Here is a 123,021-nt window from a genome sequence, read left to right on the forward strand (position 1 = left end):
TTTTATCCCACTTAAAAGTATTGAATTCTTTAGTTCCACGTAACTGAAGAATTAAACCTTTTAACTGATACCAATGCCAGTAATATGTGACGTCAAGGATATCATATAGTAGATTAAATGAACAAGTATATATTTTAAGCAGACTAAAACTGAACGAAGAAAATTGGCAATTGCAAAGCCGTGTTTTAATTACAATATTTTATGTTGTTTTAGACAAGAATGGTTGTTCGACTTATAATACCTTTATAATTTGGTACCTATATAAAGGTATTATAATTGGAATGGTATTCTAGTGTTCTGTAGTGGATATCACACAAAGAAAAGTTCTTCCACTAATTAACGTTTCCTTCGCAGGTGAAAAGTTGTAAATCCACAACCACTTACTCTGATGTTGTGAACATCACATTTGAGTTCCACCCATTGAAAAAATGAAGAATTTCGATCTGAGTTATCTCCAGAGAAAACCCAGAGCTCTTTCAAACTGCAGCGCAGTTTTTTGGTATCGTTTACATTATTTTCATTATAGGGATAGCGTCTAAATCATCAAGAGAAATTTTCGATTGTGTACAAAAAGGAATCAGCTATCACTGTATTGACCATAGGATTCAACGGTGTGTTTGGGAAAGATAAGAGGACTTAATGGTTAGTTACTTAATGCTTCCAAGCAGACCATTAAACATGGATCTGTTTAAATATCAACTAATAATTTCACAGACTAGTAACTGAAATTATAAAATTCGGTTGAAATATCTCAAAAAAGATTACCTAAGGATAATGTCGTCTAGTACTAAATTTTTCATAAAGAACCAATAACAGTTCACTATTTGTCTTTTGCGTGAAGCCATTGAAGAAATATCTTGAAAGTGACATTGATTCAACAAAATTTAATCCAGTTAATGCACTCTGAAAACTAGCCAGAAATTTTTAAATTTAAAACATCGAAAATAATCCAGAACACCTGATTAAGTTCCAATATTCATAACGAAACAAAAGATGGAAGTAGTGCTTCGTAATTTTGTATAATTTTCCAAGTAGGGCGAGGAATTCTTGGAGTTAAAGAAATTCATCTAAATCGTTTTCAAATTCGTCTTCTTCAATTTCAAGTTTGGGTTTTTCAAACAACGTAAACAGTCTATAGTTTAGTAAAGAGTTTAACTGCCACCTGTTTAATAAATCTGAATAAAACAATCAATGGCATTGACTAACAAAAAAATAAGGTTAATGATGTCAATCAATCTTCCTTCGACTCGATCTTGTGTTCATTTGCATTTATAACGGATTACTAAGTTTCATTGTTCATGCACTTAATTCCACAAGGCCGAAATCATATTAAATTATGGGCAAATTCTACATACTAACATTTATTATCAGTTAAAAGTCTGTATACAGACTACAAGGCTAGAAAATGAGGTAATGGATGCAACATTTCTTAGTCTATATCACTGTACTAATGAGCAATATAGAAGACAAGAAAATCGTGCTTTTAAATCAATCCCCATTGATATCATTTGTCACAAATACGGCGATAAATGATTGTCAGTTACTTTAACCATTCCATAAAATATCAGATTTTTATGGAATGGTTTGTTCACTTACCATGTACAGCTAGGGTCACCTGTTTTCGTAATGTAGGGGAAACACCATTGTTCGCCTCACACTCATAGAGACCGCTGTTGTCTTCCGAGACATGGAGTATCACCAGGATGCTGTTGGGTGACAAGTGCTCTTCTGATTTTTGGGCTATTTTGGCCGTATCTGAAATACAAAAGTTTTAAACATTTCGGATTCTCTGAAGAAACTCTTTAACAAAATTTCGCATATAATGTGATACTAGAATACGCTAATACTAAATATTACATTAGATATGAGCACAATGCATTTAATTAGATTCTGGATCCATTCTGCATCAGCACATATAGGCTTAAATGGTTTTAATATGTATGTGATTATATCGCTTTATGAACATAACAATCATGCCAGAGTTTCATTTATTAATTTTTTTAAAGTGTTGTTATGCAGGTTTTACGACAAAAGGGCAACTGAGGCCGAAATGTGTCTGTTAGAGTTATCAGAACTATATATCCATTTTAGATAATTATGGTTAGAATATCAAACAGCATCTATTATTTTTAGATATCTAATATACACTGAGTGATCACTGAATTATGACCACCTACCGAATACTTCGTAGGTCCTCCTTTTGCCCTCAGTACAGCATTTAGCGGACGTGGCATTGATTCAACAAGATGTCGGAAGCGTTCGGCATCCGACATCTGTGTAATGAGGCTAGCGATGCAGGTACGGAGATGATTGGTGTATCCAGACGCCTGATATGCCTTTCCATAGTGTCCCACAAGTGTGGAGTTCGAAGGCCAATCGATATGCTGGAAGTCAGAACTGTGTTCCTCAAACCATTCTTACACATAAGTGCCCAATGGTCAAGGGATCGCATTCAGTTTTCATAGGGGTGGACATAATGCAATGATCACTCAGTGTATATAGAGTTCACTCAGGTTTATTTTGTCATCAAGTACATGAAACATAGTCAGAGAAGCTTGCAGGCTTGCCAAAGATAGAAAGGAGATGGTACGGATGGCTGAGTGGGATGGACAATCAAATAGAATGTGCGTCACTATGAGTTGCATCTTACAAATAGAACAGAGCAAAAGATCCCCTCCTACAGGCATATACATATATGTGCATAACAAAGGTATGCCCAATACGCCAATAATAGTGTTCATACAGTTCTAGTTCATGAACTAGAACTGCATAAACACTACTTTTTTTTTTCTTCTACGAAATTCATTGCACGGTTGTTCTCTCCAAAGCTGTGTCCAAATGGAAATGTATTTAGCACGAAATACGTCCTATAATCTGTAAAAATATTACAATCTTAGGTTGATGTTCCTGACAAAGATAAACTTCCAACGAACTCCGAATTTCTTCATATCGCACTGATGTCTCGAAAACAGAAAATTTTGAAATCTGATTCTTTAATTAGACTTTCGTGATTCCCTTTGTATTATCCTTGTTATCTTCTGTATTATCTTTGGAAGAACACCAAGAAACTACATTCTTCTTGGGATGCATGCGAATAATTTTTTAATATGAAATATACAATAGATTAAAGATTCAAAATTACTTTATTTATTATACAGCAAAGATGTCATGTTTTAATATCCAAAATGAAAAGATAGAAACTTTCAAAGTTTTACTTGGGAAGTTAGATCACCTTAGAAAGCTATTACAAGTATATTACATTTCTAAATGTAGCCTATAAGCGTATTAAATGAAAATTGTAGAAAATATATCAATATCAAATTAGTACTCTGGAATTTATCTGATTTACCTGAGGTTCCCTTTAGTTTTCTCCAAACGATTGTAGGGATGGGAGAACCAGACGCGTTACATTTCCAGGATATTGAGCTTCCTTCAGTTACTACAAAGTCTTCTGGTTCTTCTATCCAGACAGGTGGCGCTAGATGTTCAGTTACGCAAAAAATAAAAACTTAGCATTTCAAAAGATTTAAACTACGAAGCAATATCTTTCTAATAATTAATTCTAGCTTATTTCTATAACTATTGGATCAGCGATTCAGAAAGAGAGGCACTGAGTCATAAACGTATTAGTAAAATGAAATTATTGGAATCCTCTTCCTCAGAAAGGGAATTTTTAAAATCTCAATTCTAAAATTTTTAATAATTTTTAGGGAAGGGCATAAAAAATACTGTTTTAGGGCCATTGCTCTAGAAACGAGATAGGAAATACCAATGTATTCTCAGACGTATTTTGTGTACCAGATATATATTAAACGTTTATTAATATACACAGCCACTAATCCCTGTTGCATCTTAAAGTTGGCTGGCATTACATTTTTCAACTACCAGTATTCAAAACTAATGCAGCATAACGTTGAAGGGCTGTTTGGATTTAGAGTGAAGAGGCACTAATATATTAAGATTGGTTAGTTCTGCGGTATTCAGGATTGCTAATATAGATAGAGGAGGTGGTGATCTATTGGAACAAAGTGAGAGAATTCCAGCTGTGGTTTTCTTTGGCAGTGTCTTAAGGATTGCCACTTTGAATTTTCTATATGATTTTGATTAGTTTATACCAGCGAGCAGATAGGGGATGCTATGACTACAATTTTGTAGGTTTACCCTTAGTTTCATTGGTTAGGATTGAATAAAATTAGGTGCCCTCTGGTTTGTGAATTGTGTGCGTTTATTTTGGGAATAGGAACAGGAACTGACTATTATTATTACACAGTTTTTGAAATCTGGTAGTGCATACCTTGGTTAACTGGATACATAAGTGGGGAACTGACCTACATGTACATAACCAATACACAGGTTTTGACATCTTATGGTAGAAAACCAATGCATAAAGATAAGATGACGGGAGTGGCGGATAAAAAGTCCACTGGAGATTTAGGACCTATTAGTCCTAGTAAGCGGAGGTTGCGTAAGCAGATACAATTGAAACGTAACCGGGGGAGATTAATGATCAGTGTACGTCTCCTACAGACGTAAAATATATAGGGACAGTTCATCAGGATTGTGAGGATAAGAATTTGGAGAAGACAAAAGAACGTGTGAAGAGGACTGTATACAACAGAAATTGAATTTTATGGACTCTCAAGATAATAATGATGAAGCTTCCAGGCTCGCGGATGGAGCCTCATCAGAAGAATCATCTTTGGGAGATGCTAATTACTATTGATCACCTGGTTGATGTTCCTGACTGTTCAAAATGCGACACTGTTAAAGGGAAGTATCTTCAAAGATTCCAGAAGTTGGAGTGAAGGCGATTACCGTGTTGACGTCGTTTTTTCTTCGAAAGAAAGCACCGTTCAAGAGCTTCAAAGCTATATTCACTTTAGGCTATATCCAGTTTCTGTTAAAGTGCTGTTACCAATATATTTTCTTTAAAGTAAGGAGTTTCTCAGGGTTCTGCCCTTAGCCCATTACTATTTAATGAATATATCAATGCATTTGGATATTATCTCCATGACCTATCCATTAAATTATTGTTGCGACAATAACTACAATCGCAACTTATCAGAGTGTACAGCTGTAATCTATGCGGACCCTAGAAAGAAAAAGATGTTTTCACCCTTACGAAATAATGAATTCATTATACGTGAATCTCATCATAAAGACTTAGGAGTGCTCTTTTCCTCCAACTCCTCTTTTCTTCCTCATATAATGGAAACTTTTAAGAAGGCGTATAAGTTACTTAGATTCATTCATACGTTCCACACTGGAGTGTTTGCCAGAGTTATTTTTCGAAACAATCTTGCTGACACCATAATATACTTGCCCCTATATGGGCCGAGAACAGCATAAAAATAGCTCGAGGGCTGGAAAATTTCAAAAAAGTCGATAAGATTACTGCTAAAATCAGATGGTGCTAAATTTTTTATACAGGAAATATTACTGTATATACCTCCAAAAGGTATTCCTTATCTTATTTATTCAACAGATAAACTCTGATCAAATAAATTTGTTTAAAAGCTATCACATCATAAAATCTTAGACTTAATAGAAAATAACTTATTCTGTTCCTTTCCTTTCAATCAAATATAGGACCGAGTACGGAAAAAAAAAAAAAAAACAGTCCACTACGGTCCATTACTCAATGTTTTTAATTTGCTGAACTTGAACCAGATAGTTTCATAAATTTCCAAAATTTCATTCGCACTGTAAACTTTGACTTAATAATTGGGCCTTAGCTTTCATTTCTGTATAAACAAAATAATCGACATTTTTGTCCATGTTTATTCAACTAAATGCTTTCAATAAGTGAATTCCTGAATAAATCTATGTAACTTTAGCCTTCTTAAAAGTTTCCATTATATGAGGAAGAAAAGAGGAGCACGTTTGGCCCCTTTATACCAGTGGTCTGGATGCCACAAGTTATCTGGAAATTTTTGCTGATCAGGCCCATCCTTTCATGGACATGGCACAAGGTTATACAGAAATGAATCAAAGAGAATGAATTCAACGTGACTACTACTACCTAGAGCAGTAGCCTCCTCAATCACAAGACCAATACAACTACACACCTGAGGGATAAAGTTTGTAGTTTATTGGAACAAAAGTAACGTCGGCTATAATGCACGTGGTTTAAGGTGGAAAGCTCTTGGGGAGTAGACACCTAAAACCATCCAGTTTGCAACAACTGTAAGAAGCAATTCAGTTAACACGGATTAGCATCTCTGTGGCACACTTTTGACACTCCCGCGATTCCAATGGCTAAAAGAGCACATACTTGCTCTCTGCTGGGCCAATCATTGTAATAACAGTGTCTCAATATAAGAGTATGCCTTATATAAGGCTTCTCCAGTTGTAGTAGACACACTAGCAATGATCTTTTATCACTATTGAAAACTATTTTTTTGCTTATTTATCAGTGCATCCCAGCTGCAGTATACATTTTATTTTCATCGGCATGAACTAACTCCATATTCCGAGAAGTGTAAATCGCTTCCATTTTACTACCTACCTCTTAATTATAAATTATCTGTAATAAAAGGTTTTTGAAGTTAAATCCTCAGTAAGGATTTCCATTTCGTAATATAAAGGTGAAAAGTGTAATCAGTAAAACAAGTGCTCACAAAATTAAACAAATACCGAGTAATTCATTTATACTAATTGAATATTTTATTACCACTTTTATTACTACATTTTATTATACGAGGTATCACAATGTGTTTTATATGATTGCCTCTACATGGGTTAATAAAAACAAAACATTTCCTAAAAATGCACATTCCAGCATCTTAGTCTTATGCGATCATTCCGAATTAAGAACTAGTTAGTCGTCCACCTGATAGGCTTCCTCCCTTGACGTATGTCCTCGTGGAATCTCTTCTCGTGTTCTTTACTAATATTAATCACATTTAATCTAAAAGACGTCCAGGTGAAAATGCAAGAAATGGAGCTTGACTGATATCTTTTTTTTATTTAATCAACAAAGCTATTCATTACAAGCGAAATGATAGCCAAGCATTTCGCCCAGCATCAGTCATTTTATCTTGCAGTTCTTCTGGAACTAACATCTGCTTAATTTGTGGACAATAAATATGCCGTGTTTCACTTTTGCATCAGTCAATTCTGGAAACACTCTGAACATGCTAGAAGCTGTCAGTCTGAGGATCTAATACTTTAAAAATTGTTTTATTAGTCTCAAGCTTGATATCAAGTGGTGGAAGCAAGATTGCTTCTTGAAACCATGGGATTATTCACTATATCTTGTGCTCCAGGCTGTAACTCAATTCTGGCAGACCATTCACTTCACTAAGTTCCCTTGCAGACCCAAGAGGAATCCCAGCATCTTGAGTCCACACAGCTTTCAAACTTTCACTTGAACTGTGTAATAATAGCTACACCTCTGAATTCAGTTTCTTTATAAAGAACAATCAAATCAAAACAACAGCACGTGGAATCTACAACAGTGTAAAAATGCGCATATACCTTTTTCTCTATGCTGAAGTGCATTAATAAATAATGCACTATCTGTGCATTATGAAATAATGCACAGATACTGGTTATATGATATATAGCTCTATCACTTTTATTTTCTGTTTGTCAAAAGTGGAGCAAATGAAGATTGTAAGTGTTTAATATATTCATTTTGAATTATGTACAAGTTAGTGGCAAAATACATCATATCTGACGCAATTTAAATTTGAAATAATCTGAAGATTATTTACTAGGCATCATTAAGAATTCATCTCATAATAAAAATACTGGTGTATATTAATTTTGTTAATATAACGTAATTTATGAAATATCAAAGATTTTATTGAAACCATTCTAACCGTGTATCGATGTACTAGGGGGTAAAAAAATAGTATCTAACGATATACGTTTGAACGATATTCAGATTTTTTTTTATCACTCTTCATACAGAAATTTGTTCCAGCAATGAACCATTAACATTAATTATGAGGGAATCACTGGTCTCGGGTGAGAATCCTCTAGAATGGAGAAGTGCCATTGTATTGCTAATAACATAAAGGATGTTCTAAGAGTGAAGTGGGAAACTACTGACCGGTCGATCTGACTTCAGTGGTAGGCAAAATCATGGAAGCAAATGATTAAGAATGCGGTGCAGAATCATTTATATAGACATGAAATTCTTAAGAAAACAACATGGTTTGTAAAGGGAAAATAATATTTAAATAACTTCGTTAGCTATTTTGACAGAGTCAGCTAGATGTAGGAAATAATTTTGACATTATTTGGATTTTAACAAAACGTCTCCTATAAGGTGGAACGTTTTAGATTACAGGCAAAGTACTTAGATGGATCGATAGTGGCTGCAGAGCAGGAGGCAGATAAAGGATTGCAGTTATTCTAAAGAATGTGCGAAATTAAGTAAGGAATGAGATGTCTCAAGGCACAGTACTGGAATCAGTATAGTAACTGAATTTCTGAAATGACAACGAAGAAATGTTGGGTGTGACGTCAAAATTTTCAGATTACGTCAAGGTTGGAAGGGTAGTTAATAAACAGCGCCAAGCAATGTTTCTTCAGGATGATTTAGACAGTCTCCGGGGATGGGCAGAGAACTGGAAAATATGTTTTTATGGAGCAAAATTCAAGGTCAACTTGGGGGAAATATCAATTCCAAAGTAACTTACACATGGTGGGATTGAATTAAAACAGTAGAAAAGAAAGGGATACGGGTGTAATGATAAGGAAGGATAAAGTTTCCACGCAGTGCAGACAGACGGCAAGGAAGATTCATGGTGTCCGTTCGATGCTTTATTGAATACAGAAATGTATAAATAGGTCTCATAGAAATAGGGAAGCCATAATCCCTCTGCAAAAGGCAATTGTAAGAACGCTTTTGGGATACTGTAAATATGAAGATTACACTTAAAAATAAAATAGAGAGCTTTTTGAAAGCGTTCACCAGACCGGCAACACGCCTGGTGAGATCTGAAATATGACATTTCGTATGAAGAAATAATTCGAATAGGCATGCTACAGAATTTGGTAACAAGGAAGCTTAGGGGGTGGGGACCTGAAGGCGTCTATAACTCCGTGAAGGGAGAGTAAAATGAACGAAGGTGAAATAAATGATTTCAGAATCAGGAGCAATAAACTCAAAGTATGGGTAAGAGGTTTAAACTGGGTTGTAGGGAGGTTTATTTTAGCCAACGAGTTGTTAATTACCGGAATAAGCTGCTTCCATGCGCAGTTCAGACAGAAAGCCTCAACCACAAATGGAGACCTCACTATTTAGAGAAATTTAAAGGACATTTGGGGCTTCCTTGCATCATGTGTCTTTCATTAATGTAATACGAAATTTATGGTATGTTCTAGAACTGTGTGATATAATGGGATATTTACATAAGACTCCTTTGGAAAATAAGTTATCTGTGGTTACATGATTATCATCTAAGGATTCACTGTACATCACTAGCTCATTTAACATTTCTATAGAAGATCTTACCTTCCACAAGAAGAGTCGCGGTATAGCTTTCGCTTCCAAAAGCACTGGACACTACACATGTATAATTTCCTGCACTGTTTACATCCACAGGATCTATTATAATAATGGATAACTCGCCGTCTTCTTTAAATCTGATGTTAGAGATTTCTGGTATACTTTTTCCATTTTTTAACCATGAAAAATTGAATGGCCCAACTCCAGATCTGACCAGACAGGTGACACTGGTCTTCTCTCCGAGTGATACTCGAGGTACGAAATGAAATGGCTTTATCTTTGGAGATTCTTGAAGTAAAGAAAAATATTAGTTAATAACTTTCGCTATTTACTTATCGCGATTTGAAAATATAAGTTAAAAGTATTTCATATTACTGTATGCTTTTTTGTACTACAGGTTATTAGATTGGCATACTTGAACTTAACAAAACAATAGAATGGAAAGCTTTTATTTACAGTATAAAAGAAAGATTAGAAATATAGATTTCTGTGTTGAATTAAGTGTATAGTCAAACTTTTTATCGAATTTGGGCGGTCTTAAAAATCAGTATTTGTTTAATTTTAGGCAGTAAAGAATGTGTTATACGTGTCTGGTGAAACGTATACTAAACAAGAACTAGATACAGAACTAATACAGAATCTAACAGAAAAAATATACTAAACGGCAACACAATATAGTATTAAACTACAGAATACCTATCACAACATATGTAGGAATCTTATGAACACGAGCACTTACCCTCACTGCTGATGCGCCCTGCAAGGAGAAGGACCGCCATGTTGAAACATATGTAGCGATTTCTAAGATCCATTTGAGTTTCCCAGAAAAGAGCATAGACGTCGTAACTTTTAAACTATATACATACAAATGAATAAAACCACTTGAGGTATACTGTATATTTTCACTGATCAAACTATAATACTCTAACCACCTGAAAAGGATATTAACTTCAGTACATTTTGTCAACAATCACGCTGGATATTCACTTACTACTGGTTGTAAAAACGCCAATGATAGTTGTCGAATGAAACACTTAGCGCCACACATCGGACAGTATAAGAATTAAAATAATATGTGAAATAATTAAACAATTCAGTGCAGTTTTATTTTAAAAAAGTAAATGAAGTATTCTTGCACTAGTTCTGAAGTTGTTTGGAAAACTCAACATTTTCCCATGTTGAGTTTTCGACTATTCTTCATTGTAAACTTGATTTTCATCTCGCCATTTATGCTGCTGAAATTTAAATAAACTTTAATTAAACATACGAGGTTCTTTATCTTAAATAAAAATCCAGGGAATGAAGTTGTACCTCTTTGTCACCTCAATTTTATACAATTATTCTAAATGTGCACTAAAGACCATCACAAAACACATCTGGAATTAGGTTATGCCACTCACAATTTGTCCATGCAGGCTAGGAAAACAAAACCTTAATGCGGTTTATATATCATAAATAATTCGGAAGAAAAAGAAAAAGATTTATAGTGAATTTTCAATCATCAAAACAATTGGTTTTTCTCAATCCATCTGAACTGAAATACTCTTTGGGACAGGTATCCACTGTATGTCAAAATTGGCAAACTATCTTTGAACCATTACAAGAAAATTATTTATTAGTTCTACATAAGAAAACATATATGTTGTCGGCTGACACCATATGCATTTTCTTTCTCGGCTTAATAGGCATTACATCAGAATTTATTAATTCTGACAATACATATTTAGTTCAATACAATTTCTATTAAATATAAACGTAGTAGATTTCTAATCCATCATTCAAATAGTTGTTTATCAGAGAAAGAAATTTAGGATCTTCAGCAACTTAATTCCATCAAGAAGAAAAGATTTATACACGGATGAATTAAAAATTACTTGAATTTCATGCAGTTTTTTAAAATACACATTCTTATACAAATAAGATGGAACTTCCAGAAAATGCCAGCGAGGTTTCAGCGCCACATATAAATTATTCTCCTAGAATAACTTAAAAGTTGATAACCTCGAAGGTTGTGAGTTATTATAACAAATGTGCAACTGTTTCTCATAACTTCTACCACCTCCATATTTATGGGGATGAAGAACAGTATATTCCTTTTTTGTGATGCAGTCCATCGCCGATTTAAAAAATTTAAGAAGTCACACTCAGACAGAAAATTTTCAGAATAATCGTAAACAAAAATGTAGAGAACGATTCAATGATACTCATAGCATTAAATTCTATTAAGAAAAGTTCATGACTGAAATTTATAAAATGAAAATGAGCTTTTTTCATACCAAAGCGACTAAGACCATGCAATGTTATTGTACTATGTCTGTAAGTTGCATGTATTTTATGATGACCTTGCCACATTTGCTGAATAAAAAACCCAACTCAGGTTTCTATAGATAATATACTCCGAATTCTTTCTTCAGACAGGATTCTAGAGATTTTTTCACACGATATGGAAGGGCAAAAGTCGTAACCACTGCGCTACGCACGAGAGTTCAAAATGAGCAACCCAAAATATACCCAATTTTATTAGCGAAGTGAATCCATTCGTCAGAAAGCAGCAAGAAGCTATTTGCCCTTTAGTGAAGGGATCAACTTACTAGCAGTTGGATTCGCACGTCACATGTTGGACTCTTATTATTTGTATAAGAAGAGTCCTCTTCTTCTTAATATAAACGGAAGTTTAATATATACATTTATTTATTAATCTGTGTTCAAAAGACGTTAAATACATAAAGAGACGGATTAAAATAGATATACAGGAAACAGTGGGGGTATGGAAAAATAAACTACATGGTTCCAGACAGAATCGAAAAGGATTGAAATATAATAATAGTTTTATTTCTTTCTTAATATTAGGAAGGGTGTCTTTTCAAACTTAGGGGTCGGGTCGCTCGCTGGTCTTAATAAGTGCTGAAATGCATGGTTTATTAACGTCGATTTTAAAAATGCAGTACTTAAACATATTACCATCATATTTAAAGAAAGGGTCCTTCCTTAACGCTACATATATATTTGAGTGAAAAATATCTAGTCATAAGCATTCCTCCGAGAACTTACAATACCATTGTCGATCGCAAATTCAAACGCATAAGGAATTTTAAGGAATTTGATTCTTACTAGCTGTCTATAGCACGGTAAGAAACAAATCAATAAAATGGGTGTAACTAATAAGGGAAGTACTAGCCCTTAGTAACTAATAAAGCAAAGATTAGTTCCTTTTTATGTCTACAATGACGTTATAACTTCAGTCAAACTATATATACATATTTTTTTAATAAGCAGACCTTTCACTTGAAGTTGTAGAGTTTTCGTCAGTTGGTTTCCAACACCATTCACTGCGACGCATTCATATAGTCCTTCGTCCTCCTTTTGGACGCTGGCAATTGATATGGATCCATTTTGAAATGAAGTCCATCTTTCATTAGAGTTTATCACTTTGGAATCTGCAACCACAATTAAAGTTATTTTAAAATAAAATAACGGATGTACGCATAACAGTTTAAACATTATCTTGCCACTAATGATGAAATCATTATCTTGATTTCATCATTAGTGGCCTATTAATGTATTTCTCTCTGTGACGCGTAACCAAAACAAATTGCGGCAACAAGCATTTTTTTTTTTAAATCACCCAAAATTCTAATACTCCACTGAATAGTATTTAAATTACGTGTCACGAAAGCTTCATGATTCTTTAGGATTAATATTATAACTACCGGTTACCTTAACCTACCGAGAGGGTAGAAATATAATCAAATAACAAAAAACTGCTTATACACTCATTTAGCATTAAACGTACATTTTGTTCAAACAAGTTCAGGCGAATTGTTTTGCAAGGTGAGCATTAAAAAGTACAGTCCATATACGTAAATTTTGATTTATCACTACAATTTTATCCTCAACTACAAAGAGAAGACTGTCAGGGTATTTTAAAACTAACCTGATTTCTTCCACGTTATCTGTGGAGTTGGATTACCAGTAACTAAACAGCTCAAAATAATAGTTTCTCCAGCAGCTGTTGATATATCTGTCGGTTCCTTGATCCATTTTGGAGGAACTGGAATTTGAGAAAAAGAAATTTCAGAATTGGATTGCGAAATTAAATAAGCTCCTGATTCAAAAGTATTCTTTTAGAGGGAAATTTCAAGAAAAATATCTCCCATTTTAAACTGTGTATAATTAGCGCACACAAAACATAATTCCACAAAAATGTGTATCACTTGTATTACTGCATACAGGTCTGGAAGGCCTCATTTTTGGAAGGATGTAGGTCTGCTGGAACAGGGGCAGATAAGGGCAACGAGATTGGTGAAGGAAACAAAAAAGGTGGTCTTACCAAGAAAGGCTTTAGTTCTGAAAATTGTAGCGTGTGGAGACTAGGCACCGGCGGGGAGATCTGATTGAGGCCTTGACTGGATTGAGTAAGCTCAATGCTAACGGCATTCATCGTCTCACTATACACATGAGGAGGCATAAATTAAAATTTAGGAAGGATGGTTTTAGGATAGTTTACCTTTAGCCAACAAACTTCCGTCTGTTGTTGTGTAAGTGGGTAGTTTATATGCATTCAAGGAAGACCTAGATAAATAATTAGAGGTGATTGACAGTTGATGTGAAAAGAGATTTTTTGGCTGATGTTTTATAAGTTTGCTACTACTAATACTAACCTCTTCGTTCTCGTTTAGTAGGTTGCAGTCGTGTGAAGTCATAGTCAAGTGTTAATTGCAGTGTTTCTTCAAGAATTTGTTCAATAAGTTTTGAATTGCTATGACTGCCAATTGTGCCATGAATCGCACTTTCGCAATTATTACGCTGATTTTGCTCCTTCTCCAGCGTCATCCCCTCCAATCTAACCCCACTACTTAACGTGCACAGTAGCAGTAACAGAAGATATTTAATTCCAAAAGGAGAGAAAAATTTCTTGGGCAGTAAATAGTTTTTCTTTGCTCAATTTCTTTAACTTTAACAAACTAATCGTCAGGTATAATGCCACAGTAAAACATGGAGACTTGCGGAATGCCGGTTAAAATATGTCGGGAAATACCAACTGCATTTTGTAATTTTTACTGTGGCATTAAAAAATTAAGATGGGCCTCATTGGTGACGAAATCAGACGGGTTATATAATCAATGTCAATAGATGAAAAAGTCAATATTAGGCCTTATTTTTAACCAGTCAGATTTATTTTGAAACAGCATGGCAAGGCTCTGGTCCTCAACTAGCTTTTTTCAACTTTCAAGTTATTACAACGGATTTGGACAACTGCTCTGTATTCCCGCGCTGGTTTTATTAAGGAAATTTAGAGACAAGATAGACCGCATCCAAAATCGCTGAGGTATTTCAATTGCTACATTTGTGCACACTGAATGTACATTTATGACTACCCCTAATATCTTATAGCTAGCACCTGATACACCTAAGAATCTTTCTCGTAGTCCCAGCTCGTTCTGTTCTATATGAAAAACTCTTGTGGATATTTTATCAGAAGCTTTACTAAAATCAATGTATGTACTATCAAAGCTGTATTCTTTTAAGTCCAACTTCTTTATGATTTATCCATAGTAATTATGAAAATTATTCAGTCAGGACAAACTTTCCTTCAGCTCTAGCAGGTCTTCCCAGTCCGAGTGGGAAAGGCCAGGGTTCGAAACCCATCAAAGATTTAAAAATACTGCTATAGTTCTTGGCGATTTTTTTTTTATAATTTTTTGAGCAAACAGGCAAACTGATCGAAAAATAAACTCAATTACAGTCACAATAACACTGACGCCTCATAGTTGCTTTGGTACTTAGCACACATCGCATTCCCTTTATAAATGCATGCTGTGATCCCTTCAAGATTTCACCCTTATTGAGGTAGCCCTATATTGTGTAGATTATAAACTTCATTATCTTACACATCACGGAAGTCAAGCTCATATGCAAATTTTTAAGTACTGTATAGTGAATATAATCCACTTTTGGAGCTTTACGTGCACTCAGCCTTAAGTTTTCATGTAGAAACTTCTTAAAGAACATTATATTGCATTTTAGAGCAATACAATTCATTATCAGTGTGTGTTACCCACGGTTTGACCGTGCTTTCAATTTTAAAGAACATCGTAAGTACCTCTTCAACTCATAAGACATGTTTTAATGTCTTATCGCATTGGTAAGATATGCTAAACTTTTGTTCCAGATAGGTTTACAACTGTCTCAAGTATATTTAGACAGTTACAAGCATATTTGTCTTGTGGTAATCTCAGCTCTATTGTGCTATTTTCTTCTGCTGAATTCTGTAAGCTCTTCTCATCCATTTTGACCCCTTTCTTTAGCAGTACTTCGGACAGCTGCTCTAAATAGAACTTCCAGGATATGCCTTAAACATTTTCCGTAACACATTCGTATCCAACAATATATAGTTGTCACTCTACTACAGCACGATCATATATTTCAGAGGAGTTTAACCATTCTGACAAGAATACAATCTTTAACTATATTTATGAGTTACACGGGAGTATTTCCAGTCCACAAATTCAAATTCATAATGGTAAGATAAAGTCACCTACAATAAGGCAATTTCGCTTTCTTGCCTATTTAAGTTTCGTTACATTTGACTATAATTTTCACAGCAGTTTGGCCTGTAATAGTCTCTCATCATGCTCATCTTTCCTTAATTACTCATCATTTCATTGCACACAGACTCAAAGTCCACTTATACTTAGGCAGACTGTGCTTACAGTCTGGTTATTTTCAGGTATCTTTTGGAACCATAACCCTCTCTTCAACCCTTTCTTGTCTTCCTTGAACGTCCTCTGTTTACCATAATAATATCCTTTCCCATATCAGAACTGGAATACTCGTGGATAATATTTCTCCAAAACGTTTTCAGAGAAGCAATGGTTACCATCGAAATAAACATTTTGTCCCTCTTGGCTCCCTTCGCTGCTAGTTAAGATATCAGTGGGATGGACTCAATAATGCAATTTGATAATTTGCATTATTGACTCCAAAAATGCAATTTGATATTTTTTTATATGTATAATTACATCGTCCTTTAAAAAATTCAAATATTGCACAAAAATTATCTGCACCTGGAAGATGCTACGTAAAGTTATCGATGAGAAAAAACTCTAACTTTGTTTAAAATCTGATACTGCGATTTGTTGATTGTGATGACAAAAGCTAAGAACTGTCCTCTCTTCAAAGTGAACGGCAAGTTAGTTTTACTGGGAGCTAAATCAATTCTCAGGATTTCAAAATCGGCAGGAAAAATTTTTGGAATTTTTTTTCTCAGTTTTAATGCTAAATAAAACCTACTAAAAAGGAATCAGGTCAAAAGCTTTAGTCTTTGAGTTAAGTTCAAAGAGAGCTACGGACAGAAGAATGGAAGGACTTCGGCTAATTATTATATATAGATTCATCGTGTGTCAATCATAATGCTCATCAACATCAGTATCAACATACGGTTTACTTGACGATAAGATCAAATTTGTTCATTTTGTCCACGGCTAAAATTTGCATTTTTATACTGATACCTTTCTTATGGATTCTTAAAGTTTAAGTAATGGTTTAAGTAAGTAATGGTGATTATTATGGATATTTCAGTGTCTTTCTTGTACATATTTCGACATCGCACACAATTACTCTCGAGGAGAATAATGTGTAACCTTGGTCCATGCTATTAAGCTGTATCTTTTCGGTGTCTGCCATATCACTCTCTAAGTTTCGGTTTCTGTAAGAACTAACAACTGTTTAGTGGCATCAATCCTGTCACGCTACCTGAGTAACTGCTCAACCCTTTAAGTTAATCGGTTTATCACTCTACAGGTCATATACTCGTTTTCTTAAATTTCGTCTACTAGTGAGCCAAATTTCGAGTTAAGAATTTTGCACCCCTAACGTACAGACACTCATCTTCAGTTATAGTCAAAATACTGTAATTACGACATCTGAATTCGGCCAACAGCACACAGCCATCAAGCCAGGGCTCTTCTTAGAAATAATTTCTGGCCATAATTATGAGGCTAATTCCAATCTATTCTAAGGTATATGATTTTGGCTGAATACGAAATTATGTATTAATTTGTCAAAAATTTAACTTTAGAATTGGAGAATATGTAATTTGCAAGGATATCCTACTCTTAAATTTTTTCCAGTCAAGTGTAACTCATTCTTTTAATTCTTAGTTCAAAGGTAACCAGGATACTTACTTTTAACCAACAAATAAGCAGTATGAGAATCCTTTCCAGCTGAATTAGTCACCGTGCATGTGTAGTTCCCACTACTCTCGGCACCAACGGAAGTGAGAGTTACAACAGAAACATCTTTGGAGGTCAGGATAGTCAGATGAAAATCTTCAATTAGCTCCTTTTCACCTTTGCTCCACTGAAATGTAACAGGAAGATCTCCAGATTTTAGCGCACAGGTAATACTCAGTCGTTCTCCAATGGCAACAGATTGAGGAAAGGTAAAATGTCTAATCTGTGGGAAATCTGGAAGAATAAAATTTAAAAAAATGCACAGTAAAAATTAGGAGATAAGCTTTGGAATAGTGATTTATGTTCCCCAGTGTATATCTGTTTACAGCAGCCACTTGAATGGTTAGGAAAAAAAAAGGAATTAAATGGTTAACCTTTTTTGGTATTGTTATCCCTTGAACTAGCTAACAAAATCGTAATTATCCTCTATTCCCTTTTTAAATTAGTAATACGAAAAGAGGTAAATCACAAAAAAAAAAATATTACTTTTACATTAGATATGAAATTATCATATTGATATGATTGGGCTACATCTGAGCTACACTACTCGACAAAATTAACAGAACATGTAGAAAACGTGATGTAACTCGTGCAGCTTGCGATGAAACGGGACAAAATCTGGTATGGTGGTGTACCATAGAATAACGATGAAATGGGGAGACAGCCAGGAACTTCAGAAAAGGAATAAGAGACATTTATAGGGGTTGTATAAGAATTACCAAAAAGGTCACATTACATTAGTTGAAACTGTATGCTCAAAAATATAAGCACATGACATCAGTACGACATATGAACCCCTCCAACAGCTAAAGAGGCTTGGCAGCGGCGAACCATGCTGGATATAAGGGAGTTAATTAGATTCTGTGGCAACAAGTTCTATTCTTCGAACAGCGCAGATCTTAGTTCACCAAGAGACCGATGAGTTCGCAGTCCGCGTTTAATGCAACACCCACTCATGTTTGATCGTATTGCAGTCTGGTGATTATGCTTGCTAAGTTGTCGTTTGATACCTTCAGCTTCAAGATGTTCTTCCACTACTTGAGATCTGTGTGCAGTGGCGTTGTCATACATGAAGATGAAATCTGGGCCAACCGCACCCATAAAAAAGTCGCACACAGTGTTCAAGGATCTGTTCTCGGTGCCTCTGTGTAGTTACGGTATCCCTATCAAAAACATGAAGAGGTGGTGCGACTATTGATTATTATTCCGCCCCACAAGAACACGGCTTCCACCGTAAGTGTCCCTTTTTATGATGTTGGAGGTACAGTACCGCATCCCTCGTTGTCTCTAGATGAAATAACGTAGCCTAAAATGGGACTTATCAGAGAACAGAATTGTGCCGCATTTGTCAGGGCTCAAAGTCACATGTCAATGGCTCCAGCTTCAACGAGCTCTGCGGTGGTTTGTGGTTTATGAGTACAAACCGCTGGCTTCCTTGCGTAGAGTCCATATGAATTGAGCCTTCTTAACACAGTCCGGTTGGAAATGTTTTCATCTGTGGCCGCAGCAACCTCAAAGAGATAGTTAAATACAGGACACAGTAGGGTCCCTGATTGCTATCCAGATAGCGTTCTGTTTTGGTTGATGTAGTCCTCAGGCGACCTTGGTCAGCTCTTCTTGTAATGGTTCCTGTCTCCTGAAATTTCTTCCACATTGCCGAGAAGACACTGTGTGCCACATTAAGCCAACGTGTCACCTCCGCCTACCCGGCTTCAAGTCATTCAAAGGCCAGCCACTTAAATCAATCCTGGAGCATAGACACCTCACATCGCAGCTTTCGGACAATATGCTTTACTAATACGGGTGTCAATCCTATTTTTCGCAGCTCTTCCTGGCATCTCAAACTGACTTCCAATCATTCGCTGATCACCGGAACCTTTACATCACATCTTCTGACAAAATCAGGTCCTTAGAACTACCTTGCAGGTAAGTAAAAAGATCCATCACCTTAAACAATATCTGGTCTCAATCGGATAACAGATTAATCAAGCAAAGAGAGCTCAAATGTCTTTCACCTTGAAGAAGTCACGCAATGATATCAATCTTACCATCAATGGATCACCCATTCAAAAAATTAAAGCACACAAGGATATCGGATTAGTATGGGTTGATGGACTGACATTCCAGGCTCACCTCATGAACACAAAAACGTACTCCGCTATGTGGGCGATCCGCCAGAAACTAACGGGAATTTATGCCGAATTGGTAAAGAAATATGTTCTTCGATGTCTCTGTCCCATACCTCTCTGTGCAGAAACTATTTGGTCCTCTGCCACCATAACACACTTCAACAAGTTCTCAGCCTGGAATGCTGGCTCCTGAAATAGCTCAGCTGGCGGACTGGCAACCAATACACTATTTCTAGGGCTTAACTCTACATTAATCTTGAAGTCACCCCACGGAAACAAGAGATTGCAGCACCTAACCTTCTTGCACTGGCCAGACTGATCACAGGACGACTTTACGTCCCTGATATCATTGACCTGATAAAAAATTCCCGCATTGCCGGAAGAAATCAAGTGGACCCAAGGCTCCCGCTCAGAACCAGTTTTAGCAACCTAAAAGGCTTGAGATGCGTATTCCCAGGAAACACGGTAGATTTGATTAACAATCTAGCCATCGATCTGGATAAATTCTGAAAGTATCATATATACAGACGCCAGAAGATAACGGACACATATTACAAATCTACCGTTATGAAACAAGAACACCAACAGAAGGAAAATTGCCACGACAATGCTGCTTCCCATGACACGATAAATGTAAAATAAAATAAAGTGAAGCCATCAATTACTCCAAATAAGCCTGGCAGTGAGTACTAAGACAATCAAGATTGAAGAGATGCCACGGGCAACAACCGGTGATGGACTGCCTCAGTCTTTTATATTTTTGTACACATCTCTCATGTTTTTGTACAGCACTTTTTCATAAAATAATATCCTCCTTAATTTGGGACACTTCGGTATTCCACGATTTTCAAGTATGTAAAATAAAAACACTGCAAATTCTGTAACTTTCAGGCTAAGCATACAAGTGCTCCATGTAACCCCCGGACACATGTCCCTGCCTTAACCTCTGAAGGTAAATATCACCTCCCTAGCTTACTGCTGTCCAGGGGGGTGGCTCTTGAGCAGAGAAATAAACAGATTTAATAAATCTCAAGGAATCAGGATGGCAGGTCATCATTGTTTAGACGACGACTTACCATCGTACTGGAGATGTGGCCGTCCCACTGAGCAAGACAAAAAACGGCAACGAAGTTGTGGCCGCAACCAATGTTTTTATAAGCATGAACAATTTGCATAATATGCGGATCTGTAAAGTGGTAGATCGATTTCTATTGGATACTCGGAATTTGTATGTCTATTATATCAAATATTCGCCTTCGCGACACTGTTCACAATAAAATATTCATGAAAAACATTCATGACTGTAGTACGCATCATGAGTAAGAACTGATTTATCCTACTGTGATTTTTGAACTGACAACAAAGATTGTGGTGAATCTAATATTCAGCACTAACGTATGTTATTAATTCAGAAAACGGACGTTCAATGTGATATCTTCTCACATTCTACTTTAGAACGTAAGATGCTGCCTTTCTCCATAGAAAAAAGATGAAGAAATCCATGCGGTCGCCTTACAGTGTTTCAGACCAGGAAAGTAGCCGCTGATGGACCTTTCTATGGAAAAATCAAATGAGTGTCAAATGAATGAATTCTGAAAACATGGATGTTCACCAGCCTCCAGTTTACATGAAAATGTTAGGGGTTGTGACGTATGCTGCCAAGACTTGTTTTCCAAAAATGGTAGATTTAGTTGATTTATCTCTGCAAAATCTCTGAAAGACGTGTCACTTTTAGAATAAATGCATGGTCTGTTATTTTCACCGTCTTGCGTTTTTGTGGTTCTCTCTCTTCTCAGGAGAGTAGTGATTTGTTTTTTTGAGGAATAATGGGTGAAGTGCAATAGTGGCACACACGGAAAGTTGCTTTAGGGACTCGTTTGTTTCACACCGGTAGCTTTTACAAGCGCCAACATGTGATAGTGACAATACATAATATAAAAAAGAGGTATTCGAGGGGAGATTTTTACCTTCCTTCTTCCACGAGTGCGCCTATGGCTTGTAAGACATTCTCAGCTTCTCTATAAAAATTATGGAATGAAACGAAGGTTTCAATGCGCCACATGAATTTACGATTAGAACAAAAGTATGCTTTGAGAGAGAACACCAAATTAAGGGTGAAATTTTCACTGTTGTGATTCCAGCAGTAGGGGCCATAAATTCATATTACGGGGACAGATTTATACTGGACTGTAGAAAGTTTTTGTTTTAGTCAGCGAGTTGTTAATTTCTGGAAGAAGTAACTCTTGTGGGTGGTTGACACTGATAGCTGGATGTAAGGAGTGAATGAAACAGGTAGTTTATTTTATTTTTTTTTTGGCTGGTGTAGTGCAAAGCCACATAGTGCGAGGAAAGCCTGCGACTTTTTTTGCATTATGTGGCTTATGCTAATATGAAATACAACCAGAAAAAAAAAAATGCCTGTGAAATGTTTAAGGAGCATTTCAGTTTTCTTATGTAATAAGAGTTTGGAGAACTCTACGTCTGAAACGTAGAGTTCTCCAAACGTAAAAGACATGATTTTCTCCTTAGCCCTCATGGGTAACACAGTGGTTATTATGCATTCTCGCGAGAAAAGCGTGTTTCGCTATGCTGTTGCATTAATCCTCCATTTATTTGGAATTATTATGTTTCCGTTTTCACCAATCCATGCTCCTCTGTGCTGCAGTGATGTCACCATCAACAAGCATTCAGCAATGTTTCCAATATACTCACACTATGCTTCACTAATTTGTTACTTTCAGAAAGAGTAAAGTGGACGGTCTTAACCAGTAATTTACAACTTTTCCACCTGACATTTACCCCCAATGGATCTCATTTTTTTAAATATTTCATCCGCCCATCAAACTGTTTTTTTATTACCTAATAGCTAACTCATTTTCACCATCAACGCTCGAAATTAAGTAACGAAAATTAAATGAGAAAAACTAAAAAAAAAATTCTGAGTAGACCCAAATCACATAATTTACTACCCTTGTGGGTAGCACCTCGTTGGTATAATCGCCGTCCTTCCCCACACCTGGTGGAAAAGACCCAAGTTCGAATGACGTCGCGAGGAATTTTTATGGGTCTTGTTCACAACGTGGTTGGCTGATTTAGTCGGTCTGGCGAAGGTAGCATGGCTTCTCCCGGAAACTCGAGTTTTTCTTCCAGAAAACAGCAACTTGACCACAGAACACACGCAATTTACAGATAGTATATACAGTACAGTATGGTCCAAGTTGTTGATACTCTTAAAACCTTACAACAATATAATTTACTGTATTGAAAATAATTCACGAATCTTCTTGGATCAGTGGACCACTTGTTGAAGACTAATTTCGACCGACCATTGTTCAGAGCAGAAAAAAATGCCCGAGACTAAGCGATACAACATTACAGGTTTTTCTGGATAAGAATCACTTACTAAACACAAGCTTAACCTCCAGCAAAAAAGCATGAAAAATATTTATTTAATAAAAGACAGTATTACACTGAAACAATCTTGTTGCTATTCGAGTTATATCCGTGAACCTTTTCCTTCAATCTTCTGTGATAAGCAGAACATCTTCAGAAAAAAGGAGCATAACTACAGCTCCCTTTTCTGGAACTTTGTAATTGGAGGATTCAAGGCTGAGGTTAATCTGTGCTCTGATTATGCAGGACTAACTTGGTTAGTCCCAAATTATTCAAGCTAGTTGAAAAATAACATCACAAAGCTCCGCATTTCGAAGGAATACAAATTATCTACTCTCATATTATTTCTGAGCGAGTTTCTGATGAATTTTCATCATGACCTTCCAAGGAACCGACAACTCATCGCCTTACCTTAATACCTTAAACAGAACATTCGATGAGATGAACAAATACTTACCATGGGTATACAGTGTACTGACATTATTTTGTGCAATGTCCAATATTATTCTTCTTCAAGACCCACTGACCTCCTCCTATATGCAATAAAGTTAGCAATAAATGGAGTAATATTGGACCTGAAAGGGGGTTTGACATTTATTCTTTAGCCTCAGAGCTGCTGTAGTTCATTTCATTTTAGGTTAATACCGATGCAAACGTTATGAACTGCAATTAATGCAGTGTGATAATGTTTACATCGTCGTGTATTGGCTTCGAATGAGGACCGGGCCGATACACGATTCGCTCAGCTCAGCGTGAGTAGCAGTAATACAAAACGAATGAGATTGACTACTTTTAGGAGCAGAAACAGAAAATTCCCAGTTTATTTACAGGAGTTAAGCGATAAAGAAGTCAACTATTACCGATAAACTGACATTTACTGGAGGTGAGTTTAGTAAATCCGATAAACCAAAATTGAAAGTGATTAAAAACAACGAAATTAAAAGCCAAAACGTTTCCATGGAAAATTGTTGCTCTGAATATCCGATGAGCAAACTCTATATAAAAATAAATTTCAGTGGATTCACATTTCTATTTCATTACTTATTGAGGGTGTGAATATTAAGAAGAATATAATTATATTTACTTCAGTAGCGCCAGCTTCACCTGATAGTTATTTCGCAATTTAAACTTAAGTATGCAACTAACTAAAACATTCAAAAATTTATTTAATATAAATGCTGTCAAAATTATAAACTTACTTTGACATTTTACATTTGACAAATGCAGAACTGACTGCAGCAGCAGCTGAAACCACAGCACAATTCCAAAAGCCATGGATTAACAAAGGAGGGATCTGAAACAAATGTGACATAATTAACCATTCATTTTTTTTATTTAGATTGAATTTAACTAAATACCCGTAATATGAACTACTATGACATATTCTAAAACAGTAACACAGCCAACTGACATGAAGACAAAGTTCATTTTGTACGTGAAGAGATTTTGGGCATTCCGAGTATTGGACTGATTTGCCTGCCAAGCTTGTGTTAAGCGAAAAGCACAGTTCTTTAAATGAATTCTTTAATATTTCTTTGCAATGGCTTACAATTCAAATTAATTCATTTATAAATGAACGTACTTGCGCTTAAATAATTACATTAACCAACACACGCCAGAAAGCTTACCTCTTGTAAAAATTTGCCGTTTAAAAGTATCACGCGGCCGCCATGAAGCACTTCTCCATCACCCCAGTAGAAGTCGGGTGTTTTCTACGATGATCCAGAAATCAGCTGCAAATTAAATATGAATACTTGATTTGAATGATTTCACTTGTTCTGCCAACGCACAAGCTACGAATTGTGGAAATAATGGAATGTTAAAATGTGTATCCATGAAGTTGTCCCCCACACAACATATTAGACCCTTAGCACTCAAAGTTCTCTACCAACCTTCAATAACAGTGACGTCATGAGCAATGAATTTCACACAAATGTAGGTACTGTGGCGCCACACGGTAAACAGAAAGTGAACTATCAAAATAAGAGATAAAATCAAATTTGATCTGATTTAATATTCTCATTGAGAATCTGCCAGCAGTCGGTTAAAATTGCCAGTGATACTGAAGAATAATTATTTGATCGAGAAGTATGACGCATCCTCTACTGCTGATTTGCTAATATGATGATTATGCTTCAAGTAATATACAACAACCAGTAAACATGAAAGTTACGGCAGTTATATTTGAGTTGTATGAAAAACAAAACAGAATGGCTTTTTCATCCATTTTAGCTTCACTTGCTGATACAACGTATATTTTTCTGGAATCATCTAAATGGAGTTAAATAAAGGATGAAGTTAGAGGATATCTCTGCATTTCACAGAGATATCCTCTAACTAACGCCAGCTTGATGGAAGCAGACACCACGCTGTCCTAGGGGACCTCTCCACACTGTCCCATAAATGGGACACAGTCATAGCATTTTTGAGATCATAGAAGGTAGGCAGTTTCATCTTCGTGCTCCTCAAAGCAGAGTGAATACTTCTATTCCTGGAGCACTGTCATGTTGGAACACAACCCTCTCAACGTCGATTATATTCTGCATCACTGAGCATTTATTCACTGATCACTTTTATCTCAGATGATCTGTCAACTTGGTAACGTAACGTGCTGCATTGCCACGTTGAGTTTTCGTCTTATAACGGACTTAGTGTAACCAGGAAATAAGAATAAAATGCACTCCACATCATTACAGGATCGCAGTGCCTTTCACTTTGGGAACTTGGCACTCTGAATTGCTCAATTGCTTTGGGCATTGGAACATGGGCACATTTTTTAGTTGAGAATACAGTGAACTATTGCCCATCAGATCAATTCGAGGTGCACTTCATTCTCCCACTCTTTTGTCTTGTATTAATACCTTCTTCTGCTGACTAGAAATCTTATCCCTAGTTTTGCTGATGACAGCACATAACGTCAGAACGTTGCGCCTCAAAATAGCCTCAACTTTCTGAATATGCACCACCAATTCCTTAAATTATGATCTCCAGGTAATTCTCCAATGGAAAGAGAAACGTATTCAATTTCAGGCATTTTAAAACTCAGCCCTCTCTTAGTTCTCGCAAAAATGAGTGTGCTAGTCCTATGCTCATCTTCGATGACAATCAAATTTTTAGACAAAATCACATATCTCTGTTAGAGATTATCGTGACTTCTCTCCACTCTTTGAATAACCGTATCACAAATATTGTTTTCTCTGCATAAAGAAAATTGCTTTTCTTTTTTTTTTTTTGCCGTTACTTATCTTCTGAACAACTACTCGCTCCATAGAAATCTGAAATTCACTCTACTATGGAACATTTTCCTCACATTTGGGTTGCTTTCCCTAGAACGTAAGTTCTATTAAAACTCCATTCAAAAGAGGGCAGTCAGCTTAAATAAACACCTACATTTGTATCTTACAAAGACTATCCACTCTCGGTCTTACAGGTGTTCAGTTTCTGCTGCATACTTTTTTATGGATACTTCTAAGGCACTATATCCAGCTCAAACACTTGCTGCAACTGGTCAGCACCCATCCACTGTTCAACTCTAAGCTCACAGACCCAACTGTTTTGTTATTATTTTTAAATAGAATCATTTCAATGATCTTTTATCAATGCAGAACCAGCTCTCATATGCTCCAAGACTATCAGTGGTCAACGGACCAAGACTAAGAAATGCTCCTTTGAACTGTATACCTCAATGCACTGATCACAGGAGACGAAGTGGGGTTTTATAGTCTGTTCCAAGCCTAGGAAATAGAGTTGCACTGCTCACCTGTATACAAATGAATAATTATGCATGCTTTATTACATAACTTTACAGAGCTTTTTATTAGAGAATGCTGAAGGAAACCTACTAGAAGATAGTAATTCAAATAATCATACAAGTTGTTAAGGAAAACACACAATCACGACTTTGATCGATGCTTGGTGGAAGAATATTGTTAATAACATAACGCGAACTCAGAGTTGCCAGTTTATTGTGTCTGTAAATTGCATTTATTCTATGGTCAGTTTGATCTCATACCGGGTAAAATCATTAGTTTCGGAGGGCAAAAGCATGCAATTATTTCCTGAGTTCTCACAACTGGTTCACACAACTTGCTGTTGTGTGAACCATTCCATCTGTTCAGGCAGAAAATATTTCTCAACAATGTGATGCTGTTGTCATTCGCCAATCGCTTTTATAAACAACATGAAAAATGGTATTCTACGTTTGACAGCAAGCCTCACCACGTCCCATATGCAAAGTTATTGGAGTGGAGGACGACACTTGAAGAATGAAGAGAGTGATTATAGTTGTTGTTTGTTATTTTGTTTTTAGGAACATTAGCAACTAATGCCATACTGCTCCGGAGATATGCGGTGGTTATACCCTGACCTTTCCGCATCCTCTGTACTTGGTGGTCACGGGCTCGAACCCCGGTCTAATCAAGAAGCGTGTGCTACGCACTGCTGCTCCTGCCCACGGAGACGCCAGGGTGATTATAGCATTTGGTACACTAATTATTTGGTCACCAACGAAAAAAAAAAAACCTGGATATTAAGGTCACCCTTATTCTACATTTTGTTTATGTTTCTTTTCTCCTCTCACACATATGCAGTCGTATTGCGGCTTCAGAAATTAGGCTTGTTTATTCTATTAAGAACAGTCGTCCAACAACCATTAGATGTCATGAATGTTGGGAAATTTTCCCAAATACCCTGTGTATAGTACATATTTTATTCTAATGGGAACTTGAAATCCAATTGTTTCTCCTAGCGGTTCAATGTATACAAATTTTAGTTCTCTATGTAAGGTGATACCATTCGCTAAAAATTCCAGTTCTTTCTCTCGAAGTTAGAGGTGTATTTTGTTATAACAACTCCTGAAAATCATCACCAAGTTCCGATTGCGACATCCCTCACAGTTTGTTATATGTATTTAATGGTTCGAGGGTGGCAAAAGCTGTAATCTGCGTTTCACATTTTGTTACTGATTGTGTGTGTGAGAAAGACCATTAACATAATTAACTGAATGCGGCACGAGTTTTAAAGGAACACTGTTAAAGATGAAACGGAAATTGAAATCAAATTGGATGATGCCAGATCTGAAAGTAGGGCATTACACATTCATTTTAGGTAAATACTTCCTAAAATACTGATGCTTTTACATTTATTTTTATAAAAAAGCATATAATCTCCAAGTTTGCGAGTCAGAGTCTGCATAGAGTACTGGAGATTGAATATTAAATCCTTATACGACTAACTTAATAAAGTGGCTGAACAGATAGAACTTATACCAATTTTATGTTATGTGGAGATCGCTCCTAAAGTAATTCTTTGAGGAGAAAGATCAAACTTTGTACTAGAAACTTCACCTTTACCTTTTGTACTTTACTCGTGTGTTGCCTAATTGCTCTTTAATATCGTACGGAAAATATCCAGTTTCTATTGTCATCATAGTCAGATTTCAGAAATATTTCTAACCTATGATTACGCAGAAAGGGAAATAAGATAAGGTTTTTTTTTCACGCAGTGGCCGAGTTTGCCTTTTGAAGGTTAATCCTCTCCGTTTTTTTTTTTTTTTTTTTTTTCGATAATTCTGGCATTAATCTCGCGAAATTTCTATTGGATTTAAGAGAGCAGCTAGGCTTCCTTGCCGCAGTTACCTAAGCGCATATTCTAAGCAACCTAACCAGCTTCTACTAATTGAAGAGTTTCGAATGCACGTTTCTAGATGTCTTAAGGCCACTGAGATGGAGGTTATGTGGACGAGTAATGGATATTTACTCCTCGTGGGTTCCACAATTTGTATAATGACCGTCCTGCCTACACCAAGTGAAAAAGACCAGAGTTCAAATCCATCCCGTCAATGATGGTTGGAATTCTTATGGGGCTTTTTCACAATGTGGCTGAATTAGTCGGTCTCAGGCGAGGGTAGCGTGGTTTTTTTTTTTTTTTTACCCCGGCTGGTTTTACGTCTAGCAAATTGACCAAAGAACATACATGCAATTTACAGACATGTTAAATACGCGCAATATGGCTGAAGTTGCCGATGCGCCTAAAACTCTATCACAACTGCAATGGACATTTAACCAACACATATCCTAATTCTTTAGATGCATTTTACTTTGTTTCAACAAAAAAATATTATCATTAATTTTTGGGTGATCTTCGTATTCTTGTGTATATAGAGGATTTTATAATATACCTAAAATTTTGATTAGGATTCGCATTTCTTAAATGAAACTTTTTTTTTTGTCCCCACCATTTAAAATTCTCTCTCATAACACAAGGGTTGTTAAACTAAAACACGTTTGACATTAGCAAAGGCACATGATACAAGAAAGTAAGCTTATATAGCATCAGCCAAAAAAAAAAAAAAAAAACCCTTATTTCACCCATCCACTAGCTCCAAATGTTTGTCAAGCTCTGCCTTGAATCTATTTAAGCCATTCATATGAAAATTCTCAACAGTTTGGAAGAGAACGGATCACATCACTTAAAGCAGCAAGTTGGCTTAAGTTTTTTTTTTCCAAAACTGAATTAACAAGCCATTTCTGATGCTGACGAAATGCTAACTGGTTTCTGTGAGCATACCTAACTTTCGCGCGAAATGTTCTACTAAAAATGATCACTTGTGTGTGTGTGTATATATATATATATATATATATATATATATACACTAATGTCTATATTTTGATGCACTTCGAAAAATATATATACTCGATATATCTATACTAAAAACCAATTTTCTTAGCTGCTTAATTTGAATTATTATTTCTAATCAAGAACACGGATTTAGTGAATGAATGAATGAAATAGTTTATAATTAATAAGTTGAACATATAGTGTTCGGCAATATTTTTACCCATTCCAAAGTGTTCTGATACTCAAAAATGACCGTAAAATACTTTGGCAATTCATAACAAAAGTCGTTTCCTTTCGTTTGATTTTTTTTAAATTTTAGTTTGTGTGATTTTCCTTATGGAATTTCAAACAGCCAGTGCGTCCAAAATGCATGATTATGATGCATTGGATTATAGTCTGTTATGATTCAATTTTTAACCATTAAAGGAAAAATGAATCTCTTATAAAAATCGCAAGAAATTTATAGCAGCACGTTGGCTGCGTGTGGTGAAGGCTTATACTCAAAGACACCTGTCGTAAACGGGTAAAGAAAAAGTTGAAATACAATTTTACCGTTTTCTTGACCGGTTTACAAGAAAAGAGTAAAATACAGTGGAAGCAGTCTCATTACCCTAAATTTTTTGTTGCAGAAAACAAAACGATTATGATAATAGTTCTTCCGTAATCTCCTAAGAAACTGATGATTACGAAATGGCATGCAGAAATACTGAATTCCCTGCTCCTTGACATCAAATTCAAGCGACCGAGACAACTTACATAGAAAAAAAAATCATCCTGCTTCATAATGACGCAAGCTGACACCGTTGCCAACTCAGTTCAGGATTTGCTCGTAAAGATGCAGCATATCATTAAAAAAAGAATTGATTATAAAAGCAATAGGATGTATATATAGTATTAATAGTGGCAAATGATGCAAAAAAGCAAGTTTATACGGCATCAGCAAAATATGTCCATCCCTCCAATAATGTCTAGTTCTTTCTTGAATTTATTCAAACTATCTACTTCCATAACAATGGATGGAAGCTTGTTCCAGCAGTCAACCACCCATTGGTTGAAGGCAAACTTCTGCGCATCTATTCTGCAACCACACTTCCTCAATTTGAATTTATGCCCTCCTCATGTGCATAGTCTGAGCAAGTGGAAGAATCCCATCAGCACTGAGTTTGCTCAAGCCATTCAAAGCCTTAAATACTCAATCACATCACTTCGCAGGTGTTTAGTCTCCAAATGCTACAATTTGTAGAACTGAAACCTTTCTTGGTAAGCGCACTCCGTTGTTTCGCTCACAGATATCGCTGCCCTCCTCTGTTCCCGCAGCTCTATATCCTTCCTAAAATGAGGCCTTCCGAAAAATTTCACTTGCAGAAGTATCAACTTTTGTTGTTTGTTCGTTGTTTGGTTTTTAGGAGCATTAGCAACTAAGGCCATATTGCTCCGGGATATGCGGTGGTCATTCCCTGACCTTTCCGCATCCTCCGTATTTGGTGGTGACAGGCTCGAACACAACTTTTGTAACACTCTAGTTATCAGTCTTCAAAATAGTAGCTGCTCTTCCAGTTTACCCGCTGTTGAATTGCAAAAAGCATCGTTTGTATTGTCTGAATCATTCAAAAAGAAGTTAAATTAATATACTAACTTTATACAGTTGCAAAAACTGGTCGGCCAAATAGTGGATGAACATCAGATTGTAGACAGATAAGTGTAATAACTGCTGGTACAATTCAAAGAGCTGATAAACTTATTGAGAAAGGCCAACACGAATCACCTATGTATGGATTTCGAATTAACCGAAATCTTGCAATTCAGCAAAAGAGGCACAGGGACTTCTATCTTCTGGAACCCACTGTACACTTGCTCACAGTTTCAAACAAAGCATCTATTTTTATTTTTTTGGGTTGCCGTTTCATTCCAGTCTGACCCCGACGGGTTACATCCTCTCGCAGAACAATACTCTGTTCCATGTTAAAAGACCAACGTTAGAATACGAGTAGAACTTTTTGATTTCACATATCTGGACCACTCAAAGACGCAGTTTTAAGGGAATTAACGAGCTCATGAGTTCCATATGCTCTCACTTAATCTGCTAGATTTTATTACACGAATACTGAGCACTGGTCTGTTGTAGAATTGCTTTGCATTATAAGTTATTGTGAAGGAATTATGTATGGACACAAGATGTGTTGTAGCGTCAAACGGGACGCCACGTTTATTTACATACGTAGAAATTCATAAGCGGACATAATACAAAATGTCTCAAAATTCATTACAGTTTATTAACAAAGCACGCAGCTATTAATTTACAGAAATTTCACAGTCATTAAAACATTGTTCTGGATAAATTACATAAAACAAAAATCAACCAATACAATTTATACAATACAGTATTTATAATTTTGTCATATTTATTAAAATAATTATTACAAGTCATGATTCAATACATACTACAGATGCCATAATGCATATAATCATTACACGAGGGTAGAATAACTCGTGCTTGGAACTGTTGCGTATCCGCTTTAGCACCTTAAATCAGAAAGCATTTGTGAACCTTTGCATACTATTTTAACTGTTGAAATAAAATATCTAGTAAGTATTTTAGTTTTTTGGCAGATTATTTATTCTTTATTGTAAAATGAGGTTGAATTTTTATCTAACAGATTACCCATAGCGAAACAACTGCGTGTTTAAATATATTCATTTTTATTACAGGCTTAATAACGAATCACTCTCTCTTTTGGTAAATTGAGAAAATGTACTGAAATTTGTAAAAAAATAATTAATTTGTTTATATAACCAATAAGAAATTATTTGAATGCCTTATTAACAGTAAGGTCCGTATTACAGTTGAATTTTTTTAATAAAATAGACGATGAATTCTAAATTATGATCATATTATGAACAATATTATTAGATGACTTAAATCTTTTGTGGCTTAATAATTAGTTTAACTTAAAAAAATAAATATTTCTTAACCGTTTATACAAAAGTTTGAACGTCTCTAAATATATAATTTTTGTGTAGGCCAAAGATTGCTTTATAGAAGTTTTAAAACTGAATGCAAAATAATCTTAAGTTGAATTTTAGTGAAGGTTATGTAGAGTGTTGTTAAAAACTGTCACATTTGTATAAAACAGTTTTCCGATACCAATTGAATATTGATCACATTATTTTCTCATTATCTCCAGAAGCTAAAATATAAATAAAAAGATTATAATAGTATTATGCTTAAAGCTGTCTGGTACTGGTTGCTACACTTATTCCAAACAATTAGGAATTACATAATTTTTTGTCATGGTGCATATACGGTAAAATGTGCGAACATTAATGACATTAGACAGCTGAATGGACTGGTAGAAAGAGAGAGAGAGTGAGGCTTAGGTATAGCAGAATTTCAGATTATTTACTGCCAAAACGCAAAGCAAAATTGAATTTTTAATAGTTATGTAAATTAATAAAGTTTATTAATTATGTAGTGTTATTATTTACCAGTTCTCCTTAAGAAAACGCAGTATTTGAGATTAAATATATATTAATAGGTATAAAAGGTAGGGATAGAACTGTGAATTAATATATAAACCCTCTGGCAATGTTCAACAAAGTGAGTTCTCTCAAATATTACAAACACCCAGGTCTTATAACGTACAGAAAGATACAAACTGTACAAGTACCAATATATACCACATAAGTACCAATTTACAAAACATCCCTTGAGCAATCATTGAATTAAGCATCAAACATATTTTCTACAGAACACATTGTCAAGTTACAAGAATTGGTATGAAGTATAAACAGTCATTCCTCTATCCGAAAAAAAAAAATCATTTTTTCTTATATCTGTTCTTTCACACTTGATATTAATCATAGTATCAAAATGTTTTCTCATAGTATGAAGGGAGTAACCTCGCCCATACGTAATCAGTATGCTCTTTTATATATGGATAAATTTGTCTTACTTCAACCATATTATTTAATAGATGGCATTGATTAAAACCTTCTATTGAATGAAGTAGTCCAGGGATTGCAAAATGTCCTGATGCCTCTAAATTCATATTGCTGAAATATAAGGAAGCTCTCAATTTTCAGTTTATAGTATTAAAACTCTAAACGGTAATTACTTTGACACTATTGACATTTTATTTATCGCGAGCTTATTAAAATCAACCGACAAAAATCAACTGTTGTGTACAGTGACTATTCCCAACAAGTTAAAAATGCATTTAAATGATTCCATTTAATTTGGTCCCCTTCACATATTTGGAAATGTTCATTAATTAGTGTATTACAGTAACTTATTACATATAACAGGGGAGAAAATATTAAAGCTAACTAAATAACTTAGTATTAAAAGCTATTCGCAAACAGTGACTTCTGAGAACAATGACAATGCAGAAGAGTATTATACAATATTCCAATGCAAGAGCGATGTTTTACTCTCTAGAAAATAGCCATATTCCTTACAAATTGTACTGTGTGAGCTTCAGATATACAACTTCCTTTTGCCCACACAGAGAGAGAGCCTACAATTCTACTTTCTCTTTATTTTTTGTTCCGTTTTTGAGATTCCGAGATAACTGCACTTGGGCACATTCATAGGTATTGCACGTGCTTTTTTAATATTAGGTCACAATAGACCGAGTAACTCTTGCTTAATATCCGGGTAAATGAAATCACCGCATATTCATGATACTTCTACATGTTTTGTAAAAAGTAATGGAAAGTTATACAAGTGGACGAATGAACAATTTTGTCTAATTTGGGTGAAAAAGGTGGTATAAAATTCCAGAGTATCTCTTGTTGTCCAACAGCTGTTTGCAGCCAAGTGCCTAAAATCGGTAATTTCAAACGTGCCTATGGTGAAAAACAGCATTACTAGTACCAGTCCTGATATTTCATTCACACTAAACCAAGGTTGTAAGGGCAGTGAACTGTAATTACTATTAATCTGAAAAAAAAAAAAAAAAAACTGACTGTAATAATACATTAAAAAATATATATGATCGGAAAGCTTTGGGTCTGTCTCTCTTGAACTCAAAATGTACTGTCACAGCAGTGGCATAGATACGTCCCAATTCTCAGTTATTTTACGAAATAATCCTTATTTCTTCCATCTTTTTGCACAATCGGCAGATCAATGCAATGTATTTTGGCAATAAATTTAAGTTCCCATACACTGTGATCATACAGCCCTTGGACAACTTAGTCCCCCGTTTCCAAAAATAGGATTTTGCAGATTAAACCTAAGTTTAACACATTATACCACTAAGAGTAAAAATTTGAATATTCTTTGAACACAGCAAAAACTAAGCTGGTGATAAACATTTTATTAGTTTTTGTTCTGTCTTGTGAGATTTTTTAAGGTGCTGCTCTGTTTTCTAAATTCCTGTTGTTGGTTTTACGGTGAATTAGGCTATATTAGGCCATGAGATCAGAGGGACTCTGCAACTCAGTAATACTTGAACGATTGACTTCTTCTAAGGCTATGTTTCTAAACCTGTTTCATATTTGCAGTCCAATGACGAGCACGAACATTAAAGAAAATATATATAAGGATTACGTATCTATATCTAGTTGTAAATCGGAAGTTTAATGACGATGAGTGCTTGTATATCATCCCAAATGCTAGGGATACCTTAACAGGGCCAACACAAACTAGAAAACAGGATGACATCAGCGAGAAGGCGGATGCCCACACACGCTTAGAGAGCGTCACAAGGAATGCTTCTTCCGGTGTTTAGCACGTTGGAGCAAAAATATCTCCCTTCATCCACTCATTAGAAATATGCACGTAGAATTACAGGATGAATGCACGACTAGAAAACAGAATCAAAAAGTGCATTATAACGAAAGACTGCAGCTAAAATTACATATCAATTAGATTTAAAAAATATATTGTAATAATTCTGCATAAATTTGGCACAAAGGTTTCATTTATTACCACGGAACAATACGAAATTGCAACATGCCTGTAGGTATGCGTCAATGAATCTACAGTATTGCTTTAATACCTCCATCCAGCCGCTCAAAAGTTCACAAATATTTAAAACGGATTAAATATTAAAAAATCCACGAAATAATCCTCCTCCGTCTTCAGATATGCAATTCACTAGTGACTTTCCTTAAGAAGAAAACATTGGATCAATGGTAATAAGTTGAACAGGATAATGACTGTAAATTTGAATATCTATATGAACCTCTAAAATAGCTGAATCTATCCTATAGTTGACCATTCTATGCTTATAAAATAAATATTCAATCCAAAACAGTCGCATCATATTAATTGAAAAACAAGCACTTTCCAATAACAACAGACAAACTCTGAAGATATGCTCTATTCTTTTGTAGGGACTCGTCTAAAAGGCTGTTCCATTTAAATACCAGCTCTCGAAGGTGCATCTCTACGCTTGACGAAGTGTTACTCGATTCCTCCTTTACGGCTAGCCAGAGAAAGGCGGGACCTACAGGGCAAAAATTTATCCGCTGAAGAACAGCACTTTATAACATGATCAGAAATGCAAGTGGTAAAACATCACTTATGCATTGAAATTGCTGTATTTTATTATAAGTAGTTTATATGCATATTAATGGATGACGACTGTTCATCTTTAAAATTTTTATGAATGAGGGATAGGATAAATATTTGGATATTTATAAAGAATAAAATAAAAGAAAGAGGGGGATAAGGGGAGGTAATTAAATCATAGGGGAGAAATATACTTAACTGACTATATTTCATAATAAATAAATATTAATCGCTTGTTTTTGGCGCTTCATGTTTTATTGTTTATACTCCGGTCGACCACCAGACAGTGGAGTTTATAACGTCATCAGTACAAACGTTAATCGTATTTAGCAGTCACTGACTTGAACCACGGTCCACTCAAAGAGCGCGAGCTATAGCACCCTTGCTTCTGACCACTGGGCTACGTCGGCCTAAACTGCCGTCTTTTTTAAAGTTATACTGAAGAACTATCAGTTAAAAACTAGAACATAACAGTTAATGTTTGATCTATTAATTTTAATATGGCACTGAGAATTAAGTACTAAATGAAAAACTGATCATATTTTGGAAATAAATCCATGACAGATGAGATATACTACACATGCACATATGATAAAGTTCAGAAAAATTAAGCATGTTACATTTTCTGCTTAGTTTTGGTGTATGTATTCGATATATTCAATTCTGTACACAATTTACTATAAACTCAAATACAACAGGTCCCATTGTGACATCTATTAACACAAGATTCAGGTACCGGTTTTCTATGCACCTGGAGTGTCGTAGGCTGCAGTTTGAGAACAAGAACACCTCAAGTTATTTTTAAAATGAGTGTTGAAATAAATATACAGTAAATTGAAATCGTACAACAGTCTAAAGTCAGGTTTTTTAACTATTAAAAGCACCATTGAGGATTATAACAAATATCTCTCTACACTCCAACTATAAACATGTCACTCAAGGGTCTTCCGGCTTATTTTATAAATTCTTAAAAAATTCAATTTCTGTAAAACTCTTACATGGTATTCTGAGACAAGAAGCACATCCTCGTTTATCTCAGCAACAGGCAATTAATGAGAAAGACACTAACAGAGATTCAACATTATTAAATACGTCCTTAATGATATGGAAGAAACAGTGGGCATTGATGCTTTTTTTCCTTTTTTTTTGGATAGGATGTTCTTCGTGCTACATGGCGCCTTTACACTTACATTAGAGACGCAACTGAAATTTATATATAAAAGAGATTCTTAAGTAAGTCTTGTTCTACTGTTTCTGCATTCTACTTAAGAAGAAACAACAGGTTTTCATTGCGGACTATCGTAGATATGAGAGTCCTTTTTTTTCAAGGAGGAACTCTGCTTTGGTACCGGTAGAGGACGATCCTTCATGTTCTGTAAAAAAACAAAGGAGGGCCAAAGAAAATTATTATTAAATTTGCAATTAGCCACTGTTATACGCTATGAGTATTATTATGTAAGTGTAAGTGAAAACAGTTTTGCGAGTAGTTAAGTTGGTCTTAAAATAACCCATTATATTCGTCAAATTACTACGTTCTTTATTGTTAATAGAAATAAGAGCTTTTGTTGATAATTATTAATGTAGAGTATTTTTAAAGACATAACTGTTGCATGTTTGCATAGTTATCAATGTGAAAGTGTGTAAAATTTCACGTGAAAGTTCAATTGTATATTCGATGCAAAAATAATTATCGAAAAGCTATTTAACATTAGCAGTAAAAAATAAGGAATCATCAGCACAGAGGCTATACCGTTGAAAAATAATCCAGAATTTTCATCAAATAAAACTGATATATACCTGCCCTAATTATACTCAGAGTATATGTTAATGACTGTCTTATATATTAATTTAATTACACAATGAATTAATTATAACTTACTATTAGTATTTTAATATTTTTTACATAATTTTGAAAAGGATCGTGTCAAGGCTTTTAAGCGTATTGGTAAAAACGGATAACTGTCGTCCCTCACTACATTAAAAAGGCCTGAAAATACTGCCATTGTGTTGCCCCCTCATAGCTTGGATCCTGGATGCTGTCGCTTTCATGTTTACACGTTGATTTTGACTCTGATTTATTTAAAAATAAATTACACTCTAATTTTGTAAGCTACATAACAAAAATCTGTTAGAAAATAAAATGAAAATTATTACAAAACAGCGAAAGATATTTGAAAATTTACGAGGGTAGTTCAAATTTGACCAGGTAGTTCTTATAGTCCGAACTTGCACCTTTTTGGACTTCTGAAGAAATATCTCAGAAGCCATATTTTGTTTCACTGATTAAGTGAAAGTTGAACGCATGACTGGCTGTCATCCCTATAGAATTCTTCCCGATGGACATCATGAAGCATTAACGCTATTAGTAGCTTTGTCCAACGAATGAAGACGGTTAGGTTGGTCATTGATACTGTACACTCCCAATGTGTGGACCAAAAGTGAACCATCATTGTATTTTACAGAAATAGAAACACTTGGAGGTTGTCATCTCATCAGACGGTGGAAGACCACCGAAAATGATGAAAAAAATATCAGCTTTGGACAAAGTCATCGAAGAATCTTTAAAGATTAATTACAAAGTTCTACTTCGGGAATGGTGAAGGTCCAAATCAACCTTTCTTGAAGTATTGTATTAAAATACTTCGAAAAACCGTAGCGACTATTAAATCTAAATTTGTTAACTGTTTCTTATTAAGACTTAAAATAATTTAAACGTTTTTAATATATCTGGCTAAAGCCACTAATTTTTTTCATGTTCAACAGAAAAGGCGTAAACCATCTAATTATAATAATAGACCCAATCATAGTTTAAATAATCTAATACATTAAGTTGCAGGGAATGAAAAGATTCCAATAAGATACTACTACCTGCGGTAGGAAGGACTTCATCTCCTGTTGAGGATCATCCCTTCCACCTTCAGACATGTCATCCCTCATAGGCACTGTAGCATACGGCGTAGGGTAGTTCATCATATCTGGGTCGGTGTAGGCAGGCAAGGAACGAGTCTTGTCGATATCTACGTACCGTTGAGAAGCTGCGTAGATGTAACGCTTGTCTTTCTGTATGGCTGAGAAGAAATTCAGCAACAATAATTAGCGGTACCCATTGCGCAGGTGCTAGTCAAGCTATGAATCAATCGTATATACAGTGTCTTCTTTGCTATGCAGAGTTATATGAACGTAGGTATGTTATCATGTAATTTTTTCATTTTTTGTTTATTTCCTGGAGATACACCAAGTGTACTGCTTAGCAAAGAAAACACCCTGGATAAATCATAATTTATAATAGAGATATCATCCTAGAGACAGAAATTAAAATAAAGGTATTGTTCTACCAGAATATCTAAAAACTCTGAGAACAAAAGCGATCAAATAGCTTCCTAACAAAGAAAAATAAGTAGATTAATAATAATGAGATTGCGTTTTTATGAATACAGTCTACCAAGCATTTTATAATGAATAATTCGTACTGGACAGAAAATTAAGGTGTATGTATGGTGTATTGCTCAATTAAATCCTGGGATTTCATTGAGCAATTAAATGCTTACGCTACTCTACGTTTTTCTTTTTAAAATAAAGAAATGCTTACAGCCAGTTGGTAGTAAACTAAAACTCTGTCCTAAGAATAACAGGGGATTGTTTTTTGGTCACCACGTTGTTAGCAGAATCCATCAATCTCACTCCAGCGCAAAATGCGTTTCATTGCATATATGTAATCGGAAATCAAGGTTAAGATCTTAATCTTCGGTGATTGCTGGAAAGTAGCTATCATTGAATTTTGGAGAAAGTATATGAGATATTGATTATGAATTGAAATTTTGTTTCTTGCTATTGGTTTCTGAAAAGAGTTAGAAAGCTGTTGAAAACGCTATTTACAGATACAATTGTTTTTCTCAAAAAACTCACTAACCTCTCTCCAAGTTCCTCCTGGACTTTGCTTTAAGAACCCAAACACAAACGGCAATAACCACAACACTGATTGCTAGAAGACAAGCTGCTATAGGAATGACAAGCGACATGTCTAAGTACATCGGGGATTCTTTGGTCCCTGCTACAAGTATGATGTCCTCTGCACCTAAAATAAATTTTGCAATTGGGGCATTAAAATAAATTTATTGAATGTCCTTTTTCTTTTAAATTAATACCTTTTTTTGGAATGAAGGTATTTAGGTTATTTAAAGTAAGTGTGCGATTACTGCAGATGGAAAGAAGGAATAATGCGATGTTAGAGTTTAAGAACAAAATCTCCACTTACCATGAGTTTTTACTGACATTACTTCGCTTGGATCACCTTCTCCATAATCACTATTAGCTGTAACATAAACTTGGTAGAGAGCACCACTGTCCAATCCCGTTAGTGTGTACACATTTTCGGATGGTGTAGTGAGAGGAACTTTTTGCCATCCACCAGACTTTTTGCGGTAATGAACTGCATGACCTGTAAAAACACGTGGCTAAATTAAAAAAGACTGCATAGAATTATATATCTGCTTTTCAAATATAATCATGCATGTATAATTTTTTATTGCCTGGTCTTCCCATTTTTTTTTTATAACGGAACTGATTAATGAGGGAAATACGAAAAGTTTTGAAAATGTATTTATACCATTTAAGAATATCCAGCTTACCAGTAATCGCACCTTTAGATTCTTGAGATTTCCACTGTATTTTAATAGAGTTTTCTGAAGCAGCAACTACATACACCACAGGTGCAGGAGGAAGGTCTGAAAATAAAACATTAAGACTTCTTGACTATCATAAAAATCCTTCTATTCACAAATAATTGTGTAATTTCTAATCACAAATATGAAATAATACGATTAAAAACTGTATAAAAATGAAATCTTATATAGTCATATACCGTAGGCATAGAGATTGGAGATTAAATAATAGGGTTAATATTTATTCAGTTGACAAAAGTGTAAGCTCAAAGATGATCGAACCCTCTTTGATAGTTCGTGTAAGCTCAAAATATATACATTTTGTTGAATCCTCTATGACAGCTGGTATCATTCGACCAAATCCTGCAAGTATTTCTCGTCAGGAATAATTTGCATTATTCTTTCAAAGTAAGGGATCAAGGTTGTTGAGCTGAAAGCTGACATCGTCAGCTTTCACCTCAGCAACATTGATCTTTCAGCAACCAAAATGATTGGACTCGGTTGGGATTAGAATTGCAGGCATTTAGGTTGGTGGACAAACTGAACATTTTCTACTAACCACTCTCACTCAACGTGGCAAAGCACATTATCCTTTAAAAAGAGATGAGCAAACTCCGTATAGCTCGGTAAGAAAAGCAGGACCCAGCTCGTCAGCTGCTTTATATGCTTAAGGAGAACGACTGGACGCAAGAAATATTGGTGAAGGCATTTCTATTACCACACTAACTGTAGATCTGTGGCGTCTTTTGGTTGTTGGCAAGACATTCAGATTGATAATGTTTAAACGACACCAGAGTTTTCCACGTGCCATCCTGTAGCCTTTTATGAGTAGACCATGTCCCTAAAAGTTATTGGAAAATCCACGCGTTTCCGACAGTGAAATATCATCCGTCCAGGAAGTGTCTAACATTGTGACTATCCGTCACTGGACTTCCTCCATGATATATCCTAGTTTCTGTCGTGAAGTCAAGCAATCTAAGTCTAGTAAACTTCGTTAACTCCCTGGAAAAGTATTAAATTTCTTGCTTATATCGGAAACCAACCAAATATTCAAGAAATTCGATTTTAAATGAGAAAGTCGAACTACATTGTAATTTTTTTTTTAACTCTTAGTTTTAAACAATAATTTTTAATTATTGAGTTCCTCAACTGAATCGAGAAATTTTGATATTTAAAAAAAAAATTGTATATATTCATATTACTCACCTCCGCCTAGTGTCCTTATTACAATTTCTTGAGAAGGTGGACCACTGCCTGCTGCGTTGAAAGCCTTAACGATAACACTGTATTCCGTATCCTTACGGAGATTTGATACCATGTATTCTTGTACCACTCCAGCAAGAAATTCCACCGTCTTGAAGGAATACGGTTGAGTGGAGTCAATATTCACCTTATAGCCGACGTAATAACCCTTCATCTTCCCATTCCACTCACTCTTTGGCGGAGACTAGAAAAAAAAAAAAAAGGCCATCTTTTATTGCTGCATCTTAAAGATAATTAAGACATCATATATATATATATATATATATATATATATATATATATATATGGGGTTGCACATGAGTCATCGGTTATTATGAAGTTATATTTTGTTACCCATAATTTTATTATATCTTTCATTAATAAGTGAAACGAAATTTCCTAATTACAAAAAGAAAAACTCATTAGACCTACCTTCCACGTTACCAGTAGAGACGATGCACCTTTTACTTCCACATTGACATCTATGGGGGCTCCAGTAGGTTCTATATCAAAAGAAATTAAAATATCGTTCCAGTTTCATATGATAGAGGAAAAGTTTTTTCTTTATATTTTCCATTTAAATTAATGACTTTTTCTCCATGGATGGAAAAAAACTATGCTGGAATTTGTAGCTGTCTCACTAAGTTAAAGAAGGGATGATAAGAATCTTGATATACTGATTTTAATAATTCAAACTACCCAGCTACACTGGCGGACAAAAAAACTGCATCATTTTAAAAAAAGTAACATTTGTAGTGAAACGCATAAGGTATTGTTTGATTACAGTCATTTTGTTTGTCGCAAAGCAAAGATATTGCGTCAGATAACGCTTCTATTGCATCAGACAGAAATTGCAAGGTATTGCATCAGACAGAAATTGCAAGGTATTGCATCAGCCGTTTCTATAAATACGGCGTTGGAAGGATATACACGCTCATTAGTATCCTGTTTAGCGAAGGTGTAAGCATGGCTCCATATGTTCAGTTGACACCAAGAAAAAAAGGTGTAGCTGTTACTCTGTCCCAGGAAGGGCTTTCTACGCGTGCTATCGCTGATAAAATTGGCTGTCAACAGTATGCCGGGTGCTGAAATTAAAGCGTGAAACCGGTGATGAAACCGATATTTGAAACGGCTATGATTTCGTAATCGCCATGCTAGTGCTCCTAATCTAAAACTGGACTTTGAGAGGGGCTCTGGTGTTGAAACAAGTGCACGTACTATAAAAAGACGGCTTTCGGAATGTGGTCTGCAATGCCTATCGGCCCAAGAAGAAGCCTTTGTTGACCCAACAAATGAGGAAGGAGCGACTTGCTTGGGCTAAAACAGATGTTTGATGGACTAAAAAGCAATGGGACACCGTCATCTTTTCTGACGAATCAAAAATCAACTTGCATGACTCGGATGGGAAGAGATATGTCAGAAGATGAAAATCGGAGGCATACCATCCTGACTGCATAACACCGACTGTAAAGTTCCCCGCCGGTAGGTCAGATGGTCTGGGGATGCATAACATGCAAAAGGGCGGGGGGCGAATGAAGTTTATTAACGAAACAGTGAATGCAGAAACCTACACTGCTATCCTGGAGTGCCTGAAACCCGTTATTAGGGATCACCACACAAACGTCCAAAACTGCATTTTTCAACAGGACTCAGCACCTTGCAACACAGCAAAATTGGTAAGTTTTATGCTATTTAGATTTAATGATGAGTTTGTCTTCTTGTCTCACAAGGCTTAAAACATACTTACACCAATCTTTTCCCTCGTTTTTCTTCCTTAAGGTGCATACCTCAGAAATGCTTGCATTACAATGTTGGACTGGCCCAGCAAATAAAATTGCTCAGAAGAAGCCAACAAGTAAGATTGAGCTGCAGGAGAGCATTGTAAGGGTGTGGTACCACGAAATTGGGCAACCGTATATCCAGAAGTTGATTAACTCTATGCCAGATCGTCGCAAGGCTGTAATTGCAGCTCGGAATTGGCTGTCATTTATCGAGGAGGAACAACAAAATATTGAGGACTTATTTTGCTGATTTACATTACATAATACTATTATGTTAACTTGCCATTTCAGTTTGTACACGCAAATGCAATAAAATGTATGTTTAGTTGTTATGATTGCAATTTGCATGATTTCTCATATTTCCATTAATTACGCATTTTACCCTTTGGGAAGATATTTATGGCAATTAGGTATATCAGGTGGAGTGTTTTTATTGAATTTCATTCACAGAGATATATATCCCATCTAACAAATGCATTTTCGAACATTTCTGCAACCCACGATGCAGCGCAAAACACATTATTTGCAAAATTCAAAAGTGATGCAGTTTTTTTGTCCGCCACTATGTGAATTATCATGACTTTTCAGTCATTAAACCATTTTCTCTTAAGCAAATGGCAAAAAAATATTTAAAGGAGGGATTCAGTAACATCCTACAGAATTATTTGTTATGTAGGCCGAATGACACAGCGACAACTAAGTCAAAAATGTGTCTGTTAGAGCCAGTGCCGTACCTAGAGTTCTGTCACCCCCGGGCGAAATATTCATCTGGGTCCCTTCCCAAAAATTAAAGGTGGAATTCGTAAAATCAAAAAATAAAGGAAACACCCAAAATTATTCAAATAAGAATTATTTATTTAAACTTTAACAACTAGTACATTATTTATATAAACTTAAAAGTTTTCATATCATTACCTCACGATATTTACTTGATATAAATTTGTTTATAACGTCTGATGTTTTTATACCATTTTTAGAACATCTTGTTCTATTGACATAATTGCAAAGATGCAATTCTGCATCTTTGCCTTAAGCCTGTTCCTTGATTTCATTTAATGCAGTTGTAATATGCGGTAACTGAAAGTGCCTTTTTAAAATATCCCACCTACTTGGCGAAGCAAGGCAAATCGCTAATAATCTTTGTAATGTTCCAAAAATATAATTCTGCTGTTGTTGTTGAAGAATGTGCTGCATGCTGCATCAAATACAACTAAATTTAAATTATGCGCGACACACCGAACATAAAAAGCTCTTCTGTTTTTCAAACATTTTTTATATTAAAAAAAAAAAAATGTAATGTCATTGGAATTCGGGCCCACTACATTCAGGGGCCCCGGGATGAGCATCTATTACTCGAAGGCGTTCAAGATACAATGAGTTCACTTAAGTTTGATTTATTATCCGTCATATATTCGACCCAAAAGAATAGAGTATTATTATTGACGTATTAATGCAGAGTATTAATACTTCACCACTGTGAAGTAATTAAATCAATTATTTCAATAATTAGAAAGACAATATACGAGTGTAAATTCCTCACATGGTTCTCAAAGATCAATATATTCAACTTCGCTTCTATTATTATTTTAAAATTTTGAATTCTTTTGCTTATTCGTTCATTATTTATTTTTTTGCCCAATAAATTTGATTTTTAGAATCAGTCTTAACTTCAGTGGTGCTGCTAGCAGGAACTCATGACCTATTTCGCACAAGATTACCTTTTAAATCGATATGTTTAGCATGGAAGCTTTATTGATTTAGCAAGCAGGCGAATACTTGGTGTTATTAATTTATCTTCATACCATTCCTCAACTGCTATTACTTTCCAGTAGACGTCACAACTCCAAAAAAAAAATAAAATGGAGGGAGAAAGCAGTTGTAGAGGTCACTTGTGTTTCAGGCTATGAAAAATATACAACTATTGATCGGAGCCCCTTCTTGCTAAAGTCTATCACTCATGCGGAGTTCTGCGCCATTATTATAGAACAATAAACACCAGATGACGCTCTGGAAACGTTCAATATTCACCACCCCCAAGAGACGCACGCGCACACACAGTACAGTATTCGTACCTTCTTCTCCTGTGTTGAATGTGACAGAGTCGGATGGCTCACCCCTACCGACAGTGTTCTCTGCTACGACGGCCATGCCATACGTGGTGCCGGGCTGAAGGTCCTTGATGAGAGCGGAAGTCTGAGCACTCGTGACTTCCTTTTCCTGAAGTCTATGTCTGGCACCCGAAACTGTAATTAGACAAAAAATAAAATTTGTTTTTAATATAAATTGATGCAGGAAGGCAGTCACAATAGTTTGCTACAAGCGATTCTTTCTCCAATCGCCTTAGGACATAATAACATTTATGTTTTGCTCAATAAATTATGGATCCTCGATTCCTACAAACAGATCTTTCTGTTTGTAAGAATAGAGGAAAACTGGCACGCACATATTCGATAAAAAGTTGGTTTTAAAAGCCATATTTGGATAACCTGGCACTCTGTCAACAAAATGAGTTCGAGAAACCTCTCGTTGACTTTGCAGAAATAAATTTTTAAGAATATTTATTTTGAGCTGTCTTCCGGCAGCGAAAAGTGGACTGGGCAATGCCCTTATATTGATTATTTCGATAGGCTGACTCATCCTGTCAAACTGCTTGATATGATGCACTTGGATGTCGCTTATGGAATGCAATTTGCTCACCGCATGCTTTACGTTGAAGTTTACATAGATGGAGGAAAGGAATAAATAAAACAGTGGTCCATTAAGGGGAAGGATAGCTTCTTCGATGCCCAAAGTTATCGATTCATTCCAGAAATAAAAATAGTTCGGAATTCCTTATAACTCAATGCATTTCTAATAAATTCTTAATAATATTGCTGAAATAATGTTACTTTTATTAACTGCGACTGTAAAATGGGTGGATATATGGTACACGTGTCGAATTTATCTTACCTGCATCTTTCCAGTACTGTACAATGTATTTTGTAATCGGGCTGTTCCCTGTATATGGTGGAGACCACGTGACACTGACGCTTCTACTCCATACTTCCTGGATTTTAAGGTCAAGCGGAGTTGCAGGGACCTCTGGAATGAAACATTTTATTGAATTATCAAGGCACATTTGGAACTGAACAATTTTATAAATGATCGATGGGATGCGAGCGCATAGATACATATTTTTAGAAATACGAATAATTAATGTTTGCTCTCATTATGGATAGCTGGGATGTCTAGAAGAATGCGCTGCAAAAACATGGAGCTGAATGAACATTGCGGGGAAAGGTACTTAAGGGGCGAGTGGCGTACAGAGAAATTAGAAAAAATAATAAAAGATATCGGAGTTATCTTAAAGTAGTTTATATTTAGAAACACTTTTATGCATACCAAAAGGTTTCTCTAGCATACGAGCCACTAGAAACTCTTTGGTATGCATAGCCACTAGAAAACAATGGTTGGAAACAGGCTCGTTTGAAATGAGTAATGGACTGAGATAGAGTAGCATACTCTCACATCCATTGTTCATGCTAGTAAGAGATGATACAGCAAATGCTTTAGAGAAAAGGAATGGGACAAAAAACAAGGAAAGTGATATTTGCTGATGATTTGTTGATTTATGGGAATGGGGAGGGGGAGGTACAGGAGCAAGTGGAAACCTGGGTGAAGGAGGCAAAGAGATACAATTTAAAGGTTAGTGATGCTATGAGTAGTAACGCAATGAGTATGATAAGAAAGGATGGAGAGAAGGGGATTAATATCTTTATTGTGGAAAAAAAAGATAGAAGTGGATAGTTACAGATATTTATGGAGCACAGTAGATAAAGAAGGGAGAATTTATAAGGAGATATGTTGAAGAGCAGACAAAAGAAGTGTTTTATGAGTGTAAAAGATATAGTTTGGAGAAAGGAGGTACTTGAGAAGTGCAGGATGGTATTCTATAGAGCTTATCATGTACCAATAATAACCTACAGATCGGAATCATGGGTAATGCAGGAGAAGGATATTATCAGAATGCAAGCGATAGAAATGAAGTTCCTGAGGTATGTGTATGAAAAGACTAGAAGAGATAAAGTGAGAAACGTGGCCATTCCGGAGAAAGTGGGAGAAGAACAATTATAAGAGAAGATTGAGGACCAGACTGTGATGGTTTAGTCATGTATAGAGAATGGAGGATAACAGACTGCCAAAGATGATGTTTGAAATAAAAATGGAGGGTAAAAGACCAAGAGGAAAGGTGAAAAGAAGATGGTAAAAAAGAGGTGAGAGCGATCTGGAAAGAAAAGAGGAGTTTGCTGTAAGGAGCTGGAGAGAGAGAAAAATGATGGAAATATTGGCTTCCTTATTGACATGGCAAGTAGCTGGAATGGCAACAGATAAGTAAGTAAGAGTAAGTAATTAGGTAACGTTTCAGGAGCCTTGCCAAAACCCATCATCCAGGACGGTTCAGGAAACGCTACCTAATTGTATAGTGCATTTAGTCAATAAGGCAAAATAAACTATCTTTTAAGAACTCACGTGGTATAAGTGATTATTCAGAGAGAAAGATTTCATGGAAATCACCAAGTAATGTCAACGTACGTTATTCGGGTTGTATTTTCAAATGATTTAAAGTTATTTTCGCATATGCTGAAACAATTCATTAAAAATTGCTAAGAAATGGGAAAAAAAATCAAAGGATTAAGATTTAAGATTTGTAGTGAGATAAATATGCTCATATATTTAAGCATAGAGAGTGGCCAAATTATTAGAGTGACTATAAAAAAATTCAACCTTTTTAATCTTAAAGTGGACTTGTAATTTTTCTTCCTGAAGAAAACAAGTTTATAAAGTGATTCTAAAAAATAGCCCTCTTTAATCTGTCTATATATGCCTTTATATGTAAATTAAAATATAGTAAAAGAAAGAAGAGACATAAGTACGAGTGAATGAACCAAAGAAATCACCGCATATATAAAAAATAGCATAAAAATATACGAATAAAAACAGGTAAGGATATTGTTGTATAACACCACAACCCTAGTGTTGTTATCAAGAGTCGGCCACCACAATTACATGAAAGATGACAATATAAAATCTGTTTCTGACTCAGAGCACTTGGCAGGAAATAATGATAAAACAAATGATTAAGGAATTATGAATTTAGAATTTATGAGGTTAAGACTAAAAGGAATATATATGGGGAGGATATAATCAGTAGGCATGTGGTTTATGGTTGACTCAACAAAGAAACAAAAAAGAAAAAGCACAAAAGAAAGGAAAGTAGTAAGAGAACTACTTTATGTGAAAGACTGATGTTTGGAAACAGAACACACAAGAAAATTATATTTGGATTTAACTGAATAGAAATAACAGAAGCCAATTTCAGATGTGAAAAGCATATACAGAAGATGGAAGAAGAGAAACCAACTAAATAATTACGAATGGTGAGCTCCTAGGACTCAGAGAGAAGAGAATGTCTTAAAGATGAAATCCGTGAAACCGTTGTCATAAGAGAAAGTTATGATCATCGTCAGATACAGCAAAGCATAGCTGAATGAAAGACTGAAAGTTCAAGGGAGAAGCGGAAATGATTAAGTAAGTGCTGTATTTCGATTTCCACGTACCTAAAACAAGAAGCTTGAGACTTCTTTCATCTTTCCCATAAGGATTTTCAGAAGCGCAAGAATATAATGTCCCATCACTTCTGTCTGCTTCTCTAACGATCAATTCCGATTTCAATCCTTTTGGTGTCAAAGTTTCAAAAATTTCGTACCTACAAAACACAAGCAAGATAACTAACTTCACATACATTCTTACATATTGCTTCTGTACAACTGGAATAAGATTATGTCACTTTACTAAATATTACATCAAGTAATATATTACTAGTAAATACTAAAATCTTTAAAATAATGGAATGCACATTTAGAACAGATAAGCGATTGATGGAACTTATAGGATGGGTGCACAGGGAAGGAGGGCATAACTCAAGATCTCAAGTAGGATGACCTATAGGGTTTGCATGATTTGGGGAACTCTGTAACAGATAATTGCATAACATTATCGGCGTGACTATATATGAAGTCCTTGAGGACAGCGCATGTACCAAGATTGCTATTCTTCTACATCGTGAGGAAAACATCATGGGTTCGAGTCCAGGTTTCAACAAGAGAAGCTTTCGTGGCCATTTTTTGATATTGTAGCTTGTTATTCAGGATCAGGCGACCAGTTGTTCGAATTTTTCCTGCATAATAGGTCCAAAGACAATGCCAAAGGACAGTCTCCAAATTTTTTGCTTGTAGATAAAGTTGAATACTTATTTGACGTTGACGTAAACTTCAAGCCTTTCAGACTCGAATATCTGGGCCTTTGTTATTCACATTTGTTTCTCTTCGATAGAATAGTGATGAAAGATACTTAACTTGGTTTAAACCCGCTAATAATGGCTGAAAAGGTTTTCTTGCGTAAACTCGAAGTTTTAGTCCTCACAATGGACGAAAATAGTGCAAGTGGTGTACTACGAACAGTTAAAACTTAAAAGCAGAATTTTTATTACGGAATTTTAGTTTAAGTCTCCTCGGAACTTAAAACTATGAAAAACTCACCTCAGGGTTTAAAATGCTTGAAAAATTAAAACAAATCTTCAATATTATAATGCCTTTTAAATCTTTGAGGCATGAAACGTCAGTATCCTGTTTGCATCATCAAGAATTAAGTTAATATTAACTATTAATATTACTTGTGATATATTACAAGTGGTGTTTTCAATTAATATTAACTAAAAAATTAAATCATTAATCTTAACATCTTTCCCTGCTATAAAGTTACAATTCGAGTTATCCGGAATTTTTGAAAGAGGACACCTATACCACGAACTGCAGTCTCCTATGGACAGTTCAAGTGATCAGAAAAGAAAACTATGTGGGGAAGGGGGAAATGAAGGGTCGGGAATGTGCATAACTTGAAATTTACGAAATTACGGTCTTCTAGGAAATGAGGACAGGCTGCTAATGTTACAAAATCTCTTCCTTGTCAAGAGGATCTACGTATAGACTTAAGCAATGTATGTCTGAACATTTTAAAAACACGTTTTTCGCTTTTCGAAAGTTCTGTAATGAGGTCACAGTATTGTGAAGCATTACAGTTATTAATGAGAAGCACTACATGAAGGCATGCTCTTACTATACTGCACTGGAAACGTTAATCTTACTTAGTACAGTAAAAACGTGAATTATTTTCACAAGACAAGAGGTTTACTCTCTCTGTGTCTTTAGGTTAAACCTACATTATTTTCACAATACAAGGGAGGTTTTAACCTAAAGACACAGAGAGTATTTGCAATTTAAAAGCAAGTTCAATTTAATCAAGATTAATAGACGAATAGCAAAACCGGAATGGTTTCGAAATAATCTTACCTGCCACCATTCACTTTATTTAGTTCCTTCAACTCTTTCTTCCATGTGATTGCTAGAGGTTGATCCCCAACTGCCTCACACCTCAAACTTGCGCTGTCTCCCTTTTTAACGGTGACTACAGAAAACTTTTCATCGAAGCGAGCAGGAACTACGAGAAAAGAAATTAGATCAACAGATCTGTTTGGGGAAAATGAATTCGAAAGTTTTAAGTGAACACTAGACGGTTTATTATTTATCAATATACAGCTAGAGAGAAAAAGTAATCAGTATTGGTAACGAGCAGCCAAGTTCTAGAGCTCGACTATCATGGTGTCAACTAATGAGGGAGCAGAATTTTCGTCCGAATTTTTTCGAAAAACAATGAGTTTGAAAAGCCATCTTTTTTAATAGGTGTATAGGAATTTCTGGGTAAAATAATTTACAGTACTTTAAAGCAGAGTAAAAGCAGTTAAAGCCTGATCGTCGCAAAATATTTTGCTTAGAGTTGAAGTTCAACATTTATTTTATGTCAACCTCAAGCCCTTAGATTCGAATATATCTGCATTTGTTATTCACGTTTGTTTCTCTTCGATGGAATAGTGATGAAAAATACTTAATTTGGTTTAAACTTGCTAATAATAGCAGAAAAACGTTTCCTGCGTAGATTTGAAGTTTTAATTCTCATAATGGACCATTATGGTGCACATGATCTTCTATGAACATGCAAAAATTAAAGGAAGAATTTTTCTTCAGGAAAGTTTGGTTTTAGGATTAACCAGAATTTAGACCCGTGTGATTTAGCATGATGTAAAAATAATTTTTCACTCTAGCTGCATTATGTTATCAATGCCTAAGTAATGTATCAAATCCCTTATAAATTATTTCTAAGATCACACACATATATATATAGTTTGATGTTTCACTTGAACAGCATTAGTTGTTAATTGCTTTCTTTTGATTTTATACAGAGGCTTTTATGTAACTATTTCTTTAACTTTCAAGATGCCTAGTAAAAATAGATACAAAATTTACATGCGAGATATTACGATCTCTAATTTAAAAATTTAACAAATAAATTGATTTTTGTTAATGAGAATACAGGACCGTTCACTTCCAAAGCCTTAACGAAAGTTTTCATGAGCCCCAGTTCGACGTGCAGTGGAAGAAGCAAACTTGAGGCCAACTCCTCTTCTCGTAGTGCATACCTTGACATGACTGTTCCACTTGCAGAGAAAGCAACAATACTTAGGGTAATCCTTTTGTAGTCCTAATAAAATGGCGATTACCTTTAAATCATCACATATCTGCCACTCATACTTCTGATAGTGTACAACTAAGAGGATGATCTCCCTGTTTGCGTTGCGTATGTTTATTTTTTTGTGGATGTAGCTACAGGTATTGAAGGCAGCAGATTTCCATTGTGTAATAACATTGCCTTAAGACTAACCTTAGAAGCGTCTATAAATAGTCGCCATTCTTCGGGAACGTGCCTCATGTTCATTGAGAAAATTAGACCATCAACATCCTTACAAACAATGAATTTATCATAGTCTTTATTTCGAGTACGAAATGTTGTCACTTTCACAGAATGATCTAGAGGATTCCACTGTTGTAGCCTCGAGGCCAACAGCACTGCCTTATTCTTCTGCAGTTCGAGATCCCTGATGAGATCATTGAGCTCACTTTCTGTGATCTCATGTGGTTCAGAAGGATATAGGTTTGAACAAAATGGTGGATCCCTTGACGTAGAGCTGCTGTACTTCGTGTATATCAAGTTGATGTTCATCAGTGTCTTGATCTTCATCAGAGTGTACAGAAAAAAAGCCGCGTGATTCAGGAATAGTTAGTACTTCACCGTGAGTCACGGAACGAATTGCAGATGGTATATTTGGGTATGTCACTATCCACTTTTTCTTCATTGTCATCCCTTTTCTAATAGGAGGCACCATACAGAAGTAACAGTCTGTGACGTGATTCTTGGGCTCCCTCCATATCATGGGCACTGCGAAAGGAATAAAACTTCTCTTTCGATTTACCCACGCATTGAGTTTTGATGAATAGGTAATGCAGCATGGCTCCACACATATGCTGAACCATCCGTTTTGCCGAGGGCCGAGCCGTATTTGATAATGTAGAGTAACTCGCTAATATGAGACCCCCCCAACTGAAATTCGAAAACAAGAATTTCAACAATTGACAAATTTTAATGTGATTTTCATTTTCAGCAGCATAAAATTAGTCAACATTGGGTATTTTCGTTTGCGTAACATTTTACGTGTCGACCAGCGTGATATATTTAGCACGCTGGATACTGAGGCAAGTTTCGCATCTTTTTCCTCTGATAGAGTTTCAGAAGGGATTTGAAAATAAATCGACGTGACGTAAAATAATGAGATAAAAAAAAATAGCCGATCAGCCAAATTTTAAAGACATTAAAATCGTAGGAGTAATATATATTTGGTACACGTTAAGTGAAACCTGGTATCTATATATATATATATATATAAATATATATATATATATAAAGATTTATTAGAAAAAGTAAATCAATCCAATAATAATACCATCAGGGATCTAAGAAAACGCAAAAAAAAAAAAATAAAAAAAATATCGCTTTTTTTTACCGACAATCTAGATGACTTCAACTGGGGCCAACCACCCAGAATGAAGGCAAAAAACGACAAGAGGTTCTCTGTTTCTGTGATGATCAATATATGCTAAATAATTCAAATCTAAACCAAATATAAACCAGTAAAGGCCAAATATAAATCGAATATAAATAAATCGAATTATGATAAAAGTTAAGAAAATTTAGAAATATTAGAATCAAAGGTAAGAAATATAAGTAAAATATAAATGTAAGCATATATTAATCATCATTGACCCGACAGAGAACGTAATTTAATGATTAAAATAAGATTAAATATATAATACATACTACATATTGACCGTATCTAGGACATAATGTAATAGTCGTCAAAATTATATGTGGTGCCCCCTATGTGATGGATACGGTAAAAAATAAATAAATAATTAAATTAACGCATAGAGAAACATGCAGATAGTAAGAAGAAAAACTAAAGGAGTAGGAATAATAGAACCTGAACTCCACAAAGGCGAAAAATAGTGGTATAGATAAGAAATAGTATCTCCTACGTCCTCGGATTGCCCTAATAATTTCGGAGAAATAAAAATAAAGAGTGTAGGACAGCTTAAAGACATTACAAGATATAAGTTGTGGCTCGGGTATGCCAGGGATCGCAAACCCGTTCCTATAGTAGGACCCTCAGCTGAATTTGCATGTTATCTCAGCGTGAAATTAAATTTAAATGAATTTAACTATATATTTTTTAAAAAAAATGATACACTGTAATTTGCAAGCCGGTGGGTACAAGTTTTCTACGCCGTAAGACACCAAGAATGCAAAGTGTATCCTATGTACATATATACATGGCACTAAATATGAAAATTCTATTGCAAATTATATTGAAACAATAGGTTCAGAAAACAAATTTTTAAAATTAATTATGCTTATCGCTTTCCTGAAATGATATTTCAGGTAAGCGACAGGGAAATTATTATTGATCAACTTGCTGTACAACGCTGTTAATCCCGCTGAACAATTTTTATTACTATTGCAGATATAAGCAATTCTTAGACATTGCGATAAAATTATATTAGCATGCACTGATTTTGATATATTAGATCTCCAGTTTGTAAGGCTAACTACGTTAAAATTAAATGCATCTCTTTTATTATATACGTTTACGTCTATTTTATTATTATGGAATATTTCTATATGAAGATCCAAGTAATTTGCTATAGTATCGGAACTATTAGTTTTTTCCAGTACAAGTTCTACTGGATATAATTTACTGTAATCCTGGACAAAATGTGGACAATTAAAAACACATATATCATCTACGTATCTGTATATAAGTAGGTTATCTTGGAATTCTCTTTCTGTATAATGTAGATAAAAGTTTGCGATTATGCTTGATGCTGGACTTCCCATAGGGGTGCCAGTCACTTGTAAATATAACTACAGTCTAGCCATACATATAAACGGATAAAATCTTCCTCTAATATAATAATCAAAAAATTAATTGCATTGCATAAAAAATTAAAGTTAAAGTATAATAACCTAAAATATCCATTTATATATGGCATACCCAAATTTCATAAAACACCGATTGCTTTTAGATTCATAACATCATGTAGAGATAGTTAAGATAAATTTCCCGGAAAAACGTTAGAAAAGTTACTTAAAATTATATTAAATAACTTAAATAAAACTATTATAATAAATAATAACTTACCTATTATAAATGCTCTAAAAAATAACAATATTTATCAAATACAAACATTTGACTTTAACAGTCTATTTACTCATTAGCATTAATCTTGATAACTTAAAAGTCGTCCTCCAGAAACTATATTTAGAAAATAAAAATGCTATAAAGGTTGATTTAACCTATTGGGATTCTCTAATAAAATTATTCGTCTTTAATAATTATGTATATGACGGAACATCGTTATACTTAAAAGTGACTGGCACCCCTATGGGAAGTCCAGCATCAAGCATAATCGCAAACCTTTATCTACATTATACAGAAAGAGAATTCCAAGATAACCTACTTACATACAGATACGTAGATGATATATGTGTTTTTAATTGTCCACATTTTGTCCAGGATTACAGTAAATTATATCCAGTAGAACTTGTACTGGAAAAAACTAATAGTTCCGATACTATAGCAAATTACTTGGATCTTCATATAGAAATATTCCATAATAATAAAATAGACGTAAACGTATATAATAAAAGAGATGCATTTAATTTTAACGTAGTTAGCCTTACAAACTGGAGATCTAATATATCAAAATCAGTGCATGCTAATATAATTTTATCGCAATGTCTAAGAATTGCTTATATCTGCAATAGTAATAAAAATTGTTCAGCGGGATTAACAGCGTTGTACAGCAAGTTGATCAATAATAATTTCCCTGTCGCTTACCTGAAATATCATTTCAGGAAAGCGATAAGCATAATTAATTTTAAAAATTTGTTTTCTGAACCTATTGTTTCAATATAATTTGCAATAGAATTTTCATATTTAGTGCCATGTATATATGTACATAGGATACACTTTGCATTCTTGGTGTCTTACGGCGTAGAAAACTTGTACCCACCGGCTTGCAAATTACAGTGTATCATTTTTTTTAAAAAATATATAGTTAAATTCATTTAAATTTAATTTCACGCTGAGATAACATGCAAATTCAGCTGAGGGTCCTACTATAGGAACGGGTTTGCGATCCCGGGCATACCCGAGCCACAACTTATATCTTGTAATGTCTTTAAGCTGTCCTACACTCTTTATTTTTATTTCTCCGAAATTATTAGGGCAATCCGAGGACGTAGGAGATACTATTTCTTATCTATACCACTATTTTTCGCCTTTGTGGAGTTCAGGTTCTATTATTCCTACTCCTTTAGTTTTTCTTCTTACTAACTGCATGTTTCTCTATGCGTTAATTTAATTATTTATTTATTTATTTTTACCGTATCCATCACATAGCGGGCACCACATATTATTTTGACGACTATTACATTATGTCCTAGATACGGTCAATATGTAGTATGTATTATATATTTAATCTTATTTTAATCATTAAATTACGTTCTCTGTCGGGTCAACGATGATTAATATATGCTTACATTTATATTTTACTTATATTTCTTACCTTTGATTCTAATATTTCTAAATTTTCTTAACTTTTATCATCATTCGATTTATTTATATTCGATTTATATTTGGCCTTTACTGGTTTATATTTGGTTTAGATTTGAATTATTTAGCATATATTGATCATCACAGAAACAGAGAACTTCTTGTCGTTTTTTGCCTTCATTCTGGGTGGTTGGCCCCAGTTGAAGTCATCTAGATTGTCGGTAAAAAGCGATAATAATTTTTTTTTTTTGCGTTTTCTTAGATCCCTGATGGTATTATTATTGGATTGATTTACTTTTTCTAATAATTCTTTATATTATCCTTAACATTATGGGTGTATTGCATGATTGCTTGCAACTGCATTGACTCATAAATATTAGTTACAGTTATTGTCGTTTTAACTTTCTTTCTTTACTTTTTTTATCAATAATTAAAAAAAAAAAAATATATATATATATATATATAGAGAGAGAGAGAGAGAAAATCAGGTTTCCATTATTTAATAATGGAAAGGTAGTAAAAGGAAGAGTGGAAAATGTATATCAGATTAATGCCATCAAATTAGTGATTAAACATTACATCAGTCTGTAATCTAATTACTACTGTAGGAGTGTATATATACAATATAAATGCTCAAAATGAGTCTTCAGACCAAAAGAGCAGATGTATGATAAGATTTTAGCATAAAAGTATAAGGGTACAAAACGAGCCAATAAGCAAAAAGAACCTATAAAGACTAAGATAACCTAAGCTGGTTTACTGCGCTATACCTTATATATAAACATATAATTAGTAATAAAATAATAAAAATATAAAATAAAATAATGATTATGAGGCTAATTATTGATAATAGGATACCATTAATGGTATTGAAATGTCCAGGGCTAGCACCATTCGATATATTCAATCAATAATTAGCAATGCTATCTCTGTTTCTATTTGTTATCTGAGGTCCAAATTTTCAAAATTATAAGCAATCTATGTATATTTAAATTTAACAGCAAACAGGCAAAATAACAACTTGCCAGGCAGATAGCTTTGAAACAAATAATACAGAAAATAAGAGCCAACAATAAATTTCATGTGAGTTGTGGTGTATTTGTTATATTCCTGTGAAAAAGAATGCTTATGCTGATATATGGGAAAAGGAGGTAAGAATAAGGAAAGCCAAAGCACCTCAAGTTCCCTCAAATTACTCTAATAAATCTTGAGATATAAAAATTTAGAGTTAAAAAGCAAAGAAAGTAACTTATAATAAAGGTACTTCGGATTTATCGGAAGCGTAACTGCCCGATCCTTTAACAAAGGATCCTGGTATTACAGTAAGTTAAAGGATGGTATGTAAATACACCACAACTCACATGAATTGTATTGTTGGCTCTCATTTTCTGTATTATTTGTTTCAAAGCTATCTGCCTGGCAAGCTGTTATTTTGTCTGTTTGCTGTTAAATTTAAATATACATAGATTGCCTATAATTTTGATAATTTGGACCTAGTTAAACAGGCAGCCTTGCTAATTATTGATTGGACTGGATAAATTGGATGGCGCTAACCTTCGGACAACGTACCATTCAATGTATCCTATTATCAACAATTAGCCTCATAATCATTATTTTACATTTTTATTGCTAATTATATGTTTATTTAAAGGATATAACGAAGTAAACCAGCACAGGCTATCTTAAGCCTTCATAGGTTCTTTTTTGCCTAATGGTTTACTTTGTATTCATACTTTTATGCTAAATTCTTATCATGCATCTGCTCCTTTGGTCTGAAGACCAACTTTGAGCACTTATATTGTACATATACACTCTTACAGTAGTAATCACACACATACACATTTTTTTATTATTTTTTTTATTGAATGTACTACAGCTAGTAAGTTAAAATATGGTTAAAGTTAAGCATATTTGTTAAAGAGAAAAATATAGCTATCATAATCAATTATATAATGAAATATATAAAATGTATAGATATAATAATATCAATATATAACATGAAATTCATTTCCAAATAATCACAGTATGTCGTATACAATGTCGGTTACACGCAATCCATTTTAACAGAATAGATAAGAAGAAAACGAAACCAGAGCATGAAGCAATTAAGGTTATTTGCTATTAACTTCTTCATGGGATCTAACATCTAACAGAAGATTAATGAAATCAGCAAAAATACGAGAAATTTATAATGAGAAACTTCCGTCGAATCAACGTTCGATATGATATAAAAATGTATGAATATATATTGAAGTAGCAGGCTCTCTTTTATAATTAAGTTGTGAGAATACCATTAGACTAGTTAATTTACAAGCTGAACTCTGATAAACAGTAGTAGCCAGAAGGTTTATCTGATAAAGCAGCACACCTGTCTAGGCAAGCAGATGTCCTTTCCACGGTGTTATCTGCCCTTGCCTAAGGCTGGATAATGAAGGAATGCTACAGTGGTGACTGGGGAATACCATGGGTGGAAGAACAAAGCTTGGCGACCTTGACCATGCAGATATTTGTTTACTCTCTAATAACAGTGAATGAAGGGAGAACCACCAGGTTAAAAGTGCTAAGCTTGCACCGTTGTGGACGTTCTTAAACTGAAGTTTAATTTCATATAACATAATATAATATATTATCAGATGAAACGAAGAGTGTAATATTATTATGGTGAAGCTCCATAGTCTTAACTTTTGAATTTATGCAAGAAATTGGAGGGAAAAAGTAGCAAATAAAAAATGTGCACGAGTGATACGAAAAGAAAGCTTCAGGGAAGCTGGCAATTAAATGAACTGCTAACCCGGAAGCAATCCAAATTCCTGATGATGTTTTATATTCCATGTTTCAGTTTGTTTTTATGCTGGCAAATAATTCTTAATATCAAAACTGGATGCGGAATTATAAGATCAATATTTTCCAAAGCGCAGAACCCGGATTTTTTGTACGAAAGTTAGAAAAATACTTTAAATAGCAATAGATAATTGAACGTATTTTCATTATTAGCTCTTTTGCTGAAACAAATATCATAAATAATGAAAGAATTGCCAATATTATATTAATAATAAAAATAAAAATAAAAATTAAAAATAAATTGCCTAACAATTGTACGCAATTTAAAACAGTAGAAACGTCTGTACTTCTATTAAAATATTAAATAATAAAAATGGTCAATGAAATAAAGCTCTAAAACGATTATATTTTGATTGAACTGAAAATAGGTCAGTGATGCTCTTCAATACCACACAACTGATAAATTAACAAACAATTTAAAATATGTAATTGCTTATCAAACGCCATTGGTGTACAGTATTAGCATCTGTATACTGTAATAAATACGTGTATTAAAATGATACACTATAATAACAGAGGATAATTTATATTAAAACAAAATAAGACACTTCTATGTTTAATTAATAACAAGCAAATATATTTTTAAGATCTGATGTTAGTAATTTGAAACATAATCAAATGAAATAATATAATTTACTTAAGACTGCCATTTCAGTTCATTGGTACACAATACGCAGAAATAAAGCTACGTAAGTTATTAGCTAGCTGTGGGATGAAAAATATGGAAGTTCTATTCCATCGCTAAATTTGCTTTTTGAATAGTTTGAAAAAAAAGTGAAACATGAGTTTAAAAGAGAACATAATACACTTTTAGTAATTCTATAGCAACCCGAAACATTTATGTTGCTTAATCATACATCGAATATTAAACAGTTATTTTATAAATGAAACATAATTTCAAACCATGAATAAAGTTGGGTGTGTAAATTCATATGTTGGCATGGGTTACTGTTGGATAACGTTTTAATATAATTAATAGTAGAATAACATATTAAAAAAAACATTGAAATATTATAAGATGTAAACTTTTACTGAACTTAAATCCGTGAACCATTAATTCAAAATGATATCAAATATGATGCATACATATTTCTGGATGTATCAGAATAGTTTCAAGAAGTTTCGGTTGCTGAATAAAAGCTGACACTTTGCAGAGTCTGAACATTTTTAGAATAATTTATTCATTTCGTTAATGGATTGTTACAGATTACTATCTCACTGACAGAGATTCACAAAGAGACCTTACCGTTCACAGAGACAGTAATTTCTTTATACAGTCCATCACCAACCCCATTTGTTGCCCTACATACATACGTTCCCTCATCTTCTTCGCTTAGCACAGGAATAAGTAGACTACCGTTGCTGCTAATGACTAATCTACCATTTAAAGGGATTAGCTCTTTCCTGTTTGTGGGTCCTGCAAAAGACAAAAAGATATGGAAAAATAAAGTGAGGAGAACCAGAAGTAATAGAGAACATGAATAAATCTACCATCAACAGTGTTCATAGTAGTTTCTATAGCTATATTTTCATAAAAGGATAAATATTAAAATTAATTTTTATCCATATTTATTTTAACAACAGATTTGTTTTTCTCAAAATGAACATTCTTTGGAAATTTCAACTGAAATAAAGGTTACGTGTTGTAGCATTTAATAACCAATTAATCTGACTGGTGATGTTTTTAAACTTTTACTCAGATGACCAATTTCCTTAAATGACCCACGTGAGGTCTTCTCATTTTTTGATTCTACAAAATTCGGACTAAATATTTCGAACTTAAGTTTAAAAGAGAATTTTAGCATGGTTTGGAAACTAAATACTAAAATATACATTATTAATAATTTAAATAATCGCCAGTTATAAATTTATAATGTGATATAATAAAAATAAAACAGTGCATCATAAAGTCAGCTTTAAGATGCACTGTTATGTCTTAAATAAAAAGAATTTATTTTAAGAAACAATCGCAGAAGAAATATCTGTAGGCAAGTAATTATTATTATTATTATAAACAAATAATAATGATGAAGATGACATCTCTGTTGCTTCATTGATCCTCTCAAGGAGGTGCACAAAGTGCCTGATTGACTTTTATGGCTGTTAGGACAATAAAATTGCGGAAAATTACTGTAAATATTCAAGACAAACAACACTGCGAGTGACCAACAAGTAAAAACAGAAAAGACAGCAAGGTATCGAAGAGTCAGTTTTTTATTCTCAAACAGAAATCTGAGCTTTCTGCAGTTGCTGTGTGAGTGGAATGAGAACTGAGGATTTTGGCCACAGTTAATAGCACAAAGAAGGTAGTTTTATATCTATAAATTCATTTATTGGCATGAAACATGAAAAAAAGACGAAATCGCGATTAGAGTATTCCAGGGGGATTTATAAAGATTTCTTATAAAGTTTCACAAAATCATAATTACACAGTTATGAGCACATTTTCAGGTTAGGTGTGCATTAAGCACCAAAAGCCACTAAAGCTATGAGGGCGTCAGTATATTATGTATGCAGTAGTGTGTTCTTCGGTTGTATGAAAAACATGCAATGCTCAGCAGAGACCGACTAACTCAACCACGTTCTAAAAAAAAAAAATTAAAATTCGTTGCGCCATTGACGGGATTTGAACTGAGGCCTTTTATCACTGGCTTGGGACAGAGAAGTGTTGATTATATCCACCGTGCTACTCACGAGGAAGTATTAAGTAGTATACAAATCAAGTCACAGTGGTTCTATTTACATTCATTAATTTCAAAAACAAATATGTATAGGGTTTTAGTTTAATTAAAACATTTGGAATGCGAGGTATTCGAAAAATTTAAGAGATGCTTTATCTTTGAAAGTGTATTAAAACGTACATAAACTTCACTTGAATTGTTTATATCCTTAAAGTATTTGTCCAATCCCTCTTTAAATTAAGATCAACTTTCAGACCTCCACAACAACAAGTGGAACTTCATTCCAATGATTCGTATGTCCATTCTGCAGTTATCACCTCTAAATTTATATATATACTCCCTTGTGTAAAAAATCTCAGTTAAGTCACCCAACTGACGCTTCGTTTCCAAACACTAACTTAACTCAAGCCTCTTTTAATAAGAGTATCCCCTTGTACCCCTAAACAATCTTGTCATTCTTCTCTGTACCCAATCCTGTATCTTTCCTAAAATGGGGTCTCAATTCTGCACGCAATATTCAGGATATGGCCTATTTTCTTCATATAATTGCATCTGTCTATATTGGAAAAGTTCCTATATATCATTGACAAACTCAATGAGCAGTCCTAGCAGCCTTTCTGTTCAAACTTCACAGTTAGCTACCCCGTAGTCTTTTTCATTTTTAACAATCTGGAGCTTGGTGTTACTCGAATGGTACGTTATTCTAAGATAACTGTTACCAGGTTGCACGATTTGGCATTTTGAAATGTAATACTTCAGCCACCATTTCTTCGTCCATTCAAATAGCTTATGTAGTTCATGTTGATGCACCATACCCAGATTGTCATTAACCCTGCCCACATTTGTATCATCAGCAGGCTTAGAAATTGAACTTCAATTACCTACATCGATATCATTAATAAATATTAGAGACAGATAGGGGCTCCGTACTCCTTGAATTTAAGAATGTTTTAATTATAACATCCAAAGACCTACTTATCTCTTTTGCTGCTTCCTCCAACGTAATGTTATAGATTTGATCAACTTCATTTATCATAAAATCTTTCAACTTCCAGTAAGTATTCGATAAGCCACTCATATAAAGTTTAAAAACTTCCTCACATGTGAATATTGTTGCAAAATATGTTCCAAGTATTTCCAAACCAAGGTGTTCAATAATACTCAATATTAAATACTAAGATAATGTTTGCGGATAATACTTATTGTTTGCATTTAATATGCAGGTACAGAAAAATATATAGGACAAAAATGGAAAAATAAACTACAGTATTTCAAAAACAAAACCTAATTTCTAGGTTTACTGAAATATGTGGCAAATGATAGGCTCGTGGCTTAAGTATGCGACATCTTTCGCAGCAAATAAATTATGCAAATAAAATGATTTTGCCCTACGTTTTAAAACATAATAAAACGCAAGGCAAACCCATCATGCTATGAGAGTTAAAACATTATTGTTCAAGTAGAACACTGCCTCATTCTACACAGCAATGAGCAAACAATTGCTACTTAGTGCATCGATCTCATATTGTGAAGGCACTTCGGCACGAATTTCTTCGGTATTGCACTACTCCAATTCATTTAAAGTGTATGCCACTACACAGATCGCTGGTTTAGGCTCTGCTTGGAGAGTCTTCAAGCAGCAGTATACACCAAGAGGGAATTGACTTCTCCATTGGAACAGTGCTCTTTTATTTAGAGTAGTTCAGTACCAAGGAAAATCGTGTAGAAGTTCCACCCCAATGAGATCGATGCACTAAGTAACAAACCTTGTTTGCTCTTTGCTACATACAGAATTAGGAAAAGCTCTACTTGTACAACATCAACATCAAATCAGAACTAAAGACAACAGCACAAGGAGTATTACTTGATACGGTTAATGTAAGAAAGGCTTTTGACAATATAGGAGACTTTGTTGAAGAATGTTGGAATTTTTGGCAAATATTTTCTATTACGGTAAGTCCATGTGCTTAGCAATCACCTCTCGTATAAAATAAGATTTGTTTATCATTTTAATAAACAATAATTAAATCATAAATGAATAAATTATTCACCTTCCAGTTTATGCCAACTCGTCTTGGGAGGTGGATAGCCTACTGCTCTGCAACCAATATGTGCTGTTTCGCCAACGTGGCCCGTAATATCTTCTGGTGTCGAAATCCATCTGGGAGCAGCTGAAAAGGATCGCATTTTTTAAGAATACCACAAAGTTTCATATTCGCCACAAAATTTACATAATATAAAAGGAATACACATGTGATATTAACTAAGTAAAGTCACACAAACATGTCCAATCTAAAGGTTATAGTGCTGTTGCTGTTTGAATTAAAAAATGGCGGTGGAGTTTTGAATAATAAAAAATAATAACAATAAGCAGACATGTACCTAGCAAAATGTTTATTCACAGTAGGTACGTGTCTGCTTATTTATTATTATTTTTTTTTGTTTTAAATATTCAAAAGCTCCACAGGCAACGAACATATGTTTATATGACTCTTTTGTTCTCCGACCCTCGAAAGCGTACTGCAAATACTTTCTAAAGTTTCCTCTTTCTATATTGGACAATGCAAAAAATTGACTTTTGTTTCCAATATTAGTAATCAGCCCAAGTGATTCAAGGAGGCGAGCTTGTTTTGCAAAAGAATTAATCACAATTTTCCCACAATAAAATGACTCCCTCCTTCATTCTCTTATTTCTTTAAAGGTTTTAAGGACTTCTATCCTGTTACTAGCCACACTCACTTCCCAATAGCATTCCCAACCATTTTACGTTCCTTTCTTTGGATATTCTTTACAAGTTATCTTTATTCAGCGAGGCCTTCGGAGCTGAACACAACGTTCCAAATTAGGTTCTTATCATCGTTTTACAAAGAGAATAATAACATCCTTCTCTACCTGCTGGTTAATGTCCTCTTCAACGCTGACAGTTTCACTATGAGTCTTTCTGGCCGCCAGCTAACATTTGAAGGAAAACTTCATATCTGCTTAAATCATAACCCATAAGTCTATTTCATCTTGAACCATCTTTAATTCCCTTACCCCTAGTCTTATGTCATCCCGTATTTATTTTCCCCAACTGTAAAATCTTATATTTAGCGGGATTAAACTCTATTTTCCATCTTTAAAACTATATGTACAACCGATCTAAGTCATTCTGAACAGCATATTCTTGACCGGATTGTTTACCATCCAAATTACCTTTAATTCATCAGCAAAAGTTTATAACATTTCCTCCCAAAACATTGAACCTCGAGGAATTCCGCTCTCCACAAATAGTCCACTCTGAAAAATGCCCATTAATTACCACAATCTTTTCCTTTTGCTTAGCCAGACCTCGATTCACTTGACTCTTCCCAGTAATCTCAGCATGCTCCAGTTGGTACAGTAGCCTATCACATGTGACTGAATAAAAAGCATTGCTAAAATTTAAGATATACAATATGATTTAAGATATACAATATTTTATTCAGCATGTAAATGCTTTCTTGACTTCATCATTGTAATTAACCTTGTCATTGATTTGGCATCCTCTTTTTGTGGTCTGCGCAGGTATAACGGTGGTTATAATCGCCGTCTTCTCCACTGGGTGGATAAGGCATGGATTCACAACCATGCCAATGACGCGAGGAAACTTTTATGGGCTTTTTTCACTCTGTGGCTGAGTTAGTCGATCTCAGGCATGGACAGCAAGCCTCCCCCTGAAAGTCGGGTTTTCGTCCAGCAAAACAAGCAAATCGACCACAGGAACACCCGAAATTTACAAACATAGTACACATGGGCAGATAAAATAGCTCTTTGGTGGCCCTAATACGACAGTATTTTTTTATTTTATCATCTTTTTGTGATATTTAACCACCGTAATATCCGAGGCTTCCAGAATAAATCCTTTAAATATTTCGCACAGAACATTCGTGTCCAACAACCTGAAATTGCCACCCCAACTGATAGAGCTGGAGAAGACCCTCAAATCCACTACAGTTCTCTTCTTAAACTTGAAATCCTCTCTTCTGCTACTGACTGTCGAAATTTTCTTAGTCACTACCAATTGTATAACATTGTAATCACTACTAGTAGTGGTTCCTACACTGTCAAATCTTTGAAAATATTAAGTAAGGGCCAAGTCAAGGATATTTGGGGCTCCTTGTATTTTCTTTGATTTAATAAATAATAGTAACGATGCTTAGCTGAAATCTGGTAGCTTTGGCTTAAATAATAAAACAAAGGAGAGGTATTTTACATTAAGTGCAACCAATCTTCTCTTAACTGCACGCTTTAATATTTAAACTCTTAAAGGAGTCCAAACTTAACTCGAAGCCATATTTTGGTGGATAACTTAATTTTCCAAGATCATTATGTGAATACTATGCTATAAATGTATTAACCATCATTTAACAGTAAGAATCAGCTAGTGAAGTTAAAATGTTATTGAGTATTATGCTGATTGATAGAATTACATCTTAAATTTTCATTCTTTAAGATTTTTCTCCTGTGTAATCCATAATACTTGAACAGATCATGGTGGTTGAAAATGAGCTATAATCAAAGGTTATCAAGCGGTTATTAGTAGAACTGCTTTATGTATATCATAACTTGCAACACCCTGATTTGAATGCATCAGCCATTATGATTAGATGGTGGTAGTATCTTAATAGCGAAAACGTCGTAAATTTTAATTGTATTGACTTGTACCAGACGTCCTTCTGCTACAAGTCAATTAAAAGCTGGTGGTATCTTAGTAGCGATCTTATATAATATCTTACATTGCTGTGGTTCAAGCTACCCGACATGAAACTGTAAGACATAATATCCTACAAATTAAAGAAAGAGAAACATATAAATTTTTATTATAACAATGACGGGATTGTTGTCCCCCAAACTTGAAGATTAATTCTAAGTGAAGCTTCTGGTACAGTAATAGCCATTACAAATCACAAATATTGTTTAGGATAGTGGGTCTCACGCTAATAGAATTAAATTAAGTGGAGTCTATATTTAATGTAAGAGCAAATATACCATGAAAATAAACATTAGAAAGAGACATATGATCAGCGCCCACTACCTGAAAGAGTAAGCGAAGATATCGAGACGGAACAGTGGGGGGTAAATTGATGGAATGGCTAGGGACGGATTGCTCCAGAGACTAAAATAGGGGTACCAGTTGTAAGCGGTTTTTGTTTACTGCACACAGAGCCGGGGTGGTCATTTTATAATAAGGCGAGACGAATCAAGTAAATGGACGCAGATGTTTTCTGGAAAGATTCTGAGCTTCCGGATGTACAAAGAAAGTTCGAGAAATTTCTGGAAACCGGAAGTCCTCTACACCGGAAGGAGCTGGACCTTTTGCTCGACCATCATCATCTCCATTCTCATTTGCCTATTGCACATCACGTGCAATGATGATGGGAAGATAGAAATGATTGGTTGAGGAAAGGAGGGGCGTTACGAAATTTTGGGAAATAAAAAGGGAAGAGCGCACGAGAAAGAGGGTGATGAAAGTTTTTTTTCGGAGAGGTCGGCTTGAGAAACAGTCCCCGGAAGTGATTCACCAGTAGAACCAGTTATGGTGAGTTGACTAAATTCTGATAGTTTAAGTAAAGTATAGATAGGTTACAGTAAAGGGAACTTTCTCGAGATGGAACATAGAAGTCCGAAAGCGTCCACCGAGAGAAATATTTAGAAATAGATAGGTTACAGTAAAGTATAGAGTATAGATAGGTTAGGGTAAAGGGAACTTTCTCGAGATGGAACATAGAAGTCCGAAAGCGTCCGCCGAGAGATATATTTAGAAGGAGGACGGCGCGAGATAATGCTTCCGGAAGAACACCGGACAATTCTGCAGCCTACAGAGAGAAATAAAGTAAAGGGAAGCGACTCCTACTGAACGATCTGGCACAGCGAAGAAAGATATGACACCAGGAATGATCAGCGAAGCGAATAGTATCCCTGGCAGATGTTAGCAGTTCCGAAGCTGAAGAAGAGCGATCTCAGACTGATGGTGGACCCCGATGCAGAGCAGAAAGTCAAAGACCAATCCTTGTATTAGCTGAGGAATTCAGCTCACCAGAAGTAAGTGCTTAACGGCATGTGTACCATTAGGTAATACAAAAGACTAGCTAAAGATAGATAATGGTTAAAGGGAATTCTTTTGGGATGCATATAGTTAATTCAATACTTATTCTATAGATAAGTGCAGAAATGTCATAAGGCTTGTTTAATAAGAGGGTAGTTCATAGTTACGTTTCATCTGCCTAACTTTAATGAATGTAGAATAAAAACCTTTTGGAAGGGTTAATCAATAGAGCTGTCAGAGTTGTATGTTAACAGGAATAACGTCCCAGAAGTAGAGGAGTGGCGCTGCTAGCCGAGATTTTCCTTGAAAATCCAATGGTGAGACAGAACCATTACAAATTAAATGATAGCTTTATTAATGTTAAGGTGAGATTTGTCCAGAGAAACTTATCATTCGGACAGTTAGCTTAAGAAGAAGAGAATTATATTAGCGAAGGATTAATGGAAAGATATGTGTAATAACTGTAGAAATAAATGTGATTGTTTTAATGAACTTTAATTGAAAAAAAAGATATATATATATATATACACACAAAAGAGAGTGTTACTGGCCCAATGGCAAGAAGAAGATGATCTATAGGAAGGCCTAATGACCAGGATCGTAATCCATGCCATGTACTAATATCAAGTGAATAATGTGTAATGATTTGCTAGATTTTTTTATTTGTAAATAAGTAAAATGAACTAATTGTATTTAACTTAATGCAAATGGTGTTTTGTCATTTCTGAACACACAGCAAAATCCAAAGGAGGAGTGCACTAATATAGAAACTCCCTCAGAACCGGAATTCTTCTGTGAGATACACACAAGGAAGATGCAAAGTGGGGTATAGTAAATATATAAATAATAATAAATGAGAAAGGGGATTTTTAAGATAAGGGAGCTTAATAATAAATAATATAGTAAATAAAGAAAACAAATGATAAAAATATATAAACACCACCCCACCCCCACAAAAAACGTTCCACAACGCTTTTATTATTATTTTTTTCTATTTCTCACTGGAAATTTAATTCTTTTCTTCCAAAACCAAAATGGGAGTGCGAAGCTAACATTTGGGGTTGTCTGAGGTTTTGTTCTTCTCTTTTTCTTTCAGGAAGAAGGACATTTGTTTATCAACTGTAAGTGCATATGCAAAACATTAGCATTTCCCTCTTTTTTCCATAAAATGGGAAGAGAAATAACATTTTATTACTTAGTGCACAAAGATCCTTATTTAAAAGGAAGGCAATTTCTCGCACAAGGTCAGGTAAGAATACAAAGGAGCTTTTCAGTCATACGAGTAAGTGGCCTGTCCCTTCTGATACAAGTAATCTGTGTGATGCCAAGTTCAGTGCATTGGTAGTTAATAAGTCCTAAAATATCTTTCTTCCTTGAACCTGTCCTCTGAAATAAGTTGCTTAATCTCAGCCATATTGTCAAAATTCAATTGAGTGGATTATGAAAGCTATTTTATTTCAATGGAAGGACTTTGTCAAATTAAAGTGTAATTTTCGGGGACACGTGTGAGGAAGGTTACAGAACTCTGACCTTTTACAGGCCCCTGAAGTTGCAGATGAGAAATGTTCTCAAGTATAAAGTCCTTCATGGCAAATTTCAGTGTCATTGGAACTCAGGTGACAGCCTATGCTTACATAGTAAGCTAGGTGAATGTGGGATGTGTGTTAAGCTTCAAAACAACTAAGGCTATACTGTGTACTCTACATGTATTCTGTGGTCGATTTTCCTGTCTGCTGTTGAAAAACTCGAAATTCCAGGAGGTAAAATTATGAAACCCTCGCCTAAAATCGACTAACTCAGCCACATTGTGAAAAATGCCGATAAACTTTCCTCGTGCTACTGACGGAATTGTCCCGTAGACTTTTCTATGGATGTGGTGGGGAGGAAGATAATTATATCTCTTGTGACATTCTAAGGACTAGGGAAACATACAGTAGAGGGGGAGGATTTGACAAAATATTAATTCCAACAATTATATCTGGTAAAAGGATTTTTCTTATTCCAAAATATTTCCTTAATTATCTTACTATTCTTTTAAATAATAGTACTATTATATACTTGAACTACAATCATTCTTTTCTCGCTTCTAAAGGGTTCTGCATTAATCCAAATACTTTATTTTTAGCTATTTGTCAAAATGACTCAGCAAAGAGCATAATAACACAAGACAGCTAGAACAATAACGTTATTATCAAACTGCAAGTCACTTTTTAAAATATACTTCCTGTTTTTCCTGTTCTTTTAACACCTGGGAACAGGTCTAAAGACACGAGCAACTCACACAAGTTTTAAGAGGTTACAATGCAAATAGTGAAATTACTTTTATATTTACATTAAAGCTTCCTTTATTTAAACACTAAACTAATAGTATAATTCTTAAGATTATACAGATAAACAGTATAAAGAACTGGAAAGATGAAAAAGGAAGGAATAAATTTGTTTTATTAATAGCTATTTACTTACGATGTGGAATACCAGGCACTTTCAAGAAAGAGTTCTTTCGAAAGAGACTATTTGCACATTCATACTATATTTCTCCTTCAAGAGGCGATAAATTAACACACCAAAATATCCAATGTATATTTAATGAATGTTGAATAACATTCTAATATTAATTGGAATGTTCTGGACAAAATGATTGCCTTTCTCATCTTTTTACCTGCATTTTACTGCTGGTTATAAACGTACAATTTATGATAAAGATGTATTATTTTTGGATACGAACTCACCTTCCACCACCATGAAGGCCGTAAACTGAGAGGACCCTGCTATATTTCTGGCAGTGCAAGTATAATTTCCAGAATCTTTTCCACTGACTGGATCAATTACTAAGAGTGAAATATCCTCGACTGCAGATACTTTTTTATTTCCATCTCCTCCATTTAGATGTTTCCCATCTTTTAGCCACTGAAACTCCACTGACTTTTCTCCATGTAGAATACTGCATATGACTTTTATACGAGCTCCTTCCCGTAGTTTTTGGGGAAATGAAAATGGTTGGATTTCGGGGATTCCTGGAATGCAAATGGAGATTTGGTTAAGATAAGTGCGAAAAGTTACATGAAATTCCAATATTATGAATTATTTTTTTGTATTACGATTAGCTTCAAATACTGAAAGTAATTTTGCAAAACTGATAGTGTTTGAAAAGTATTTCATCGGAATGATTTCTTTGGTTATCTCGAGAAGTTGTTAAAAACCATATAAAAAATCTGTGGTTGCGTGAACGGGGGGGGGGTACATCTTAGTACTATGAGAATTATTAAGATGAACTACTTATTTTAAAGATATCATTTTATTATTATATTCTCAGTTCTGTATTAAATATTACAATACAACAAAAATTACAATTTTTTTTTAAAAAGAAACACACTGTTTTGAAGGTTGTTAAGCTTTTATACGAAAACTGTTCGTGATCAGATGAAAATATTGCCCCGAGTTAGTGGTCATTCTTTAAGCTTATTCAGAGTACATCCTTGAAACGATAATAAAGGTAAAGCTGGTTAAAATGATCTTATAAAGCATTTCTTCAGCAGAGTGCATCAAAATAATTTTAAATTTACGAAGAGTGAGCCAGAGGACTAGTCCACTTTGGAGAAATTGGGTTGGAGTTTAAACGCCACAAAATCAAATTAAGATTCTTAAAATCAACACCGTATTTTGCATGTAGTCGGTGCGACAAAATTCCATTTAAAGCTGCACTCATACCAAAAGCAATAGCAAAAGAATTATAGGACCCTCTAAGGACGAACTTACATATGAAAAGAAGCAGACCTATCTTAAATTAAAAGAGTAGCTAAACAGTGGGGGTAAGTACCGAGGAGCAGCAACGCGCACACCCCACAAATAAAGAAGAACCTAAACCTCCATAATCACTTTAAGAGGCTTCATTCTGTCACGTTTCAAGGCCCCTATTCGTTTCTTGGTACCCTACTTTTGTATCAAACAGTGTGTTATTAAACATTGATAGTAAACTTTAGTTTATGCCCATTTCTGCGTGAGCATGTGTGTTTTTGGCACGAAGGTGGACAATTTTTCCACATGTTATGTTACGCAGTTCCCTCAACCGTAAGTTATGGGTATTACTAGCAGATAACACTAGCATTTTGAAACATAATTATTAGTAGATAGACTTTGAAGTAGGTATTTGCTTATAATTCAGAGTAACAGAAAATCAGGATCATATCAAACTCTTAATTTAAGAACAACAAACAAATTGAATCACTTACCTCCAAGAGCAGCCAGTACGTATTCCATGACAAGGATGATGGAAGGCAGTCTCCTGGTCATTTTGATGGCTCGCGATCCTCCTTGATCGTTAGACAAATTCTACGAATAGTCTTTATGAAATGAATAGACCACCTGAACTTAACTGAGTATCACAGAATATAATCCTGTAACATTAATTCGAATGTGTATACAGATCACGAAAAACTGCTCATTTGTATATCAATATACCTTACTTCAAACATCGACACATGGATAAAGGGATGCAGTAAAATGGCTTACATGTCCTGGAAATGCAGCGCCACATTGTGAGAGAAATTCGTATTACTCGATGGAAAAAAATAGAAAATATTCGGCAATGAACAGATGCGACATCTACAGGTAAATTACAACAAAATTTAAAATGACTTAAATTGAAAAAAATACTGTTGGTAAAATTACTGAACCTACCCCTGACAGTTTCTCATTTTACATTATTTGAATATAATAGAATACCCGTTTGTTAGCAGAGTGACGAAAAACACAAGACTCCTCAGTTAACAGATTTTATTTTTCAAACAAATGCGTGTTTCCTACAAAACAGAAGAGCAGATGTAATAGATCTGATAATTCGATTTGATGTTGGTATGATTCAGTAGCAATCCATCTATTTAATTAACCAATATCATACTTACCCAGAACCCTAATAGTTATAGTTTTTTCAAACCTCTGGCCAATTCCATTCTGAACTTCGCATACGTAAACTCCATTATCCTCAGGCTGCAGGGACAGGATAACAAGCGATCCATTCGTTAGAACGTCATGTTTTATTTTTAACTCAGAGGTACTGGGAAAACTTGAATGACCTAATGGAAATATATTGAAATGATCAATTCTGAAATTTGCTTAAGAAAGCGTTAAACATATGATTCAATTTGCATTATTAGCCATGATATCAAATATAACGAAACTTTATTTCATGAAGAAATTCATACAGCTCCACTTACAACTTCGTTCCCTTTTGTAACAGTTGTAAGTGGATTTTCAAGATTGATGTAATGCTTATAATTGTTTTGTAATTTTTTCACAGAACGAAATTTGATTAATTGCAATGTTGTGACTTATTGGGTAGATAAAACCAGATAGTTGTGGATAAATTCACGAAGAATGTCATTAATTTTAAGAACAAGATTAATATTTAAATATTAATTAAAAGTAGCCGTTTAAATAAATATAGTATGACACTTATTTGGACCTGCAAATTGCGAAATTACGATTTTAAGACAAAAAACAGTTCAAAATACCAGATGTGTAATTTATAATGACACCACAATGGAAGGGGCGTGAATATTTCTCAAGTATATAATGGGACACGCTGACAGACTGTAACATTCATTATAACTATCACAGGAATGTAAAATACAACATAATGGGAAGTCACCCTAAGTGCTATGCATTATAAATTTTGAAAGGCTTGAGAGTTGAATACGTAGTAATTTATTAAAATAATCGCAATTTATTATTTAAAGATAATCTTTTTCACATTGCTTTGTTTATCAACAATGCTTAGTGAGTCTAAATTTTGATTACAAGATTCCTACTTAATAATTAGACACTTGCTTTGATCCAACCATATGCACATCCTTTTTTGTTTAAGCTAACCGATTATGTCATGTGAAAGTCTACGTAGTTACTATTAGCCTGTCCTCAAGGAGTAACTACCATGGTAAAGCTGCTCCATAGCCCAGACTGTTCATGTGGAACAAGATTTGCACTCTGATTTGGAATGTATGTGCAGTCGTTTTTTCATAGCACTGTCAGTTCGCTCGATATTTCATATTTTAGTCTTCACGTACTTAGATTTTGGTCTGTCTATTCATATTAGTGGGACTACTCACAGACTTTTTGGAGTTAGAAGTTCTCTTCATTTCGCTACAGTGGTCAGAAGATCTTCTGATCAGAGTGTAGCTTTTTTATGTCTACAATATGGCTGTACAAACTATCGTTGCTTTTTGTGTGAACGGGGCAGTCGAACTAAAAGCATTCTTTATTACACCTAGACTCCCTACCGTGAAAAGGAAATTTCTCTTTCCTTCTGTTTGGAAAGAAAAATTATTTATAAGCCATTTGTTGATCGAACAAAATATTTTCACTATTGCTTCATATAAACTTAGGTCTAATGAAGAATTTGTAAAAGATACGAACTGGAACGGAGTTTGCTTTTAATATTTAAAACAATTTTTCACGCATTCTTCTTCTAGCGTTATAACCCAGGGTGGGTCTTAGCCTTCTCAACGATATTCCACTAGTAAGCCCTCCCAGAAGTCAAACTTCTCCAACTCCTTATTCTCATGATCTTTAAGTCCTCTTCTACGTCATCCATCCATCTTTTCCGCGGTCTTCCTCCTGCCCTCCTACCGGTAGGTTTCCATTTCATTCTCCTCTTAGTTGTTCAGCTGTCATCCATTCTCATAACATGTCCCAACCAGGCAAGTCTCTGGCTCTTCACAAATCTGACGATGTCCGCACCCTGAATAAGATTGTCAAGTTCATGGTTCATTCTGATCCTCCAGGACTCATCAACTTCTTGTGCAGGCCCAAAGACTTTTCGCAAAATTATACGCTCGAACACTCTCGACAAGTCTTTACTCGTTAATGACCAAGCTTCAGAACAGTACGTTACAACTGGTCTAATGAGATTTTATGTTTGTTTTGACTTTATAATGAGATTTTATATTAAATTTTTCACATATCAGAAGCTAAAATCAAAGAAGGTGTATTCGTGGGTCTGAAAATCTAAGAGTTACCAACAGACGAACTTTAAGGAGTGTTAAATCGTTCAGAACTTGAAGTTCGGGAACATTTTTTGGGGAAAAAAAAACAGAGCAGACAAATATAAAATCTTTATTGAGATTTATTACAAGCCTACTAAAATCCCGATCGCAACGTTCCGCTAAATATACACTTCTTCCATTCAAATTTAGACTTTTTCCCAGACAGCTTTAGACATGTTAGTGTTGAATACGCTTAACATTTTCATTAAACTATTGCTACCATGGAGAAATGTTAAATGTTACCAAGGAAGACTATTGCTGAAAATTAAACTGAGAGGCTCCTGATCAACAAAAGAAAATGCAAACGAAATGCCACTTAAAAAATAAAATAAAATAAAAATGACATCTAATAATGTACGTATAAAAATTCTTTCGGTGCTTTCATCGTAATTGTTAAATTTTCATTAAAAATTCCAATAAGTATAATGGCATTTCCCTCTAAATCTGTGGGAGATAGGCAATATCCAACATCAGATTTGAATTCAGCTCATCAACACCTATGAGATGAGAGAACACCGTTACGTATCTGAAATATGTTTACCAATAAAATACAGTACGCAAGTCATGTCCTATCGTCCAATTCTCTGTATATCATTGAAAAAATATGATCTCACCAGAAGTAGTAGTGAAATAAAATACCACAGCAAACAGTGGGTATAATTTGAAAGTCATACTACACACTACATTGAAACTAAAACTTGTTTTTTGTCCTTTTCTGGTCCAGCCTAAGATATGAACTATGAGAATCGAAGTCTCTATAGCAAACAGTCATATACCTAAATTCTGATTGTGTAGAAGTTCAGATTTTTTTTCTTATCCATCGTGTGATTTTTTTAGTCTGATCGAAGCACTACGTATTTCTAAAAATCACACAAAATATATTAATTAGTATAAATGAATCTCGCTAAGTACAAAATAAAATTTATACCATTCCGAACTGAATATAGTTAGCAAAGTGAGAATTTCCTCTGTACAAAGTTGGTTCGTTTTGACACCGCAAAAAAAAATAAATGAATTAAGATTTATTCTCTCTCTGAACCATTTAAAAATCATTCCACAAGTGAAAACGAACAGATACAGAAGGCTTTCAAGACAATTGCATTAATTTTAAGAAATTATGAAGGAACTAAGTAAAGAGGCAAGGGAGACTTTTGGTGGGATTGCAAATTGAGTGTTTAAGTACTATTCTTGATGATTTATGTACTTTTTACCTGATTCCAAATCATAAATAATGGGATTTTTTTTGGCCAAATAACAGTCATCTGGATGAACTGAAAAGGATTCACATCAAAATCAATTTGAACTATGATGCCAATAACAATAGGGTTTTTCTTTTTCTGATACTGGGCTAGTCACATTTCACCAACTGTAGAGGCCGCACTAGCCGAGTGGTGAGGCAAGGGGTGCATAAGTATACGTGATTTAGGTGACCAGGGTTCAAACCCATGACTGCTAAATACGGTGCTGTTTCTTGTATTCTCTCTATCTTGTGAACTTCTTTGCCTGCGTGTTCGTCCCAGAGTATAAACAAAAAAATTTGTTTAAATTTTTAATTGCTTTTTACCTGAAATCTTTCTCCAGCTCATACGGGGAACGGGATAACCAGATGCTTTGCAGTCTATAGTAACAGAAACTCCCACTTGCTCTTCTACATCTTTAGGCTCTTTCACCCATTTGGGTGGAGCTGAAATAAATGTATTAAGATTAACCACTGTGTTTCAAGCACTAGACTGACGAGTATGATTAAGTTTTGAGTTGCGCTAGAGTGAAGCTTTTTGACTGGTTAACCTTATTTTTAGCATACGTGGTTTGTTAAAAAAGTGTCGAGGGCGATGCTGTAGAAAACAAAATTTTATTTACACAGCTTGGATGTTGAACTCCTTAGAAGTGTATCCTTTCTCTGCGATTCTCAAACTCCTGAAAAGCGGCTTTTGTGAATTTTAAAAGCGGCTACTTCATATTTTGTTTTAATTTTTAAAACCCATCGTTAAATAGTTTTGCTTTTAAGGTTTTCTTCAGTTATGGGAGGGTAAAGTCACATGACGCATAAAAGATGAATTGGAGGCGGTAGCATTGTGGAATGCTTTCTAGTGTGAAAAACACATGGAAAGCTTATCGTTTTTTCCGATGTAAAAGCGATAATCTTTCCACCAAATGCTATTAATAAATGCAGTGTTTTTAAATATCATTCCCTATTTCCCTCAAAACTTTAATATACATTTGTTATTCTGGACAATGATAGTGACAATCGAATGCCGAGGAGATGCAAAGGAGTGTAACCACTCAAGTTGTAAAGCTGTCCAGATGTGTTAACAACATGTAGAGACCATTTCGGGAATGGTACATTCCTATCTTGTGTGCTCCAACTCGACACCCTTTTGAACACAATACGTATGCTTCAAATTAGTAAGAAATACACATACCCCACCCGTAATAAGGAAAAAAAAAAGCTAAATTTTGCTTTATTATAAAAGGTGAATATTTCGGAATATAATACCTGTGTTTTCCGTCTTTTCACGTTTGATTTTAGTTAAAAATAGGAATAAATTTCAGAAAATAGTTGAAGACCAGTCTTTCCCTCTATACTGAGTAGAGTTATAAGAATACTCTATAGCTTAACAAATTGTTGAAGTAGTCAGATGTTGCAGATAAGACTATGGAAAAGTGGCCACGAGATAAAAAAAATTGTTTATAATTAAAAGTTTGTTGTACAGCTCGACTTGAGCTAAAGATCAAACTCAGATTACTTATATTTCTACAATATCTAATGTATTTATTATAACATTCATATTAACTAATGTGTACCCATAACTCCAGAAAGAGAAAACAGCAAATAAACATGCACCACAGTAAAAATAAACTCATCACTGTAATAAAAATAAACTCACCTTCGACTATAAGCACTGCAGAATAAGCATCCGTCCCCCCTTTATTCTCAGCGACACAAGTGTAGTTTCCACTGTCTTCTCCACTCAGGTGACCAATTTTCATAGCTGATATCTCAGCCATATTGATAATTTCAACACTCCGATGTTTTTGTAGTTCAACACCGTTTTTAAACCACTTAAACGAAAATGGTTTTTCACCTTTAGTAACGCTGCAAGTTATTTTTATGTTATCTCCTTCAGTCAGCCTGCTGGGAAACGAAAATGGTTGAATCTTCACATTACTACCTGTAAATAAACAAAATAAATACTGTTAGGATTATGAAATATTTAATGTTCTCTTAGAAATTATTTAAATTACAATCAATTACTAGTAATTGATATTTATTAGCTCTTTCGATCGCATTTACTTCTAATTGGTTATTATTATTATTAAATTCTGAAACGGTTGTGTTTAACGCCCTTTGATGCCTTACTGCACTATCTGTGCTGCCTGGTAAAAACTATTTCTTCCCAATTGTGGCATTTTAGGTGCCACATAATAATCTAAGTATAATACGTTATAATTTTCTTTAACTACTTCATTTTGCACCATCTCTTGATATAAAATATTTTAACTGTATTTCAGAGTTGGATCCAAAACTAGACAGTATCAATGTTCACCGGCTTTCTCATTTATCTTTCTATAACTTTCAGTAAGCCTCGATATATTTTGAATACAAATTTCGTGCAGATGGTACCTCATGACGCTGAACTAAAGAAATGTTCATAGCGATTAATGCAGTATTTTAAATTATAGCACTGATGCTTGAAGAAGCCTCGTAAAGTTCTCAGAAGAATATTTATATGAAGTACTAAATATCTCTTTTTATCAACTCAGTTCCTATCACGATTCATCTTTCTAAGTTCTTTATGGCTTTTTGGACTATTCTTTATTTGCTGCATGGATTTCTTTTCCGTTTTCACCAACCAACTGCTTCCACACTCATTACTATCCCACATTCACTTAAAAGTTTTTACATTCGTCTTATAGAAAGGAATGTCACGACAATCTTTCCTTAATACATAAAAAAAGGTCCTTTCTTCGTTCTGAAACTAGTCCTTCCCATTTTGACTCTTTTCTTCTTCTTTTACCACGATATATTTCTATAGCAACAACTTTTTCCCTTCTTAAGCAAATTCTCCTCTCTTTAAATTAATCTTAAACTTTAAATTCTAATATTTATCTATTTTTACTTTTAAAACTAACTTCTGACTCTTTTGAAGGACTTAGATCTTTCCAAGGCAGATGAATGAAGCCATTAAATCATCTTCATACAGAACACTAAAGTTTCAGAAGGTGGGTGGTTCAGTTACTTTCCCAAGATGGAAAGCGTTCTTCTCATCTAGTCTGCCTCCTCCTCCTCAGACATACTTAAGTATGTCTTAGTGTCTGAACCGGGTAGGTAGGAAGATCTAAGTCTAAGCCTGAGATGTGCTATTGTCTGCTTCGTAACCTTGTAGTAGATAACACTTCCAACTGTCATTTTAAACATCAATTGAGACAAAACATTGCGGGATAGTACAGATACCAAAGTGTAGTGAAAGCTTTACCTATTGAGAGAGCGAATAGTTTAACTGCTCATTTTCTGAACAGGTGGGCCTCATCGTTTGATCTACCTGCATTCAGTAACACTACTGTCCTACTTTATTAACATCATACTCACTTCTAGCGTGAGGCGTTTACTATTCAAAATTTTACAAAACCAGTAACGCAATATATATAAAATTAAAATCAGCTGGATGAGTTTCTTTCCCCTCCAGAACTCAACCTTGTCTAAATCCAGATTTGAAGAGTTGATTCTGTATATGGTTTACATTATTGCATTTATCATACATGCGGAAAATTTGGAAAACAAGGTCTCTTGGGCAAGGGAAATGTCAACCTTTCACTGACGAACAGCAAAGCTCTCTTAGTAAACCTATGCTTGACGACGGCTTTTAACTAACAAAGTGAACTCGAGCGAACTAACTATTTCTGACAGATGTTTCTACATAGATTTATCAAGTTTTCTAAACTAAGAAAAATAAACTAATAATGCTGAATACAAAATAAATGCTTACCTTTTATTACAATGCTGGTGGAACAGAGAACCTCGAGGAACAGAACTATCGCTGCTGACTTCATCGTGTGGCCCTAGAAGGAAATGGCGTCGTGCACTGTAAGCAAAGAGTAGGGCGCCACATAGCGACAATCACAAGAAGTTGGAAAACTGCGGTGAATTATTCCAGTGTGAAATAATTGTAGAATAAATAGTTTATTTACGCATATTATGTTTTATAACAACGTATGTGCAACGATTGAGAGGGAAATCTCAAAACGTATTTGGGACACCGTGTTTAAGAAATATTGATGTTCAAAGACACTGCCAGATTTTAGAAATAAACGAAACTTGTAATTAAGCATCGTTATTGGAAAATACAAATTCTGTATGTGTTTTGCATAACCTAAAAGTAAACATTTTCATAAATAAATTAAAGAATAAATGAAATAAAAATATAATGGCGTTCAAAATGGAATATAGATTATCATCACTTTGTACGAGAAGCTGTAAGAAATTCAAAATTATTTCAACATGAAAGTGAGTGACAGTTTTATGGAAATGTGATGATTTCTCGAATATTTTAAACTATTCGAGAGAAATCAGACATGTTCTGCAGATCTGGTTCGGTGTCTGTTTCTAGATCCATAGCAAGATCTACGCGTTTGGTATCCAGGAAATTTGCAACATTCACACCTATCAAAGTGCCTAGCTATGGTTCTACCCGTTCCCCAAAGCACTCTTGCAATTCCTTACCATGAACAACAAGAAACACAGATTTCACTAATGCATTGCCAACTCCGTTTGAAGCTTCGCATTTGTAGTTACCAGAATCACCCTCCTGAACGCTTGAAATCGTTAAAGTACCGTTTTTAGTAATTTTCGTGAGATCTTTTCTTTCCTGGGCCTCTTTTCGACTGTTACCTGGAAAAAAAATGTAAAGGATATCTAATTAACAGAAATATCAATAAACAATTATTTACAGTTTATAGATATAGAGCATCAACTTTAAAATGTAGCAATACATCCCTCTCCTCAAAAATATATGTATTGAATGTACCAAATTGATAGTTTTGAATAATGCGTTTAGTCTGACCTCTTGTTCATTATATCGGACTATACGTACAATACAACCCACAAACTATGGCAGCTTTTAAACTTTAAATACCGAAATTGTGTTTGCTTTCCATACCTGTATATTTTGTCCATTTTATATGAGGTAAAGGAGATCCTTTTGCTTGACAAATAAGAACAACAGTTTCGCCAATAATTGTTTCAGCATCTTGGGGTTCTGAAATCCAAGTCGGAGGAGCTAAGAAATGAATGCATTTTTATTATATACCCACCAGGACGATGATTGCATATCACTCATGAATAAAAAAGGAAAAACAAAAAAAAAAACAGGATACTATATTACCACAATTGTACACGAAATAATTCTTAATAAAAAATACTCCATCCATATGGGATAAGAGCACTAAAGTTTCCTTAACACTAAGCCAGAAAAAAAAAGAAAGAAACGGCGTATTTAATAACAAATAAATGTTTCTTTAATAGCCATTGCGTTATATTTTGAATGTCATATTATGATAAACCAATACAATCTATAAAAGTTAATCAGTTATATATCAGTTTGAAAATGTCGTTATTTTTTTCTTTATAAACATCCGATTCCATTTTTTTAAAATCGAATTGAGTACTAAATGTACAATAAATACAGTAAATGCGATTTATGAAATACGTATCTAGTGCTAGATGTGATTTTTTCACTGAAACCAAAACAAGAACCAAACTAAATCTAATTGTTTCGACAAAACAATTAGAAAATCGAAAACATAACATCCAAATCCACTAATATATATAGCAATATTTTACATGAAATATAGTTCACGTCATCCATCCAATATAAGAATTATCCTTGGCCATTTGCTGTTATGGATATAATGCGAATTATAAAATACATAATTAACACATCATGTGCATGACGTAATATATTATCAAGTTCAAACATTCAAACTGTCTACTTTTTAACTTTTCTATGATATAATATAGTCCTACGACCGATTTAGAGCAAAACTGGTCTTTAATCAAGGAGATGACTTGTAAAGCTGCATTGGTGGCTCTGGGTAAGAGTGAAAAAAATTAGGAGGAAACCTCAGATCACAGATATTTTACTGCAGTAAATGGATGAGAGGAGGAGACGGAAGGGGCAAAAAAAAATGATGATCAAAGGAACTACCGTAGATTGAAGAATGAAATTGATAGGGAATTTAGGAAGGCTAGAAGAACAGTGGTGGGCAGAGAACTGTGAAGAGATTGAAACGTTTGAACAACAAGGTCGGGTGGACTTAGCGCATAGAAAAATCAGAGAATAACAAGAAAGAGTAGTGGAATCCAAACGACAGCAATGCGGGATGAAAAGGGAATGCCAGTACTGAAGTTCGAAGAACAAAAGAAAAGATGGAGGAGATATGTTGAAGAACTTTATGACGATTCAAGCAAGTATACATAGAGGAATTCGGCACTAGAAGAAAAAGAAAACATGGAGGAGGAAATATCTAAGGATGAATTCAGCAGAGCCTTAAAGTCCCCTAGTAATAACAAAGCACCAGGAATTGATAATATACCTGCAGGGCTTTTAAAATACAGTGGAGAAAATCTGAAGAAAGCCTTATTTGAACCGATAAAGATGACATACAGGGATGAGCATTGGCCGGAGGATTTCTGCACATCAATCATAATCCCCATACCAAAGAAGATGTCACCAACAGTATGCCAAGTCTTATTACCCATGCATCCAAGATTCTGCTGAAAGTTGTAAAAGTTTGTATGGAGAGTCATATTGAACAATTTCTGGATGACTCACAGTGTGGTTTTCGCAGAGGCAAATTGACGAGAGATGCTATTGGAACGTTGAGAACGTTGGGTGAGAAAATGTATAACATGGGAAAAAAAAAACCAAACCTCTGTGTGTGTTTTGTGGATTACGAGAAGGCATTTGATAGAGTAATTGGTGAGAACTGTTCCCATTGCTAGAGAAAATTGGATGCAAGAAGGTTATTGGACTGATCTAGGACTTATACAGAAGACAAAATGAGGTGATAAGAGTGAGGGGAGAACTAACAGATAAAGCTAAAGTTCAAAAGGGAGTAAAAAGGGGTGATAATAAAGGAGGCACTTGGGAGTAAGAAGTGGGATTAAAATAGGTGAAATGTACGTACAGGCCATTAAGTTTGCAGACGATCAAACAATGCTAACAGGTTGTCCTGCTATGCTACAAAAAATTGACCAAAAGACTAAATAAGAAAGCGCTGAAGTATGGAATTAAGATAAACGGTATGAAAACTAAGGCAATGATGATTGGTAAAAGATTAATTCCCTTCCGAATTGAGATCGTGGAGTAAGAATAGAACAGGTAGAGCCCTTTAGATATCTGGGGCAGTTATTTGCACAGGACATTTCATGTCAAATTGAGTTTCAATCTGTAATTGCAATGGCAAAAAAATCTTTTTTTTTTCAAGAATAAACTGTCCTTGATTACACAAAAGATGTCACAAGAAATTAGGAAGAAGATAATAAAGACATATATCTGTGGCCAGTGGCACTATATGCAGCTGAGACTTGGATTCTAACAAAGAGAGAGAGAGAGAGAGAGAGAGAGAGAGACTTGAGGCCTTCGAGATGTGGTGCTGGCGCAGGATGGAAAAAATTAAATGGACTGAAAAGGTGTCAAATGTGGAAGTATTAAGACGTGTCTAACAACAAAGGAAAATTTTTGATAGAATAAGATCAACTAGACTAAAATGGGTGGGCCAAGGGATTCGACATAGTGGTTTGCTTCTGGATGCAATGGAGGGGACTGTGGAGGGAAGACGCCCTAGGGGTAGACCAAAAAAGGCCTTCATTGGGACGTTGCTGGATGAAACAGGTCTTCAAAATTTTGAGGAACTAAAACAAACGGCACAGGAGAGAGACAAAGGTGGAAACAGCTCATCACAGGCCGTGCCCCGTCACAAGACAGAATTACTGATGATAATATAATCCTACATTTCTGCATTTTTCCGACACTCAATATAATTACTTCATTAAATCAGAAGCGTTTATTTCAATATTAGCTTTATTGGTTTTAATTCTTAAGATTTGCAACGCTGACGGTTTTATACACTATACATTGGCAGTCTTTATTTCAACGATAATTACTTTTACCCGTTTAATATACTTTCAAGCTAATATAGCACGAAAAATTTACTCAAACCTTGTCATATTTAACGAACGCATGGTTGTTAAATATTTCAGCCGTTTTAAGCACTTTCTTCAGAATAATCAAGTTATTTTTATCTCTAGACTGGGACAGAAACGGAGGTTGCAATTTTAGTGCATCATCTTCTTCTTCCAGTCACATAGTTTCCTGAGGAGCTGTTGTGGCCACCAACAAATTCCTTCAGCTGCATCGATCATGTGCTATACGAGCGGCATCGCAAAATGTCACACCCAAAAGTACACTGATCGCATCCTTCCACCTAGTTGCAGGTCTTCTTTAACAGCAGTTATTGGAGTTGGTTTTGTTATGGTCTCTGTAGCATCAGATAATGTGGTGGTATATAAGGTTCAAATATTGGACTCGAACACAGAATTATATTTTTCCATTCGTTGATTCTGCATCAGTCATCCTTAAAAGAATTCATGATGACGATAACTGGTGAAAGTTAAACTGTAAAATACCAGCATTCGTAGAAGAACACTTAAATGGTACGAATTTTAGAAAAATAAGTTAAAGAATAACATTAATAAATTTAGAAAGTAGATAAATTTAATTTGCGAACCCTGTATAATTTCAATTTTGATTACATTCCTGAAAAAGATATCAATGTTTAGAATACTTATATTTTACGAAAACTGCGAGCTTTCAAGTCCATAGAAACAGGCTTAAAATTATGTTTTTATTTATAGCATAAATTCATGTTTTTGCAATTATAAACTAATGCATTGTAAATTAGACGAATAACCTTATTAACTAACAACAAATTTAGCATTTTACACTTTTGAAACAGAAGTTTAGTTTCTGATAAGAGTAGAGCAAAACAAAAAAAGGAAAAACTAGAAATACGAAGATCTTAGAAACGTTTATTTCAGGCAAGTTTGTTCACACCTGCACAGATAAAGACAAATGTCTGAAGTGAGCATAAGTAAACCATGATAGGATATACTAATCTCATTAACAACATCTCAATTTTCCTGTGCTTCTTCCAACAGGACGTCTGAAGTTAAGGTCCATATCAATCGTTAATCTGTGCAGTACTAACTATAGAGAATATATAGGATTAAGAGTAACTAGTCACAAAATATTTCAATATATGCTTTAAATATACAACTTAATGTATACTTAGCGTGAACCTTAAGTAGGTTATCTGCTACCATCAATATTTAACTGAAATGATTTGGCTTACCTTCAACGTTAAGTATTGCTGTATAAGAATCTTTACCCATGGAATTCGAACTTATGCACGTATAATTTCCACTGTTTATCCCTTGGACAGAATCTATTTTAAGAATAGAATATTCTTCAGAAACTGTTGTTTTAATATTCCCTGCAGGATCTAGATCTACACCATCTTTCAACCATCTAAATGACAAAGGGCCTGTTCCTTTTCTAATGAGACATGCAACAGAAACTTTCTCCCCAACTGACACAGCATTGGAAAAGGTAAATGGTTTTATTTTAGGACTCTCTGAAAGAAATAGAAGAGATAGTCACAGAGGCGCAACAAGGATTGTTCAGAGAAAAATTTGATTCGTGTAAATAAACAGCAGATGTGCGGTGATATAGTTTCAAAGAGATTAGTTTATTTACTACGCAGATATATTTACGTTCCATAATTTTAAGAGAAATTAACGCTGTAAAGTGTTTTGTATTTGAAAGAACAGATCACTGTAGACTTACCATTCCCATATGCTTTATTGAAGAGGAGCAGAATGGTATACACAAAGCAAAACTCTTTCTTCTTCAGCCTTTCCAATAAAGTCATCTTGTAGGAGAAGTCGAGAAATGAATTTAGCTGGTTGGTCTACAAGGCGAACACAAAATACCTTCGTTTGCTTTCTTCAACAATCTAATTATTAGAAAACGTTCGCATTTCTCTTACTGTCGTTGACTTAAATCCCAATTTTTCATTGCAAAGTTCAACTAACTTATTAAAGTAGCGTATAATAAAAGGTAGAAACTTGGTCAAACGATATCGCCTACGAATGGCGTCTGTTTACCAAAATGTCACACTAGAAAAGACCAAGAGCGCCACCTAACGATAAAAATCGGAGTAATGGAAAATTAGTGATATTCGAAAATATTTGAGCAAAATTTAAGCGAATCTATCTTAAGTTGTGAAATGCTGATTTAGAGTATATTTTAGAGGATTATGAACAGAATTGCAACCGATTTTCTAAGTCTGAGAGACCACAGTATTAGAGCACAATCCGAAAACTTGTGTTTTGATTTTAAATATCAACTAAAAAGTTTTTTGTGCTGCTTCATAACGATAAAAACCTCACAAACATTTCTCATACAGAAAAACTATATTTTCAGTTTGGTGTATTCTTTGGCTGCTTGAATGAGAAATGTTATTAATGATATTAGGGATAAATGACAGCTGTAAGAACTATTAATAATTTTCAAAATGGCGTTCTGTGATCATTCTAGTGGCTTTGTGTTTCAACTGTCCGCAGTCTGAATAATTTATGAATTACTTTGTCTTTGATAAATGAGTCACAAAGAAGATTGCCAACAACAGTGGGATGAAGTTTTGAATAAATTTACGAAGAAACATTTCAATTACCTTTACAAATTATAAGTCAATGAGGAATGCTTTCTTACCTAGTACTTTTAACGAAAAAACCTTACTCAGGCTTCTTCCAACGCCATTCTCAGCTTTACAAATATATGTTCCACTGTCCTCAGGAGTGACCGAATTCAGAAAGTACGTACCATTTTGTAGAAGACTAATGCGTTTCCTGTTTGTATCCCTCTCATTGTTGGAGTCATCTATTAAAGAAATTCCTTAATGGTTTTAATGAAAATAATATTATCGATGTTTTATCACTGAGTGATTAGATATTCTAGACAAACTAGCATAATGAACGAATGAGTTTTGGTAAGTATCCGTATCATAAATAAATGTAAATTTTTTAGAATTGTATAAGAAATTTTACGTAGAATATATAATTTGAAAATTAAAATATAGTAAGACTGAATATATTTTGTGAAACATATTGCATTTATCATTTTCGGATGGTTTGTGTTACATTAAAATTTCTTGAAACCGTTAATATTAATAAAAAGGATGGAGGTAGTTAAAAGTTAAAAAAATAACTTTTAATATCCTTAAAAATGAGAAGGAATGTATTCTCTGACATTGACTAATGTACAGAATATTATTGCAGAACTTATTTGATCAGAAACATCAATGTTAATTATCCATCATTTATTAGAATATTAACTCCCACGGGAATACACTTTCTTCAAGTTCCTTCAAGCTGAAGCTCGGTCACCCACTCCATGAAGTGTTTTTCAGATGATTGTTGGTCCTGCACTTATTCCAGGTCTAACAACTGTCATGTCTGCTCATTAAAGGTATATTCACAATTTCCTTTTAATATCTGTTTCAGCTGTCGACTCGTTTTTTGGAGGGTCTACCTGGCTTGAGATGAATGGTTGTCCTTCCTTGGGGTATGATGTTTCCAGTAATTCATTTTGGGTGTTTGCTCTCTACTATCTGGCGAATGGATACGCGCATTGAACAAATTGTTCACTGAAAGGATTTTAGAAAAATATGGGGGCTCTCTTTGAGTCCTATACAGTAGACAAGATACCTCAGGCATACGGTATGAAAGTCACAAGACGTCATCATTTGATGTAGGTATATACAAAGTACTGCTTCTTCCTTCTGAATGAGTGGTAGTGTATCGTATAACTGCATTCCTGAAGTTGAAATGAAAGTCCTAGGTAGTTTCCACGAGAAAATTTACCACAAAGAATACAACAACCTGTCATTTTTCCCAATACACGGTGGATAGAGAATATTAATTGAGAATTTGTTTCCGTTCTCACGTTCGTTGTACAAATATTTTGTAATAAAATTATTACAATAAAAGCTCGCTTTTATTGTGGTTTTGGATGATGCTTACGTCTCTTGACATTCCACGTGATACAAACATCATGCAAGTCATCTCTTTTGCTAAAACTGAGTTCATAGTAATTTAGGGATTACTGTAAACTTACCAATAAGAGTTACCTTAAAGCAAGGAAATTTACAAAGATTGAAAGATTCAAAGCAGTTAAGAAATTCGCTAGAAAGAGGGACCAAAGTCTTTTATCGATTTTTGTAGTTGCGCCATCTTCTACCTTCTGAGCGCATAGTTGGATTCGTTCAAGCTTTTCCAGATATATATATATATATATATATATATATATATATATATATATATTCTTTCAAAAGAAAGGTTGCATACTGTTAGAGCAGTCGTGGAGAGTTGCACTTTTTTCATGACCATTCATCAGTCTTAACTATAAAATATTCTCTTGACAATATACTTTTCCCCAAAGATAAATATTGTTGTCAAGTCTTTTTTCGAACTTGAATGGCAACATCAGTGAAATTAATGCGGACAAGCTTAAGAAACGTGTCTAGAATAGAGGATCTCAATGGTTGATAAGCATTTCTGTGTAAGTCCCCCAAGCTCTTGCCACATGTGAATAGATCGAAGTTGTGATCTGCATATGATATTACAACACGTTAGGCACACAGAAAGAAATGAATAGAAAGTTGAACTGAAGTTTAACCTTCAAATAAAGTTCAACACATTGTGTGGTCCACAAAATCAGCAAAAAAAAAAAACGAAAGAAAGACGACATGGTATGATTAATGGCGCATATATTTTTTAGAGAAAATTAAGGTGCTTTTAAATGAAAATTAAAGTAAACATTCATTAGGCCATATATGTAGAAAAATTACCAAGGAAAGAGGGGGAGATAAATACAAACTAAACAGAGATTAAATTTAAAAGGAAATCACGTATTGCATATCCAAGAAGGATGTCAAATTGTCCCTCGTAAATGCAATATAATGTAAATAACGATATTTATTTCTACCTACTGTACGTTTTTGCAATATAATCACATTGCACTGCATGTATTTCGTACTGGAAGCAGGCATGAAAGAATAAATATGACAGAAAAATAATTCAGACTGAACTAGAGAAGATAAGAAATTTAATAATTTGAGCTGTTAAATATCATGTAATTCTGTACTTACATGGTAGTCTGGTGAGTGATATTAATGGTGTGGGGAATCCTGCAGCTTGGCACTCGATAGTCAATGAGTCGCCTACATGAACTTCTCTATCAGTAGGTTCTTTGATCCACTGTGGAATGGCTGTAAATAGGAATATGGTTCAGAAAATGGAACTTTTTTCTACCATTTTTGTATTCCTCGTAGAATTTGCACCCTTTTAGGCAAAGATTTCAATTAGTGCTTTATAAACACCAGTTTTATTTGAAATAATTTTAATTTTTATTTATTGGAGGTTATTTTATTACAGAGTCGACCAAGGTAGTTGTGGTACATTTCAGAAGAGTTCGGTAGTGAAGTTTATAAAATCTATTCCTGTAATGGATGTGTACACCTCTGAAAAGGGATATTTTTAATTTTAAGCTTCTAAACTAAGATTTCTTTGTCTCTCCTCCTCACCCCCAAAATATTATTCGTTCATACTATCTTTACTTTCGACTATTTGCTCATTGTTCTTAGAAGTATGACATACTCTCATCCAGGAGAACAACACAGACCTCGTCTGGGCTACAAGAATTATTTTTATTGGCGTAAAATGAAAATTAGGTAAAATACCATATCTCTTTCTCTGAAATAAATACAAAACGTTCGTTTCTCGATATGATTTTCTACAATTTCTTCAGTATCTTATTGCTGCCTCAGTGTTGTGTTCATTTACAAATTAACTTCAAACTAAACTAGGGTTTAAAATGGTCCCATTTCGTTTGTAATTGAACACAGACCGAGCAACAGGACCCAGAGGAAGTCGCAGCGAATCAAAGCACGAAACGTACATTTTGCATTGTTTTTTTAAAAAATAAATGAAAAGTTTGTTCTGATGCAAGAAGTGCTCATTTTCGTGACTTTAAGACTGTAGATATTACATCTGCATAACATGCCATTCAAAGATCACATTAAATGAATGCAACCCTTTTGCTGAAAGAAAATGAGATTTATTTATCCTAATATATTCGACTCCTTTCTTCATTCATGCGATTGAGTGAATGGATAAACAAATCGATAAATGTGTTGATTCATCAATTTGAGTCATATTTAATATTTCCTCTTTTAGACCTGGGTTATAACACGATTATGTGGTTCCTATATTCTTATTATTCCTAGAAAATGTTTTTGAAATCCAGTGCAACTAATTATGAGCTTGCAAATTCCTACTAATTGCACGTATCCTGTAGTTAGCTATAAGTTTCAGCTTCCTCTTTCGTCAGCAAGATTTATTCGTCATTTCACATTTGTAGTAAATGAACATAGATTGTTCTCTTTCAGTGTAATAGTAAAGGCCGAAAGATCTAAGAAATCAAGCTTTTTCTGCATCATAAAAAAGTACGTTTATACACCCTTTCCACCACTAGGCTATGCCGATCCAGTTCTCCCCTTATTTTGCTAGATTGTCAACTTCATCTACTGCACAGGTGGTTGAAGTTGACAATCTGGCAAAAGTTAAGGGGAAACTTCCTCCCCTTCCATAGCAAAGATTGCTTGAAGCAACCAAATGAATCCCAGATATGGAGTACTTGCAAAACCATCTGAAGAAGCTAATATAAAATAACTAAATTATAATTCAAAATAATGAAGGTCATACCATCTATTTAAATTCTTCTTTGAGTACTTTAATGTTATGTAGCTCATTATTTTTGTTATGATGCGCAAAAATATTTCTAAGGCAATTACAAACACTAATTAAAAACAAATAAGCAAAAATACGATGTATTACCAATACAACACATAACCGCATGTTTAAAATATGTTATCTAAGTTCGCAAAAAAAAAGAAAAAAAAAGGATTATTTGCTTTACCCCCAACTTTCCCAGCATTGAACCTTGAAGAACCTCCTTTATGACCCTGATCCCCGCTGACGAATGACAATTTATAACACTCCTCCTCTGCTCTTATCCTTCAACCACCTTCAAGTCCACCTCAGGATCGTCTCCATAATCTTAATACGCTCTAACATGTGTAGTAATCTCCCATGGAATCGTGTCAAATGCACTGCTAGTCTAAGAAACGCATATAATATAAAAATTACTTTTCGCATTCAATTCTCTCCACAAAGCCCCTGGAGAGAACTGAATGCAAGTCAATATCATAGTGAAAATAGTATTACATGATCATATTATACCACAGATCCCATGTGATCTACCACGACACATATTAAACTGACCTGCCTATAGTTACCTTTTCACCTTTAGATCCCTAAGGATGAGATGGGTAACAAAGCATGATGGGTGAATTGGCGAGATGTTAGTATTTCTCTATCCAGGGGGGCGATTAACCCGATTGGTTTGACGCACTTCTCTGCAGCTTTCTTCAATATGGGTTCGCCTGTGTAGCATGCGATTATAATTATCGTTCTTCGCACATGGAAAAGACCGGATTCGAATTCCATCAATGATGCAAGGAATTTTTTTTTCCCCACTCCGTGGCCGATTTGGTAGATCTCAGGCATGGATAATAAGACTTTTGCCCCCGGAACTAAGGTTTTCGTCCAGCAAAACAGGCAAATCGAAAAGGAAACACATGTCATTTATGGACTTATGCTAATTACGGGGTTGTTTCTTACTTTGCTTGTAAACTCTTCTGACCGTGTGGTCGTCCCGGAGTATAAACAAAGAATTTATTTTATATTACACATGGTCAGATGAGTTAAAAGTAGTACTCTCGAAATTTCATTTCTCGTTGTCCACTTTAGGGCACTATTGTCACTCGCTGCTAATGTTTCCTGTATCGTCATATTCGTTAATTTGCCTAGTAATGAACAGATGAAGTATATTAGTGTCCACTGTAGTCCGCCTGATGACGTCATTGAGTTGATTCAAAACTTTAGCGCGTAGGTCGAGTTACAAGTGAACAATTTCCAATCAATAAGTGGTAAGTTAAATCACCCATTACAATACACTGAGATTTACTTGCCCAATAAAGTAAATCTGTACGATAATATTTTCCATATGCAAATTTATCCGTTTAGCACTATCAAATACTAAACTTTTCTTTGTATCAGTAGTGGTAGAAGGTAGATTATGCCGAATCTTGATTGGGGGATAATTCATAAAAACATTTCTGCCAAGATTCGCAAGAGGCCTGAATTCAGTAATAGAAATACGGCCATTTTTAACATTCCTGCTGTGCAACCTGAAAAAATATGCAAATTACAAATTGAAATTCATCCTGAAAGTGATTAAATGTTCATAAATGATAGAAAAATCTAAGAGCAGAATAGAAATATAAAACATTTAAAATTCTGTAAATGTTTTATAGTTCTATTTATATTTGTATTTCATAAGTACGGAGGTAGAAAGTGATAATGGGTCTCTAAAGAAATCCAGGCGTTCAGACTTTGAGTCTGCTTTATGCCAGGAATACGCTGTTCAAGTTCTTGTTAGCCAAATCCAAATCGTAGCGCGAAGAGGGAGAATCACGACATTTAAAATTACAAATCATTTAAATAGAAAATTTGATTTGCAGAGTGAAAGATGATTTTGTTTAAACCTTTCAGAATAACTGTTTCTGACGGCTTCATATAATGCAAAAATAGGCTTCAGATACCAGATCTTTCATCTAACCATATAACTCGCCGTTATATATAATTATTCTCCACATAGGCCGCATTAACAAAGCATTATGTAATAAGTAATTAAATAAGCATTATGGGGACATTGGGCATAACTATAAAACCTTATGAAGCTTACTTCTAGGTGGTGCGTTGCGGAGAGTTGGAAAGAGTTGCCTGTAAGGATGGTTGAGGAAGAGGAGGAGAGTTTGGCAAAATCCAAGAACTAGATGAGTACTTTCTATTGGAATAATAATAGTTTATTATTCCAATAAACAGAAGAAGAAAAAAGTCAATTTCCTTATATGATTATGCCATGATACTAAAGAATCCCCTTAAAATTTGTGATAAAAGTATGATTTTGCAGGCGTATCTAGGCTTGCGAAAGGCGAGAGAAATAAGATTTTGAAAAATCATCTTTTGAGGTTTATCTAAACGTAACAGAGGGACACAAAAGTATGTTGCAACGATGCAGATTATTACAGACTTTTAGATAAATTGGAAGAAAGGCATTGTCAGGAATACTGATAATATCAGAAATAAAACAAATATACAGGATATGACTAATAACATTTCTGTTTAGCTTTATTGAACAAAGCAAAAGTCCAAAATCCCGGAGTATAACATTACGTTTATGGCGACAATGACTGATTATTTTGTACTTAAAAAGGAAGTTATGTTTAAAAATATAACACTTATTGTTGGGTATTTATATACCCAGAAAGGCTTATTTCTTTTTTTATGAAAGTATTAAAATGCAATGACAATATTAAAGCAGAACCATAAATTTTTTACAACTTACCTTCTACAATTAACCAAGAGGTGTAGTTGTCTGATCCCAGTCTGTTTTCAGCGATGCATGTATAATTACCGGAATCAACTGTCCGAATATTATTGATTTTTAAAACGGAATATTCATCATGGTCTCTGATTTCAATATTCTCCTTCTTTCCAACAGCAATTCCGTTTTTAATCCAACGGAAGCGAACTGGTTTCTCCCCTCTTTCTATATTGCAAAATCCTTTGGTGCTTGCTCCTTCTTGAACTTTGGGCGGAAAATTGAAAGGTTGAATCTTCGGAACGCCTGCAGCAAATATGCAAAGTTTGATTGGTGGTAAAATTAAGATGACAATCTAGCTTTAATATCTTGCTTAATTTTAATACAACACAATAATTTAGTATCGTATTTTCAATAGAAAGTGTATGCCAGAGTCAATACTGATCTAAGAATAAATTCTTGTAATAGCAGGCTGCCAATTAGTATTTACAATATCAGAATTGCGTTTCATTATAGAATGTCATAAAACGAAAAGCAAAGTTATTCGATTAATGCTTTTCTTTTTATTAATTATGTAAATGGTACTGTAAGTAAAATATTTATTCGGCTTTCTAAGTCTATTAAAGTGAGAGATGAATTTTCGCTTAATTATAATATTGTTTCAAAGAATTATTTAGGGAAGCGAACAACCAGAATCGTGGAAAGTTAAAATGGTTGTCAAAAAGTTTAGTTTTGTTTTTTTTTTTTTCAAGATACTGGGTTATTGGAATGCAAAGTCCATCTGAGTATGGCTGAGTAATCGGACACACCAATTTCAAAATCAAATTTTAATATCTCCAGCGCTATTTATTTGCTGCTAGAGCCAAAGAATATGACCCAGCCTTTTATAAAAGAGTAAAAATGAATGCGATAAGTATTTAGTATCTTGACAGAAGTCGAATCAGAGAATCTGTTATATCAGACAGTGTGCCTAGTTTCCCACTATTGCAAATGATTGCACATTAATGACACAAACAATAAATTTTTATTGTTGTTCTCTTCTTTAGGCTCTGGAGTTCTGGGCAATTAGGAAGGATTTGGTGGAAAAATCATAAGTATGCATTTGAAACAGCTTGGCTAGTGTAGAGAAGATTTAAATGGTTACATAGTCCGAGAGAGTTTTTAAACTTTGGAAAGACCTTTCCAATCCAGGGAACAGCAGTTTAGGTTAAAGCACTTAAAATGTTTAAAATATATTCAAGAGTATATATGCTGGCAGCTTTTGAAATAAATGCAGCAGTCTGACCACGCTCAAAAGCAATGGAGCAGCTTAATGCCTGGTTTTAGAGTTTGCTTGGTGATATAAAAGTTATTCATAGTTGGACTAGTATCCAAAGAGGAAACAGGTCATAAGCACTTTTAATCCAGTGATATGATTTACCGTATCTTGTCACATTCCATATTTCGCATTATACTAAAATTATACCGATTCCACACTAGTTGTGTTTTGAAGTTATCGTTTACAAATTTCATCATTTTAGGCCTCTTTATATATTTGAATATTTCGCATTGGGAACAATTAGCCAAAGTAAAAATATAAGCACATTTCCGAACCATCTGATCACTAATTAAATGTTTTTTAACTTCATAAAAATATATAACATTGAAAGAAGAATAACTTACCTTGGGTAGCCAAAATGCTGCTCACAGTGAAGAGAATCAGCGAGAGGGTGGTGTGTATTCGCAGACGTTCATTCCAACCACGCAACAGAGTAGCCATTGCTTTTCTGTTCGGTATTTGGGAGATGAGAAATAAATGCAGATTTTAGAAGAATCTATTCATATTTTTCACACAATGATGCATACATAAACCACAGTATTGGCTGTCTGACAACAAGTTGAATTTTGTATGTAAGAAAGTTAACTCAATTTCTATGTTCTAGGTACTTTTTTGTCAGAACAACAGACACGTTATGGCACAAAAATATCACGGAAACATCAGTGTAGAATTAGCAGCGCCACATAGTGGTAACATTTCAAAACGTCAGGAAAAAATATAAATTGCAATATATTACAGATAATAATTACAGCAAACAATACTGATAAGAAATCTCAAAAGATAAACTTCGTCTATAACAGTAAAATCAAATAGACATGAGGATGACACTGATAAACACCTTTATTATTTAGATCTTAACCTATTGTGTATTTTTTTACGTTTTTGAAGAGAACGATTTGCCAGGTGTATATTGTATTTCTCTCTGGAATAAAAATGTGACGTTCTTATCTTTAGATGGCAGCTGTGAGATAAGATAACTTCCCTAAGATGGCAACTAACTAAATAATTTCCCGAGACACTCGTTCATTGACAGATAGCGAGTCTAAGGAAAAATTTGCTCATTTTCATTCCTATACATTGTGAAAAATTGTTTGCTGATTGATATACGTGCAGATATTTGTAACAAACAATGGATATGAAGCGTATAAATTTATTTTATGGGATTTGCCATGAGCAAATGTTCTTTAAATTCGTTGGTAGTGTACATGTGAAAGTACCACACACCTCATTTTTTAAACATCTTAATTGTTTGTCTTACCATGAACAGTGAGAGTGATAACTTTATTTAGACTTTCTCCTACATCATTACTAACATCACAGAGGTAACTCCCTGCTTCTTCGGCAGTCACTGATGACAAATGGAAACTTCCATTGTGGGATACCACACTTCTTTCGAAATGGCTTCCTTTCATGTCATCTGGAGGTAAGGAGAAGGACCTTTCGTTAGACATTTTGTTAGCAGTGATATACAAATATTCAGCTTTAAGTGAGAAGGTTATGCTAAACATATCAAATTAATCTCATTTTAAAAAGAGTTAATTACTCTTATTAATACTCTTACTCTACTTAATAATTACTCTTAATATCAATAGAAATCCGATAAGAGTGTTTGAAATGTTTAATAGCACAAACAAAATCTTCATTGCAAAGCAATAACACCACCTTTCACAGCCAAGCCAGGATAACGCGAGATCAGGAGTAATCCCTTCAGAGCCCATTTCATTAGCTTAAAACATACCGGGCTCTATTATCAATCGAAGACGAAATAAACAGAATACAAAACTAAAACATAACGAAAAACACAAAAATGGTTACTGCTAACCTGCCCTACCTATGCCTATGAAAGATCTGTACCGACTTCCTATAAAAGGATGATTTATAAACCGGAATCTTGAGATAGTGGAATAGAGCAGGAAATAAACGACTTGAGATTCATATCGCCAACATCAAGAGTCAACAATATCGACCAAAATCATGAGCCCAAAAAGAACTGCAATGATGTTATAATGAGAAGAATACTTGACGCACCAGAAGTAGATGTAATCCAGCTTTCAAAGAATAAATTAAGGAAGAGGGAATGAACAAAGATTATATTCTCGGAAAAAAAAATAATTGTGTGTATTTAACATACTGAAAAATAGTCATAAAATAAGCAATACAGAAAAGTAAAGAACAATGGAATGGCAATAAGGCGCAAGAAAAGAACCAACAGAATAATAAAAAGAACAGTAAAAACTAAGTCAAAGGACTGCAGACTGCGCTGGTTTTTCAAAATGTAACATTTCTGGAATAGTAATGTGTGTTATGACTATGCCACGTAATTAACAGTGCACTGATTTTTAACATGAGACTAATTAGTCGCAAAAATTGTTTTATATTTAAATAGAAAAATTGCATACACCTAATAAATAATCTTCAAAAGGACAGGAAATATAAGGCACACATTAGGTATATATATTGAAAGATAATGTGCAAGTAGCCAAGTTCTCCTAGATGATATGCAGCATCAAAAATCATATATTCACATAGGTTAATTAACAGCTTTCTTCGTGCTGGACTAATTATGGCATGGCGCTTTTGAGCGAACTCCAAGTTCTGGGAAAAATTTCGCGTAATTTTATATATTATTTAATATAAGGAAGGTTTGATGTTCACTTTGGAATACGCAAAATTAAGTCCAATTAATACAGAAATCTAATCAGGCTAATTACAAGAATGTTTCCGATTTTTACACGGTGGTTTACAAATCCCGTTGAAAATAAATTACAAAAAATTAAGGAAAATAAAAAAAGGATAAAAAAGAAAGAAAATAAAATTAATGAAAAATTCCAATATTTTAAATAAAATGCGCGCCTACCAGCAATTTTAATCCACTTTAGTCTTGGAACAGGCGATCCAGATGCCTCACAGTTCAAAGACACAGAATTTCCAGCCACAACTTCTGCATTTTGTGGTTCTTTTATCCATTTGGGTGGTGCTGCGAAATAAGAGAATTTACTGAAACCTATTATCATTCGATTTGCATTTTTCAATTGTTATTAATCATAATGGCAGCTAGATTAGGATTCTAACTGCCATTTATGATTAATGCTTAAAATATATTTATCTAAATGTATTTAGATATCTAGCTATTATTTTTTCTTCTATAAGTTCCTCAACAAAAAGGGCACTAATCACATTAAACTGGTTGTTGTCTCTATACTATAGTAAAATGCAATACTAAGTGCAACCCATTTTCAATTAAATGTTTAATAGATATTCGGCGGTTTCTGAGAGTAAAGCTGTATGAAAATTACGAGATATCACCTCCAGTTAGATTTCACCATAGAATTGCTGTAAATGCTACATTATAAGAACGCCACGTTGAGAAAGTTTATTCAAACAAAAGCAAGTAAAACTTACCTTTAACAACAAGAAGTGCTGAAGAGCTATCTGTGCCAAATGAATTGCGGGATACGCATGTATAATTTCCAGCACTTGTGAATGTGACGGGATCAATAATGATGAGGGAATATTCTGGGTGCGAAGTTATTTTTACATTTTCTATTTTCTGGATATCTTTTCCATTTTTCATCCAGCTGAATGAAAATGGACCGGTTCCTTTCACAATAATACAAGCAGCACTTATTTTTTCTCCACTTTTACTCGTAGATGGAAAAGAAAATGGTTGAATTTTCGGCGCATCTGAAAAAAAATTGCAAGTCGAAGATGAAGATTGAAAGAAAAAGAAAAGTATAAAAACAATTTTAAGTAGACAAGAAGTTAATTCGAAAAGGGGTACATTAGGACTTTCAATGTAACATTTTAATGTTAAACCGATTTAAGCCAGCTGTATTAATGTTACAGATTGTTTGACAGTTGTATAAGAAAATTAGTTTCTTTCTCTCCTGTGAATAATTTTGACTAAAGAAAGCCTAAATGGTAAAATATCTTCTAACTCGTATCAAAATGATGCAGAAATTCTTTAAACTATTCTTAATCTTGCAAAATGGCCCATTTATTTTGCGATTTTTAATTTCAGCGATTAAAAGTGTGAGAATGTTCAATTATTAAATATAAGGTTCAAGAGAATGCGAATTAATCACTGCTAATGAACTGCAGATGCCTAGAGAAGATACACGCATAGTATTCTGTTTATATAAGCAAAACCAAAATAGTGTGGCCAACAAATTTCAAGGAATTGTTATTCCTTATTAAGTCAAGGAAACGGGACTTTGCGTTATTTCCTATTAAGCATCTGTCTAAGGTAAAAAGGAAGACATTTCAGGAAAGACAGCCATGTTCATTTAACCATGAACAAGGAAACACCACATTAGTGGTAAAAGTCACTAGTGCTGAAAGGTTAGCCATCAAATAAGCAATTCCGTTATGTACAACAAAATGTTATTTGTAATATTTCTGAAAGCGAAGCATTTGATAATAATTAAGTTTTTTTAAAATTGAATTTGGTTTTATTATGTTTAATTCGTTAATTAATTCAATATGACTTGTTATTGAGGTACTCGGTATTGTTTTCGTAAAAGTATTATTTTTTAAAGACTTCAGCTGAATATACACATACAAGAACTACAAGTAAACTCACCTTTTGCAATCTGTCCTGTGCAAAACATTCCTATGGAGGTCACCACCAATACAACATGTTTCCATTTTACATTGACGCCGGATACCCACAGTGAAACTGGAATCATCGTTGTAGCCTAGAAAATACTCTCATCGATGGTACTCCAGGAAACTTTATTTGAGACTTAACAGTCGATGAAGTACAAAACCACAATAAGTATAATTACCTGGTAGATTTAAAGCATGAAAATCTTCAGTAAAACAAAGATTCCAGGCTTCATATCGCACAGACTCTCTAGCTTTTCTTACTAATGCTCGAGTAATGGCGTTTATGTGAATTGTATGTATGACACACGTACAAGGCGCCACACAGTATCAGAAATCTGAACTACTATTAATACATAAAATGAATTATTGTTCGATATTTTCAGTGTATTATGCGCCAATAAAATGTTTTGCTTGTTGTTGTTAGATGCTATATTTCTGTAAGACAAGTTATATGCGAATCTGCTTAATTTCTTTAATAATCAAAAACACAAACATAACAGCATTTAGCGTATTAATGTCATGGATTTCATAAAGAATTATTCGTGAGCACCTTCGAGACAAGGAATTGTACATTAACGTTTGATGATATCATTAAAACTTTAAATATATTAGAGCAAAGTGAAAAAAAACTTAAATCCCTCACAACAGGGACCTCCCAGGAATCAGCATATTTCACTGAATTAGTTACTTCACTTTTTATCCTTACCATGAATAGTAACCGTTATTATTTTCTTTAGAGAATCTCCCACCCCATTTGAAGCTTCACACACGAAGTTTCCAGAGTGGTTTTCTGTCGCTTGCTGAATTCTAATTGTTCCATTGGTTGATGAATTTCCTCGAATTTCTATATCTGCAGTTCGACTTTCTTGAGGCGTGTGGGAATTACCTAAATGGGAAAAACAGTTATTAAAAAAAAAATGAAAAGCGAAAAATATTTCTTTATTCATCAGTAGTATTCAAGGATGAGTTATAATAATTTTATACTGCAGCATTCTTTTCTAGTTGGCAGTTTAAACTTAATTTGATTTTAAGACAACTTCCGTTGAGTATCTTAAAATAATGGTATTTCACCAACACAAAACAATTGTGGACAAAAATACAACACTAGATTAATTATGCAGTCTAATTTTAAAAAAATAACACAACCCAATTAGTGATAAGGGTATTTTCGATTTTTGCACTTCGAAAGAAATCTAAATTTGTCTCTCACTTCATTTCATCTGATAAGCTTCATTTCCACACGGTTTTCCTCAAGTCCTTTCTTTCGTTTAGTGTTTATAGCACCACAGGATTTTCTTTGAAAATGTATTTGCTGATTCGTGAAGGTTCACTTGACCAATGAGCTTTCAATGCAGTGCACAGAGAAATAAATAGCATGGGGTCCCCATGGTGCAAAAACTAAATCCTTTTCTGTTCTTATGCTCTAATATATTTTAGAAGTGGTGATATCTGATCATCTAGTCTTATTGCAGTTTGCCTATACAGCTTTCAATACAGTGACAATTCTTTCGCTCTTCTTGATTAAGTGCCTATTATTACTTTAGTACTGCGGATCAAAGTGACCAGAAGATCTATTATAGCAGTAGTAGTGGCATGTGATGCAAGAAAGCAAGTGTATGAGCTCACGCAGCATCAGCAAAAAAAAAAAAAAAAAATCACACCATTCCCTCCAAATGCCTGTCCAGTTCCTCCTTAAATTTATTCAACCTATCAACTTCCACAACGACAGATGGAAGTTTGTTCCAGCAATTAACCACCCGCTGGCTAAAGGCAAATTTCCGCACATCTATTCTACATCTGTCCTTTCTTAATTTGAATTTATGCCCCCTTAGGTTCGTAATCTGAACAAGTGGAAGGATCCCATCAGAATTCAGCGTGCTCAACCCATTCAAGGCCTGATACACCTCAATCAGATCACTGCGCAGGTGCCTAGTCTCCAGCCACTGCAATTTGCAGAACTTAAGCCTCTCTGGATAAGAGGATCATTTCATTCCCCTCACCAATCTTGTTGCCCTTCTCTGTACACGCTCAAGTAAATCTACATCCTTCCTAAAATGAGGCCTCCAGACCTGTACGCAGTACTCAAGGCGTGGCCTGACCATTGCCTTATACAGAGGGATAATCACCTCCTTTTCCCTGCTAGCAAAATTCCTATATATCATGGACAAAACCCCATGACCTGCCCTGGCAGCCTGTCTGCATTGCTCAGAAAACTTCATATCTGCCTGCACAATTACTCCCAGGTCTTTTTCATTTTCTACCACCTTAAGTGTAGTACCACACAGTTGGTATGTTTCTCTGAGGTTACTTCTACCCATATGCAGTACTTTGCATTTGTCAAGGTTAAACTTCAGTTGCCACTTCTTAGCCCATCTGCCCAAATTATCCAGATCCTGTTGCAGTAGCACACTGCCATTACTGTCATTAACAACCCTGCCAACCTTTGTATCATCTGCAAACTTCGACATTAAGCCTGATATACCTTCATCAATATCATTGATAAATATACAAAACAACAGTGGACCTAACACTGTGGGACCCCACTAATAACATTAGTCCAAGAAGAGCAGCACCCATTGATTACCACCTCCTGTCTTCGCCCACTTAACCATCCTTTTATCCATTGTAGCAACTTACCCTTAATACCATTCTGCTCCAATTTGTACAATAGTCTTCCATGCGCAACAGTGTCAAAAGCTTTCCTGAAATCCAAATATATGATATCAAAATTATTTTTTGCATCCAGTTCCTTTGTAACCACATCATAATATCCTATCAAATTTGTCAGGCAAGACTTTCCCTTAACAAACCCATGCTGTGTCTGAATTATTGCTGCAGTCTTGTCTAGATGATCCTGCAATGCATCTTTAACCAGTGACTCCATTATTTTACCAGGAACAGAAGTTAAACTAACTGGTCTGTAATTACTCGTGTCACCCTTCGATCCCCCCTTTGTGAATTGGGGATACATTTGCACATCTCCAGTCCGTGGGAACCTCCCTGAGTCCAAGGACGCTCTCATAATTATGGCTAAGGGTTTGCTTAGTTGCTTTGCCGCCTCCTTTAATATAACTGGATAGATCCCATCCACCCCAGGTGCTATTCTTATGTTTAACTTCAACAATTTCTCCTCCACTTTGCTTTCAGCTATTACAAAATCATTAAGTATCCTGCTACAATTTGATAACCTTCTGTCATTTTCAAACCTTAATAATTCCTCACGTGTGAATGTAGATGCAAAATACTCATTCAGTTTGTTTGCTCTGAGCAGGATCATCAACAGTCGAACCATCGATGTCAAGTGGACCAATCAGATTCATCCCCTTCCTTTTAGAGTTTATATAAGTAAAGAAATGCTTGCTGTTTTTCTTAGCATCTTTTGCCAAGGATTTCTCGTAATCTGCCTTCGCCTGCGGAACCTCCTTTGTGACCTGATTACAGATTAACTTATATCTGCCATAGGCTTCTGAGTCGCTTGATAATTTATATGCATCCCATGCATTTTTCTTCTCTGTTACGAGTCTCATTAGTTCATTTGACAACCATTTAGGCCTAAACCTTGAACAATATTTCTTAATAGGTATGAACCTTTTAGTAGTTTCCACGATTAATTTTCCTTGAATGCTTCCCACTTAGAATTTACTGTTGGTAACATCGTCAGTTGATCCCACTGTACAGAATTTAAAAACTGTCGGAGACCACTGTACTCGCCTTTACGGAAGCAAAAACCCTTTCCTTTACCCCTTATGATAATTAAATCTTTAAGTAAATCCCACGCCAGTACACTGTGATCACTTCCACCTAGTGGTTCTTTTATCTGCAAATTCCTAATACATGAATGATCACTGCTGATAACCAGATCAAGAGTATTACTTTCTCTGGTTGCCTCTCGAACATGCTGCTGCAACAAACAATCATCCAATAAATCCACAAAAGTCTGACTAGTGTGTGAGTGCCCAACCCACAAGTTCCAGTCAATATCTGGGAAGTTAAAATCCCCCATTATAAGACATTCCGATTTACTAGCCCACTCTATTCTCTGTACAATTGTTCATTGTACTCATTCAAGTCATTAGGCCTATAACACACTCCTACTCTTATTTTTGCTTTCGCAGTGCTTATGTCACACCAAACTGACTCAACAGTGCACTGTTCATCTATATCAACTGGATGCACTTCTTTTGATTTTATGTTTTTCTTAATTAACAGCATACCACCTCCTCCCTTCCTATCCTTTCTGTAGACGTACTCCCCAAATTCCAGTTCTGCATTACTTATATCAGTGTGACACCGCGTGTCTGATATCCCAACAATATCCGCCTTTGATGTCTTGACCAACACTTCAAATTCATCAAATTTATTTACTATACTTCTAGCATTGGTATACATGCAAGTATACATGCACCTATTCTTATTTTTAGTTACTCTAACACATCCCATATACCCACCTGTTCCACGATGACTGCCATCCGTCCCTGAAACCCCCAACACCCCTCGCTCCAGGTCGCTACTTATTCTAATTATCCTTGTCCTTATATTAGTTCTCCCTGATTGGGGCTTCCACCACGTGACAGGCATTGCTACCAAGTACACAGGGTGGTTGTCGTTATCTGGTGTTACTGTTGGTCGAGGAACTCTGACTATCTTACAGGTGTTCAGGATTGCGACTTTCTGGAGTTCCTTGTAGGTGTTTCCTGGGAGACCTATTGCTGCTAGGATGTTATGTAGGGTCTTTGGCACCATACCTGTGGTTGACACGATGATTGAGATGATCGTTAGTTGTGGCATATGCCACATCTCTTTGATCCCCTGTCTTAGGTTCGTGTACCTCTTGATTTTTTCCCCATTGGTTTTCTGCAGGTTGCCAATGTTAGGTACCGCTATGTCAATCAGATAGGTAGCCTTTCCCTTCTTGTCCACAAGAGTTATGTCCAGGCTGTTGTGTGGGATTGTCCTATCCGTTATTATGGCGCGGTCCCAGTACAGTTTGTGGTTGGGGTCTCTAGTACTGCCTGGGGTTCGTACTTTTAGTACGGTACACTTTCTTCGATCAACTGGTATTTCCTTGCTAGCTTCTGATGTATTACCCTGGCTACCTAGTCGTGTCTATGAGTACTCAGTCTGGGTGATCACCTTGCATCCCGCGGTGATGTGTTGGATCGTTTCTGAGGCCAGGTGGCATCGTCGACATGTGTCATTGAACACTCCGGGCTCCTTGGCTATGTATTTTCTTTATTATTATAAAGAAACTTCGTAAGGAATGCTATGCTTTAATTGACATTTCGAATTCACAAATATTATACTAGTAAACCTTATTTAGTTTGTGAGGATATTTTAATGGCAGTATTTATGCAGAGGGCCATTGTTATTTAATTACCATATAACAAATCACTCTTTTATACTTATGAAAAAAACAATAGTACTGAAATGGTTGTCTTCTTGAGAATTTTGCAAGCTTTTGATCAAAATTTTTGGCGTGATAGATATTGTCGTTTTCAAGCAACATTTGCAATTTTTTCACAGTTCAAAAGTACTAGTACTGTTTTCTGAACTTCAATATACGTGTATTTGAAAATGTTTCTGGCCTATCAAAAAAAAAGCAATCAATTTAGAAATGAATCAATACGGCCACCTTTAAGGGTTATTTACTTGATGAGATGTTGCTTCATCTTTTATAAACTTCTAATCATTATTCCTCAACCGCATAAATATATCATTATTTATTCTGAAGTGCTTCTCTTGCAAATGTTTTTCAGTGAAGGAAACACAGCAATCCAAAAGGAACTATCTGAAGACTGTGATGGGTGTGACGACAAAACGTGCTTCTTATCCACTTAGAACTTCACTTAAAAATATATTTCATCACATTGGATCCAATGTCCACGTTATAGAGAATTAATGTACTACAGTCGTTTTCCATTTTGGTTTTGCAAAATGTGAGATCTCAAATTTATGAGAGATTTTACATTAAGTGTTAAATTTTCTGTAGATACGGAAAAGATGATTTCTGAGCCAATGAGCAAAATTTCTTCGTATCACAGTGGCTCAGCTAAACTCTCAGCATTTCCTAATCAAGCTTTTTTTTAATGAATTTATAGATCGATTGTATTTTAAGATTCGTGCACTAATGCTTTTGCTTGGTATGAATCAAACTCCCAAAGTAGGAACTAATATTTGGTCATTCGTTCGAACTGACTTCTCATTGTCAAGTAAAAACAAACAAATCCCTAATAGGACTAATTAGAACTCAAGTACATTAAGTACACTGAAAGACTCAAAGAAAGTAGAAAAAATAGCAGCCAGGATGTTTGGTGGGTTGAATACCATGACATGAACTGACGTAATATTTTGATATGGAAAAAAAAAATCTTCATTAGCTTTTATAGGAAGTTATGAACTATATTCTGCTTCCTCAATAAGTCCTGAATATAATTTTGGAAATAAATGTAATAAATTCATATGATAAATCCCTAATGATAAATTCCTCTTATTAACCAAGATGAAAAGAAGTAAACAATAGCCAAATAGCACTAGAGGGATTGATAAACTTGGAAATATGGTAAAATAGATTATTTAAGTCTGATGCTAATATTAGTGTTAGCATCAGACTTAGATAATCTATTCAGAATACTGTTATGAGATTGGAGCGTCAAGTTTCTACAAACTTTATTTTTCTGAAATGGCAAGCAACTATTATTTTCTTATTTTCTTCTTAATATATTAGCATCCGTGCCATAGTCAGCCAATATACAAGATGGTTTCAGTGTTGAAAATCAAAAATAGCTCACTTAATTTTTCATCCTCTTAATTCATTTAGTTTGATTTATGGAAAAACCTTCCTCAATAAGAATCTCCTATTATAATATTCAGTTAATCAAGTCTTATTATTAATGAGTTCCTTTTGTGTTTAACAGACTTCCACGGCACTATACGGTAATTACTAGTTTATGATTACCATAAAAATCCTTCATGTCTTATTTTTAATTTGAAAGATGGATTTGAAATACACATATTCCAGGTAAATGGTAAAATAATTTAGAATTTACGAGTTTAAGTTAATTCAATAAATTCCGGTTCTCCCAACTGAAGAATATACCCAATGGTACTAATTTTGAAGTTTTAGAGAAGTGTGCATAAATGCTTCATTAGCGAATGCAAATTAGAATTATTAATGTTTTCGAGGAATGAATTTATCGATCTTTAAAACCCTTTCAATCTTTAATTTACACCTATGCATTTTATACATATAAGATTCTTCAATCATACAAATAGGATTGGAGAAGCAGAGTTGAGTTTTCATTTAATCAGTGTTTTTAAAATGGAAAAATTATGCTGCAAGAAAGTTTAGAAAAACTAGATTTCACCTGAAAGTTTCTTCCAGTATAAGTGTGGTTTTGGTGAACCAGTAGCTTCACACTCTAACGAGAGTGGATCTCCTACACGTATCTCTTGATTTTGTGGTTCCTTTAGCCAACTAGGTGGAGCTGTGAAATAAAAATCTCTATCAGAATACAATAAGTATTGATGCAAATAATTAATACTGTCGGGATTTAAATTCATTTTATATTTGTATGCAATCTTTAATAAACGGAAATGATGAATACCTAAGAGTTTGTAGTGCTCGTAACATATCTGAAGATCTTAATTTTTAAAGCCTTTAATTTTTATGTCATTCACTATTTTAATAAATAACAGTTTGCGTTAAGGAACTACCAATTAATTTATATTTAGTTCTTTAATCTTTTTCTGTATAAATTATGGTAATATTTAAAATACCGGATTGATTCTCTTGTTCTCAATCCCTAGCTTATTTTTAATTGATCTTGCCGCATTAAAACTGAGTCAGGCAGAACCCAAGAATTCGAATTAATTACAAAGAGCAAATAAGGGAAAAATAAAGTGAGATAAGCTGCAATCATATTCATAATTTTTTTGTGTTTATACGATGGTATAACAACAACAGGGTTACCATTGCTGAAGAAGTAAAGAAAACATTCACGAAATTCATAATTATATTATAATGCATTTAATGCGTTACAGAAGCATTTCTGAGCCATTTTTAAAGAATATTTTGGATAAAAATCACTGGATAGATACAACATTCGCTTGCACGATCCCAGTTAGTAACTTTAAGTACTTGTTAAGTACAGAAATAATGTACTACCTTAGTAACTTAAAGAATTAAAGTTACTAAGGTACCATCCAAATATATTCTAGAAAAAGCGAGATTTTAATTGGTATTACTTTTAGAATTAATATTTGGAACCTTACCTTTGACATGAAGGAAAGTGGAGTACGTATCCCTTCCAACAGAATTACTAACTGAGCAAGAAAAGTTTCCACCAGATTTTTCATCAACAGGATCTATCAAAAGGGTCGAATATTCTCTGTGGGTATTTACTTTAATATTGGGGAACCTACTGATTTCAATAGAGTCCTTCTGCCAAAGAAAGGTAAAAGGTGCATTGCCCTCTATGGCTAAGCAAGAAATTGTTGTTTTTTGCCCCAGTTTTACATCATTAGGAAAATGAAAGGGTTGAATTCTGGGAGAAGCTGTAGGGAGAAAACATAAATGATATAAAATTAATTGCTGACTGCAATATTTTTAAATTAATCAATATATACAAGCGAAAAGTTTAAGTTAATACAGAAGAGCATACCATTTTGGCTTCGCTATACACACTCTGTAATTAATAAAGCTATTTGTCTTCGTTATAATTAAAAATCAAATGTCAGTTGTGAATATTAATAATTCGTAAGTAATTCTCAACTAAATGAGAAATTAAAATTTAAGACTAAAACGTGCGAATAACTTTGAATCATTACATATCCAGTTTTCTCTCTCTCTGACCACTCATTGCGGGTGATGGTAAATGGCTCTCTATCTTCTATCTTCCCCACTAATGCTGGTTTTCCCAAAAGTTCAGTTCTTTCTTCCACTCTTTTCCTCTTCTACATTAATGGCCTTCCTCCATCGAGTGCCATAGTTTTCATGACGATAGTACATTGAATTCCACCTTCCAGTTTGAGAAATCTTGCCCTGCACAAACAACTTCAACTTCTCGAATATACACTACAAATTCCTGAACTCCTGGCAATTCTCCAATGGACAAAGATAACTTAGTTAACTTTAATCCTTTAAAACTCAATCTTGTCATATCTCGCAAAACAAGTATTCTTCTGCGCCTATGCACGTCTTTGACAGCACTGATTTCTAGACAAGATCACATATCTCTATTAGGGATTACCCTGACTTCCAGTGTCTCTTTACACAAGCATATCACAAATATTGCTTCCTATGCTCCTGAAAAGCTGCGCTTTTCTCTTTCATTCTAGGCGTTACTTTTATCTAAAGATCTACTCATTATACAGATCTCAAATCAGCCCTACCATGGAACATTATTCCAACATCTGGGGAGAATAAACGTTCTCAGGCTTCTGGACTCCAACAGAGGTCAGTTGGTTTAATGATCCATCTCTTACAAGGTCTGTCCACCTGTCCACTCTGTCTCAGAGACTTTTGGTTTTTGCTGCATGCTTTTCTATAAATATTTCTATGGGCACTATTCTTCTGAATTGGCTTCTATAATCCTCCCTCTTCTAAAACCAGTTCGAACGTGTTCTTCAACAAGTGAACATCCCTCTACTGTCCAACTTCAAACTTAGAGAAGCAACTTTTCTTCTTCCTCATTTAATCCTTTCAACTTCCGTTTTCTCGAACAACTTCCCATCACGCATATTTCCTGAAATTTACAATCTGCGAAATTCAAGTCTAATGCCAATAAGTTTAAATTTAAAGTATATCTATCACTCTTACAAATTAGGGAGTCAAACGTTTTATTTTTTTCAAAAATAGACTGAGTAAGTAATGAATTAAAAATGTTTTAGAAAACAGCAGAATGGGTATTTTTGTAGTCTACTAACATTTCCAAATAAAGTAACAACATAACTACTTTCTAATTGTGAATGAGAGCATCATAGCAGAGACCATGAAAAAAAAATGTTATAAATGTTATAACATTATAAATATTGTTAATTAACATTGACATTGAAATAAACGAATCAAAATCTTTTAAAAATTGATTTGAACTGATATGGAGGAATATTATTAGAGAGAGAGAGAGATTACTAAATTATCAACCCGTTCTGTAATTATATAGATATAGGGAACAGTACATATATAACAATTTAAATGTCAATCTTTAAAATGCACTAACAACGGAAACTAAATCCAAATGATTCAAGTTCAAAAAGTTCACCTCAATTAGCGCTACATACCCAAGTTCCATTTTCACTTAAGTAAAATACAGCGCCTACTTTTTTTTAATATCTAGCATTGACTACGAAGTGGTTTAATTACTGTGAGAAATAATTTTGCAATTGCAGCTCTGTGAGGGCATTACATTGACATTACTTCGATTCTACATCCTTGTAAATTCTGTGGGTTAATTTCTCAGTTCTTAAATTTTAATTTTAAGGTTTTGTCTAAATACGAACAGTTAATATAATAAAATGCTTTTATCGAAACTTAAAATGGTACGCTCTTTTGTAAAAACAAAGAAATAATCAGTTAAAGTTTAAATTCAAGTATTATAGGAGATACAGTCGCTACTTACCAATGTTTCTTTCCTCACTTAGCAGCACGAGGCCATACACTACCAACAGCAATAGGTAGTGCTGGTTTCTTTCTCCTGGTGTAAACATCAAATAAAACATTACGCAAATTTTAAGCTTTTATCATATTAGAAAAATGAATTAGCAAGCTATTCGCAGTCCTGACAACTACCTGATGTAACTACAGTATTTAAACTTTATAAAACAACACCGAGCCAACGATATATAACCTGGAACACTGAATGTATCTTGCTCACTTCTTTACTCTTCGAAATATAATGGCGTTGTTCCTGTATGTCATGGAGAAAGTCACGGCTGACTCGCCACCTGGTGTTACTAATGGGTTCTAAAGTTAGTGAGAAATGTATGATAAAATAAATACAAACTACTTGAAATTAGACTTTTATTGCATTTAAAAATCCTGGTAATTTCAAAAAAAAAACATTTCAATATTTGTTTTTACGCATACCGTGTACAAGTAGGTGGATGGTTTTGGATAAATGATCACCAACACCATTGCTTGCTTCACAAATATAAACTCCCTCGTCTGTTTCTTGAACAGCTGATAGCTTAAGAGAGCCATTTGATAGGAAAACTTGATTTAATGGCTTGGCAACACCACTCTGGAGGTCACTATTATCTAAAAAAAAAAGAGAGACAGGATGAGAGATGGAGGATATTTGTATATTTTCTGTTTTTTATGTTACTGTCAAGAAAATAATCATTTAGCACGTAGGTCAATATGTTAATACACTTTATTTGACAACCATTAGCCAGTTAAGACTCACTGAAATTATTCTATACGAAATGTTAAAAGTAGTTCGTAATTTGAATTTTAATAGAAAGAATTAAAACAAAACAATGAACGAGAAATGTGCTCTCAAAGAACTAACTGAATATAGTATTGTAAAAGGTGTTATAATAACACAACATGCATTCTCTCGATAATTAAAAACTAGCACACAGAACTAAATCTCAGATGTTTCAATTTAAGCACAGATATCAGATGTTCCCATTAACAACAGAAAAATGCTATTTAGGATAAATCGTTGAGATTAATGGTTATGAATATATTTGTTCCATGCAAGGTTTTTAATATTCGTTTGTTCAGCTTTTTTGGTTAAATACAAAAATACTTTTCCACAGTTTTTAACTTTAATTCTTGATTTCCTTGTTTCATTTATCAAATGTTTCGAAAGGAGAACTTTGTACAGACCCTGTAGACTCAAACTACTTAGAATACCTATAGATCTACACTTGCCCATGGTATTTATTGAAATATGAACAAATAATGAAATGAAATATTCCATTATTTGCCCGCATTTCATATAGCGAAAAAAAAACTGCTTTGGGTCGAGGGTCGAAACGGAGATAACAACGAAAGAATCGTTAGAATTGGGGTCATAAAGTTAAAAAGAATATACATCACTAATATAAGGATTTCAGTTAGTTCTTTTGCCTTCAAGCGCATTTTCTTCCCTTTCAAAGTTTCAGATCAAATACTCCCTATAATTTTCTATTTTTAATTACTATTCATTACGTGACGACTGACAGATGAATTGAAAGAGGAACGGATGGTGAATATATAGATATGACGTCTAATAAAAAATATAACGTATAATAACGTATTAGAAACTTTTTCCATTAAGCATTCTACTTGTTGGGCTATGAAAATTAAATACACTACCATTATTTAAAAAACATTTTCTTCATTCATTCTACATATGCCAAGACCTTTTTAAGTACCCTTTTGGGGAGTTATATCCTCACCTACCCTCCATGGACAACCACTGATACAGTGCACGTAAAATAATAACAATATTTTGTTGTTGCAATGCACATCACTCTTTTGAGAGTGAGACTTTCTTAAGTGTGTAAGATAAAAACATGAGATAGAATGGGCTTCCCCAAAATTATATATATAGATAGTCAGTAGGTTGTTGGGATGTTATTTGCTTAGTGAAAGAAATGTATTGTGTACAAAGATCACAACATTTAAAGATACGACTACATTTCTAGAATGGAAAATTATTTAGTTCCATCAGCAATATAGACTAACCGCAGTCATCTGTATAACTAAAAAAACGATGGTTATCCATTTATTCATCACACCATTAATAATGAAGATTTTACCTTGGCATTGTTTCAGGGTATAACCTCCAACTATATGGTTGTGTTTTATGTCCTAAATTTGTAGTTCCTCGTTCAGTGACAACTAGATTCAATTAGCACTAAACTCGATAGTTAATGCTATCAGCGTGATCCGATCTGTGTGCAGCTGTCTTCTTTTCACGCAAATCATATAATAGAACTTAGCAATTATTCCAACGAAATGCATACTCTCCTTATGACGGTAGTCTAGATTCACCACTTGCCGCTAGTTTGAATATGGATTTGAAATCTTGATGGCCACTTCTTTAGGCTGTAGTTACCCGATATCAGGAAAAAGGGTTTTCATTAAGTGTTATTCAGAGCCTTTCAACAACATGCAAATTGGTCCGTGAACACACTTGTGTCCATTAAATCTGATAAAGATAACATCTAGCGCTTTATAAACTGACAAATGACCAAAGCAATTGGCAGGCTAAGAAAATTCCAAAATAACACTTAAACTATGAACCTATTGATCTATCAAGTGACAGAAATGCCTTGTTCAAGCAATCAGTATGACTTGTAATCTGTCAATATTATGAGAATACATGTTCAGTTTACATAACTTCGGATATTGTACTTAATACACGTGCAAGACAATAATAGGATTTATTATAATTTGGAGATTTTTTATTTTTGTAGATGACAATCGTTAATTATCTTCAGGACTTTGGTTCCATTTTTGGAACCAAAGTCCTGAAGTCCCAGTACATTATTTCATTAACTGCATTTAGTGTATTTGCCTATTTGTGAGAGGAAAAAATCCCAGTTTACGAGCAAAAACACTATAAAATCCTCGCCGGAGACCTACATACTAGTTCAGGGTATGTAGAAAGCAATAGGACAACTGAACTTAACTCAGAAGTGAATGGAAGTTAAGTGTCAGAGCCATTCGCTAAAGATTATGTAGCATGGGGATGAAACTTTTCATTCTAGAAGACGGTCTCTTCAGACAATTAAAAAGCACGAAAAACAGTTAAAATGAATCATGGGACATGCCAGTTAGTGAAGTTCCCATAACGAAATATTTTGTAGAGCATTTCTGTCAAAGATGAGGCAGTTTTATTCGGTGAATGCAAATGATTATAAGCCTACCTAGGGAATACATTATTATTAGTTAATAACTTATTCTTATAATAAAATAAATTAAAATATCTAAAGTAACCAATTATTTAATAACTTGCTATAAAGGTTTATTCCCTAACAAGTTGATAACTCCATTCCATCTCATCTTATTGTACAAAGACTCAGTACTTACATTTGTTCATAAATCAACATTCCGTTTTAATATGCTAGAAACATTATACGCAAATGAATTTTTCTGGATAGATAACTTTAATTTTAAAAATAAAAATCTTTACTGTTATAGCGATTAGCCAATCCAAGTGCTAATAATATTTATGTTATTGTAAAATAGAATAATACAATATCGCAATTCCACAGTAATTTTTTTGTACTTTTAATGTCACCTGTTGATTTTTTCTGTAAATAGAAAAAGTAAAATAAGCAGCATTAATTTACAAAAAATATAAACACAAAGTATATCTTTCAGGTCTGGCTTATTTTTAACAGAAGGAACAAGGAAACCGAAAAATAAACTTTTTAAATTCATTAAAATTGAGATATCTGATATTTAATGTTTCGTTTTCACTGCATAATCAGCCATTGTTGCTAATGCGCCAGAAAAATCTTCTTTTATACATTTTGCACATATAGCAAATTACAATATATTGTCCAAGATTGCCACTGTATGGCAGCACTATACATGTTTGCGGTGCTGCTCTGGAGAGTCTATGCAAATACGTCGAACTTAATATTAACTAAAGACGCCTTTGAGATATTTATATTGCTTCCAAAAAAGAAAATGAATGTTTTATAATATATATCGATATATGGAGAACAACGTATGGCTTAATTTATTGTAATAAATTTATAAAATTTACTTTTATTATCCTTATAAAACATCCATCGCATGAAAAATAAATTTATACGACTTTTTGATGAAGAAGTGTTATGGACACGATAAAGATTTATTCTTGGTCATTAAATAGATATTACGAGGAGGCTTTATTCCTTATATTAAAATTACTAAAGCGTATAATTTGTGAAGAACATTCAAAATATAACGAAGTTCAAATTAAGGAGGTAGATCGGAATTAAAGTTTTAAATTTATACTGACAATTAATAAAACTGACAATTTTATATAAACAGAAGTGCTGTAACATACCCGGAATTCTACTCCAGAGTATTTGAGGACGAGGTGATCCAGTAGCTTGGCACTCAATAACAGCTGATTGCCCAACTACAAATTCTGCATCTTTTGGTTCTTTAATCCACTTGGGAGGAGCTGGAAAGTCAATATTAAAATAACAAGTAAATAAAACGATAAGGAATCAGTACTGAGAGAACGTTCTACAGTATTATGAAAATCTAAATTAATAAAGCATACTGAAAAACGAACTCAGTGTGTCGTTTACTGATCATTAATCACTACTTTACAAAACAACGTTAAATACTTCATAATATTCACCAACTTACCCTTAATAACCAAAGTGGCAGAAAAGCTGTCTTTACCCATAGCATTGCTGGCCTCACATGTATAATTTCCTCCTGCTTTGGAATCAACTATATCAATGGCTATTGTGGTGTGCGTGTCGAGGGTGCTAACTTTGATATTTGAATGCTTTTCTGCCCTTTCTGCATCTTTATACCACACGAACCTAACAGGAGCCTTTCCTTTAGTGACAGCGCATACTACTGTTGCTCTTTCTCCTGTACTTATGGAGACCGGAAATATAAATGGCTGAATTCTTGGTATATCTGGAAGTCAGAAGGAAATTTAATGAGATCTGTTACGTCACTAGTAACATTTATTATTACATGCAAGTCATTATTTTTAATATCCCGAGATCTAATTAAGTTATGTTTTGTTTCAATTTTATTCAAATAATTTTTCACATTAATTAGTTGGAAATAATGGTTGAAATTATTAATACTGATTAAGTTATTAACACCGGCGTCATGCACTTAGGGAGAAATACTGAACTTTAAGGATAAGATATTTCTAAAATATTATACTTAGAAATTACCCATTTAAAAGGCTGAAATTTATTATTTGATTATATAAAAAGTAATCTGGAAGAAGTTGTTTTTGGGAATTTATATTCGAAAATGTCACGAGGTGCTGAAAGATATTGACTACACTCTATATGCAGTTGAAAAGCATTGTATCCATTTTAAAAATACCGGCAATGTTAAATGAAACATGGGATGGGAGGCAATTGCGTATAACCTTAATTACCCAGGAAACCAGTAAAACTGCTAATCATCTTCAAACAAGGATTATCGTATAAAGAAAAGAATTATTCCACTAACACGACATTACTGAATAAGACAAAAACGAATTCATGCTATGATAAGATATTATTGCTACAATTTACAACAATTTATCTTCTTCCTTTCAACATACTGTGAAGACCATTTGCCCATTATTCATAAATATGATTCTGTACTGTATTGTATCGCAATACATACACGTGCAATTACTCTATCATGTTGTAATCGGCTAAAATAAATATATTACTTGGGATTATAAATTATAAGGAACTATAATATATTTCCCCCGCTTTAATTTAAACATATATTCACTATTTTAACTTAAGAAATAACATTGAAAACAAGCGTAACATGAAGATTCACTTACCATCATCCAGTGTTCCACCGTTTTGAAGAAGCCCACAAATGAGGACGACGACGGTGGATTTTAGACATGTTCCAACAGCGGCAGTCACTCGTGCAAAGAAGGCCGTCATGTTTACGTCAACAAAGCAAGAGCATAAAAATTGGGCATCCAAACTGCTAAATTGACAAAGTAATTTCTAATTTATGAACATTTTAAGTAAACAGGAATCTTCAGTCACCAAATTGGAGGAACATGGTGCTAATTGTCGAATCAGAAACAAGATAAAAGCTTGAAGTCACTGTACTAACGACAGACATTAATGGCGATAGACACAAGACATGTATAATGGACTACCCCGAATCGAAGCGCCACACAACGGAAATATTTTGAACTATAGAAATAAATTGAACTTTTTTTTTTTTTTTACAAAGGACAGTCGAAAAAAAATCATGTATTCATTTGCATATTTCGATTATACTTGGTCAAGTACTGAAAACATCTTAAGGTCAAGGTCTATAAGCGAAATCTGAAAATATTAGAAAGAATAAAATGTTTCTTTAAAGGTGTCGAAATAACAACAGACAGTAGAGCATTTTCCGTAATAATGAGCTTTATTATTCTGTCTTACCATGAACGAACAGATGTACTAATTTTGTTAAGGGTTCTCCAACACCATTAATAGCTTCACAGGTATAAGTGCCAGCGTCTTGTTCTTCAACAGAAACAATCTTTAGAATTCCAGTTTTTGACAGAATCTGATGGTCAGTTGCTGCAGATGTTTTCCCTGCATAATCAAGGGATTAAGAGAATTAAATAAGCGAACATTATTTGTATATTATTACAAATAAATTAAAAATAATCTTAGTTAAGTAATATAGAAGTAAATGGTTCTTGAAAATCTGATTTGTGACTCCAAAAAAAAAAAAAAAAACTTTTTTTTATCTCCAATATTTTATTTATCTCTTGACATTTAAAAGAACTCCGTTTGATATTAATCAAACAACTCGGCATGCGAAATACTTATGTAACAAAGTAATATGAATAATGACTAGTTTAAAGTATATTTCTAATAAAAATCCAAGATCTACTAACTGGAAACAAGTTGCCCTTACTTGGCTGAATTTTTTACTCTACTTAAGTTGCAATGCTTGTAGGAGTTACTGGTATTGTACTATACAGAATATGCAGTAATTACGTCCAAAAATAATTTAACTTTCTTCATTTTGATTCTACCAAAGAAGGGATCCAGTCTCGGATCAAGAGAGTAAATCAGAGTCAAGTTGGGAGTATTATTTTACTCCGAGAAAGCCCTACAGCGTGCAAACAACAGAAACCAATCATTGCATACACAATTCTTAAAAATTTGAACAGAGGGAGAAGAATACATATAAGGGCTGTTTATGATGCTCAACGATTTAAAGTTTGCAACATTGCATCTTTAGGAGAGACCCTCTCAAAAATTCAGTAACATTTTGTATATTGTAAGAAGTCTATAAAATCAAATACCAAGACGACTGAATTGCAGTAATGAAAATCTATATATTTATACTTACAAAGTCATATATTAAATTAGACTGATAAACTCCCATCACTCAAGTAGTCTAAAATACTTGTTTGTCTTTTTTATACATATCATTCATAATATAATTTAATTTTTATCTAAAGGAAAAAATTTTAACTTGTAAATTAAGCGAGAGGCAAGTGTATATTTAAAAACTTATTTAATTACTTAATCTGAAATCGCTTTATGGTTTTTATCACGAAGTATCCATTATAAAAATATCTGAAACGTAATGTATGTTTTTAATCTTTAAAACGAAGATGAAAATTGCATAAATGAATCATTGCTACAGTAAGCTGAACAGAGTTGTGTACCTTCAATTTTTTTCCATATCACTTGAGGAAATGGAGATCCTTGAGCACTACACTCTAGTATAATAGACTGTCCGCTAATTGTTTCATGATCCTGTGGCTCTTTCAACCATTTAGGAGAAGCTGAAAAGAATGAGGAAAATGAATAAAATATACTTATAATTTAAAATCAGAAGATTATTGAAAGAAACCAAATTGTTATAGGAAACCTGAATGAAAATGGCTACAGATCTAAAATACTGATAGACAGACCAAAAATAGAAAACTGGAACCCAGAAAGGGCATAATGATATACTGTTAACCCAATTAAGCAATACAATCTAACTGGATGGAACTATGAGAGACCTTGTTGTCATTTTCAATATTTATTGAAGTGAGTAGAGACTGAATTTTACTTTTCGATCCGGAGCTCGCCTTTAGTAAATAAAAATAAAGATTTTACAATCGTGTGACCATCCTTCAGGCGTCTTTAATTTTCTCCTCATTGCATAATCAGTGTTCTCTGCGCTTTTCTCCTCCAAATGTACAAATTGGGACTGAAAATATACTAGTTTATATGATCTAACAAAATAATGCAAACCATATTGACACGCTGTCATCCAGGAGGAACAGAAATAAGATCAGAAGTTTCATCATAGAATTCTGATTTGTTGAATTTCATATTATTTTCGTACAGTGAATGTGAAAGAACTGGAAACTGAATAGCACTATTCAATGGACTATAAAATTAATTTCAATTTCATTTGAGGGAAAAACAAGAAAATTTAAATAGCTACTTTTAGAAAATGTTGTTTCAGTCTTTTTCTGTAAAGTGCCATATCGTTTAAAAGATTTAAAAAAAAAACATTCCGAGTTTCTTAAAATGAAAAGGAAAAGAAAAAGGAAAAGAAATTTAATTGTCCCCAACACAGGACTCTGAAAACTACACCATTTTCAGTTCGAGAAAAATTGCAATTGTAATAGCAGTTGTTGTTGATAGGGTTTTCGGTTCAGTGACTACTTAGGTCATATTGCACGCACATATCAAAGTGGTTCATACTATCTGCAGTTAGAACCGATGATATAATCCAATTAGTTACAGGAAAGAGAAAAATTCTGTGAGATTTGAGTTTTCACCTATGATATGGCTAAGCGAGAAAGGTTCCTGTACGTTTGCGACAGCTAAACAGTGGAAGGCACAATGAACGTGAGATTAAAAAAGGTGTCCTCTTGGACAGATGACATTGATTTTTTTCCCTCTTGGACAAAAAAAAAATTCTTCCACATTACCTGTCCATTCCCTCCAATAAGATTTCTAGTTCTTGAATTTATTCAAGCTATCCACTTTCACAACAGATGGGTTTGTTCCAACAATCAATCACCCACTGGCCGAAGTGGATAATCACTTCCTTTTCCCTGCTAGCAAAGTTCCTGTATATCATTGACAAAACCTCATGAACTGTTCTGGCTACCTGTCTGCATTGTTCAGAGAACTTCTCATCTGATTGCATAATTACCTCAAGTCTTTTTCATTTTCAGCTACCCTGAGTGTAGTACCATACAGTTGGTACTTTAATCTGGGATTACTGTTACCAATAAACAGTACCATGCATTTGTCAATGTTAAATTTGAAAATGAAAACTTCTATAAAAAGATAGGGTAAACACCAAAAATTTCAATTAAAAAAACCAAAGATAAAGCGCAAGATTGTAAATCAATATGAATTCAAAATTAAGCAATAGGATTACGGGGAAGGTGGTAATGACAGAAATTATGGAAAAAACCATCGAAAAAATACAGGTCTATTTGAAAAGGATTAGAATTTAGATTTAAATTCTAAATTAGATTAAAAAAGTATTAAAAAAAGGCGGTCGCACCCACAATAAAATAAAGAATTAAATATAAATAAGAAATTTGTCTGAAATTATAATTTTTTTCTTGAGCATAGGTTTTAAAATTTTAAACCTCGTGAGATTAATACACTATGCCAATAACAGTTAAAGTTATACGCAATTTACTCGTAAAACATGAATATCTTACCTTTAACTATAAGTTCTGCTGAATAGCTTCCTGTTCCTATGCTGTTGTTTGCTAAACAAGTGTAATTCCCCCCGCCATTTGCGTCAACAGGATCAATTACAATAATGCTATGACTTCTTTGATGCATTACATTAATTTCTTTGATCCCACTTGCATCTTTCCCATCCTTTAGCCAGGAAAAAGAGAAAGGAGGTTGTCCTCTCTCTACAAAACAAGTCACGCTAGCCCTTCCTCCAGTTTGTATTGAAGATGGAAAGAAAAATGGTTGAACTTTTGGAAAATCTAAAATAAAAGAAAAAACCAATGTTAATTTTTCTTCAGAAAACCATTCTAAACTAAAGATAACGTAATCTAGCATCGCTGTCATGCATCGGATTGGAAAGAATTAAGATATTCGTGTTATTAATAATTGTATAAAGTTTTCGACTTAATATTCTAGCGTATTAGAATATTTCTATTGTTATATTTCCACCGATTAAAATAATCTGGTAATCACTGTCGTTTATAAGCAATATTTACTTTATTGTTAAAAATATAAAAAGCGGTTTGACAAGAACACAGAAGCAAAACATTTTCGCTTACCAGCATTGTTCTCACTGCTGCTGTCGAACAACTGAATGAAAAGGAAGCTCATACAGAGAAATTCGAGGTAGAAATTCCCGTCCATGTTGTAACACATCTGTCCAGAAAGATATGGTCCATTTATAAGGTACGAAATCTCCAATTGCTTCCAGGGCAGTGGACTCAAATATATGTAATTATTAGTAGCAATGGATGTAGTTTATGAGTGTTGACTGCAATTCCAAATTCGGCACTTATGTTCTAACCGCACATCAACTGTACTACCAACACAAATGGCGAGAATGTACATATACAGATTTTCCTTACCATGTTGGACAGGCAACGCCACATGGTGTTTGTCAAATGAATTAACCACTTTTAAAATATTGCGAAATTCATTTTATTTGTAAACCGAAATACCGAAGTAAAACAATGGTGTAAATTCTAATTTGAATAATTAAACAAGCACACTGGATAAAAATCAACATACGATTAATCCAACTTTCTAAACGTGTAGTGTATGCATGAATATGACAGAGCTCTAGAATTGAACCAAGTTATCAATGAAGTTCGAAGGGTTTGCAAGAATTTGGATGGATATGGTTGTAACCCTTGTAGAAGGCAATCTATGAGATTTAAGAAAGCTATGATTTCATATTAATTCTTTGATGAGGCAATTGGGCAACTACCTACTGCTTTGGTTTAACAGCAACGTAGTCATTAAAACACTGAGATTTATAATGGAGAAGTCGGTGAAGACCATCACAAATAAAGAATGGACACTATTTGTTCGTGTCTAACAACATACCCAGTGAAACATTAAGTAAATTAATTTACCACACCTTACCATGAATTACCAGGTGAATAACTTTCTTTAAACTTTCTCCCACGCCATTAGAGGCTTCACAAATATAACTTCCAGCATCATCTTCAGTGACTGCAGGCAATGACAACAAGCCGACCGAAGACGACAGTTTCGGAGTCTCGGATTTCTTCTGTGCTGAGATTCCTTTTATGTAAATAGAAAACGCAATACATTAAAGTATATATAACATCATTCTGAATTACTATATGCATAAAATTTATAATAAAATGGTAAAAATTGTATATATATTGTAAATAATTGAATAGTGTTGAAATTCTGGAAATTTCAAATTTAGAAGTATAACAATTTTCAGTAAAAAAAAAATTGGCAAAGACAGAAGTTTCTAATTCATTGATAGACAAATGAAAAAGTAATTTTGGAGCATTCTTGGTTACATATCATTTAAGAGGTATTCCACGGATTATGAACAGTAGCATATCATGTTTTATCATTTGTAATATTCGTTCTTCAAATTTAATTGTTGAAATTAAATTTAATTTCAACGATCAATCTTAATTTCGTATAATAGAATAATGAGAATAAATGCACGTTTCTTTTCTGAATTCTTTATATTATTTTCTTTAAACAAACTATGCCACTACTATTGATCCATCATTGTCTTTGGGGTTAAAAACTGGGTTGATTGGTATCATTATAATCAAATGGCAAATCTAATCATAAGTATATTTACCGTTCACTTTTGTCCAAGTGATTTGGGGAGCAGGCGAACCTACTGTCTCACACTCGAAGTTGACAGATTCCCCAACAGTAACTTCTCTGTCCTGTGGTTCTTTGATCCATTTTGGAGACGCTTTTGGAATGACAAAAAAAGGAGAAAATTGTATTTAAGCTATTTTATTAATTTGTACTCTTAAATTAATAAGGTCTTTAATCAAATTTAAAAGAACTGAGGAAGGAAATAGCATATC

The 123,021-nt window shown here is 34.3% G+C and overlaps 3 protein-coding genes across 12 annotated transcripts; all 3 read right to left on the bottom strand.

The window, feature by feature from the left end:
- Positions 1 to 35,755: 35,755 nt before the first annotated feature.
- LOC150084359 (cell adhesion molecule Dscam1-like) lies at positions 35,756 to 111,076 on the bottom strand. 10 transcript variants are annotated; one of them, XR_016547102.1, is made up of 18 exons: positions 100,302 to 100,570; positions 99,122 to 99,403; positions 98,577 to 98,696; positions 96,978 to 97,136; positions 94,426 to 94,707; positions 90,044 to 90,163; positions 87,607 to 87,774; positions 51,430 to 51,577; positions 49,639 to 49,787; positions 46,991 to 47,122; positions 46,114 to 46,284; positions 42,693 to 42,763; positions 42,225 to 42,465; positions 40,986 to 41,081; positions 40,613 to 40,795; positions 40,268 to 40,432; positions 39,223 to 39,417; positions 35,756 to 36,292 (listed from the first exon to the last, which is right to left on the bottom strand). XR_016547102.1 is itself a non-coding variant. In XM_090376002.1 (18 exons), the coding sequence occupies exons 1-18, from the start codon at positions 100,405 to 100,407 to the stop codon at positions 36,272 to 36,274; spliced, it is 2,814 nt and encodes a 937-aa protein (XP_090232128.1). In that variant the 5' UTR covers positions 100,408 to 100,569; the 3' UTR covers positions 35,756 to 36,271. The 10 variants fall into 10 exon arrangements, 7 of the variants coding, with proteins under 7 accessions (XP_090232128.1, XP_090232126.1, XP_090232127.1 ...); XR_016547101.1 differs by having other exon boundaries at positions 35,756 to 37,730; XM_090376002.1 differs by having other exon boundaries at positions 39,226 to 39,425; positions 100,302 to 100,569.
- A 311-nt stretch (positions 111,077 to 111,387) lies between these two features.
- Positions 111,388 to 117,003, bottom strand: LOC150084360 (cell adhesion molecule Dscam2-like). Its single transcript, XM_090376197.1, has 4 exons — positions 116,797 to 117,003; positions 115,632 to 115,913; positions 115,321 to 115,440; positions 111,388 to 111,581 (listed from the first exon to the last, which is right to left on the bottom strand). The coding sequence occupies exons 1-4, from the start codon at positions 116,903 to 116,905 to the stop codon at positions 111,388 to 111,390; spliced, it is 705 nt and encodes a 234-aa protein (XP_090232323.1). The 5' UTR covers positions 116,906 to 117,003.
- A 278-nt stretch (positions 117,004 to 117,281) lies between these two features.
- LOC150084361 (cell adhesion molecule Dscam2-like) lies at positions 117,282 to 121,510 on the bottom strand. Its single transcript, XM_090376198.1, has 5 exons — positions 121,249 to 121,510; positions 120,667 to 120,948; positions 118,651 to 118,770; positions 117,404 to 117,559; positions 117,282 to 117,301 (listed from the first exon to the last, which is right to left on the bottom strand). Exons 1-5 carry the CDS (start codon positions 121,343 to 121,345, stop codon positions 117,282 to 117,284), a joined length of 675 nt encoding a protein of 224 aa, XP_090232324.1. The 5' UTR covers positions 121,346 to 121,510.
- Positions 121,511 to 123,021: the final 1,511 nt, after the last annotated feature.

This window comes from Mastigoproctus giganteus, chromosome 6 (assembly GCF_048544385.1).
Source record: "Mastigoproctus giganteus isolate SK-2022 chromosome 6, ASM4854438v1, whole genome shotgun sequence".
Classification (NCBI taxonomy): Eukaryota; Metazoa; Arthropoda; class Arachnida; order Uropygi; family Thelyphonidae; genus Mastigoproctus; species Mastigoproctus giganteus.

Coding starts and splice junctions, on each gene's coding strand:
- LOC150084359 (XM_090375999.1), bottom strand. CDS start 100,407: ATGATTCCAGTTTCACTGTGGGTATCCGGCGTCAATGTAAAATGGAAA. Junction 51,578..87,606: donor TTTTTCGTTAAAAGTACTAG/GTAAGAAAGCAT, acceptor CTTTTCTCGTAG/TTCCTGCTCGCTTCGATGAA. Junction 42,764..46,113: donor ATTCAACACAGGAGAAGAAG/GTACGAATACTG, acceptor CTTTTGATATAG/AACCTACTGGAGCCCCCATA.
- LOC150084360 (XM_090376197.1), bottom strand. CDS start 116,905: ATGACGGCCTTCTTTGCACGAGTGACTGCCGCTGTTGGAACATGTCTA. Junction 115,914..116,796: donor CGGTGGAACACTGGATGATG/GTAAGTGAATCT, acceptor TCTGACTTCCAG/ATATACCAAGAATTCAGCCA. Junction 115,441..115,631: donor TGCCACTTTGGTTATTAAGG/GTAAGTTGGTGA, acceptor TTGACTTTCCAG/CTCCTCCCAAGTGGATTAAA.
- LOC150084361 (XM_090376198.1), bottom strand. CDS start 121,345: ATGTGTTACAACATGGACGGGAATTTCTACCTCGAATTTCTCTGTATG. Junction 120,949..121,248: donor CAGCAGTGAGAACAATGCTG/GTAAGCGAAAAT, acceptor CTTTTATTTTAG/ATTTTCCAAAAGTTCAACCA. Junction 117,302..117,403: donor AGTACATCTGTTCGTTCATG/GTAAGACAGAAT, acceptor TAATATTTTCAG/ATTTCGCTTATAGACCTTGA.